A 144,179-nucleotide genomic window follows, 5' to 3' on the forward strand; every position below is an offset into this window, starting at 1 on the left:
AGGGAGAGGGAGAGGGAGAGGGAGAGGGAGAGGGAGAGGGAGAGGGAGAGGGAGAGGGAGAGGGAGAGGGAGAGGGAGAGGGAGAGGGAGAACACAAAATAAAAACTTATACAGAGAAACATAAAAAAGAAAAAGTGCCACGAAATGGTCTCACCTCAGCATGTTGCTGGCGGCTGCTAGCAGATAGCTGATGCTGAACCCTGGCAGTACCTAGTGGAGCTCGGGTTTAATACAACATAAACACACGCTGTTTTGGTCATCGGACTCGTCTCGATGAGCACTTAGGAGAGTAGTACCCAAGATAGAGCTGATGCTAAACCCTGGTTGTACCTAGCGGAACTCAGGTTTGGTGCAACATAGGCACACGCTGTTTTGGACACCCGATTCGTCATGATGAGCACATGGTAGAGCATTACCCAAGATAGCTGATGCTGAACCCTGGTAGTACCTATTGGAACTCATAAACGCTGTTATGGTCATCTCTCGTCGCGTCAAACTGCTGTCAAGAAAATTTCATATCTTGCAGCAAATGGGCCGCTGCCGATCACCACTTCTCGAGTTGACTACGGATTTGTAATAATTTTCTTGTACTTTGAACATTAATATATCCTGCTTATTAATCGAAAAATGAAATATGTACCTATACTTATGCACCACGGCGACAATTATTCAAACTTGGATACGCGTGTGGAAATTTTGCAATTTGTTTGTTCACATGCGTTATGTCTAGGATACTTGTGTTAGTCTAAGAATAAAATAATTATCATTCAACGTTGTAGTTTTATTTTGTAACTTTTTCCTTATCCAGACTTTCTCGTCGCTCAGCTACAATATTTTTTCGAATTCCGTAGATTCATTTCCAATGTGCTCGATAGTCGTGTGAGGCACGAAATCTGTGAATTTTTTTTTAATATGGGAAATTTTATGTTATTTCTACTCAGAATCACGAGCTCTTTCTATCCTAATAGAAGAAAAAAAGTGTGCCAAGGTTTTTATTTCCATTCCGGTACCATTTTTCATAGACTTTGTATGGCAGTCACGGAATGTAAAGATCGAAAATTTTATGGGAATTTCAGGACACTTTTTTTCTCCTATTAGGATCAAAAAAAGCTCATGATTCTGAGTAGAAATAACATAAAAAATCCCAAATATGAAAAAGAAAGTGTATGGGACAACTTTAAATAAAATGGCCCTTACACGTCCTTGAACTAGTGCATATCCATCCATACTAATATTATAAAGGCGAAAGTGTGGCTGTCTGTCTGTCTGTTACCTCTTCACGCTTAAGCCGCTGAACCGATTTATTTGAAATTTGGTATAGAGATTGTTTGAGTCCCGAGGAAGGACATAGGATAGTTTTTATTTCAGAAATCATCCCTTAAAGGGGTGGTGTTTTGTATGGGGACTTAACACCAACTGCACAACAAACTTTGTCAATAGGAACTGTCCCGCCCGCGCGGTGTAGTACCGGCGCTGGTGCACGATTTAGTTGGGTATAGAATAGGGTTTACTAACGAATGGGCCAAAAACGTTTCCCAAAGTATCACATCCCAAACTATGTTTCCCAAATTATCATTTCCCAAAAAAATGTTTGGCAAAACAACTTATCGCAATTTTTCAGTTAGCAATAGTCTTTTTTGGCAAGTTATTGTTTAGCAAATAATTACTTGGACAAGTTTCATTTTACCAAGTATTATTTAGTCAAATAAGCATAACATTGCATGGCATACAGTTTACATACCAATAGATATTTTTATTTTTGTTTTATTTGAAATACTTAATCCCGACCTTGGTATTTTTATCATTTTGGTTATGTTTTACGCATAGGGGGAAGCGGGGCAAATAGGCACAAGGGGCAGTTTTGAACACCCACACTAATTCCTTAACTAAAAATTTATGTTCACCTTCTGCAACACTAAAACGTGGCTTTGTATGTGTGATTGAGGTACCAGCTTCGGCACATCTCTCCTGCCAGCCGTTGCCGCTTAGTGCGTGAAAACGTGTTTCCGCGGTCGCATAGTAAATAAATTATGATTTTTTTATCGAGTTGTGGTGCGAAATTTTAGACTTTACCGGATGAACATCATAATGAGCGCTTAGTACGTTTATTCAGTAATAGAGTAAGCTTATTATTTTAATAGTATATTTTTAATAAATTATTTTTCATTTATTTGACCATTGGGGTACTTTGGTACAATAAAGATTGGGGCAGTTTTGAACATGTCAAAGTGCCCCTCTAGTGTATCTAAGTGCCCCTGCCAGTTTTTTTGTTGTGAAATTTTTTTTTACTGAATAGTGCGAACGTACAAAGAGAAAAAAAAAATGACAAAGAAAAGTTAAAACAACCAAAGTAGCTTTTTGTGAAAAACTGACACTGATTTCATTTTTTTGTAGTTTTGCACCTGCTTAATAACTGGTTGTCAGCACTTTTTATTTTACTTCGTGTAAAAAAACGCCGAAATAACTATATACCAACATGACAAACATAATTAACTTTAACTTACGAATGTAACATATTGAATATAAAATAACTTATTAAAACAAACTAAAACTACAAAGAAATTAAAATTAAAACTAAAATAAAAGAAACTTACCTATAAAATAAAAACCTAATTATAAAAAGAATACCCCCTCTAGCAGGTCCGCCTGTGGCATGGTACCCATTACGCTGGCGGCGTTTAATCGCTGAACCGCCAGGGCGATTCGTTGCGAGAAATACGCGCCAGCTCTGGGGTCCCCTGTGGCGTCAATCAGCCGCCCCGACAGGGCCCTCACAAAGGCCTGCATGTCGGCTGACCAAGGGCCCAGTGTCTCTACCGCGAGCGCCGCAAACTCGTAGTCCTTAAGTAAGGACGAATATTTGCGGCGCTTGAGAACCTGGGCCTGGTCAGCCGCGCCGCCGGCCTGGGTGCGGGTCGCCTGGATATGGGACTGTGCGAAGGTATCTACGCACGTTGCGTCCCACACCAGGGCCCTATCTAGTTTCCACGGCACCAATGTGGCCCCGTCGGGGCGCCTGCCATCGTCCCTCGCCATGCCCGCGGGTTCGAGAATCGCAGGCACAGACGCGGTGGCAAGCGACCGACGGACCAAATCATTGATGGTACCGTGGCGAAATAGGCGGCCGGCGCTTTTGGGGCATGAAAGGCCATGTCGGCCCAGCTGATCGACGTTTTTGCCACAGGCGCAAGTGTGAGGGACACATATTTTGGACCCAAGCCTTAAGCATATAGCTATTCTCAAGTTACTTGGGTCAAAAACGGTGCCTATTTGACGGGAAGGGAGTGCTCGTAGCCAATGGCCCGACTCGGGGGCTGATACGGCTAGAATTCGGGCACGTTCGAAGTCGTCCGGACTATCCTGAAGAAGTGTGGTATGAGCTGCTTTTAAGGGAGGGGAGTCCCAAGCCCGCTGAATGTGACGGGCGACTGGGATGTCCTCATCCGGACACGACTCACACCAGGCCTCCCTGGCCTCACTTAGATTCGCTATCTCATCGTCAGGTATCTGAGGAAGGTTTAAAATAATACCGACGAGAGATAGCGAGCCGTATACTGAGGACAGGAACGCGGGTAGAGCCAAACTGGCCGAAGTGCGAACGCCCAGTCCACCCAGCCTTATGGGTAGAACCGCTTGGGTCCATGAACTATTGTCGAGATGAATGTTCAGTGTTTTGGAAAGGCTTGCCTGAAGGGAGGAGTCTATGGAAGACAGGATGGACGGAAATTTCCAAATTGGGCAACTGCGGAGTAAATACATAAATTTGGGTGTAAATAAGCAAAAACGAATGATGAAAAGAGCCATATGGGGATTTATTTTAAATAGGAGGTCTGATGTATTATTGAATAAATTTAATTTACAGTTAATGACGGGTGCGATTGATTCGTCAAAAATTGGTGAGCCTAAAAGGGTGAGGGATGTTTTTGAATGAATGGAAATATTAGGTAAAACTGCGTTAAAATTTGTTAGTATATCTATTTTTGTATTCAATGGAACGTGATCTGGAATAAAAATTTCGCATTTAGTGAAATTTAATGCAAGCCCGATTTTCGAAAATTTATCTATGATAGATTGTATATCTTGTAGTACGGTTAGTGCGTCTCCGCCAAGGGAGCCGTCATCTAAGTACCAACAATTGAATTTTGAATTTAGACTAGAGATGATGGGGTGAATGACCAAACTAAAAATGGCAGGCCCAAGCGGATCTCCCTGTTGGCAGCCCATACTTGACAAGATAATATCATTTCCAAAAAGTAATTTTGAAGGTGCTCCGTAGCATTGCCAAATGTATTTGTAAAGTTCTGGTAGCTCTTTTTTTACTTCTGCTAACAGAGCACCGCGGTCGACCGAATTAAATGCATTTTTGACATAACTGTAGTATGTTCTAATAGCACCGCACTTAATAGACGTTTTGTAATGTTTAAAAAGTTTACTACTGGTCAGCTAACTGAGTTGATCTGTAAAGTGTGCTCTGCGGGGCAGTTTGAAACACTTACGGGGCACTTTGATTCACGTGCCAAAGTACCCCAAAACGATGTATCAAAGTGTCCCATGTAATGTATCAAAGTGTTTAGAGTTCATTTTGAGGCCTAAAATCGATTTCAAAAAAAGGTGTACCAAGCTGCCCCGCTTCCCCCTACGGATGTGATTAGTTGAACCATAAACATTATAATTTTTAAGAAAAAAAATACCGATTTCTATGGGGGCCGGTGAAAGATTATTGTAGATGGTGCACTATGTAGAAAAGGAGGTAAAACCACCCACTTTTCTAGTAGCATTTCGTTTCTGTAAGGGTCTTAGTTCTAGCCTAACCTAACCCACTTCTCTGATAGCAGTTCGGTTCTGTGAGGATCGCAGTTCGAACCTAAACAAACCCACTTTTCTAGTAGCATTTCGTTTCTGTAAACCTAACCTAACCCACTTAACGGCTTTTTTGGAATATAATATTAGCCAATAAAAATCGTAATTAAATAATTTTTTATCCTAACAACATTTGACAAAGTAAAATCATGCCAAGTGATAATTTGACCAAATAAATTATATGCGAAGTGTAACTTTGCTAAAGGTTCCTTTGGGAAATGAAACTATTGCGATAAGTTTGTTGGGAAGTGAAATTTGGCAAAAGGTATTTGGCCCAAACGTAAGTACACCATAGAATAGAGATAGTTTGACTCCCGTGGAACGACAAAGGGTTATTTTCATTCAAGAAATCACCCTTTAACTGATTGAATAAAATAATAGCTACCTACCTAAATTAATAATTCCACGCTGACGAAGTCGCGGGCAAAAGCTAGTATATATATAACAGTAAGCTACAGAGATGAGCCACTGAAAATATCATTGATACACAATTAGACACCTAACCTATTTTTGTAAGGATATATTATTATCACTGCCAAAAGAAGGTTAAAGGTGCCCTCTAGCGTTCCGGGAGTGGGCAGTCAACGTGAAATATGTTCAAATGCTGGAAAGTGCAGGGGTCAAAATGTCCATACGGAACCGGCTGTCTATGTGGCAAAAAGTAGGTAGGTTAGGTTCGTTAGGTAGCTTCAGATGCCCGAAGGGCAAACCGCCGAGAAATAGGAGCCCCGCGAAGCGGGGCTCCGTCTAGTTACGTCTAGTTGCATAGACAGCCGGTTCCGTATGGACATTTTGACCCCTGCACTTTCCAGCGTTTGAACATTTTTTAACGTTGACTGCCCACTCCCGGAATGCCCTCTAGTAGTAGAAGGTATTGTCATACAATGAATGGTATTATAAATTTTTTTTTCATATATATACTATGGACATTCCTCGATGGCATCAAGTTGCAACCGGAAAGCGATGATCACACGGCAAATCAAATCCTGAAGACTATAGCAGCCACGTCAAAGAAAGATATACCTATCTACCTACCTACCTACCTACCTATTAAAAAAAATGTTTATTCTTTCTCATTTGATATGTAAGAATGTATGTCAATAAGATGTTATTAGTTAAGACTGCGTCGACCGTCCAATGGCACCCTCATTGGGGCAATTATGATTTCTGAAAAATACAAGGCAATTAATTAAACTATCATATAAATGATCATATTAATATAATATGGGATCCTATTTGAAAGCAATTTTACAATCATGATCATACACGCCATATTTGTTAAAATTGTTGTTATTTAATTACCCTATGATTAAAAATTAAATTAAATTGATTTAAGACCAACAAAGGATCAATTTCGTCATTTTAATTTTAATCTTTCAACGAATGTTAGTAGGCATACACACAAATTTATTAACTAACTACATATTTACAGATGATGGTGTAATAACAACAATTTTGTGTGGTACTATACAGCACGTCCACGGATGATTTTATTATTTCTTTTGCGGTACATATTCATGAAAAGAAATGTACTTTTATGTACTTATGTTTTAAAAAAATGTACTCGCACGGTTTTGGCATAGCGACATACAGGTCGTGATCGTGCTGGGTAGATACTGCCTGGCACGACCACACTATATTTATGGTTAATTTAATGTCAAATGAATACAAAACAAATGTACTCAAATTGTACTATGTACAAGCAGATCAAAATGTGACAGTCATACTGCAAAAATCGCTGTCATGATTATAAAAGGTGAACCTAAGGGCTGATTTAGACGGCGCGCGAACTCGCATGCGACTTTCATTACATTTTTTTTGATCGGCTGGTGGCATCGTTTCCGCCATTATAAACGATGCTCCGATACAAATACAACGCTGCTCGTCGCAGTGCGGCGTAAACGCCATCGACAATAAGGTCCCTTTACATTGATGATCCCACATTTAGACATTATGCGCGCGCGAACTCTCATGAGATTTTAGTTATTTCAACCAGCCGATCAAAAAAAATGTAATGAAAGTCGCATGCGAGTTCGCGCGCCGTCTAAATCAACCCTTAGGTTCACCTTTTTAGAGCACCGTACAAAACTTTGTTCACGGTGCTCTTATTTAATCATGACAGCGATTTTTGCAGTATGACTGTCACATTTTGATGTGCTTGTACATAGTACAATTTGAGTACATTTGTTTTGTATTCATTTGACATTAAATTAACCATAAATATAGTGTGGTCGTGCCAGGCAGTATCTACCCAGCACGACCACGACCTGTATGTCGCTATGCCAAAACCGTGCGAGTACATTTTTTAAAAACATAAGTACATAAAAGTACATTTCTTTTCATGAATATGTACCGCAAAAGAAATAATTAAATCATCCGTGGACGTGCTGTATAGTACCACACACAATTTTAACAAATTTGGCGTGTATGATCATAATTGTAGGATTGCTATCAAATAGGGTTCCATATATATGATCATTTCTATGATCTCATTGCGGCCTTTGTATTAGAACAATAATAATCCAACCTAAATTTCGGGTCGACTATTGAGTCCAGGACTGCTGCCAAGACACTTGATGTCCTAATATTTAAGGTGAGGCGGCACCAAGCATAGGTCCCTTCGTGCATGGAATACTGCTGCAACCTATGGGACGGTTCCGCCAAGTATCAGCTGGCAGCCCTGGACTCGATAGAGCGCCGGGCTCATATACTTTTTGGCGATGGCTGTCAAATCAAAGTTACAAAGTCTTGTTCATATCATCGCCGACGAGTTACATGTCTATCGGTGTTTCTAGGGAGTGCGCAAAAGAATTGCACGACCTGATCCCAGCTTTCCCTTTCCGGACGTCCAGGCGCGAGGAGCGAATGCACCCGTTCGTTGTTAATATTCCATTTGTCCGCACAAAACGATTTGCCTCATCTTTTTTGGTAAGGACGATTAAGGAATGGAATGCGCTTCCGTCATCTGTGTTTCCTGGGAAATTTGACCTCGGTCTCTTTAAAGCAAGAGTGAATAGGCTATTACTTACTGAGCCGGTAAGCTCCATCATCTTAGGCTCTGTTTTCACTTTCCATCAGGTGTGACTAGAGCCAATGCCCGTTCAGTTTATTATAAAAAATATATATACAAAGAGTACTATTGTATTATTTCAGTAGTTAGTGCCTTTGGGTATAGTGCGACATAAAATAGTAGAAATTAAATAAACTGGAACTATAAATATTCAATACTAAATTGTTGCCATGTTTAAGCATTTTACGTCAAAAAAGGGATAGTAACGTAGAAAGTGGCGCCTTCATTTATTTTCTACTGGTTTCTGTCGCACTGTAGTTTGAGGCAGGAAATAGCCAATATTACGCAAAACCCTGCGTAGAGGGCGTTACCGTCCGTGCATTACATGACATGCACCGTCAAACTATATTTGTATTTGTGCATTACCTGTAATGCACGGACGTATCGGTCCATGTCAGTAGTGAAGGAGTTAGTGTTAATAATAATAGCACAACCCAGGGCCTATCACTCTTGGCCATTCGATCGACAGAGAGGCAGACAACGAAATTTCGATTTTTAACGCGTTTTGCGGTAGGCCATCTGTAAACATAGGTACTGTAAACAAATCACCTTGATGCATCAATATCATAGTGAAAATTGTGAAGAAACTCCGGGGGGTCAGGGCTTTGCACATAGCAAGACCGGGCCGGACCCGCACCGTGCCATTCCCGAGCCCTGCATGGTGATGACATAACGCTTTGCATAGAAAACGAAGTTCCGGAAGCTCCGGCCCGGCCACAGCCCGGTCTAACATGAGTCATCCTAAACTGGAAAAAAACCGGAAAAACTAAATTTTGTGAAATGATCGATAAGCATTTGATTTTTTCCGGGATTTTCATCCCTAATTCCACCCAGTAATAAAAAAACGGACTTTTCTAAATATGGTTAAAGTACAACTTGGTTTATGAACGTGAATAAGCATTTTTGAGCGTTCATAGGTGAATGTGTGGAGCGAGCATTATTTGACGTATAGGTGTGGGTTTAACAAAAAGAACGCTTGTCAATAAGGCGTTCGTGCTGTTAAAATTCAATTAATAATAGCCTTTATCGACCATCAACAGTGTAGTCCCCTTTTGATTGATGGAAATTGTCACGTATAGTTCCACTACTCGCCGCCGCACCGTGAATAGCGCGTTAGTTCATCTATCGCTCACAAGATGTCATTAATTCCTGTAAACGTATATACTAAAAAAAAAAAGCTTTACTCTATGCTATAAAATACCCTTTCGCACGTCAAAAACTCCAAGATGGTGCCCAAGCCCATGGACAAAAAAGTCTAGCGATAGTATCCACACCTGTCAAAATTTGACATTAGCAATCCACAGTTAGGTGACAACGAAACCAAACCGACGTAACCGACATACCCCGAGTTCAAAGTTATAATAAACCGTATAGTAGTAATAAAACAAAGTTGATTTTTTCTTACTTATTTTTTCGATCGCATGTTTGCGATAGAATGCGATTCGACGAACATGCGATACAATCAACTGAGGATATGAAGTGGATTTCAAATGTCAGATAAGTACGTCTCGAATTAGGCCCCTGTTGTGGGAATGGCCCGTGATTCTGATCGTCTATTATTTCATAATTTCTCGGTGACTCTCTAATCAACTTGTGTGAGATAAATCTTATCTGAGAACGTTGAAATTACTTAAATTTAATAAGGGTTTTCTAGTGTTTTCGTCAGCTATATTATGGAAAATATTACGAATACATCATTATAATTTATAATATGAAAACGATATCCTTCATTTCACACTTCTCGTATCGTGTTAAATCCAAGATCATCTATTAAGTCTACAAAACCTCCTCATCTTCTTCTCTTTCTTACATCTACCTAAGCATTTTCTTGATAATGCAGAATTTTAGGCCATTTTGTCATTCAATGGGACTGGGAAGGTTTCGGGCCCTCAATATTAAGATGTCCGAACATATAATTTTCCATAAAACTCCACACCACTCTTGCATTTCTAAGTCGAAGATAATTTAATCGTTAGTCTAGCTAAGTGGTCTGGAACATCAAGTTTATTCACTATCAAAACACTTGCGTCACTGAAAACCCTCATTTCAACGTCTCTAAAGGTACTCTATTCTCAAATCTCACACTAGTTCCTCAGGAACCGTCTTTCTATGTATTTTTCACATCCATATCCGTCCCAAAATACCTTTTGTTGATCCTGCACTAGAGTAATCAGGTGCAGCAGGCACGGGCGAAGACTTCCGCCATGTCCACCGCCTTGAATCAATTTTAAAAACAAAATTAATAAAATGACAGAAGAAAACACATTTTAGTTAAAAATCTTAAATTAAGTCATGTTATGCTTGTCACATAAAACTTATAATTTGATTTGTTACAAATATTTTTGCGATACCCTACCAGGGTCCATGTGCCTGTATGTTACTGTGTAGTTTACTCGTATGTAATATAAATATGTACATAGGATGCAAAATAAAGATCTCTATCTCTAATTATTCAAGTACATTTCAAGTAATAAGTAGATTGAAGTAGTACCTTAACTCTCTTGTGAACGGTGCATATTTGAGGGTCACCGCCAATCGAAATAAACGGTGACCAAGATCTCCCACAGTTACTGGGACAGGGATTTTTCAGTATCTTGTTTCTGCATCAGCCACTAAAGGCCTCTGTCACAGCAGGTTCACTGTGATCATTTTGCTTTGCTTTTGAGCCGTCCTTTCTTGTGGAAACTATCCCAGTTGTCTCCCATTTTCTTGTCTTGAACAACTGCTTGTTGCCATGTATGGATCTTCTTCTTTTCGTGTCGAGGTTCCTTTTTTATACGATGGATGCCCAGTAGGCAGCGGTGTTGACAGCCCTAGCTGTCGCGTCCTTCAGATCCAGCTCCGAGCAGTGATGCGGGCATGCGGGGCACGCCAGTAGATGTGTCATGGTTTGCGTTGCTGTGTCGGAGGTACATTATTTCGAGGGGCTACGGAGCAGTCCCCATGTATGTTAAAGAGTAGTTAGAAGTAGTATTAACTCTCATGTGAACGGTGCATATTTGAGGGTCACCGCCAATCGAAATAAACGGTGACCAAGATCTCCCACAGTTACTGGGACAGGGATTTTTCAGTATCTTGTTTCTGCATCAGCCACTAAAGGCCTCTGTCACAGCAGGTTCACTGTGATCATTTTGCTTTGCTTTTGAGCCGTCCTTTCTTGTGGAAACTATCCCAGTTGTCTCCCATTTTCTTGTCTTGAACAACTGCTTGTTGCCATGTATGGATCTTCTTCTTTTCGTGTCGAGGTTCCTTTTTTATACGATGGATGCCCAGTAGGCAGCGGTGTTGACAGCCCTGGCTGTCGCGTCCTTCAGATCCAGCTCCGAGCAGTGATGCGGGCATGCAGGACACGCCAGTAGATGTGCTATGGTTTGCGTTGCTGTGTCGAAGGTACATAATTTCGAGGGGTAACGGAGCAGTCCATGTATAGTTATCTAACTGGCATATGATACAATTCAAAAACATTCTTTTTTAAGTTGACAATTTGACTTGCTTGCAAACTAACTACGTGTAATTTAACTGATTTCATCTTAACTCTATGTAGGTACTGTGTCAATGGGGTTGGCCGGGCGAAGTATTTAGTCTAGTATTTAGTAGTAAACTAGTTACCCTGTCAATCCCTAGAATTGTATTTTTTTTTATGCTCTAGATGCCAGCCCTTTAAGCCAAATGTCATAGAAAAAGGGGCAGGCTATGATGGCGCCATCTATGCAAACCCCATTGCTGAACCGTCAAATCGCTCTATACAATTCAAATTTGTAATAATATAAATCAAAGTATACATCAAAAGTTCTATAAAAATCCAAAATTGGCTATAGAACAAATTTAACCTACTAACTTAAGCCAAAACGACGGCTAAGAGACGTAGGCTTACATGTTTCGCAGAAGTAAGAAGTAAGCTTGTGGTTCCAAATTGGGCCCTTATGCGGTAATTTTTTTAAGTAAATTATAAGTTTTGACTATGCTACATTAGATATTAATTCCATTATTATTAACAATTAAAGAGCCTGATAAAAACTGCACGCTTACTTCTGAGGAGTTCTTTAATGTAAAAAACGAAGTTTATAATTGGTAAGGTAAATAGTTCGTTTTCGGTGAAGGAAAACATTGTGAGGAAACCTGCATACATCTGCGAAGAAATTCAAAGGTGTATGAAGTCCCCAATCCGCATTGGGCTACCGTGGGGACTATAGCCCAAGCCCTCTCGCGCATGAGAGGAGGCCTGTGCCCAGCAGCGGGACGTATATAGGCTGAAATTATTATAATTATAAACTTAAATAGTATATACATGTCCTTACTTAATTACTTAATGATACAGTCCATAACTTTCTGCAGCACAAGATACAGCACATTCATCATTCACTTACCTATCCGCCACTGCACTTTGCCTTCCTCACTATATAGATTTTGAGATTTTTTTTTGGTTGTGTAAAACATTACCGGGAGTTATTGATTAACCCTTGTTGACACGGGGTCCACCTTGTAATTTTTGTTTAGGTACCTCTGACGAAAAAACTTGAAATCACGTTTAATACGTCAGATGCCTAACCAACCAATGCAATTTATAATAAAATTTCTTTTTCTACCCCTAACATTGACGTATATCTCAGGACTGGCCTTACGGGCAATAAGAATGGGGCATGAATACCAGTACAGCGGTTTGGCACCGCTACAACGCGATTGGTTGGTGAGTTCGCATCACGCGCGCGATTGGTCGAAACTAGTTGCGTTAGACTGCACGATTGGCTCGAATTAATGAGTAACACCGCTGAACTAGTAACATGTTTAGTGCCCGTAATACCCGTCCTGAGATATACGTCAATGACCCCTAAGGAAAGGAAAAAGAAACTAATAAAATTAGACCGTTGATTACGTAAAAAACTGAATCGTTACGTTCGCTGTAGGTATGTATGTACTACGTTGCTAATAAGCCCCGATTTCCTACCAAGTGTTTAAATTTACGAAAAACTAAGAGTATTTTCTACCTAAGTACTAGTATTAAATAAAGTTGCGAATACATAAAACGACTACAGGTTTACCGTTAGCTAAGAGGCGGTTGGTAAGAAAGAAGTTATTATGATCAGCTACGAACGGGCTGTAGGCTTAGCTACATGGAACTGATTTGTATTAAGTATATTAAGTAATGAACCATGTAACATAAACTACTTTATCTACATCCATATCATAACCTCCCTATAATATATTCAGACAGGATAAGCTAACGGCCTATAAATATTTAAGAAACCGGTATCTGTGGTGGCATCTTAAAATTTACTTTTAATGTATCGATAACCGATACAATTACATTCAAATTTAGAACATCAAATTTAGAAACAAAGCTATTTGATTTGACCTCTATTCTAATATCAGTCGAGGTGATGTTTTATTCGAAATGAAGTGTTAATTTGCAAACTATTTTGACAAATCTCGCATGTTCTTAAATATCGAACAATATGGCAGTCGGCCCCCGACTCTAGTTTGTCTCTGAATTAAAAAAAACTACGGATGCGTGACATCCGTAAGAAAGTTTTAATTTGCCGCCATATGACGTGCAGTTTATTTTTTTATTAGTTGACAAGTATACAAGTAGTTTGTGTTGTTGTTTAATAAACTAAGTACAGCAAAAAATATCGTGTACAATGAGCGATAAAGATATTTCGGTGACGCAAACTCCTATCCGCGAGTTCCGCGAGAGAGCAACGATGCGCCATATGCCCCAACCCCGGCCGTAACATGTGGTTCCTAAATATATTATAGAGAGTTTATGCGAGTAGATAAATCAGTGTATGTAACTGTACATAATTAGGCATTAAAAGACTCGTATGATCACTTTATGAAACTCATTTCATACGTTCCATAAAACCACACTCGTATTTTAACTAACTATTTTGGCTCAGCGATCCAAAGATGCCACCTGTCCCGATCCTGCGCAACTTCCTGCCAGTTACTGACGCGAAGCTGAAGCAGATCCGCCGCCACACTGTCTTCCCAGCGATACCTGGGCCGACCCACCGGACGGCTACCAGTCGGTCGTCCCAAGAACGCCCTCTTGACAGCCCGATCTTCTCCCATTCTGAGTAGGTGACCGAACCAGCGAAGTCTGTGCGCTTTCGTTTCGCCGACGATATTTAAATGCCTTATTTGCACTCGTATTTTAATGCCTTTTATTATGAAGCAGTCACAAACTACTTACTAATGGTCCCATAACTCAACTAACTACTACTAGAAAACCACCGGCACCACCGCGTAACTTCTTCACCAACCGCCTGTTATAAGTGGTAGCCCTATAAAACGAAACCATGGGACAGTTTATAACTAAAGACGGTGACTTCAGTCAACTAAAGATATTCTCTGTTACAAGAATTAGTTTAGGAAACGCGAAAGAAATAAGAGGTCGAATATTGGATAGGATTTTTTCTCTAGAAATGTAATATTGGAGACGATTTATAATAAAGATTAATGTTAAGATAATTTGGAGACCAACAAATATGTAAGGATCATCTACTTCCAAGCGTTTGCCGCGGCTTTTTGCCATGGCCACAGAAGAAATGTGACGTTCCACGGGAAAAGGGACCTTATGGCGGCTGGCGCTTACGTCGCATAGCACCGCAATAGTATTGGAGCGGCGTTAATAATAGCGTAAGCGCCAACCGCCAAGGTACCTTTACCCGTGGGACGTCACAAATAATAGTACTAGGTGCAGAAGGTTCACTCTCTAACAAAACTATTACGACAGATATCACCGCAAGATGGCGCAAGCGCGAGCACGAGTCAGTTCCGTAGCGGTGCGCGGCAACTACTACTGCTAGACACCAAAATTGGTGTGGGCCGCATGTACTTGTAGCTACGCGACAAAACCGCGGAGTGAACCACGCCTGCCATGGCTCATGGGAGCCTGGGCGTCCGCTAGGACTTTTACCTTTAAATTATAAACTGTCTTTGGCGCATAACGTCTACATTCGTGAGCAAATGGCCGAGCATACTCGGCTCGCGTTGTCGCTTGTGTAAACGTCGTTTTATGCATTCGCAACTGGTTTTGGGTGGATTGAATATCTACACAGATTGACTAAACGCCGATTGAAACCTTCCAATTTTATTACAAAATGCATCATGGTATTTTAATAAATCCGCGCACGATGGACGTTGACTGTGAGGTTTTTGTAGCCATCTGCGAACAAAATAGAGAACATGTTACAATAAGATTATTGGGCCGATTATTAATTTCTTGCATTTTTTTTTCGTTAAACACGCATAGTTTGTATATTTCTAATAGGCCTCGACGGCTAATCCTTTGTCTATTGTTAAGTAAAACCGCACGTGCTACTTACCTGCAAAAAAGGGTCTTAATTATTCTATTTGGCACCTGAGCGCGGGCTAGTCCAACGCTCAAAAAACCAGTGTAGGTGCGCTCTCCGATAACCGAAATGTGTGTGTGCGTGTGTTACTAACAAGACGTGTTGTGAAAAGCTCTTGGCCATTTCTACCGGATTACTCTGTAAAATGGCCAAAACCGATTTAAAAAGTATACTAGACGAAGCGAAAAAGAAGTTAAATTCGTTGACTGAAAAAATTTCACTGCAAGCGGCCCTGATTTTAGAGCAAAATGAGAAAATTCATGCTCAACAAAAGCTTATAGAAAGCCAAAAGGAGGTACTTGAACAATTTTTGTCGAGTGTCGATACAGCCAATATGTCGATGTGTGTGTCGGTGAAATCGGCTCCGGGTAAGAGCAGCGAAGACCTATCAGCAATTACAGCTAGTAGGAAGAGCATGACAACAACCCCTACGATTACCACCGATCGCGCACGAAGGGCGGCTGATCGTGCGAGTAAGACGGCTTCTACCAATAAGGATCAAACACGACAAAAACCAAAAGCGGCGGCATTAAGTGTGACGAAGATAACAACACCACCTACCGCACTTGCGCAAAGGCAGGATGCAGCGAGCGCACCAGCGGTGACGTCACAACTAGACGTTGGGCCATTAAACAAGCCCGAGTCGATGACGCTCGTAGATAGTGCGCCACCGATATTAAGGTCTGAAGAGATCTGCTCAGAGCCAGTGACTATAACTACTAAGTTGACAGAAAGTGACGAAGACGACAAAGTTGGTGATTGGCAACATCCTCGGCGTAAGAACCGAAAATGTAAACCTGCTGTAGTTATCGGAGTTGGCAGCAAGGACAACATCCTGCAATCAGCTGAGAGATTTAAATATATCCAAGCATGGAATTTCCAGCCGGACACCACTGAAGAGCAAATTATGAATTTCCTAAAGAAGATTCATGAGTCTGAAGAATACACTGTCGAAAAAAGGGATATAAAAACCAAACGGCACTCTGCGTTTGTAATCGGCTTCCCCGAAAGCATATACGAGCGGCTAAAGTCACCAACTTCGTGGCCACACGGCATTCGGTTCTCCGACTGGTTTCGCGTCCGTCCCCGCTCAGAGCGGGGCCCCACCACCGACCGGCCCGCGACGACGGCTCAGTGACTGCGCGCCAGCGCGTGCGACAACTTCACACACACGGGATGCATCGAGTGCGCCAATAATCGTATGCCATCAAAACGTTCAATCTCTCAACAATAAAATAGACAGGTTGGAAGTTCTACTAAGTACCGATCTTAAATGTGACGTGTTAGCAGTTACGGAACACTGGCTCTCTGACGTTAATTTAAAATGTATTAGTGTAGACAAATACAATCTAGTATCATACTTTTGCCGTAAACAATCTCTTCACGGTGGGTCATGCCTTTATGTTAAAAATGGTATTAAAGCTGTGAATGTACCTGAAATTGTTGACATGTCCAAAGAATTAGTATGCGAGCTATCAGCTATTCACTTGGTAGATTTTAATATCATTATTATTTGTTTATACCGTACCAACCTAATTACTACTAAGGAGTTTCTAACCCACCTTGAATGTGTGCTCGATAAAGTCACTGAATTAAATAAAAATTACATCATTTTAGGTGATATGAATATTAATTGCATAGGAGAAAAAACCTTAGACTTTAAAAATCTGGAGGAGGTTCTGACGGCCCACGACTGTAGGAACGAAGTAACGTTTCCCACTCGCGTAAGTTCTAACTCATCCACTGCACTTGACCACGCATACACGAACGTGGATGTAGGCTTGATAACAACGTCTCCTGTGGTAACTAATATAGGTGATCACTTCGCAGTGCGTATAGAGGTGACAAGTAAGTGTATAAAACCTGTCACACAGCCACGATTATCCAGAAATTACTCCCAAAATGAATCGCGCCAATTTCATCTACACGATAGAATGTATAGAATGGACCAATTTTATATCGAATACTAGTTATACAGCTGAATTATTATCGGCTCAGTTAAATCATATTTTATCGAACAGAATAGACACTTATCTTATCTTATCTTATTGTTTTCGGGGGCCCTTGCGGATACACTTCGACCCATAGGGATCTTTTGTGCAGTTACCCCCTAGAAGAGATCCGTCAACTACTCAAGAGCTTTTCCCACCATATCCATGTGTCGGATGATGGAGCTCATGGGTAGCGTTTTAAAGTCCTTTGGTTCCAGGTATCCTGCTCCAAAGTCCTTCATTCTTTGTCTGGCGAGGGCGTGACATTCACACATTAAGTGTCTTACTGTCTCTTCCTCTTCGCCACACATACGACAATCGGTGTTGTCAGAGTGTCCCATCTTGGCCAGAAATCCTTTGACCCCGTAATGGCCAGTAAACACCCCCGTTATGATTTGGAGCTGTCTTTTGCTAAGTTTCCAAAGCTTTTTGCTCCAGCCGGAGTCTATTCCTTGCATAAAGAGCTTTGCATGCTTTAGACCCGTCAGACTATCCCATTCTTCCTGGTGTTTGGTCTTGGTATGGTCTTTAATAGCCGTTGTGATGGTTCCCTGTGAGAGCCCCACGAATGGTTCCGGACCTATAAGGTTACTTACAGATCCGGCTCTGGCGAGTTCATCTGCATTTTCATTGCCTATGAATCCCTCGTGCCCTGGGATCCATACCAGTTGCACTCTGTTTTGCCTTCCAAGCTGGTTCAGGGCTTGGACGCCATTATATACCAGTCTAGAGTCCACTCTGGGAGCTTCGAGCGCTTTGAGAGCGGCCTGACTGTCGCTGAGTATATAGATATTCTTCCCTTGGGTTCGCCTAACTATATTCTCATGCACACAGGCAATTATAGCGAATGTCTCGGCTTGGAAGACAGTGGCGTAATTGCCCATGCTTATACTACTACTAAAGTCATTTGCATAAATGCCTGCCCCCGTACCAGATTCTGTCTTAGACCCATCTGTGTACCATATGATGTCGTTTTCATCAGAGATTGGTGCTTCAAGACCTTCGGTCCACTCAGCCCTTGTTGGAATTTTAACGTTAAAATTCTTATGGAACACAAACTTGGGTTGCATCTTATCGCAGCCCATGTTCGTAATCCTTTTCATGAAATTGTCACATTCCATGTTTGTGTGTTTGGTCTTTGGCTTGCTATCGCTCCAGAGGCCTGTTAGGGTCAACCTGTGTAGCGATTTCCGGGCCTCAGATTGTATCACTAGGTGTAGCGGCGAGAGGTCTAGCAGTACCTCCATCGCCGCTGTTGGCGTCGTTCTAAACGCGCCAGTAATAGACATAGACACTAGTTTCCCATTGAAAAAAAACTGTCGCTCGAAAAATACCGAATCCTGGATTTCCCAAGAGATATTAAATATTAAAGCTTTATTATTCGACTGTCTTAATTTCGAACGTAAGTTCCCTTTAAATGATGCGTTAAAAAAATGCATAGATAAGTTGAAAATAAAATATAATCATGCGATTCAACAAAGCAAAACGCAATTTTACTCAAAACAGATAGCCGCGTCACAGAACTCGTGTAAAACTATGTGGCAAGTAGTAAATAAAGAAAGAGGAAAAAACATACGGCCTCCTACCGACTTCACAGAACTCGTAGTAAACTCGCAGGGCGTAAAGTATAGCACTAAGAAAGAAGCGGTGGATGCCATGAACGCTAGATTCGTTGATGCCGCGATAGCATGCGGAGCGCCCCGCGCTGACCTTGACCGAGTGCGCGATCAGCTGAGTGCAGTGCGTGCGCCGACTGACTGCTCCATGTGACTTACCCGTTTTACCTGCGCTGAAGTTTACAATATAATAACGGCCCGAATACCACATAAAACGAGTAAAGACGTATATGGACTGTCCATGGAATTGTTAAACACAATTGCCTCTACTATAACACCTGTTCTCACTCATATGTACAACTTATGTATTAAAGAAGGATCGTACCCTAAGTCTTTAAAAATTAGTAAGGTGTCCCCTCTTTTTAAAGGCAAAGGAAAAACAGAAAATATGGATGGGTACCGGCCAGTATCCATCATTCCGGTTGTCGCTAAGGTGTTAGAAAATGGATTGTGTTGCCGACTCACAACGTTTTTAAACTCGACAAATGCAATTTCCGACCGCCAATATGCGTACAGGTCCGGCCGCTGTACCACCGACCTAGCACGCGAAGTCGTACGCAGGGTCTTGGATGCTCTGGAGAGTAAACAGCAAGTAGCGATGCTCTGCTGTGACCTCTCCAAGGCTTTCGACGTGGCCGACCACAGCGTCGTCGCGGCTAAGCTGAAACATTACGGCGTACGTGGAAATGCTCTTAGCCTCCTCACTGACGGTCTGCGCGGTCGATCGCAGGTAGTCGTGGGAGATGGAGGGTTATCCAGGTCGGACCCGCTGACTACAACTATGGGTGTGGCCCAGGGATCGTCGATCTCAAACATACTGTTTTCCCTGATAATTAATGATCTCCCCGAAGCAATAACGGCGGCCGAGATCTTAATGTACGCTGATGATGTGGCGGGCATTGTAACGGCACCAGACGAGAATAGCCTGCAGACCCGGCTTAATGACGCAGCAGACCAGTTATCACGGTGGTTTCGTCTGAACGGCCTCGCGCTTAATTTGACCAAAACGCATTTTATTCACTTCCACGTTGGAGGCCGCACACCGAGGTCCCTTAAGGTTCAGTCTGGTGGCGTATGCATGCAGCAGGTAGATATCATCACGTTTGTGGGCTTCGAAATCGACCGAAAACTATCGTGGGCCCCGCACATTGATAAACTTTGCGGGAAACTCGGTGGTGCTTGTTTCGCGCTTCGCCGCCTGGCTCGAGTCGTGCCGCGGCACGTAGTGCGAACCTGCTATTTCGCAACCATTCACTCACAGTTGCAGTATGGCACAGAGTTGTGGGGGCGCGCAGCGGACTAGCAACGCGCTTTCCGACTCCAAAAAAGAGCTGTGCGCGCGGTGATGCAGGTGTCTCAGGATACTTCCGTGAGGCCCTTCTTCAAAGAACTGGGCATACTGACTATGCCGTCAATACTAATACAACAGATTGCTATTTATGCCCACATTAATCTACTCACTTATAAAAAACGCGCAGACTCAGCCCGTCCGCTCCGATACCCAAACAGGCTTCTGCCGGTTAAGCGACGACTTGCGAGATCTGGGAAGATAACACACATCATGTGTCCAACTGTCTATAACAAGCTGCCAGTATCTATAACCTCAGCTCCTTCTGTAGGTTGTTTTAAAAGAAGACTTAAAAGTTGGCTTCTCGAGCACACATTTTATAGTTTTGAAGAGTTTTTAAATGTTAAATTATAAATTAACGAATAGTTAATCAAATTTATTTTTAATACCTTTATTTAAATTTAATAAATTGTAAATTATTTTATGTACACAATTGACATGTAATATTATTAATATTATAAATAAAATGAATATGAATATGAATATGAATAACGCGCCTTTGTTACGCAACGATGACACATTTTAGACTGGTTCTGTAGCGTTCGACTCGCCGGCACTCAGTAACCGTAGTACTGAGTGCCGGCGAGTTGAACATCCACACACATCCTAGCAAAATATTTATCCATTAGTTCATTTTGAATCTTATTGCAATTTACATAGTAGTTGTAATTCAATTACCTGGGTAAAGTGAACGAACGATTTTGTATGCAGGTGGTAGCACGAGCGGTTTCATTTAACAATAGACAAAGGATTAGCCGTCGGAGCCTATTAGAAATCTACAAACTATACCTAACTTAGAAGATACCACCCACCAGCTCTCGCACTGCGTCAGGTTAAATAATAAAAGTAAGTGCACTCAACTAAGTCCCGTTCCATTTTAAATAATGGTTAAGTACTTCTGATTTTTTTATTAAATGTATGTATGTATATGTAGAGTAGAGATTACCCACCGGTATAGATCTATCGCCTCAGTTATCTCGCCGACACTGCCACATAGATGTCGTCCAGTCCGCACCTCACTGAACATCTCAGACAGGATCAGGCTCAGATCATACATATCGTTCTTTTCGTTGTAGTTATAGCCGTCTGAAACACAATAATATTTCGTAATTTCCATTGCACTGTATAAAAACATAAATATGTGTCATTTTCATACGAAAATTTACTTACTAATTGATTTACTTACCACCAACAGGCGACGTACACATCTTTATGGCTAGACCAAAGTCGGCAATCTTGACGCAGCCCTCGGCGTCGACCAAAATATTGCAAGGTTTTAGGTCTCGGTGAAGGAAATTTCTCATGTGCAAGTATGCTAAACCTAAAACAACAAAAGTATTTTATATTTAAACATTAAATATCATACAAGCCTAGCGGTAAGAGCGTGCGACTTTCAACCCGGAGGTCGCAGGTTCAAACCCTGGGTCGTACCAATGAGTTTTTCGGAACTTATGTACGAAATATGATTTGATATTTGCCAGTCGCTTTTCGGTGAAGGAAAACATCATAAAATCATAAATCATTTATTTGCGTGAAAAGGGTACAGTTAGAGATGTTCACGTTTGTTGTTGTCCTCCTTATTCAGCTGTCCACAAACAGCATGCAAACGTGAACATCATCAAGCATCGTGAGGAAACCGGACTAATCCCAATAAGGCCTAGTTTACCCTTTGGGTTGGAAGGTAAGATGGCAGCCGCTTTCGTAAAAACTAGTGCCTACGCCAATTCTCGGGATTAGGGGCTGTCCATAAATTACGTCATCGATTTTTGACGATTTTTGACCCCCCCCCCCCCTATAATCATCCAAAAATCATGCTTCAAATGACCCCATTTCCTCCTACTTCATGCTACCGTCATCCGATGTCTAGACCCCCCCCCCCCTAATTTGAAATGACGTAATTTATGAATAGCCCCTTAGTTGCCAAAGCGGCCCTCAAGCTATGAGCCGTGGCAAAAAAACAGGACCCTATTACTAAGACTCCGCTGTCCGCCTGTCTGTCACCAGGCTGTATCTCATGAACCGTGATAGCAAGGCAGTTGACATTTTCGCAGATGATGTATTTCTCTTGCCGCTATAACAACAAATACTAAAAATAAAATATAATAAATATTTAAGTGGGGCTCCCATACAATAAAAGTGATTTTTTTGCCGTTTTTGCGTACGGAACCCTTCGTGCGCGAGTGCGACACGCACTTGGCCGGTTTTTAGGGTTCCGTACCCAAAGGGTAAAACGGGACCCTATTACTAAGACTTCGCTGTCCGTCCGTCCGTCCGTCCGTCCGTCTGTCACCAGGCTGTATCTCACGAACCGTGATAGCTAGACAGTTGAAATTTTCACAGATGATGTATTTCTGTTGCCGCTATAACAACAAATACTAAAATCAGAATAAAATAAAGATTTAAATGGGGCTCCCATACAACAAACGTGATTTTTGACCAAAGTTAAGCAACGTCGGGAGTGGTCAGTACTTGGATGGGTGACCGTTTTTTTTTTTGCTTTTTTTTCGTTTTTTTTTTTGGATTATGGTACGGAACCCTTCGTGCGCGAGTCCGACTCGCACTTGCCCGGTTTTTTTAGGGTTCCGTACCCAAAGGGTAAAACGGGACCCTATTACTAAGACTTCGCTGTCCGTCCGTCCGTCCGTCCGTCTGTCACCAGGCTGTATCTCACGAACCGTGATAGCTAGACAGTTGAAATTTTCACAGATGATGTATTTCTGTTGCCGCTATAACAACAAATACTAAAAACAGAATAAAATAAAGATTTAAATGGGGCTCCCATACAACAAACGTGATTTTTGACCAAAGGTAAGCAACGTCGGGAGTGGTCAGTATTTGGATGGGTGACCGTTTTTTTTTTTGCTTTTTTTTGTTTTTTTTTTGCATTATGGTACGGAACCCTTCGTGCGCGAGTCCGACTCGCACTTGCCCGGTTTTTTTAATATTAGTAGGGATTAAGCTTAGTTTACTAGAGTTTACTTCATTACCTTCCACAATCTGCCAAAAATAATCCAACTTGTTGTTTGAGTCTCGGTACGAATTGTGCCTAATAATTTGCTCTAGTGTGGTTTCGCAATATTCCATCTTGATGCAAAACCAACGTCGTGGTGAACTTGAAACAAAAAACAGAACAGGTTATTACTATAGTGGTAAGTACCTATATCACTTAATTTTTTGAGTGCGCTGCTTGACTGCTCCCTGCAGTAATATTAAGTTTGTATTTTGTAATAGTGGTACTTTGTTATTTCTTTATTTATTTGAATTCTTAGGCTAGGTGATTTATAATATGAATATAAAAGTAAAATATAAAAACACTTACAAAACAATAAAAAATATATATAAACACATTAATCACATTATAAACGATGAACATACATAAAAAAAAATAATAAAAAAAAATACATAGCCACAACCGAATACAGAACCTCCTCCTTCTATGAAATGGAAGTCGGTTAAAAACCTAACCTAGGTTGCCGCCGGCAGCGGCGCTTGGCCCAAGCTGCCGGTGGTCAGGGCCGCAGAGTGAGGAACCGACGTACTATACGCGCAGTGTCCAAAACTACATTGCTATTGTTATTATTATATTAATCTGTATATTTTTATGAATTTTACAGTGCTTTAGTACACTTACATAACACTTACTATAAAGCTGTGTAATTAAAAAAAAAACAATTTCTCGTTGCTTTGTGCCCTAACCACAGGTTTTTTTTTTCTTTGTGGCGCGCGCACAGCTCTTGTGAGCAAGGACCCCGCTAAGGATACGGGCGAGCCTTGCTCATCATATGCATATCTGTCGCCAGTATTCCCTTAGGGGCTGTCCATAAATTACGTCATCGATTTTTGACGATTTTTGACCCCCCCCCCCCCCCCCCTATAATCATCCAAAAAATCATGCTTCAAATGACCCCATTTCCTCCTACTTCATGCTACCGTCATCCGATGTCCAGACCCCCCCCCCCCCCCCCTAATTTGAAATGACGTAATTTATGAATAGCCCCTTAGTCGCCTTATACGACACCCACGGGACGAGATGGGGTGGTGCTATTCTTTTCTGATGCCGGCACCACACGGCACCCTAACCACAGGTAAAATACTATTTATCTAGAAGCTTCTCATCAACTTCTCATAGAACTGGAGATTGCATAGCATATGTAGCGCATGAGGCGGGTCATGCTTGTTTGTCACTGACTATAAAGGCATTTTCATTCTAACTTGTACTTGAAAGCGCGTTTCATTAACGTCTAACCGTTACATTCCTGACAAAATGTATGGGATTTGACATTGACCGTAAGTTTTGTAACAATTGCTAACGGGCCGTTAATGGTACACAGTTAAGTGAAAATGCCCATAAAAAAAAGTAAAAATAACTTACCCATCTCGATTTTTAAGTAGTCCTAGACGTTTATAATTGTCATTACTGATATCATCACTGAGCTCCGCTGTGCTGTCATCTGAATGTGGTACTTCTTTCATACTGTCAACCCAAGAAGTGTTGTAACGAATTATATTTCTATGATCGAGGCATGACAGACATTCAACCTCATATTTTGTTTCTTCTAAAGTATTTTCTTCAACCCCATACAGTGGGATACACTTAATGGCATAGATAGTATTATCATACTTGTGTTGAACCTAGAAGAATCAAAAGTTGTATCAAAAGTAATCAAAATAATCAAAAGTAAGTTAAGTTGTCACCTGTGACAAGACAGAGAATATGGGGCATTATCTATGAAAAGGGACCTTATTGTCGATGGCGCTTACGCCGCACAGCGGCATTGTATTTATATCGGAGCATAGTTACTAATGGCGTAAGCGTCATCGACAATAAGGTCCCTTTTCATAGAAAACGTCACATATGGCGAAATTATGTATGGCTAAGATGGTTGGCTCTTTGTCATTTGTCACCATGCCTGTCACATTCTAACAAATATGTAAGTGCGAAAGTGATGCATGGCATGACAGGTGATAAAAATGTGACTATGATACCGCTGCTGTTTGGCCCTATAGAGTAATGGAGTACCCTTTGGCTATTTGGCCTTAGAGAATGTCTTTTGGCATTAAGTCCACCATTTTTACATAATTGTATATATTTGTAAAATGAAGTTTAAATTTATTGTATACTTATATTTTATAAATAAATATTTTTTCAAAATTTGCAGTTAACCCTTTACCAGGCTGTCATTTCAAAAATGACAATCGAATGTCAGTCTTACTCATCGAAAATAGAACACATGTTTGAAGTGCCATATGTGGGAAATATAATTATATCCCTTAGGGCCACTTGCACCATCCCACTAACCCGGGGTTAACCGGTTAAACCGTTAACCCAGTGTCAAATTGTACTGATAACCATGGTAACTCCAGGTTTAACCAGTTAATCCCGGGTTAGTGGAATGGTGCAAGTGGCACTTAGCCTGGTAAAGGGTTAATAAAACATAAACCACATCATCCATGGCCTGTCTTTACCCAGATATTCAGTTATAAAGTGCTATGTGACTGCAGTTGTCATGACTTAGACTTACCTTTATCACCTTTCCAAAAGAACCCCGTCCGAGGGAAGAAATGAATATGAAGTTTGCAGCAAGGAACGGTAGGCCTTTGTAAAATGAATCTTCAGTATCCTGGTTCCGGAACCGAGAGCTAGGTGACTGCAAGGTAAAATAATAACTTTTTATTAACTGTGTAGAACCTGCTGTAAAAAAGTGAACCCATAATTTAGAAGCTAGTAAACAGAAAGAGCCCTAACAAACTAGTATCCAAGGGGCTGCAAATGGCAGAGGACCTCTATCAAGATGGGAGGATGAACTTAAACAGTGGGCCCAAAATGGAAGCATTAATGTTGCCTAGACAGGATTGACCTAATGTGCATAGAGTAACTTACAGTCAGACCTCACCAAGTTTTCATACCAAATGGTATGCCAAGTATGGAGGTTATCTCTATAAGTTACATATCCCTATATACACATGTACATGCATTCTCACTCACTCCCAAGTTTGTGCAAAGTGCAGTTTGGTCAGAGTCTATATCTATAAAGTTGTTAAACACGACTTAGGGTGGTATTCCACTTGTCCAATTACTTTGTCCAATGTGTATTTTGCCTCACATTTTGCTTAATGAGAGTGAGACGCAATGACATTGGACCATGATCTTGGACAGATGGAATACCACTCTTAACAATGGAAAAGTTTATTTGTCAAGTTAATTTTTGAAAATCAAAGTTCAGCAAAGTTCTGGATGGAACCTATCAGCCATTTTGAATGAGACTTTTTTAGCTGAGGTAGAATGTAAGTAACTACGAAATAATACACATTATAATGCAATTTTTATAATAAAAGTTAATGACGAACGCAAATTATAAACGGTACCTGGCTTTGCGGGCTCTCTGCCGATGAAAACGAGCGGACGGAACTAGTGTCCAGTTTTAGTTTTCGTCGCCGTCGTCGATTCTGATGATTATTGTTGCAACATTTGCAATCCATGTTCATTGTTTGATATAATCACTACACTTAATACACTGATTGATTTAATAAACAAATAAAATCGAATTTATATCACTTTAATTGATTCAGCTGCTTCTTCTTCGGGATCCAAAGACAAAATGGCGGAGTCTAACACTTGCAGGTACTTAAATTTCAACACTTGCAGGAGCTGCAGGACAGGTTAGTCTGATCTGACAAAGAGAAGCTAGACTAAACTTGTCTGACAGAGAATAACCTAGAACTTTTTTCCCGCCTTTTTCTGTTAATGTTGCAAACCCTAAAATAAAGTTATTAAACTTGAAATCCCTCAAATCAGAACGATAAGTGATTCTGTGTATGTGTTGCCTCATTTGCGGCATTTTATTGATTGATTAAATGAATTCGTTTCGTTGCTCCAACTTAGCTAGCAATTATCAAAAATCTTAGCCAGCAATTGCAAGGTTTCTACACGCATTAACAATTTAGCTTATTACGTTTCATTTCACATGATTTTACCCGGTTATATTATTCTGTTAGTTAATTTTAAACATATTTCTTTTAATAATATTTTGAAAATTATATTCTAAAATCATTAGATCCTAAATAAGTTTTGCAAAAAATATATATTTCATGTCAAAACAATTGAACAAAGTGTCCGACCAACGATTACAATATTTGTAGGAAATGTCGTGAAACGAAACTTCCAAATGAAAATAACATAGAATTCGGTCATTTCCCCCCACCCTTCGTGCCAGATCCGTAATGTGACGGTCAAGCAAATCTTGTCAGTAGAAAAAGGCGCGAAATTCAAATTTTCTATGAGACGATATTCCGTCGCCCCTACATTTTTGAAATTTGCCGCCTTTGTCTACTGACAAGATCTGCTTGACCAGTCATGGTAAATAATGAACTCGGTCAAGCCCGCTCCACACTCGTGCGCGAATCGCGGCGCGAAGCCGCGAACTCGAGTGTGGAGTCGATGTCGCAGATCCATGAAATCGACTCCACACTCGCGTTCGCGGTATCGCTACCGCCTACCGTAGTTACCTACCTACCGGAAAACAGCACTATAATTCTATAGCACTGTAGGTACTTAGTTAACGCACAGGTGCCAAAAAGGTGGAACGATGATCATTGCATGAGGGTAGCACAAGTCAAAAACTAAGTTTGTTTATAATATTAAAGTCCGGGCAGAAGTTATACCACGTTATATGTATAACTATTACCTTCTGTCCGCGACTTTGCGTGATATGTTGATAGTTGAAAAAAATACCATCTTTCCCCGGTCCTCAAAAACTATCTCCATACCATCTACATCGATTCAGCGGTGTAAGCGTGAAGGAGGTAACAGACAGACAGGCTTTCGCATTCATAATATTAGAATAGGGAGTTAAGAGACTTCCTTCGGTTTTCGTGAAAACGGCCCCCCAAAGTACGCACCCTATGGAGGGTCTAAGGGCCTACCGCGAACCACGTTCGACGTGTTGCCTCCCTGTCACACTTACGTACGAATTTACAAGTATGACAGAGAGGCAACACGTCGAACGTGGCTCGCGGTAGGCCCTCTAGACCTTCCATAACGTACTCGTTCATATAGGTAGGTATCTAGGTAATAACAATAACAATGTCGTTTGTAATTTCTCGTACCTACTTACTCATAAGATAACTGCTATCATTTATAACAAGCCGTAAATGTAATATAAAACGCTACCTCGATTACTTATCACTGTTCGCGTAGGTCAGTCTCTGATCGACTTCCTTAGCTGTACGTTCTTAGCAAATAAAAGATTCTGTGTCAGAAACTGTACTCATGCGATAACTCGTGAAATGTGTTAAAATAAATGGATCCAGAGAGGCAGCCGCTTTTGTCCGATGTGAGGTGCCGGAGAGTTAGGTAAAGTGGGTGCATGCGATACCTAGTGTTCGAGTAAACATATCCACAGTATTATTAATAATCAGTTATATTGGCTTACTAATACTTACTTTCATACTTTGAATGGTGTAGTTATTATGCTAGAGTAAAAATAAAACGAACGCCTTTAATTTCAATGTTTGAGCTGGACAGTCAAATGTAATTAAACAAGAGATAGGACTCTATATGTAGAACAATTATACCGTCATAGATACTTTTAATCGCGAATTGTAGTTTTTTTTAATGATATAAGAAACTAGGTACTAAATTTTGTACTAACAAAATATGGACCATGTTTGTCTGAAATAAATGCATTTTTTTTTTTTATAGTTGTTGTGCTCGGGGCGTAGTATTTTACAAGTGAAATTGCACATATGTCTGGTTCACGCTGTCTGAGTACTCTGTGCCCCTAAACTAGGACGATATCTACTTATCCAGTCCTAAACCTGCTTCCAGAGCTCTAACCTTCGAGGAAGTCCTCGCCGTCCGTCAGAACAGCATTTGGCGCCGCTCTCGTCTGATCCTGATCCTGATATTCTGGGCGACGATAGCTATGTTCCTGTCTATAATAACTTGTCTGCTGCTGAAGTCACAATGTCGTCCAGAGTTGTCCAGTGTGAAAGGGATACCGCCAGTACATTTGACGTTGGCGCCACTCATTGCTACCACGAGAGCTGAAGCGTACATACTCTAACCTTTTGAACGCCAAACAGCGCATCCATTTGCCGTGCCACTGACGCCACGGGGGTAAATTTAGTTTTGTGAATAAATAATGCCAACCTAAAAGAGGGGTGTTACCAGTAGATTTTCAAAAAAAAAAACCTTCGACGTCAAATGCCGTCTTCGGCATCGTTGTCACGATTTTGCGTTGACGTCAATTGCCGTCTGTGGCGTTCAAAAGGCTAATTATAGTTATATTATAAGTTACCAGTCAAGGGCGCATATTTTTGTATAAGTAATCACTGATGCCTGTGGCTATAAAGTAATTAACGTAGTGGCACCTACGACCTACAAGAACCAATAATCGACACTTTAAAAAATAAAAGTGTATTGTTCTATTGTATCTTCAGGTAAATGAAATGAATATTAAAAATAATACCATTTAATCAACGATTACAAAATTAATTAATTACATTTGTACAAAACATCTCATTTGAAATAGTTTATTATTATCCAAATCTTCCTATTCACTTCACAGTAGGTTTTATTTAAATATTTATTTTGTATAGAAAAACACAAGACGCAGGCATACACGGCGAAGTGAATAGAGTCATATCATAAGACATTTTTATTGACGAGCACGAGATTTACACCTTAAAAATACAATAACTTAATAACAATAATAACTGGCACATAAAATCTCTGTTAAAAAAGTATAGGAACATTCCATGCAGAAATTTAAGTTTTATTTATTTACGCACATGGTTGAAATTACATTTGGATAGTTTGACCACTTTATTTTATCATAATATAACAAATAAAGTGGTCAAATTGTCCAAATTGCACGAATAAATTATAATTTTATTAACCACTTTATTCCTGTTTACTGATGTTGATCAATTCTTATTGTGCTTCTTGGAAATAAACATACTTTTATGTTACATTTTCAAGTAATAAGCCTACATAAGGAGTCGGGTATGGAATACAACGCGTACAGTTGCGTTTCATCTGATGATCGGCTCTGGCTGCTCTGTTTACTGATGTTGATCAATTCTTATTGTGCTTCTTCGAAATAAACATACTTTTATGTTCGATTTTCAAGTAATGAGCCTACATAAGGAGTCGGGTATGGAATACAACGCGTACAGTTGCGTTTCATCTGATGATCGGCTTTGGCTGTTCTGTTTGTTGATGTTGATCAATTCTTCTTGTGCTTCTTCGAGAATTTTCTGACGTTTAGGGTATCTGAAATAAAATAATACGTATAAAAATTTGACCGTTCGGTGCGCAAATTTTCATTTGGCATAGATTAATATGATAAAAAAAACTTGGGAAATATACATGTGCGGAACGTTATATAAACTATAGGAAAATTGTCTGGGAAGTGATGAAAAGTTACATAATAATAGTAATTTTCTAAAAAGCGCACGGGAGACATTGGATGAAAAATTTGTTGACGTCCTGTGCGATGGCATTGTGTACATTAAATTCGCCGCGACAAGGCCGAAGGCTGAGTTCCATAATCAAAATCAAAATCAAAAATATACTTTATTCATGTAGGCCTAGCAACAAGCTCTTATGAATCGTAATTAATCTTAATCTAATTATCATATGGGGCCGAACGCCATGAGCGCTTATAAGACGCGCGCTTTCTAGCGAATCTAAGGGCCAAAGGTGTGTAGCAGTGGCGGAGCGTCCATAGAACTCGCCTTCCCATCGGCTTGTCTGATATTCAGGCTCTTGGGCCATTTTATTTAAACTTATGAAGAAAAAGAAGGGCAACTTAGCTACGGCTTGCCTACGAACAATCTAGACGCGCCGCCACTGCTGTGTAGGGCATATTTATGCGGTCAAAAACCCTGTCTTTATTAGCAAGCAAGGCCTCGTGAAATGTAGCCACGTTACAGAGTAAGTACAAGCAAAGGTTAGCCAACCTTTGCTTGTGCTTAGTCTGTAACCGCCTGTGCGATGGCATTCTGTATTTCCTGCGCGCGCAGCGCCGCATCCAGCCAGGACCAAAGCTTCGAACCCCTGCGAAGGGTTAAGGCCGAGTACCATGCAGGGCCTAAGGCCTGGAACGTCCGCTGAAAGGGACACGCTGCGCTCCCTACGCGAGACCAAAGGCCGAACGCCCGCAGGACGAGCTCAAGCAATCATAACTGTTCTCAAGTGTGTTTAGTATCTAAGTACTTACTCAGCGATCACTTGACCAGTCATGGTAAATAATGAACTCGGTCAAGCCCGCTCCACACTCGTGCGCGAATCGCGGCGCGAAGCCGCGAACTCGAGTGTGGAGTCGATGTCGCAGATCCATGAAATCGACTCCACACTCGCGTTCGCGGTATCGCTACCGCCTACCGTAGTTACCTACCTACCGGAAAACAGCACTATAATTCTATAGCACTGTAGGTACTTAGTTAACGCACAGGTGCCAAAAAGGTGGAACGATGATCATTGCATGAGGGTAGCACAAGTCAAAAACTAAGTTTGTTTATAATATTAAAGTCCGGGCAGAAGTTATACCACGTTATATGTATAACTATTACCTTCTGTCCGCGACTTTGCGTGATATGTTGATAGTTGAAAAAAATACCATCTTTCCCCGGTCCTCAAAAACTATCTCCATACCATCTACATCGATTCAGCGGTGTAAGCGTGAAGGAGGTAACAGACAGACAGGCTTTCGCATTCATAATATTAGAATAGGGAGTTAAGAGACTTCCTTCGGTTTTCGTGAAAACGGCCCCCCAAAGTACGCACCCTATGGAGGGTCTAAGGGCCTACCGCGAACCACGTTCGACGTGTTGCCTCCCTGTCACACTTACGTACGAATTTACAAGTATGACAGGGAGGCAACACGTCGAACGTGGCTCGCGGTAGGCCCTCTAGACCTTCCATAACGTACTCGTTCATATAGGTAGGTATCTAGGTAATAACAATAACAATGTCGTTTGTAATTTCTCGTACCTACTTACTCATAAGATAACTGCTATCATTTATAACAAGCCGTAAATGTAATATAAAACGCTACCTCGATTACTTATCACTGTTCGCGTAGGTCAGTCTCTGATCGACTTCCTTAGCTGTACGTTCTTAGCAAATAAAAGATTCTGTGTCAGAAACTGTACTCATGCGATAACTCGTGAAATGTGTTAAAATAAATGGATCCAGAGAGGCAGCCGCTTTTGTCCGATGTGAGGTGCCGGAGAGTTAGGTAAAGTGGGTGCATGCGATACCTAGTGTTCGAGTAAACATATCCACAGTATTATTAATAATCAGTTATATTGGCTTACTAATACTTACTTTCATACTTTGAATGGTGTAGTTATTATGCTAGAGTTAAAATAAAACGAACGCCTTTAATTTCAATGTTTGAGCTGGACAGTCAAATGTAATTAAACAAGAGATAGGACTCTATATGTAGAACAATTATACCGTCATAGATACTTTTAATCGCGAATTGTAGTTTTTTTTTAATGATATAAGAAACTACTTAATTTTGTACTAACAAAATATGGACCATGTTTGTCTGAAATAAATGCATTTTTTTTTTATTTTTTTTTATAGTTGTTGTGCTCGGGGCGTAGTATTTTACAAGTGAAATTGCACATATGTCTGGTTCACGCTGTCTGAGTACTCTGTGCCCCTAAACTAGGACGATATCTACTTATCCAGTCCTAAACCTGCTTCCAGAGCTCTAACCTTCGAGGAAGTCCTCGCCGTCCGTCAGAACAGCATTTGGCGCCGCTCTCGTCTGATCCTGATCCTGATATTCTGGGCGACGATAGCTATGTTCCTGTCTATAATAACTTGTCTGCTGCTGAAGTCACAATGTCGTCCAGAGTTGTCCAGTGTGAAAGGGATACCGCCAGTACATTTGACGTTGGCGCCACTCATTGCTACCACGAGAGCTGAAGCGTACATACTCTAACCTTTTGAACGCCAAACAGCGCATCCATTTGCCGTGCCACTGACGCCACGGGGGTAAATTTAGTTTTGTGAATAAATAATGCCAACCTAAAAGAGGGGTGTTACCAGTAGATTTTCAAAAAAAAAAAACGATCGACGTCAAATGCCGTCTTCGGCATCGTTGTCACGATTTTGCGTTGACGTCAATTGCCGTCTGTGGCGTTCAAAAGGCTAATTATAGTTATATTATAAGTTACCAGTCCAGGGCGCATATTTTTGTATAAGTAATCACTGATGCCTGTGGCTATAAAGTAATTAACGTAGTGGCACCTACGACCTACAAGAACCAATAATCGACACTTTAAAAAATAAAAGTGTATTGTTCTATTGTATCTTCAGGTAAATGAAATGAATATTAAAAATAATACCATTTAATCAACGATTACAAAATTAATTAATTACATTTGTACAAAACATCTCATGTGAAATAGTTTATTATTATCCAAATCTTCCTATTCACTTCACAGTAGGTTTTATTTAAATATTTATTTTGTATAGAAAAACACAAGACGCAGGCATACACGGCGAAGTGAATAGAGTCATATCATAAGACATTTTTATTGACGAGCACGAGATTTACACCTTAAAAATACAATAACTTAATAACAATAATAACTGGCACATAAAATCTCTGTTAAAAAAGTATAGGAACATTCCATGCAGAAATTTAAGTTTTATTTATTTACGCACATGGTTGAAATTACATTTGGATAGTTTGACCACTTTATTTTATCATAATATAACAAATAAAGTGGTCAAATTGTCCAAATTGCACGAATAAATTATAATTTTATTAACCACTTTATTCCTGTTTACTGATGTTGATCAATTCTTATTGTGCTTCTTGGAAATAAACATACTTTTATGTTACATTTTCAAGTAATAAGCCTACATAAGGAGTCGGGTATGGAATACAACGCGTACAGTTGCGTTTCATCTGATGATCGGCTCTGGCTGCTCTGTTTACTGATGTTGATCAATTCTTATTGTGCTTCTTCGAAATAAACATACTTTTATGTTACATTTTCAAGTAATAAGCCTACATAAGTAGTCGGGTATGGAATACAACGCGTACAGTTGCGTTTCATCTGATGATCGGCTCTGGCTGCTCTGTTTACTGATGTTGATCAATTCTTATTGTGCTTCTTCGAAATAAACATACTTTTATGTTCGATTTTCAAGTAATGAGCCTACATAAGGAGTCGGGTATGGAATACAACGCGTACAGTTGCGTTTCATCTGATGATCGGCTTTGGCTGTTCTGTTTATTGATGTTGATCAATTCTTCTTGTGCTTCTTCGAGAATTTTCTGACGTTTAGGGTATCTGAAATAAAATAATACGTATAAAAATTTGACCGTTCGGTGCGCAAATTTTCATTTGGCATAGATTAATATGATAAAAAAACTTGGGAAATATACATGTGCGGAACGTTATATAAACTATAGGAAAATTGTCTGGGAAGTGATGAAAAGTTACATAATAATAGTAATTTTCTAAAAAGCGCACGGGAGACATTGGATGAAAAATTTGTTGACGTCCTGTGCGATGGCATTGTGTACATTAAATTCGCCGCGACAAGGCCGAAGGCTGAGTTCCATATGGGGCCGAACGCCATGCCGCTTATAAGACGCGCGCTTTCTAGCGAATCTAAGGGCCAAAGGTGTGTAGCAGTGGCGGAGCGTCCATAGAACTCGCCTTCCCATCGGCTTGTCTGATATTCAGGCTCTTGGGCCATTTTATTTAAACTTATGAAGAAAAAGAAGGGCAACTTAGCTACGGCTTGCCTACGAACAATCTAGACGCGCCGCCACTGCTGTGTAGGGCATATTTATGCGGTCAAAAACCCTGTCTTTATTAGCAAGCAAGGCCTCGTGAAATGTAGCCACGTTACAGAGTAAGTACAAGCAAAGGTTAGCCAACCTTTGCTTGTGCTTAGTCTGTAACCGCCTGTGCGATGGCATTCTGTATTTCCTGCGCGCGCAGCGCCGCATCCAGCCAGGACCAAAGCTTCGAACCCCTGCGAAGGGTTAAGGCCGAGTACCATGCAGGGCCTAAGGCCTGGAACGTCCGCTGAAAGGGACACGCTGCGCTCCCTATGCGAGACCAAAGGCCGAACGCCCGCAGGACGAGCTCAAGCAATCATAACTGTTCTCAAGTGTGTTTAGTATCTAAGTACTTACTCAGCGATCACCTGTGCGATGGCATTCTGTACATCCTGAGCGCGCAGCGGCGCAGCGAGACGCGCGGCCAACGCGCGCACGCAGGCCTCGTCGCACGCTAACGCCACGCACGCGCAACGCACGCGGCTGAGAAACGGTTGTAGGCCTAGGTTCACTAAGGTGGACGTCAGCTGGGTGTTTATCTGTGAAGCGATTCACTTGTTTAATCAGTTGTTTTTTAGAATACATTTGGGTCAAACTCATAGGTAAGTTTTTTCACGAAATTTGTTGAAAATTCCCAGGTCTCAAAATGATCAAATTTAAAATGGCTACAAAAATTTACTGTGCCATAAGGCCATAATCCTATGGGCGACAAGGTCGTGTAGGTACTTTTGGTACTTTGTCCGTGTCGATAATTAATACCTTGACTGTACAATGAACGTTAGGTGTAAATTCGCATTATTAATTACTAGCTTTTGCCCGCGACTTCGTCTGCGCGGAATTTGTGACAGCAGCTAAAGTAGGTATAGCGCCTGGATAATGCTAATAGCAATCATTCGCACATTGCTTACTTCAATTATTAGGCAATTCATTAACGCTTTCAATTCCACCCCCCTTTGCACTCTCTTCGGAGATGATTTCCGACATAAAAACTATCCTATGTCCTTCCCCGGGACTCGAACTATCTCTATACCACATTTCAACTAAATCGGTTCAGCGGCTTAAGCGTGAAAAGGTAACAGACAGACAGACACGCTTTCGCCTAATATTAGTATGGATGAAATAGTAACATATTGACTGGGCATTATTTAGTTTCCTTTAGAATGAACTAGGTTCGTTATCACAGTGACAAGCAGGTCGCAATAAATAGTAAGGGCCAGTAGAATGGCAGGATATTTATAAACAATATAATCGTAATGCAGGTCGCCTTATCTTTAGGGTTCACTGGATAAATATATATTATATACCGTGACCGTATAAGTAAGGATTCACGCAAAAAGATACAGCAAGAAAAGTTTTTACGTTTGCTTTGCAAGTAGGTATGTACTTCCTTTTTGTTTACACGCCTTAGTTAACTCATTAGCGCCTACACCCACTTTTTGGAACCCACCAAATTTTAGGGTTCCGTAGCCAAAGGGTAAAAAACGGGACACGGGACTAAGACTTCGCTGTCCGTCTGTATCTCATGAACCGTGATAGCTAGTCAGTTGAAATTTTCACAGATGATGTATTTCTGTTGTCGATATAACAACAAATACTAAAATCAGAATAAAATAAATATTTAAGTGGGGCTCCCATACAACAAACGTCATTTTTTTTGCCGTTTTTTGCGTAAAGGTACGGAGCCCTTCGTGCGCGAGTCTGACTCGCACTTGGCCGGTTTTTAATGCTGTTAGGTAGAGTTACATTAGAAAATCGAATCTAACACCGTAACCCGGGTGTACCCAAGTGGGTACAATGGTTAATGGGTAATTCTCACCGAATTTTCACAGTATCTCTTAGAATTCTTGGTCATCTTCTCGCTAGCGGTGATAAATGTGACAGATATGTTGGGGCTGTTGGACTTTTCCACGTCGTTCCAGTTTTGGTACGTTAGGCGGCTGTTTGAACCTGAAGCAAAAGTGATTGTAAAATTAAGTTATTAAAATTCCTAGTAATATGTAGAACAAAAATAATACTTAGAGCTTTAATAAAGCAAACAGAAATAAATAATATCTTGTAACATAAATATGTATTGCAATAGGTGAATAAATAGATACATATTTAATATTTATAAACTTGACTGTACACATAAAATTAGTCTTACTTTCAGGCGTCCTCATTGTTTCCGGATTCAACTTCTGTTTGACAAAATCCACTGCATCGATGTACGGCACTTTGAACTCTAAAACCCTAAAAATACATTAAAATTATCAGAACGGAATTGTACAACAAATCTATTTAGAAACAAAATTTTAATTGCTTATCGTAAAAAAAGAAAAAAAGCGTACTTAGAAAGTCAAGGGCTCTAGAGCAGAAACGTATGATTTTCTGCACACTTTTTAGAACAACAACCACCCACTTTCAGCGCATGAGAAATAAGTTCAATTCTCACCAGTTTTTATAGCCGGCTGCTCGATGGCTTGTTATATTCCGGACGCACACTGGCGTCAAGCTGATATGAACTTTATCGCTTCAAAATAAAATCCTTTCTTACCTGTCTCCACTGTACCAGGCTGCTTTAACCCCAGAATCTTCATGCTCCAGTATTATGCCAGCGCCGCTGTTTTCCCGGTCCACAGTATTAGGGCAGGGGCAGCAGCTGAGGCCGGAGGCCCATAGGTCTCGGGCTAGGTTGGCCCGTTGGGAGGCCGCGAGGCCGTCGCGGCCATTGCCGGCTGTGCCGTGGACGTTTACGCAGATGAGGGTTGGCTGGAAGAAAAAAAAGAGTAATTTAATTAGGTAACTCGTAGTGGCTTTGACCACCGTCATCATGGGCGGGACAGCAATATAATTACGCGCGTGCGATAGAGATAGGAACAGGCGAGTCAATGTACGGAATTCTTCGTTCTTGGCGTTTCTAACTTTACCCTTACTTATTAACCCTTGTCCAGGCCGCACCAATCTACAAGGTTTTCGCGAAAAATCCAAATATATTCCAATTAATCCAGCTTTGATGATTCATTTGAAGACAAGTCAAATTTCTCGAAAGTGCAATCTAATTTGAATCTTAAATCGGAATGCTAAAGTTGAAATTCTAGTGGCTCGTATGTGGTCGATAAATTGTACTATGCCTGGAAAAGGGTTAATAATATGTTGTATAGGAGGTATGTTAAAAGATGTAATTATTACTAAGTTTTTTGTATATATGTATAGAGATAGAGTGAGCACACTAAGGTTCTTATGGACACATGGGCAATGATTACCGCGCCACAAATGTAGGCAAGTGTTGTAGTATGTCAATAAAGCACTTTAACAACACACAATAAGGTTCAAATTACCTCGCTAGGCGCTGCGTGAGGCATCTCCGACTCCATTTTCTTGACTATGGTCGCCATTCTTTCTAAAGACATGGAGAATCCGACACACGAGCTCTTTTGCTTGGCACTGTCGATGTCTTTTGTACGGGCTATCTTCCGGAACTCTTCAACTAAAGCGTCGTATCTGGTGGTAAAATAATAACTATTAGTTTCTGACTTACTAGTTTCTATTATTATGTACATAATTGGGACACTTTAATTTTGAGTAAAATATAGAAACATCCCAACTTTTTCTAATCATACCTGCCACCTGCGGCGATTAGGTCTCCGGCGCGACGTTTGGTATGTCGCTCGTCGCGTGCGATGGACATCTGCCAGAACACACCGCTATGCTGCGTGGCGTTGTACGCCAAAAACGGCGCCACGGTTATAGGACACTGTGAACAACGAAGACAAAAGTGGTCAGAACATTGTATCACAAGTAGAGAAGATTTAACGATAACCTGTCCAACAACATCGCCTTGGTAGCGAACTATTCCCCTGTGAACTATTAACCTGTGTTGTGTACAATAAAGTGATTACTACTACTACTACTACTACTATTCGTCTGGTTAGTTAGTAAGTTAGGTTAGTTATTAAATAACTTGGTTAAAAATTAGCTTCAAGTTTTTTGGTTGGGGACTGAAAATCAGCGGTCTCGCTGAGTCCCATCCATTTTACTACACATTTTTTTCTAAACCTGATTTTTGATTGTACATACATACATGCAATTCATTGTTTTTTTGTGTTGGTAAATAATAATTTTAATTTCAAGTATTAGGTATTTTAGCGATTTCAACTGACACATCGAAGACGAAATTTAGTAGTGCTTATGACAGAGTGTATGAAAAGATATGTTACCTTAATTTGACTGGTAAGTTAATCTTACTTATGATGTGCGGAACAAAGCGCTATAGAGGGTAGTAGTGAGCCTGCAGCGCGCCTATATTTTTAACTGCATATGGTTGTACAGTCGACGTCAAATATATGTTTACATTTTTCGCCTTATTACAAAGGAGTGAGGTGCAAAAGTGTAAACATATTATTGACGTCGACTGTACGTATACGTTTTGACTTTGTAATCATATTTGATTAAATAAATTGCTTACTTAACGTCCTAACGCCTTAGCGTTTGGCGAGTCTAATCTGCATAGCTTAACACTGAGTAAGGCTCGCCATATTGAAAAAAAAAACAAATCGTCAAAAAAAAAACAAGATCGAACCTTGCTGACAAGATTTCACGAGAACCACTTAAGAACTGCGACTTGTAGAGGCTGTAGAGGAGAACGGCAGGCCAATAGACATACAAAAGCATTTTTAGGGTTCCGTACCTAAAGGGTAAAAACGGGACCCTATTACTAAGACTCCGCTGTCCGTCTGTCTGTCTGTCTGTCACCAGGCTGTATCTCATGAACCGTGATAGCTACGCAGTTGAAATTTTCACAGATGATGTATTTCTGTTGCCGCTATAACAACAAATAAGTACTAAAAACAGAATATAATAATTATTTAAGTGGGGCTCCCATACAACAAACGTGATTTAATTCCGTTTTTTGCGTAAATGGTTCGGAACCCTTCGTGCACGAGGCCGACTCGAACTTGGCCGGTTTTTTTGATCAAGCTGAAACGGAGACGCTTCGCTCTCACTTCGCGCTAGCTCTATCACTGACTTACCTCGCACCCTAGCGCCTTAGCGTTCCTATAGACCGCCTCCAACTCGGCCACGGTTTGGGCCACCAACTTCGCCCACTTGGCTTGCTTCACGAAGCGTGTGACCAGCTCCTTCACTTCGTACACCGCGATGTCCGCCTCCATCAGCCCGAGGAGGTTTTAGATGACCACGTGACAAAGATAGCACTAGTGCGCAAGCTCTAATGTCTAGCTAACACTGACAGAGATAGCACTATTGCTTAGGATCTCATGCTATATAGTAAAGAGTGACAGAGGTAGCACTACTGCATGACTACTGATGTTTTTTTTCTTATAAAGACCCTCGGAAACAAACTTACGTCGCACCCTAGCGCCTTAGCGTTCCTATAGACCGCCTCCAACTCGGCCACGTCTTGGGCCACCAACTTCGCCCACTTGGCTTGCTTCAGGAAGCGTGTGACCAGCTCCTTCACTTCGTACACCGCGATGTCCGCCTCCATCAGCCCGAGGAGGTTTTAGATGACCACGTGACAGAGATAGCACTAGTGCTCAAGCTCTAATGTCTAGCTAACACTGACAGAGATAGCACTATTGCTTAGGACCTCATGCTATATAGTAAAGAGTGACAGAGGTAGCACTACTGCATGACTACTGATGTTTTTTTTCTTATAAAGACCCTCGGAAACAAACTTACGTCGCACCCTAGCGCCTTAGCGTTCCTATAGACCGCCTCCAACTCGGCCACGGCTTGGGCCACCAACTTCGCCCACTTGGCTTGCTTCACGAAGCGTGTGACCAGCTCCTTCACTTCATACACCGCGATGTCCGGCTACATCAGCCCGAGGACATTTTAGATGACCACGTGACAGAGATAGCACTAGTGCGCAAGCTCTAATGTCTAGCTAACACTGACAGAGATAGCACTATTGCTTAGGATCTCATGCTATATAGTAAAGAGTGACAGAGGTAGCACTACTGCATGACTACTGATGTTTTTTTTCTTATAAAGGCCCTTTGAAACAAACTTACGTCACATCCTAGCGCCTTAGCGTTCCTATAGACCGCCTCCAACTCGGCCACGGCTTGGGCCACCAACTTCGCCCACTTGGCTTGCTTCACGAAGCGTGTGACCAGCTCCTTCACTTCATACACCGCTATGTCCGCCTCCATCAGCCCGAGGAGGTTGGAGACGTCGCGGTTGGTGATGCAGAGGGATGTGAGGTGGGTTTGGAGCTGAAGACTGGTTATACGTCCTGAAAGAAAAATATGTAACTAGGGCATAATTATTTTCCATCGTATTTTCACGGAAACATAAGAACGTGTCTTGCTATTTCAGTCAGTCTCGGTACATCGTTAATATGAATATTTAATAAGTTAACACATATCAGTGAAAGAATAAGGATCAAAGTCAAATGGCGTTCTAACAGTTTTATGTTCTGTCGAAAGATGGCAGTAAATTTACAGTGGCTACATAATTTACTTTGTCAATCTGCCTCTATACACTCTATTCTCTTTGGTTTTAGTATGGAGCTTCTAGGGATATGTATGCATTCTTACTGCCAAGTTTAAGCAAAGTTAGCGCGGTCTGAGTTTACGCCTTTTTAGGGTTCCGTACCCAAGGGGTAAAAACGGGACCCTATTACTAAGACTCCGCTGTCCATCCGTCCGTCTGTCTGTCTGTTTGTCACCAGGCTGTAACTCGAGAACCATGATAGCTAGACAGTTGAAATTTTCACAGATGATGTATTTCTGTTGCCGCTATAACAAATACTAAAAACTAAATAAAATAAATATTGAAGTAAGGCTCCCGTACAACAAACGTGATTTATTTGTCGTTCTTCGCGTAATGGTCCCTTCGTGCGCGAGTCCGACTCGCACTTGGCCGGTTTTTTCTCTTAAGCAGTTTTTATTAATATTGGGTACTTATGTTAAGAACTTACCAAACGTAACATCAACGAGTATAGGATATATGTCAGCATGTTTATCCAATGGTACTCCACAGGACATTAGTAAAGCCTTAAGTAGCTCTGTATGGTTGAGATGTATGGTCACTTTCAAGCCACTTTCAGAAGCCGCCCGACTTGCGACTACTAGCAGCTCGGCGTCGGGCCAGAGAGTGTCTGAAAGAAAAGCAAATTGAGATGTTGACTGTATTTTAAATAAATTATTTCACACCATGTACGAATAAAAATACCAGAATAGTATATGAAATACCTAGGGCAGTAAACAGTGGCGGATTTGCAGTCTTTGCCGCCCTAGGCCCCAGGCCATATAGCCGCCCCTTTCGCAGCACCCATCATATTGGCTACATTTTTAAGTTGTCTTGTTATCATCAGCGAAGCTTTTAGTCACAATTTGCCGCCCTAGGCCCGGGCCTTAGGACAAATCCGCCACTGGCAGTAAAGTAAGAAACGTTTCAGATAATTGTCGGCCGAGACGAAGCATAGGTCGACGAACATGTGATTGACGCTTTCGTAATTTCTGGCCGAGGTGTGTGTACTATTTTTCTGTTCGATGGTGCCGGAAACCGGGAACTTCGTTTAGCGCACCGAAGTACAGAAAAAAAAAATTGCACGTCACACGCAGCCGGTGCAATGCTCTGGCCTTATTTATCAGGATAGATAATTTCTAATCACCAGAGTTTACAATATTAAACCATCCTCACCTGACTTAGGATTGAAAATGTCAAACGCGCACTCTATGATCTCCCTCGGATGAAAGCCAGGCACGTGCTTTTCCCTGAACACCCGGTCAATGACGTAACGACGCATGTATTTCGATCCGGAGTATGCCACATGCCTGGAAACAATACAGAATATTTACTCACTTTACTAAGCGGTGGTGGCCGAGTGGATATGAATGACGTCCGACTTTCAATCCGGAGGTCGCGGGTTCAAATCCTGGCTCGTACCAATGAGTTTTTCGGAACTTATGTACGAAATATCGTTTGATATTTACCACTAGCTTTTCGGTGAAGGAAAACATCGTGAGGAAACCTGCATAGATCTGCGAAGAAATTCAAAGGTGTATGTGATGTCCCCAATCCGGATCTATATCTGAATCCCTAAAGTCTTTTCTCCTATTTTTGCATTCCCTAATATTGTTTGTCATAATGATCAGTTGTTCTAACACTCGTATACCCTAATTTTGGTTTCCCTATTATCGAATGGCCGATATTTTTTTGTCCTAATATGTTTTTCCCTAATGGCACTTTCCATATTGAGTATTTATCCTAATGTTATGTAGCATAATTCTTTTTTTGCCTAATTATTGTTAGGCCTAAAAATTATATATCCTAACCATCATGTTACCTAATTTTACTTAGCCTATCGTTGCTTGACCTAACACTCGTATGCCCTAATTTTGATTTCCCTATTTGGTTTCGTTTTTAAAATGCTCGCAGTTCCAACCTAACCTAACCTAACCAACTTTTGTGGCAGCAGTTCGTTTTTGCGAGGATCACAGTTCTAACCTAACCTAACCCACTTTTGTGGCAGCAGTTCGTTTTTGCGAGGATCACAGTTCTAACCTAACCTAACCCACTTTTGTGGCAACAGTTCGTTTTTGCAAGGATCGCAGTTCTAACCTAACCTAACCCACTTTTGTGGCAGCAGTTCGTTTTTGCAAGGTTCGTATTTCTAACCTAACCTAGTTTTAACAGCAGTTCGTTTTTACAATGGTCGCAGTTCTAACCTAACCTAACACACTTTTGTGGCAGCAGTTCGTTTTTGCGAGGGTCACAGTTCTAACCTAACCTAACCCACTTTTGTGGCAACAGTTCGTTACCATTCATTATGGAAAGTAATTGTTATGATAATTGATCAATAGGAAAAGTAACTGTTATGAGAATTGATAATTAGGGCAATAGCCATTAGGTCAAAACAGTTAGAGCATATTATTTTATGCCAAATATTGTTAGGGATTTCGAAGAATATGGTAAAAATCATTAGGGATCTTGATAGTTATGGTACAAATGCTTAGGACAAATGAGTCTTAGGCTAACCATTACATTATGGAAAATAATCGATATGACAATTGATCGTTAGGGCATGTGCCCATTAGGACAAACCAGTTAGGGCAAGTGACTTTAGGACAAACGTTGTTAGGGATTCAGAATGACACCCCCCCAATCCGCATTCGGCTAACGTGAGGACTATAGCCCAAGCCCTCTCGCGCATGAGAGGAGGCCTGTGCCCAGCAGTGGGACGTATATAGGCTGAATTATTTATTATTTATACTAATAATTAAGTAGGTACTACTATGTAATTGGTATCTGAAAGTCTTATGAATCATTATGTTATTTCTTTCACACATACTAAGATGCCCTGCAATAATGTAAGAGACATTATGACTTTAGTTGCCAATGTGTGGATTACTGTGAAATGTGAACTTCTTCAATGGGAGTAAGAGCGTTTTCACATTGTCCGATCCGAAATCGGATGTCGGAAGAGAGTAAAATGTAAGATATATGTATTTCTCTGTTTTATTTATGCATTTAATAAATCATTATTACTAAAAAACGATAAATAACGCAAATAGGCGGACTTAATGCCGACGGCACTCTCCTGCAGCTGTTTTTGTCATAAGCGCCTTCCGACATCCGATATCGGAAAGGCGCTTCCGATAAATTCAGCCATGTCGGAGCCCCCCGACTTATCTAGCAAAAGGCAGCCTCAAGTCATGTGGCAGATGACAGACGGTTCCAGAAGCGGTCATGACCTTGACCGCGTTAGGGTAAGCGTCCCACGCCTTAACTCGGGGGTCAGAAGCGGTGGTAAGAACTTGACCGCGCTGTGACTTCTGAATACCAGTCAAATAAAAACATACCTAGCAAAAGGCAGTCTCAAGTCATGTGGCAAATGACAGACGGTTCCAGAAGCGGTCATGACCGTGACCGCGTTGGGGTAAGCGTCCCACGCCTTAACTCTGGGAGTTAGTAGTGGTGGTGAGAACTCTGCCGCGCCGTGACTTCTGAATACCTAGTCAACGGTCAAACTTATACATACCTAGCAAAAGGCAGCCTCAAGTCATGCGGCAGATGACAGACGGTTCCAGAAGCGGTCATGACCTTGAGCGCGTTGGGGTAAGCGTCCCACGCCTTAACTCTGGGAGTTAGTAGTGGTGAGAACTCGACCGCGCCGTGACTTCTGAATACCTAGTCAACGGTCAAATTTATACATACCTAGCAAAAGGCAGCCTCAAGTCATGCGGCAGATGACTGACGGTTCCAGAAGCGGTCATGACCTTGACCGCGTTGGGGTAAGCGTCCCACGCCTTAACTCTGGGAGTTAGTAGTGGTGGTGAGAACTCGACCGCGCCGTGACTTCTGAATACCTAGTCAACGGTCAAATTTATACATACCTAGCAAAAGGCAGCCTCAAGTCATGCGGCAGATGACAGACGGTTCCAGAAGCGGTCATGACCTTGACCGCGTTGGGGTAAGCGTCCCACGCCTTAACCCTGGGAGTTAGTAGTGGTGGTGAGAACTCGACTGCGCCGTGACTTCTGAATACCTGGTAATGTTAGAGTTTTGGTTTAATTTCACAACATGTACCGTTATGCCCAAATAAACATCACTACACCTTATAAAACAAAGTCCGCCGCCGCGTCTGTCTGTTTGTGTGTTTGTTTGTTTGCGATAAACTCAAAAACTACTGAACGGATTTTCATGCAGTTTTGACCTATCAATAGAGGAAGGTTTAGGTGTATAATTTGTTAACCCGTGCGATGCCGGGGCGGGTAGCTTGTTATATAATGAAGTAAAGAAAAATATACTATGCGATTAGGGAATGAAATCAGTAACGCAGATAAAAAAATATCATGGTGATGAGATTTTTAAATTCAAAATGACGTTTGTAGTTTCATGTCTATACAGAACTGTTGATATGTAAGGTACCTCTCTATATATATATATATATATTTTTATGTTATAGTCAGCAAGCGAGCAGACGAGCCGCCTGATGGGAAGCGGTCATCGTCGCCCATGGACATAAGCAACATCACAGGAGCCACTTAAGCGTTGCCGACCCTTGACTATGTCGTAGCGCAAAGGAAATACCTCAGGAGGCAAGTCATTCCACATTCTGCACGTTCTGGGAAGAAACGAGCGAGATGCCCGCTTATTCTTGGTGTGCCATGTATCTAAGAAGTGGGGATGAACTTTGCTCCTTTGGCGGGAGGTGCGGTGATAGAAACGAGACGATGGCACCAAATCAAAAAGTTCTTCCGAGCATTCCCCATTGTACAGACGGTAGAACATGTAAAGAGAGCCAACGTCTCTCCGAAGGCTAAGTGGTTCTAAGCCGTCAGTAAGTTCGGGATCGCCGACAATACGAACTGCCCGCCGTTGGATGGAGTCAAGAGGAAGGAGCTGGTATTGTGGAGCGCCAGACCAGAGATGAGAACAGTATTCCATATGAGGTCGAACCTGCGCTTTATATAACAAAAGCCGGTGACTAGGTGTGAAGTACTGTTTGGCTCTGTTAAGCACCCCAAGCTTTTTGGAGGCCAGTTTGGCTTTATGTTCCAAATGACTCCGAAACTGGACTTCGTTCGTAATATCGACACCAAGTATCCCGATACTTTTAGCAAAAACATATGTAACTTCGTATAAGACAAATAAAGTTTAAGGAAAAAACGTGCCTAAGATTTCAAGTAAAAGTCATTCTCGAATAGATGGCGCACACACCTTTAGCCTATCCTCGGCTAGATGGCGTGACGACACCGTTTCATATTTAACAATTTTAACACATAGATATCAGTGAATGAACATGGATCAAAATGATATAAAAATAACAAAATCATTTTATCCATATATATACATTTTTTGATAACTTTATACGTTTTCATTTTGAGTTTTAGTCGTGTGTCGATAGATGGCAGTAAATTTACAGTGACTACAAAATTTACAATGACAGGACCCCTCTATACTATCTATTCTTTTTGCTTTTAGCCATGGTAAGGGGAATGCCCCGAAACTTTGGCGCCGTGACAAATGGGGCTTTTTTAGCGGAAAACGCACAGACTTGTGTCTTACTGGGGTTGAACTGAACGAGGTTACGTCTACCCCACTCGGAGACCTGTTCAAGGGACGTCTCGATCTCAGACACAAGTCGCATCCTACACTCCGACACCTGCTCAGGGGGGGCGTTTACACGACCTGTTGACAGCTATCGCCAGTGCTGTCATCTGCATAGCAATGAATATTGTTAGTCAATAACATATCATTGATATGCAGAAGGAACAGGGTAGGCGATAGTACAGATCCTTGGGGTACGCCAGCGTTTATGTACAGCACACGGGAATGTTATGCCATTTAGGGTTCTTGCTAAATTGGAAATTCTATAGCGTAAGTACTGAACAACCAATTTACCTAGGACCCTAAATGGCGCAACAATAGCGGAGCGTGATGGTACTTACCTCGGCAACGCGATCTGTCAGCCATCTTAACTGGACCCGCCTCATCCCATTATGGTAGGTGATATCTTCAGCTGTCGAAGGCGCCTGCTGCAGGCACGCGCCGATCAGCCTCTGGTAGCCACGTGACCCTCGCGAACTAAGCGTATGTGATAGTAGTCCTGATAAGGCGCCTTCGGCTACTGGGCGGGGTACGTGCGAACTAGATAACAGCTCGGCGCAGGTTGGACGGACGCTAGCGTCATGGTTTAGTAGCCATCTGTAAAGAAATTAGTCGGTAAGAAGAGGCAGGGTTTTAGAAAACACTTATTATTAAATTAAATAATAATTTATTTCAGGCATAATATAACCCGTAATGTGTTCGTAACACATACCTAATAAATAATTATTTTCATCACACTCGCTCAGTAAATGTGGAATTGCACGCAGGTTTAGCGAGAGTTATAGAAAAAGCGTTCTCCCTAGGGAGTTATGAAGTTTCTAGTGCCGTAATTAACAGTTTTTTGTCTTTATACTTAATTTTTGTATCACAAGTGTGATGAAAAACATTGTGTGTAACTCGGGGCGTAATAATATTGCAAACTCGAGTCTATAAATCGCTCCGGCAAGCCGTCGCGATTTAACTTACTCTCGTTCGCAATATTCAACTTACGCCCCATGTTGCACAATGTACTATTGTTTTACAAGGGGGCAAAGTTGTTGTTTAACCGCTCGTGCTAATATTGATACCCGAGCAAGCGAAAGATTCCAAAATTGAACCACGAGCGTAACGAGTGGTTCGAAAAATGAAATCTTGAGCGTTGCGAGGGTTAAACAAAATTTGCCCCCAAGTGAAACACAAAAAGCAATAAAGCATTTTCATTTCATTTCATTTCATTTCAAAATTTTTCAGCACACCAACCCGAAGTAAATATTAAATGTAAAATATCAAACGAAATCAAACCAAATCAAATTCAATTGAATGTTATTAAATATTTATAGGCCTATGTCCAGCAGTAGACGTCCTCTGGCTGATATGATGAAATATTTATCATCCAAAATCATCATTTAAAAGTCAATTCTACCAGCAAACATAAGAAAACAACTCAAAATTTGCATTTGATTACTTTGCCTCGCATGTGAATTACTGATAGAAAAGTGCAACTTTGCTATACGTTTTTGAAGTGCAAAGTAAGCCTTTCCGAGCTGGTGTGGTGAAAAAAAAATTGAGTATACTGTAGTCAGCATAAGAAATACCGTCTTGTGTTCATAAAATGGCTTCGCTTCACTATATCACTCTCGGTAAGCAATTATCTATTACACTGCCTAGTAATGTACAATTGATGGCTTGTTTAGTGCCTTAAAAAAGTACCTTATAACAATAATCTGTTTCTCATTGTCCTCGCACTCAAATCCCTCCGGCATGACGATATCCTTGGTCCTCAAATTGGTCAGCACCACCATACGTTCCATTCCCGTACTTAAAGGGGGGTGGAACATTTCGAAGAGAATTATACCCAATGAGTAGATGTCAACTTTCTGGTTGTATATCACTTTGCTGGCTGACTGTAGGAGTTCTGGGGCCACGTATAGGGCTGTGCCGATCTGTAAATAGAGTTATGGAAAATGTCCGACTGGGTCGTGTTTTATTCAAGCAAAGAATTGTCGATTGTTGTATAGGTGTAGTGTGAGAAAAAAATCATGTCCCGAGTTTGAAAGTTGGCCATACGGGTATTTAACTGTATTGTCAAATGTTAACTTTTGACAACAACGTTAACGGTATGTTGTTGAACCAACGTACATCTACTTTCAATTCTAGGCACGATAATTTCTTAGAATTTAAACATCTTCTATTGTTAATAACTCTGATAAAACGCATGTAGATTGCCTACAGACAAAAAAATGTTACAAATATGAATAGAAATCGAAAACATGAATGTCGAATATGCTTCATCGTATGAATAATCTTAAGAACATTTAAGACATAAGCAAAGAAGTGCATATCAAAAAGATTAACCGACTTCACTGGTGACCGAAGAGCTGGCAGCTTTCTCGCACAACGTATTAGCATCGCAATACAGCGGAGAAATGCTGCCAGCTTCCTCGGCACCATGCCAAAGGGGCCCAATTTCTTAGACGTATTTTAATTTTATTTAGTATTAGTTTTTAGTTTTAATTTAGTTTAATTTAGATAAGTTACTTTATTTTTCTTTTTATTGTATCTACCATCTACCTGAAACTGAAAATAAATTACCTAGCAAAGAAGTTAAAGCGTAATAGAAAACACGGTTATTATTACCTAAAACATACCTGACCAGTAAGGGAGCCGCTGATTTCTTCCTGTTTACTTCTATCTGAAAATAACAATAAGAAAAATCATCTAAAATACAAAACATACGTACAGTTATGAATGTATACTTTCTGTGGCGAACCCTACACGTCAATAAATATTGTGACAATTATCATGATATATACTTATGTATCTTGGGCCGGATCACAGCACACCCTACACCATCAATACGGATCGCGTCAGTACTGAAGCGTTCTGAAGCTGCGTACTGACGCGATAAATATCAAACGCGACACTACACGCAAGATAAATATCACGATCCAGATCTAGGATCAGATCACAAGGATTTTCAGAAATCCAGCGAAATATTGTGATCCGTCAATACACTAACCCTACACGTCAATAAATATCGTAATCCCACACTTTATATTGACGGATCACAATATGGATCTTGCGTGTAGGGTTCGCCTATCATCTCGCATTTAAAAATAACTCATCATCAAGTCATCAATATCAACAATTTTCGTTAAAACTACAGTCTGGTTTTAAGGTTCTCCTAGTAAGCGTAAAATGACATGATATTAGGCTAATTTTATTTAGTTTATACAAATCACTACACCTTATAAAACAAAGTCCCCCGCCGCGTTTGTATGTATGTCTGTATATACGTTCGCGGTAACTCAAAAACTCTAATAATGTAATGTAATGATGTGATGTTAGATTTATTTCAAATTGAGTTTTTGTTTGTTCACGGCATATTGTAAATATGTTCTATATATAACGTGTAAATTGGTTTTATGAATAAATGACTTATGACTTATGACTTAAACGGATTTCCATGCGGTTGTCACCTATGAATAGAGTGAATCTAGACGAAGGTATAATTTGTTCAGGTTTTGTGTAAATTGGTTGAACTACCCGTGCGAAGCCGGGGCGGGTCGCTAGTATTACATACATACACACACACACATACATCACTAGCTCAGTGACCCAAAGAGGATCTTGGTCTCTGACACAAGAGAGCGCCATTCTGCCCTATTCTGCGCCACTTCACGCCAGGGTATTCCGAGGGCGGACAGGTCTTTTTGGGCTTCGTCACTCCAGCGGTATCTGGGACTAGTGATCCAAAGGACTCGAGCCTTTTAGCTCTTTTTTTAGGACTCGCCTCATCTCTTGACGCCTAAAAGGCTATTTAGCTCTTTAGCCCCCAAGCCTAAATCTATTTAAAAGCCTAGACTCTTGGAGCTTAATAAGGTTATATTAGCCCCAAGAGTTTAGGATCTTAAATAGAACTAGGCCCGGGGGCTAAAGAGCTAAATAGGCTTTTTTTTAGGGGCTTAATAAGGTTATTAGCCCCAAGAGTCTAGGCTCTTAAATAGAACTAGGCTCGGGGGCTAAAGAGCTAAATAGGCTTTTAGCCTTTTAGGCTTCAAGAGATGAGGCGAGCCCTAAAAAAAGAGCTCCAAAGGCTCGAGTCTTTTGGATCACTATCTGGGACGCCCAGACGGACGTTTTCCCCCCGGGTGCCCCACACACGCTCTTCTCACAGCACGATCCTCCCCCATCCTCTCCAGGTGACCAAGCCAGCGGCACATTCAATAATAATTACATATTTTTAATAATCTTACCATCAACCGGCATCCCACTGAAAGCTTTGGTGGCCAGACCGAAGTCTCCGATTTTCACGTGGTCGTTTGAGTCCAAGAAAATGTTTACTGGCTTCAAGTCTCTGTGGATCATTCCTCTCTGATGAACGTGGGCCAACCCTAGAACAATGAAAAATTTCACCATCTTTTATAATAAATAAATAAAATATAAATAAATATTAGGGGGACATCTTACACAGATCAACCTCGCCCCAAACGAGCCCTCGCCTCGCGTCCGTGTTCGCCCTCGCGACGATATACATACTTATATAGATAAATACATACATGGAAAACACCCATGACTCAGGAACAAATATTTGTGTTCATCACACAAATAAATGCTCAACGGGATTCGAACCCAGGACCATCGGCTTCACTACACACTATGCCAGAACGTGCGTCTATAGTTTAACTTTCTTATTTTTACGGTTCCCTACCCAAAAGGTAAAAACGGGACCTCAAGACTCCACCGTCCGTCTGTCTGTCTGTCACCAGGCTGTATCTCATGAACCGTGATAGCTAGACAGTTGAAATTTTCACAGATGATTTTTTAACTAATTACAGGACTAGAAATACCTCATGTCATTGTATGTGCAAAGTTTCATTACAATCCAACACGTAGTTTTAAAATGAGAACGAAACTCCGTTTGTATGGGAAGGTGAAATTCGCTTCTGCGTTTTGAAGTCACCCTATTATAATAGGTAGATTGATTTTTATCAGCCAAATTTAGGTTAGACCCACCATATAGTTTTCAAATTTTTAATTTGAACCTTATTCAATAATGAGACAGGGGGGGCTTACGTCACCCCGGCTTTTCAACCTGTACATCAACGGTTTGATAGAGGAGTTGAGCAGCACCAACGTCGGTTGTTCGGTTGATGGAGTTTGTATTAACAACATCAGCTATGCAGACGACATGGTGCTGCTCACGCCATCTCTCGGCGCATTGCAAAACTTGCTCGGTGTTTGTTAGAGGTATGCAGTGGACCATGGGCTCAGATACAATGCTAAGAAGAGTGAATTCCTAATCTTCAAGGCTGGTGCTAAGACGTACGAGGTTGTGCCACCAATTGCTCTGTGTGGCACCCATTTAAACCGGGTTAAGCATTTTAAGTATCTGGGCCACTGGGTCACTGAAGACCTCTCTGACAATATGGACATAGAGAGAGAGCGGAGGGCGCTGTCTGTTCGCTGCAATATGTTGGCTCGGAGATTTGCAAGCTGTACTAGACAAGGAAAACTAACGCTATTTAGGGCATACTGCCAGTGCTTTTACTCCTGCAATCTCTGGGTCAATTATGCGCAGAGGACGTACAGCGCACTCCGGGTGCAATATAATAATGCATTTAGGGCGTTGCTGGGGCTTCATCGGAGGTGCAGTGCTTCGGGCATGTTTACGGAGGCGGGGATTGACGGCTTTCATGCGATCATGAGGAAGCGCTGCGCCTCATTGTTAGAAAGGATGCGGGGGAGCCCTAGCAGCCTTCTAAGGGTGTTTGCCGACAGGTGGGATTCACCCATGCTTAAAAGATGGATCGGCCTTCATTCGACATTCGTAAATTATAATTGGTAATTTTTTAATTTTAATTGATGACATGTTTTTATTATAATTGCTATCTAATCTTTTTTTTTTTTTATTATTATTGTCGATCGATTTTTTACATTTAAGTATTGTTATTATTTTAATGTTTTTAATTTAATTTATTTCTGTAATTCACAATTCAATTATTTAATTTTATTTTTACATTTATTTTATTGACTGTTTTAATGAATTTATGCTCATCCGGTTGTGTCTGTGTTTTGTGACTCTGTATTTTATTAACAATAGTTTTAAGTTTTGCTTTGTACAGATACTAACATTTTTATGGGCTTTGCCTGAAATAAATGATTTTATTATTATTATTATTTGTATCTCCGTTTTAAAACTCTCGGGTCTTTCGAGCCCGGTCATTTATAAGGCGTGCGTGGGGATATGGATCCAACACGTAGAGGCCGTTTGGAGAGATTTGATGTCATGTAGAACGCCTGCTGGAACGCATTCACGGGTATATCAATAGATACCCGTGAACCGGTTTCAGCAGGCATTGGAAGCTATTGTAAAGAATATGGACAGAGTACTGGTCTATGGTTTTAGTTTGGGTGGAAAGAAGTCCGGACACCTGCCATAACATTGCTTACACAAGTTATCGAGGCAGGCGATGACTCGCCACTCGTTATTATTATTAATAAGTAAATTAGAACGAATTTCGTTTGTTTGAAAAAGCAATGAAATAAAAGAAAAGAAATTAGATTGCACGAATATGTACATTGTAATGTACATTTAGTCTCAGGAGGTTAAATAAATAATTACCTTCGACAATCTCTCTAAAAAGCCTCCAAGCTCTATAGTGCTCCTTAAACAGGCCGTTATCAATCGCGTGCCGCAGCGTATTCTTTTCACAGAACTCCATCTGTATATACAGGACTTGCTTGAGCCTCTCAGAGGGCGGGCGGGTTGGCGCGTCTGGCATATTCTCTGACGGGATTGTTTCCGACTTGTTTGATAGGTCTTCGAATTCGATGTCGTCGCTGGATTCGTCTTCGGGACTGTAAAGAAGTTGAGTATTTTTAATATTTTTTTAACATAATTAAGTCTGACCACGAATCTCTCTTAACCCTACACTTTGAAAGTGTGTAGTCTGATATAATGTCATTTGAAATAAGCTAGTAATTTTAATTCAACTGCATCGAATCGATATAAGTTACGTTAAAAATTGCACTGCTTGTGCTTTCGAAATCGTTGCAGACTTGTCTTGGTCTAACTCTAATATTTTACCATATGTGCGTCAGAGTTCTTCGCGCAAATCAGTAAAAAATGTACACACCTGCCGTTGAACCATGGGTCTTCATCCTCGCTATCCTCGCATTTCTGCACGATGCCTTCTGACATGGACCACTCTACTTTCACCTCCTGACCCAACTTCGCCACCACGCCTTCCAAACTGAGGCCTGGTCGTTTCCTAGAAAAGAAAAAATGGCGTAAGCTAGCAAAAAATACACGGACAAAATTAAATGAAATCCTATGCTGATATCCGGCTTATCCTATTTGTAACCAATAATGTTAGTATTATTTTTAGTAGCTTAAGCGCAATGTAGTAAAGGAGGTAATATAAAATGAAGAAATCATTTCTGGACAGAACAAATTCTCCAAACATTTCGCAATAACACAGGAAACTATCGGCAATTATGATGATAAAAATAAGCCCCATGATCTCGAATGGGGTTGGCCGGTGGAAGTTTTTAGCAGATGGCGCCATCATAGCTTGCCCCGTCAATCCCTCAGAATTGTGTCAAATTTTTGTTTTTTTTAATACCCTGGATGCCAGCTCTTTAAGCCAAATCTCATAGAAAAAGGGGCAAGCTATGATGGCGCCATCTAGGCAAACCTTTGACAGTTGCCAACCCCATTCTCGACCAATACTGGCCAAGAAAACTTTTATTTTATTAACCTTTAGACCGCCACGACTGTTTTATATAACGTTCCGCAGTGAACCTTATTGGAATTATGCATTCCAGGTTTGTATTAAACGGTAACCGTGTGCGCCTGTGGACATCTTTTAAGCGGTTAATTACCCTTCTAGGAATATGCCTTACCTAGTAGGAGCGTTGTAGTATCTCACGACGTTCTCATGGTTGAGACCGGATAGTAACTTCACTTTGCGAATCATCTTCCTATTCAGGCTATTTTACTTGCCCTTCCTAAGATATTATTTAATTCTTTGAGTAACTATAACATACCTAGTTGGAGTTTTCTCTTCGCTAGGACACTCTGACACCTCTACGCTGGACTCTATCCAAGCGTTGTAGTACCTCACGACGTTCTCATGGTTGAGACGGGATAGTAACTTCACTTTGCGAATCATCTTCCTATTCAGGCTATTTTACTTGCCCTGCCTAAGAGAATATTTAATTCTTTGAGTAACTATAACATACCTAGTTGGAGTTTTCTCTTCGCTAGGACACTCTGACACCTCTACGCTGGACTCTATCCAAGCGTTGTAGTACCTCACAACGTTCTCATGGTTGAGACGGGATAGTAACTTCACTTCGCGGGTTATTTTCTTGTTGAGATTCACGTTTTCAGGGTTAAGTTGGATGCGTTTGATGGCGTAGAAACCGCCGTCGAGTTTGTTCTTTACCTGTAATGAATAATAAAAAAAAATCAGACAATTATAGTCCATAGTTGTTAGTATTAACTTACGGGCTAATAAATCAATTAATTAATAAATATCATAAGATATTATGATTTTTTTTTTATATTGGGTACATCCTACACAGATCAACCTAGCCTTAAACTAAGCAAAGCTTGTACTATGGGTGCTAGGCGACTATATACCAGTAGCGGCGGCTTCATACAACCCGATTCCCACCGGCTTGCCTAAAATTTATTGCTACATATATATCCATAATGAAAACACTACGTATTACCTTGGAATCGATAACACGATTTACTAAAGCTTCACTATTGATTAAATCAACTAATCATAGCGGGCGCGCGGGCAACTAAGTTTAAGCTTGAGTATTCATTCATGAGCCACCACACACATACGAAAACTCACGCACACGCTCATAAAGTTCGCTAAAGAAAGTCCGCGTATTTACGCATCAAAATAACACGGTTTTGTATCGAGTTATTCATTTAAATAAAAACCTTAAACGTAACAAGGTAAGGTTTATATTGGAAAAATGCACGCACACAGTCAATGTCCGCGAGTGGCGTAAGTGCTGCTTCATTTGAATTTAAACCTTAAATACAAATAGGTAAGATTTATATTGGAGTGTAATGTTTCACAATTTTGAATCGAGTCGCGTTTGCCGCTCGTGTGGTTAATGTGGCCGTACCAAAACATTGAATTGAATTAATGGGTAACATTTTTTTGTATTTTGCTATCATTAATACCAAATTTTCAAAAAACCTTTAAAAAAAGAAATTTTATTACAAAATCCAAGAATATTATGGAGTCGCAAGTTTAGTTAAGGTAATTTGATAACGAGGGTTTCTTCAAAGAAAGTACTGTTTATAAATTTGTAGTAATAGATTTTGGAAGTCGTGGGTCGTGGGTGAAAATGGAATAATATTATGACAGCACTTCCGTTCCGGTTGTTGCCAAGATTTGTTGTTATTGTTGTTTTTATTAGAGTTTTATAGGTTTTAATGAGATTTTACTTAGTTTTCATAAATCATAAATCATAAATCATCTCATTTATTCGTGATAAACTATAACATACACAAGTAAAAAAATAACAAAGAAAGTTGAACATAAAAATAAATAAATAGTTTACCACGAAATGGTCCCGCCTCAGCATAAATGCTAACCCAAAAGTCAGCGCTGATCTTCCGGTGAGACCATTTGTGGGTCACGAACGCAGCTGTACGACACGGCCCCATCATAAAAATGAACGCGACTTTGCGGCGGAGAGTGGACGGGCGGACGGGCAATCAGCGCCATCTGCCGGTGAGATGTCAAGATGACATAAGGCCATGTCGAACAACACGTGCTGATAAATAACAAGTCCATTAATTTTATTATTATCTTCTAAAACACTAGTATCAGTGCATAACAAAAGAAAGTAAACGTGATTACATGATGGATTAAAAAAGAAAAAAAATACAATCTTACAACATAAAAAAAAAGAATACTACCTAGGTGATACAAATACTAAAAAACGACTGACAATGAAATAACATAAAGCTTGACTTTTCGTTTTTACGAGTTTTTTACACGAAGAAGATGAATTACTTAAATATAAATATAAATATAACGCACAATGGTGATGCAAGAAGAAATGACAAAGAACAACAGTTTTCAGACGCATTGAGTGATACGTGACTATAGGACAGAAAAGACAGGTAACCTATATTACAATATTATTGATTTGCCCACAAGTATAAAAAAAGAAAAAAAAAGTAAAAGTAAAAACAAGTAACAACCACATAATTATAGGAGTAAGAAATTACACTAAAAGAAGCTAGAATCATGTCTTAAAATCTCCTGTTGCCGCTGGTGTTGTAGTGTACATAGTTTAAGCTTGGCTTTGAAACTTATTATGCTTTGTAGGTTCCTGAGGGGTGGAGGAATGTTGTTCCAGCAGCGGCTTGCCATGTACCTAAAGCTCCCACGAAAAGCTGCCGAAGCATGTTGAGGTGTCACCAACTGTACACTGCAATTACGCGCCCCAAGTGACCTACGGGTGGACATCCATGATAACTTCTCGAAGAGATACGATGGGGATTTGTGTTTTACTACGCCAAATAAAAGAAAAGCCAGATGAAGCTTGCGACGGTGTAGCATTTTGAGAATACTGTGCTTATTTAGAAAAGGAGTCACGTGGGCTCTTGGTGGAATGTTGAAGCAAAAACGAGCACAAGCATTTTGTACCCGCTGAATAAGTCGCTTTGTTTTTGCCAGAAGACGTGGACCATAGACCAAATCCATATAGTTTAATTTTGACAGAACAAGTGTTTCAATCAACTGAGTGCGCAAGGTTTCATTAATGAACGGTCGTATGTTATATAAAAGTTTAAGCCTGAAGAAACAGTTTCTCACAGTTTCCGCAACATGCTTTTCAAATCTGAGTTCACTATCCATAATTAAGCCTAAATTTCTAGCCTCATACACTCTTTCAATGGGTTCACCCGATAACATTACATCTCTAGCAGGTCCTATGTTGCTCAACTGATTTTTGGTGCCGAACATCAGATATTTTGTCTTAGATGGGTTGAGCATAAGACTATTGTCTAGTGCCCAAGATGCTATGTTTGCAAGATCTATATTAAGTTTTTGTATAGCACTGTCAATTTCAGATGGTTTACAGGAAATGTATATCTGTATGTCATCTGCATAAATATGATATTTGCAGTGTGTAATATGAGTTCCGATGTCTGCTGTATATAAAATGAACAGTATTGGGCCGAGTATCGATCCCTGCGGTACACCTCTGGAAAGGGCCATTTTACCTGAGACTTTAGCTGATCCATCACTTAAGCTCAGTTTAACATACTGCTGCCGCTCACTGAGATAACTATGAAACCAATGCAGCGCACTGTTATCAAACCCATAATAACTTAGCTTAGACAGCAGCAGGTCTATATGAATGCAGTCAAATGCCCTAGAAAAATCAAGCAGTACAAGTAGTGTGCACATGCCCTTATCTTGTGACCAAAGTATGTTATCTGTGACATCTAGCAAGGCTGTCACAGTACTGCGCCCCTTCCTGAAACCCGATTGTACATCTGGTAAGATACCGTTACTCTCAATGTAGTCATTTAGTTGTTCACACACAATCTTTTCCAGTATCTTAGACATACATGGTAGAATGCTGATAGGCCTAAGGTCCTTTAATTCAGAGGGGTTAGAGGTTTTAGGAAGTGGGCGCACGATGGCCACCTTCCAAGTGTCAGGAAAAGTGGATGTTAAAATAGAGGTGTTTATCACATCAGTCAGTAAGCCTATAGTATAAGGAAATGTCATAAGCAGCATTTTTAAATTAATTAGGTCATGCCCTTCTGCATTTGATTTGAGTTTGGATATAATTTTTAGCAACTTATTGGAGCTAACTGGTTCAATATGAAATTTCGACTTTGTGTTGTAGCTGTTGAACTCAAAGTAAGTCAACTGAGAAATTGTAATATGTGATGCAATTGGTATGTTTAAAAAATGTTTATTTATTATATCAGGGTCGCTGAAAGTGGATGGCAATTCTAAATTATTTTCAGGCAGAATGGTAGATTTCAGATTTTTCCAAAGAGATTTCGGCTCCTTAATTTTATTATTTATGTTGTGGTTGAAGAAAGCTAATTTTTCATTGTATATGGCCTTATTTACTGTTGACTTTAGGTCCTTATAATAAAGTCTTTTACTCTCAGTCCCTGTCTTATGATAATCTGCGGCAGCTTGATCACGTATACGCATCATCAGTTTCACTGTGTCTGTGATCCAAGGATGTGAGGGTCCCTTTATTATGGATGTTTTCATGGGTGCATGCATGTCAAATATATTGACTATATGCCTGCTCAGTGCTTCCACCTCGTCATTAACGTTCGGCAGCGCAGACATCTGATCCCACAACACACTACGCAAATCATTGTCAAAAAGAATAGGATTGATGTTATTAATAGGCCTGTGCAATATAGTATAGGGCTTTGGTTTGTCCCGCTTAATCGCGAACTCGCACATAACAAAACAGTGCCCAAGGAGTGACCCTACATGCTCAATATTAATTTTTTTGGCAATTAAATCGGTGCAAACCACATCAATAAGTGTTTGGCTTGTATTTGTAAAGTGTGTTGGCCCTGTCACAATTTGTGCTAAATTAAAACTGGATAAGAAATGGTTAAACTTTGTTGTTTTAATGTCATATGCAGTTAACAAATTAATATTAAAGTCACCCAACAGAATTAAATGTTCATAACTAGTCAATGAGCTAATGGTGTCAGATATTGCGTCTAGAAAAAGGTCAACGTCCTGCCAAGGTGGGCGATACGCTGTGCCAATTACTATTTTTTTCCCTTGTACTGTCATGTGTATCCACATTTGTTCTATCGTCTTGTGTTTGGGGTCTACGGGATGTGGCAAGTTACGAGCTGTGACATTACGCTTTATGTAGAAGCCGACCCCCCCACCACGTGAGCGTGGGCCCTGTGGTCGCGGAGTGTGGCGCAGCCTACACCCCGGGAGCACAGGGGCCCGACCCTCATCCCCCCCTTTCAGCCAAGTTTCATTAATTGCTAAAACATCCATATCCAATCGAGTGCAGGTTGCTAAGAAGTTATCATGGTTTGTGCCCAACGAACCCGCGTTGAACAAACCTATACGTAGCTGTTTTCGACTCATTCTACATAGCGTTTAAAGATAAGGATAAGCGGGCGGCTAAACAGAACCGGTTTTGCATTGCAACCAGATGCGGTGATCGTGAGCGAAATGAGTTTGAGGTTAATTATGCAAATGTGTTTTTCGGCGTGTGGTTGTATAAAATAAGTAGGTAATCGAGTAAATATAGTAAAAAGTCCAAAAATATTTAATATACTAATAAGTGTAAACATTGTATTCTGATTAAAATAACAAGTGTAATGTGTGTATTGATTGTTTACGTGTATTGTGCGTTTTTCAATAGTGTAATAAGTGTTACGCGGCAACAGTAACAGTGGTAGACAGACGTTGGTGGCAGACAAAAGCACTAGCAAGCTACATATCAAACTAATATTGTGGGCAAACCTATATTGAGCCAAAAACACGACCTAGGTCTAGTTCAGTGCGAATGCGGTGTCGGGGCGAACTCGTGCCTGCCTGCTGCCGAGCGAAGATCTTTCCGTCCCGGGTCCAGACGTACCTCCAAGAGTGCTGCTGCTTCAGCTCCCGAGCCTTATATAAGAGACGTCGGTTGTGGGGAGTCAATCGCTCGTTCACATAGAAGGCACTGGTTCGACCTGGGATGCCGGTGCCCTCCGTGGTGACCCCGCGGCGCACGCGCGCAGCCTGGAGCAGGCGATCCCTGACGGCGCGGCGTGCCAGGCGCACCACGAGCGAGTTTTGTGCATATATTTATATATAAAGACTAAAGCAGTGAATTTTTGAGTGTTATTAGTGTTGCGTATTGTTCGTGCAGGTGTTTTAAGGTCAGTCCTTGTTTTTAACAAGCTTTTATTAGGTCGATCTGTAAGTATGTAACTATGTAATGGAATCTAAGGTAACTAATTTAACCATCTTCCAAGGATCGTAGCGTCATGAAAATTGGCACCTGTATGTAGTTCTGATGACAATACAATAATATCATACTGTCGAACTGATCTGATGATGGAGACAGGAGGTCGCCATAAGAACTCTGTGATGAAACAACGCAACCTAATTGTGTTAGGGGTTTTTAGAATTGTCTCGATGAGTATTAGTTTTCTGTCGTAAGAAAAGTATAGTCAGCGATAAAATCTTGTACCAAAAATGAAATTTTTGCAAAAACTTATTAGTTAGGATTGTTAGGAATTTAGGAGTAGGAATCCGCTTTTGTCATACTCGACATACACACTGTTTATGTGACGTCAGTGATGACAAGTATGGCAAAGGTGGTTATACACTAACTGCAAAAGAACGCACCCAAGGACACACCTAGCGCTTTACTTTACCTTCGCTTATCATGAAAAAATAAGTACATAATGTAGGTGTTTCATGTAGGTGTTTTTTTTTGCTCCGAGTTGTCTAGCGAAAAATTCCACGCGCCGCCACTGCTATATACATACTTATATATTATATAAATACATACTTATATACATAGAAAACACCCATGACTCAGGAACAAATATTAGTGTTCATCACACAAATAAATGCCCTTACTGGGATTCGAACCCAGGACCATCGGCTTCGCAGGCAGGGTCACTACCCACTAGGCCAGACCGGTCGTCATATTTATTCAGGGATAATTTTAGGATAGTAACTCAAAATAAAATTCATTCGATAGTAAGGCAGAAAGAAGCAAGGCAATAGAAGTCTTATTGTTAAGAGGGGCCAAAAACCAAAGCAGTCACCCTACATAGCAAACACCAAGTATATATATACCTACAAGTAATTTTCAAAAACTGTGGACCCAAACTATTTTGAGACATCCACCACGGCACCACTTAACAGTTCTCGCGGCGGGATATTTCTATTAGCGCCACTTGCACCATCCCACTAAACCGGGGTTGACCGGTTAAACCGTTAACCCAGTGTCAAATTGTACTGGTAACCATGGTATATCCAGGTTTAACCGGTTAACCCCAGGTTAGTGAATGGTGTAAGTGGCCCTTAGAAATATAATAAATTGACAGAAAGTTACAATTCCAACAACTTTAAAATTATGTATTCCACTTGAAAATGTGGTGGCTTTCAAAAAACTAAGCTAAAAAAGTTAAAAATCAATAATCTCACCTTCAGTACATCACCGAAAGCGCCTTTACCAAGCCAGGTTAGTACCTCAAACTCTGCGTTGAGGCGCGAATGCCCGTTCATTTGAAGACTCGTTCTTTGTATCCGCTTCACTGGATCTTCGTCCTGATAAAACAATAGTATCTACATTATAGATGCAACGGATAGTTGTTTGGCGGAATACCGGATATTCGGCCTGGCCATCGGCCCAATATCCGGTATCCGGCCGCCGAATATTCGGCCAGCGGATCTATACCTACATTTCGGTTTTTCAGGTGCGTATTCTGCAGGTTTGACCTGTTTCCTAGAGAACGTTTCGCGCGGACACATTTCTAGGTTCGAAATGAGTGCGCGTGCAAGTCAGTGGAATGTTTAAACTGCTTTAAAATAATAAACAAGTACGATTATGACCGTGACTGTTTCTTAACTCCAATTTGTTTACTCCGAAATCAAGCAATGTTACTATCCGGTATCCGGCCGGATAGTAGGTCACTATCCGGTATCCGGCCGGATATTATAATAATGGCCGGATAGACCGGATACCGGATAATAAGCGAATATCCGGTGCATCTCTAATCTACATGTTCCTGTGGACCATTAATGTGAAAAAGAAGAGGTACAGAGCATTACAACCCAAAGAATCTAGAATTTCCTGGATTCAACGGGCATTGGTAATGAACTTTTCTCAAAAATGGACGGCAAAGTCGACTTTGCCGTTTAAAAAATAGGTCGCGAAGCGCGTAGTTTATGGTCAGTCAAAAATTAAAAAGTTAAAAACATTGCAGTCTCGATTTTGGGACTGCAATGTTGCATACAAATTCCATTATTTGTCGAGTTCAAAACTTTTTAAAAGTTGAAATGGCCATATCAAATGAAGGCACAGGCCCATTAAACAGCCAAACAGATGATTAGTACCGCGACTATTTAGCTGTCTCAAATAGGTTGGCGTATTTTCGGCAGAAAAATACACTTCTATTTTTTTATTAAAAAAATAAAAAGGCGGCAAAGCTAATTTTTTCAATTGTTTCTACTTTTTTCCGTGAAAATATATACGTAAGAACGTTGCTTTTGTAAAATATTTCTATGATATTTATATTTCTTGCACCATTTTTGAGAAAAGCACTATATATGACTCGGCTGGAAGGCTACTTGCTGGCTTCGGATTCAATTAAACGGACTCCCAAGGTCGTCCGTTTAAAACGAATCCTCAGCCTGCAAGTAGCTGCTTCCGAGCCTCGACAATAATGTACTATTAAAGGGCCGTCACAATAGATCAGGGGTCGCCAAATGGCGGATCGCGGTCCCGATACGGATCGCCGGCCTATATTATAATACTACTTATTTTATAAACTCAAGTAGAAACGGACCGCGATGGTCATATTATTATTATGTATCAGTTCGTTACTATGACTTACCTCAGAACCGCTGCCAACGGTAGTAGTACTGGTGTGTCAACCAAGAACCCGTGGTTGACAAGTTGCTCCGCCGACCACTGGGAATACTCTTGTCAACCATCTGGTGTGTATGCACTAGTTCCCTATAGTGACCTACCTCAGACCCGCTGCCAACGTCATCTTTGTGGCTAGTAGTAGGTTGTATGACTGGTGTGTCAACCAAGAACCCGTGGTTGACAAGTTGCTCCGCCGACCACTGGGAATGCTCTTCTTCTGTCAAACACCTAAAGAAAAAAAAATACTTACACAGTTATTAAAACAAGTACGAGTCGGACTTTTCCGTATTTATTGTTATAGCGACAAGAGAAATAAGTACATAATCTGTGAAAATATCACGGTTCATGGGATACAGCCTGGTGACAGACAGCCAGACGGACAGTGGAGTCTTAGTAATAGGGTCCAATTTTTACCCTTTCAGTACGGAACCCTAAAAAAAGAATTACCTCGATAGAAAGTCCTTTGCAGAACTGGGCAAGTCGGACGGCACCTCGAGCACAGCACTGTCTTGTGACACTATCGATAAAAGCATTAGTGCTGACGCGTAGATATCTTGCGTTTTGGTCTGCCTGGAATAGTGCAGGGAAAGTTGTATATAAAAAGTTAAAAACAGTCCTGTTATAATTAAATATAAGAACCTATAAAATATAAAATATAAGAACCTATAAAATATAAGAACCCTGCAAAGGACTATGCGTCAAAATGGCCACAAAACCAACAGAGTTGAGAGTTAGGTCATTAGATAGGTATTTCTCTGTACTTCATTTCGTTCTATGGGCACCAAGCGGAATTCCATTGTAGAACTGAAGTCCAAGTAAGTAAATTAATTGGTGCAGGGTAGATGTTCGGGCACCGCCGGGCGAGCACACCGAATGATTTGCCGCGCTCGCCCGGCGGTGGACTCTATTGCCTAGGTAATAAGGGTGACGACATTTTGGCTAAAATACCAATATATCATAGTGTAGAGCTAAGGTTTAAGGATGTTTTGAGAAGCAATCCCTAATCCCGGTATGCAATTAAAATTTGGTTTTAAATGGATTTGTTATACAATTTCCATTTTGATGTTTAACTCCCTATTCTATAAATTGTTATTTACATTATTGTATGTCACTTTTACCTAAGTTGTTAATTGAAAGTACCCTCAAGAAATACTATAAAGTTTATACTTCGTCAATTTAGTCATGTTTTTTTTTAATACACAATGTACTTTACTTTCCTCATATTCGAAATGAAAAGTAGAGTGTTGAACTCGAGTGAGAGGCACCATTTCAGTCTCGAACTATTGGCGCTCTAACTGCTTTCGAGCGCCAAACTACCTCGACTGAAATGAGTGCCTTTCATCCCTTCTTGGTTAACAATCTAGTATTATTACTGTTGTGTAGAATACATAAAGATGCAAATAGAAGGTTAAAGCGCGCAGGGAGCGTGCCTAAAAAAATATAGATGTGAAGAAAAAACAGAATTACCTCTCTTACCTATCACAATAATCTTCTCCCTCCATCATCTCGGACAATCTCATATCCAAACTCGCACCAACAAGCTTCACATTTCCACTATCATCTAAAAACACATTTTCACTCCTCACATCTCTATGCACTACACCAACTTCATGTAACACTTTCAAAGCACTGAAGACACCTAAACCTACATGCCTTAATAACTTTAACGCCTCGTATTTATCTTTATACACTTTTAACATAGTCCTTAGGTAGTTTAAAGATGTCCCTAAAACGAAATCTCTGAATATGTAAATGCAGATTTTGACAGTTCGTTTAGTAGTTTCTTTTGACATTTCCATGGCAGTGTACGGTAGTAGAGTTGATTTAGTGATGCGGCACATGTTTTTCAAGTCTTGTTGGATAGAGTTGAGTTGTCTACTGCGGGTTTGGAAGTCTGTGGCGGGGGGAAGGAGCCATTTTTTGGTTATTAGCCGCTCGCCGGTCTCATCGTCTATTGCTAGGTAGGTCGTTGACCCGTTGGATGAGTGGCCTGTAAAAAAACAAGTGAAAAGTTTAAAAATTAACCCAACCGTAGATTTTCGGCCTCCGCCCTACCAAGCGTCCCAGGTATGCCCTTTTAGCGCCGCGATTCTCCTCTTTCTTTACGCACTAAAATAGAGCGATTTATTCGCCAACAAACTGTTCCGCAGTTTGGCGAAATTTCAAATGTGTAAATTTGTTTATTGTGTATGTTAGAACTAAAAAAAAAAGGCGCATAAAATGATTTGCCTCAACTCGGATTCTGGCAACTTACCTAGACAGTTCCCAACATAAACCTTCTTGTTGTTCCGTTGTGTGACGCGCACTACCTGTGCAGACTTGATGTTGCAAGTACACGCCACACTAACACTTTCACTGCGACACGTCTTTATTGGTGTCGCCTTGTCTGCGTAGCTGTAAATAAAGAACAATGTAAGTATAAATTAATGAAATAAAATATGTCTTGAATACGACGGCACCGTTATCCTGGGCAAACAGAGCTTTAGTGCTGAAGTGTGGTGTGTATAAAACGATAAAACATACAAATCCAATCTTTACTGCACTTTTGATGAAGTAACTCCAAAGTGACGAACATGTTTCGCAGCAATAGGGTTTTAAAAATAAATATCGTAACCTAATGGCTCTATCTGGCCAGTTTCATTGTAAATTCAACTTAATAAAAGTGCACATATGGTTGAAATTTCAATACTCACTAGACTAACTGGGGCTTCTAGCCCTTCGGTGCTATTTTCTTGAATGATATGATATGGCAACTGTTTATTGTACCTAAATTCAACCTAATACCAGTGTACATATGGTTGGAATTAGAATACTCACTAGACTAACTCCGGAGCCTCTAATCCATCGGTGCTATTTTCTTGACTGGCACTAGATCTATGTATCCTTTGTCTCCCGGCAGCTTTTAGGATATCTTCCCTTCGTTGAATTTCATCTTTAATTTTTTTTCTCTGCAAGTTAAAATTATGCAGTTTTGAAATATTCTCCACGAACCTAGCCGCCGCCATACGATCGAAGTTACGTTCTCATTTTAAAACAATATTCTTAGCATTGACATATATCACAGGACTGGCCTTAGACATCGGCTACACGGTAAGACATCGGTTACACGCTAATTCTGGCGTCAGTTCAGTCCATCAGTCTGGTCAGACTGACGGGAGAATTATCGTGTAATACGCGGACTGATGGACTGATGGTCTGGACTAATGAAAATTTAAATTTTTAGATAATATTCGTCAGTCCATTCTGAATGACAGAAAACTGATCGTGTAACCTGTTCGTGTCATTCTCGCGTCAGTCACCATATTAGATAAGACTAAATGACTGTGTTGCGTTCTGTGTCCAAACGGCGACTGTGTCGTAATTTTATCAGTCTGTTGTCAGTCTGGACTGATCGTGTAACCGTGTCCATTTTCCATCATTCTGGCATCAGTCAAAACTCGAATGGACTGACGGACTGAATTGACGCCAGAATTAGCGTGTAATGTAACCGATGTCTTACGGGCAATAAGAATGGGACATGAGTGGGGCCAGTACAGCGGTGTGACACCGCTACAACGCGATTGGTTGATGAGTTCGCATCACGCGCGCGATTGGTAACAACTAGTTGCGTTAGACTGCACGATTGGCTCGAACTCGTGAGTGACACCGCTGAACTAGTACCATTTTCAGTGCCCGTAAGGCCCGTCCTGAGATATACCCTAATGATTCTTAGGTATCATGGAATTTAACTTAAGTATGCGGCACAAAGAAATTACAGTGGGTAGAGGTTTTACATACCTTCTACTCGCTCTATTTTCTTTGCATAGCAATTTTTAGCCATAAAAACTAGTACCAGACATATCCTCCCAAGGCCCAGCCATACAAATGAAAATTCCAAAATTTGCCATTGAAATTAGAACCTATAGTGTAGGAAATAGAGTTGATTATATACTATAGGTAGGACCTTGGGCCTTAGGAGGAAATGTTCATGCCTAGTTTCATGTAGTTTAAGCATGTTGTTTTAGGTGGCAGGTTTGTGGGACTCTTAACAGACACAAACAGTTCTTCTGTACATAGTAAAAAAACGGAAGTTTATTTTTGGCAAAGAAAGCAGGAACAGAATTTTGAAGTCAATGTTTGAAATATTGGGTTACCTCTTCATCTTCTTTCACTTGCATATCATGCAATTTAAGCTGTTCCATCTCTGTCTTCTGTTTCAACATTTCCTCGTAGAAAGAAAGAGTAGGCTTATTATGGTCATGTAGAAATTGCTGAAAGCATAACAATAAGTTTTGATTACAAATAGGTACAGTCAAAGGTAAAAATATGGGTGTAGACAACTTACTCAAAAATATGTCCCATAGTTCTTAATTCACTGACATAAGAGTTATAGGATATATTTTTGAAATGATTTGTACACCCATATTTTTACCGTTGACTGTACTTAAACTTATAAATAAATCTTTATATTGCGTAAAAATGTGGTTGTCCCCTTTTTTGCACCATCAGGCGGTCTAGTATGAGTTGCGTTCTCGAGCGCGAGTCTATACTTGAAGTCGCGCTACATGTGAAGTGTCATCAGGAGCTTGTGTTGACGGTCATCGGCCCGCAGAATGCGCCGGTCCGTCACCGTCAACGCAAGCTCCTGATGACACTCCTCGGTACGCAGTGAAACATGTCGAGCGTTAATCGACTTAAAATACGTGACTGACCTGTTTTAATATATTTAATATGTCTGTTGTTATTAAAACGTAACTCATGCTAGCAGGTATCATTTATTTTTGGACAAAAATAATATTTTTGTCAAAAATATCATTTTTGATAGAAGCTTTTATTGCTGACTGTACTTGTCTTTCAACAGGCAACTAATACCTTTCGGGACAATTCTAACAAACCCAAACACAATTAGGTTATATTGTTTTATCAGAGTTCCCATGGCCAGTTGGCCACCTACGGTCTCCATCATCAGATCAGCTTTTTCTTTCCAGCTCGATCATACCATAATATTGCATTGTCACCTAACTTACATATGTATGTGAAGTTTCAGCTGAATAGATTAATGGGAAGTGGGTCTAATTTACCTTGCAAGATTTGACCCAAGCCATAGAGAAATATAGTATGAATAGGGTGCTCACTCCATACATCAGTTTTGGTACCAAAAAGACTATTATTTTCGTAGTCGACATCTAGCATCGATCGATATTAGATGTCTCTCGTGTGGCGACTCACGAAAATTGTATTGAACAACAATTTACAACTAATATTATAAGCAGAAGGAGTTGAAAATAGAGTTCCGGTTAGTCTGGTTATAATATTAGCTGAAAATTGTTGAGCATTAGACTTTTCGGTCGCCGCAACATCTATTGTCAAGTAGCAGTAGGTATCTACTGATAATTCCGCTACTCGATGCTAGATGTCGCCTACGAAAATAATAGTCTTTTTGGTAACAAATCTGATGTATGGAGTGAGCGCTCTATGTACTTTTTTCTCTATGGCCAAACAAAGATATTACAAACAAACAAACATTGCAAGTTAAATAAAAGCCTGTAAAATATACAGTTATTACCTGTGCATGCTGAGCTAGTTCAAATATCATGACCTCTCCACACAACTGTTGAGCCAACGCATCCAGCTCGTCCAGGAGTTTGGTGGCATTCTCCGTTGACAGACCATGCATTTTGTGGATTTTGAGATCCGGTGGCCTGAAAGTTTATAAAATAGATGTAAAAACTTATGTTATATCCAAGCAGGCATATTTAGGGAACTATTAGCATTTTAGGCCTTGGCATGCAATGTCAACAAATTTAAAAAATAATTATTGTCTTGAAAACCATATTATCAGCTATTGTATAGATTAGACATACTTATCAGGATAGTTTGGGCAGCATGTTATATGTAACGTAACAGAGCAATGGACGCCCTGCACATTCGAATTATGCAATGGATGGAGTGTCAGCATCAGATCCAGTGGACGCCACACCTTCCAGGCGTTTTGCCCTCGGTTGTCAGACACTGCATCACCAAATATGGACTGAAAAATAAATAAAGTTGTACATTGATGTTATATTTTGATATAATGTTTATTGATGGTGCTATTCAATCACAATAAGTAGCATATTCCACTCTAGACTTTTTAGGGGCCCACAGATTACCAGTTCCCCGGACGATATTGGCCTGTCAGTTGTTCAGAAATGTCAGCTTTTGCTTTTAACTGCCAGCCTGATATTATCCAGCAAACTGGTAATCTGTGGGCCTCTTTATGTATTAATTTGTGCAATGCCAATGCCAAGACTGGATTGTTGGGTGGTCTGTTTTTTAAATGTAAAAGAGCAACAAAAGCAAAACTTGCAACCGGAGATAAGAATATTCTGTTTGAAATTTTTCATAGCAACATAATGTGTACTTACCCAACAATTGTCATTGAAACATGAAAACTTGATTTGTAAGGATGCCTTTGTGTATGAGAGTCTTTAAGATATTTTTGAGTTTGTTATTTGAAATACATTTTTGATAGAGGTAAACCTGTAGTGTAGGTAATCAGCCAATCATAATCATTTAAATAATATATATTTATCGAATTTTAAAATGAATAATAATCATAAGAAAGGGTTTCCTTTATTAATGAAGATTACATTGTTCCAGCTAATTTAAGTGTTGGTTCACATATGTTTCAGATAAGTTGTTTTTATCTGAATTAAGATATGTTTTATTATGGCTTAGAAGTAAAAAAAAGATATACAAATATACAAAAACCGGGCAAGTGCGAGTCGGACTCGCGCACGAAGGGTTCCGTACCATAATGCAAAAAAAAAAACGAAAAAAAAAAGCAAAAAAAACGGTCACCCATCCAAGTACTGACCACTCTCGACGTTGCTTAACTTTAGTGAAAAATCACGTTTGTTGTATGGGAGCCCCATTTAAATATTTATTTTATTCTGTTTTTAGTTAGGGCGAGCGAAGCGAGCCCTATCACTATACGACAATCTATGCATCCTTGTGGTACACTTTACGGAAAAACTACTGCACTGTTAGGTTTGAGATTTAACATAGTAATTTAAATTTATGTCTAGATGTGTTATCAAACATAAAAATATCATTTTATAAACCTAAAAAAATAAAATAAAGGAATAACACTTTGTATTACTACTAACGCCATCTGTTGGAGAAGTGATGAATTAACATTCGTGCTAATGTTAATTATTTGTGACGTTCCACGGGAAAAGGTACCTTATGAGGGTTTCTAGTTTCGGAGATATGAAATGTTTTGTAAAGGAGGTGAAAAAATGCTCAATATTTTTTTATTGTGTGATCTGAAACCTTAATGCGTACCGTTTGTTTACCTGTTTTTATTTTTGTTATAAGTTAGTTATAAGCCTAGTAATGTCGTCTCAGAGTTTAGTAGAAAAGGTACCTTATGGAAAAAAGATTGAAAATTCCCAAAAAAACTAGTCAATACGGGAAAAGAAGTTTGGTAGAGAACTGTATTAGCATTCTGCAAAACTAATTTGATAATTTCAGTTCTGGTTGGGGCGCCTCGCAAATATTATAACCGTACATCGACCGACATTACAAATCCAAGTAGCCTGCTATTATACCAAAGTTACTCTCGTCAAGTCTTTCTTAACTAGAATAATCTTCATTTGGTTTGGTCGCATGCAGTAAATCAGCCATTGGTTTGCTGAAAAATGCCAATACCCGACGCATTACCTTATGGAATATCTGAGGTCATTGAACCTCAATGCCGCTTATCTTCAATAGCAACCGAAATATATTATTGATAAGAAATAGACGATTTATACCATCTTAACCCCAAAATATTATTAGTTTATCCTAACTGTTCCATCATCATCATGCCTCATCATGTAACTTAATCACAAGGTACCTTTTCATTACATACAAATTATTGGTCTTTTTTAAGATTATTATGACGAAGAACTAATTAAATTTGGGGCAGTTTAATGTAAATTAATATTTTCTATTCATAAAAGATAAACTGTAATATGATTGATATTTTGTAGTGATGTATTATTAGATTTATTTCCATAAGGTACCTTTTCGTAAATGTATGGAGCAAATACTGTTATTGTTATGTAAGTTTAAAGTGGCATAAGGGGTTAAATATAGTATTTAGTTGGGGTTTTAGGATTTATTTCATTTGAATGACAGAATTTCTTTCATATGTGCTCAGAAAAATTGATTGTGTGTCACATTAGAAGTAAAAATATTCAATTTTGTGATTTTATATGAAAAAGTCAGAAAATACATTTTCACCTCTAAATCGGTATTGTTTTTTGCTTAAACTGTCTGTCAGTGTCGTTTTCTAATAGATAAAATTTAAATCTTGAGAGCTCATTGCAATCAATCGTGAAAATGAAATAAAACTTTATTTTCAAGAGATTGGCTAGTATACACATAAATCAGTCGATATCAAAAGTTTCTATTTGCATTACAGAACAAGTCGCAATATTTTTTTAATCTCACATATATAAGGTATTATTATTTGTAGTCAACTATGTAACTTACTTCAGGAACATAGTTTTTTAGGCGGCTAAACTTAAAACTTCTCTATCGTAAAGTTGCTAATTTCACAACATTATTTTCAAAAAATCATATCTCTGTAACTACGCAACCTAGAAGGTTGATCTTTTGTGTTATCGATAGCTTATTTATTGTAGATTACTGGGGTATGCATAACTCTATACCCGCCATAAGGTACCTTTGACCGTGGGACGTCACATTTGTTTTTCTGACAGACATACCTGATGCAGAACCCTGGCAGTACCTAGTGGACCTCGGGTTTAATACAACATAGGCACACGATGTTTTGGTCATCCGACTCGTCATGTTGATCACTTGGTAGAGCAGTACCCAACATACCTGATGCAGAACCCTGGCAGTACCTAGTGGAACTCGGGTTTAATACAACATAGGCACACGATGTTTTGGTCATCCGACTCGTCTTGATGAGCACTTAGAAGAGTAGTAGGTACCCAAGATAGATCTGATGCTGAACCCTGGCTGTACCTAGTGGAGCTCTGGTTTGGTGCAACATAAGCACACGCTGTTTTGGTCATCCGACACGTCTTAATGAGCACTTGGAAGAGCAGTACTCACGATAGAGCTGATGCTGAACCCTGGCTGTACCTAGTGGTACTCAGGTTTGGTGCAATATAGACATACCTTGTTTTAGACATCCGACTCGTCATGATGATCTCTTGGTAGAGCAGTACCCAAGATAGAGCTGATGCTGAACCCTGGCAGTACTTAGTGGAACTCAGGTTTGGTGCAACATAGGCACACGCTGTTTTGGTCATCCGACTCGTCTTGATAAGCACTTAGGAGAGTAGCACCCGAGATAGAGCTGATGCTGAACCCTGGCAGTACCTAGTGGAACTCAGGTTTGGTGCAACATAGGTACACGCTGTATTGGTCATCCGACACGTCTTAATGAGCACTTGGAAGAGCAGTACTCACGATAGAGCTGATGCTGAACCCTGGCTGTACCTAGTGGTACTCAGGTTTGGTGCAACATAGGCACACGCTGTTTTGGTCATCCGACTCGTCTTGATAAGCACTTAGGAGAGTAGCACCCAAGATAGAGCTGATGCTGAACCCTGGCAGTACCTATTGGAACTCAGGTTTGGTGCAACATAGGCAAACGCTCTTTTGGCCATCTCACTCGTCTTGATGAGCACTTAGGAGAGCAAATTATATGTGTGTTTATGTGCGGAGCAGCGTGATTACCACCAGTAGGTGTCCAGACGGGATAGTTTTTCGCTCAATTGTGTGGTGTTGACGCAAAAATAAATTCAAGGACATTGGCTCGCTGACCCAACAATATGTAGGAAAGCCAATATTGGTTTCCTTACAAAAAGTACTGGGCGACCGTGTAGGATGTAATAAGCTCTTATGAAATTGTATATAACGTGTGGATGATATTGGCAATTTGTCGTCGTGTCAAACAGTCGTCTGGACACGTTTTAATGGACAAAGTAAAAATTGTAACAGACAGGCGTACCGGACAGCGACCGGGGTCAGTATATTTCTTTCTTGTTCTCACTTATTGCTGCGTCCTTAACGGATTTATAACGTACCCACTCGATCGAACATGGAACAAGCCTCGGACTGGATCAAAGTCGCGGTCCGGTAGCTAAGTAAGCGGCGTTTAGGTAGAAAAACTCCGCGAGCCCTTACAAAGCTCTGCTTTTTGCTAGTATTTGTTGTTATAGCGGCAACAGAAATACATCATCTGTGAAAATTTCAACTGTCTAGCTATCACGGTTCGTGAGATACAGCCTGGTGACAGACGCACGGACGGACGGACGGACGGACAGTGAAGTCTTAGTAATAGGGTCCCGTTTTACCCTTTGGGTACGGAACCCTAATACACATACATACAGGTATATAACCTCAAAATCATGTTGTTAACAGTTATATTGAGATTTTAACCAATTTGCACAGAACATGTAATTGGAATATGTTACCAAAATAAACAAACTAACCTCCAAAGCCGCATATTCGTTGTCCTGCCGCTCTTCCTTAGTTTCGTCACCCATTTCGCTAACATACATACATTTTGCATCGATATTTCAAACAAACCACGTATCAATTGTCTAATTTTGCGTTTTCAGCAAAATGTTATAGTTTTCTATCGCACAGTGGAAATTTAATTCTTGAGACGCAGCTTTTCGCTATAAAAATAATATACTATACTGTCAGTGTCAACTGTCAATAAAGTGTGAATGTCAAATATCTGGCAAGACTGAAAATGTTGAAAACAAATTAAAAGAGCAACACTGGACTTTCAGACGATTATTTTCCCCGACTGGCAGTGGCAGTGTTGCATTGAATAATAATTTCACTAGCGACCCGCTCTGGCTTCGCACGGGTTAACAAATTATACAAGTTTACATTACACCTAAACCTTCCTCAAGAATCACTCTATTGAGAGGTGAAAACCTCTTGAAAATATAGTGAATAGAATCAGGCGTTACTTTGCGGAAATCCATACTAATTAAAACCAAAATATTACTTTGCTAATCCGCGAAAAGATAACGTGCTAGTCAATCAGTGCTAACCCGTTATACTTACTTGCGTATTTTTACATGCAATTAATATTCCCACCCTCCCACCGCAAAAATAAATACGCAAATAAATATAAGAAACCACCACCAAAAGAATAAACCTCGACACGTGTTTCGCCTCTCTACGAGGCATCCTCAGGAGTTGTTGACGGTCTGACGCCCGGCAACGGAATGACCTGTCTAGAATGGTCGGCCATATTTATACATTGACCACTCCCCCTACCGTGCAAGTGTGAGTGAGATGGAAAAATTCGTAATAACGGCGATGACGCAACATTCAATTGTTCGTTAAGAATCATGCCCCTATTGTTGTACCTAATTATTTCCAGTTGTTCCAGAACACCCAAACGCAATCCCTTTTCGCAAACATGTAAAATATCAAAAGAATGATTCTCAGATAAAGTGTGACCTGTATCTAATAAGTGCTTTGCAAAATTGGACTTCTCTGGATGGTTATGTCTATATGACGCAACATGCTCTTTATACCTAGTAGTGAAACTACGGCCCGTTTGCCAGGTAAGCTTATAAACTCCAGACTTTTTCCCATTCTCGATCTTATCTTTGCCATTGCAAAGCTTCGAGTGCAAAGTATTATTTGTCTTAAAGGCCACAGGAATGTCGTTAGACTTCAAAATTTTGTAAATTGCATCAGACAACTTGCCAACATAAGTTATGCTCGCTTTATATTTCTTAATCGGTTCAGAGGATCGTGCCGCATACAACATAGTGTTGACCATACTATTCCGCTTTTTCCTGATGATACCATCCACAACAGACTTATCGTAACCATTCGAAACTGCTAAGTGATAAATATTATTTAATTCAATCTGATAGTGTTCATCAGAAAGAGGCACAGTCAACATTCTATGCACATAACAATGAAAAGCAGCCAACTTATGCTGCCACGGATGCGTGGAAGAAGCCGGGATAACTGTATCGGTATGTGTAGGCTTACGGTAAATTTTGAACTGATGCCTGTTGTTTACTTTAGTGATTGTTAAATCTAGAAAATTCAATGAGTTGTCTTGCTCTAGTTCCTTTTTAAACTTAATTTTTGGATGCTTACCATTAATTTCAGCAATAACCACCAACCAACCATATAACCAACCACCATATTGAGAACCAGCATATTGTGGGCAACAATAATATATTATACTATTTTAGATACGTGGATGATTTGATTATTTGTTGGACGGGTAGTATGGGCCTGCTGGATGCATTTATTGCTGAAATTAATGGTAAGCATCCAAAAATTAAGTTTAAAAAGGAACTAGAGCAAGACAACTCATTGAATTTTCTAGATTTAACAATCACTAAAGTAAACAACAGGCATCAGTTCAAAATTTACCGTAAGCCTACACATACCGATACAGTTATCCCGGCTTCTTCCACGCATCCGTGGCAGCATAAGTTGGCTGCTTTTCATTGTTATGTGCATAGAATGTTGACTGTGCCTCTTTCTGATGAACACTATCAGATTGAATTAAATAATATTTATCACTTAGCAGTTTCGAATGGTTACGATAAGTCTGTTGTGGATGGTATCATCAGGAAAAAGCGGAATAGTATGGTCAACACTATGTTGTATGCGGCACGATCCTCTGAACCGATTAAGAAATATAAAGCGAGCATAACTTATGTTGGCAAGTTGTCTGATGCAATTTACAAAATTTTGAAGTCTAACGACATTCCTGTGGCCTTTAAGACAAATAATACTTTGCACTCGAAGCTTTGCAATGGCAAAGATAAGATCGAGAATGGGAAAAAGTCTGGAGTTTATAAGCTTACCTGTGACGATTGCAATAAAGTGTATGTGGGGCAAACGGGCCGTAGTTTCACTACTAGGTATAAAGAGCATGTTGCGTCATATAGACATAACCATCCAGAGAAGTCCAATTTTGCAAAGCACTTATTAGATACAGGTCACACTTTATCTGAGAATCATTCTTTTGATATTTTACATGTTTGCGAAAAGGGATTGCGTTTGGGTGTTCTGGAACAACTGGAAATAATTAGGTACAACAATAGGGGCATGATTCTTAACGAACAATTGAATGTTGCGTCATCGCCGTTATTACGAATTTTTCCATCTCACTCACACTTGCACGGTAGGGGGAGTGGTCAATGTATAAATATGGCCGACCATTCTAGACAGGTCATTCCGTTGCCGGGCGTCAGACCGTCAACAACTCCTGAGGATGCCTCGTAGAGAGGCGAAACACGTGTCGAGGTTTATTCTTTTGGTGGTGGTTTCTTATATTTATTTGCGTATTTATTTTTGCGGTGGGAGGGTGGGAATATTAATTGCATGTAAAAATACGCAAGTAAGTATAACGGGTTAGCACTGATTGACTAGCACGTTATCTTTTCGCGGATTAGCAAAGTAATATTTTGGTTTTAATTTCTTGAAAATATGTTCAGTAGTTTTTGAGTTTATCGCGAATAAACATACAAACACACAAACAGACAGACGCTGCGAGGGACTTTGTTTTGTAACTGGACTTTGTTTAGGTATATTAGCGACGACGTGTGTACTGCTGTTAATTATATGAAGACATGAGATATAGATGGTCAAGCAAATCTTGTCAGTAGAAAAAGGCGCGAAATTCAAATTTTCTATGAGACGATATCCCTTTGGTTGTCTATTGTTTGTCCGAACGTTATATAAAATAATACTCATATGCCCGAATTTTATTTGCCCGAATTTCATTAGCCCGAATTGTTTGTTTACCATAAAAATGATGTGACATACTCTTTGTTTACCCGATTATTAGATTCCAGAACGTACGAGTGCCATACGTGTTGTTGTCCATATTATTAATTGTAATAATATTATTTAATAGAATATTTCACCTCACCTAACCCACTTTTCCAGTAGTATTTCTTTTCTGTAAGGGTCGCAGTTCAAACCTAACCTAACCCATTTTTCTAGTAGCATTTGATTTCTGTAAGGGTCGCTATGGAACTTACTTTTCTGATAGCATTTCTTTTCTGTAAGGGTCGCAGTTCAAACCTAAGCTAACCCACTTTTCCAGTAGCATTTCTTTTCTGTAAGGGTCGCAGTTCAAACCTAACCTAACCAAATTAAAATCTAAAGCAAATTAAATTCTGGCAAGTGGGTGTATACGTATGTATATATTTTTCAATTTTGCCGCCTTTTTCTACTGACAAGATCTGCTTGACCAAGTATAAATTTACATTATTGTGTAGTTACACTTGAGCAAAGAATATAATACTCACTAGGAGCACTTGAGTTACACCAAGAAAAGTCTGCGGCGATTTTGATGGTCCACGCAGTGCAAGTGCATTTTAAACGTCAAACTCAAGGCCTGTTCACTTCCTAAGAAAGTTATGTCCCCAAATAATTGCGCATGTGTGCGCCTTAATCTTCTATGTGTGCGTTGGCCTCCGGGAAAAAGTTGCGAGTAATAAAAATAAAAACATTTTTCTACAGCAACATTGCTCCCAACTCTGATTTAAATTATCACGAATTTTATACAATATTAATCATAAAACGGGACTTAAAACGCTTAAAACTTAATTACATGCGATTAAGTTTTATAATGAATATTTGCTTCCAACTGTCTTTATCAATGTTCATAAAATATATGGAGGGTAGGTACGTCTACCCACCATAATAAAAAATATATTTGTCAATGACTCTGTTGAACTGCTGTGGTTAAAGTTCATAACGAAAATTTTATTTATTAACTCTTTAAATAATACATACAACGTGTACCGCTACGTACCACTTAAGACTGTAAGTCTGTACCTACATGGATTACAGCAATGCACATAGAAAATGTGCTAAATGCGGAGCAACGGCTGTTGAAGCAGCCAGAGTGAAATTTACAACTTTAGTGGGTTCAGAAGGAACCGAGTCATAACGCATCTGGAAAGCGTATTAATTAACCGTGAAGAAATGTATGAATACAAGTTGGAAATCTGTGTAAAATGCCGTATGTAAAGTGTAGTGTATCTGTGTGTAAAGTGTAAAAGGTAGGCATGCCTAATGTTATTTGTATAAAAGGTACTGAAAACTTTGTGAATGCGCTTTATTAATGTCTATTTTTTTATTAAGTTGCCAGTTGCCAGTTTTCAGTGTATATTTTTATATGTAAAACATTTTTTAATAAATAATATATATAATGTTATAAACATAAACATGCCTTTTATTTAAATCAATTGATAATACCACAAACAAGGGGTAATATTTGCATCTTGCATATATTTCGTGATATGAAGATAACAAATATGTTTATCAACAGAATAGGCCTGATGACAAATTTTGAAAACCCTTTTTATATCGTCGGTACGCTTGTATTAGTTCCGAAAAACACTATATTTCAGTTATACTCATAAGATTTAACATAGATAATTGCATTTTATTATAGCTAGTTTAAACTTCGCGCGAAAACGCCTCGCATGCCATTTGTGACGTCATCATTTAGTTGATGGTAGGGTGGTAGATATTGTTTACATACTTACAGTTACGAATTTCCCTTGAATCCGAATGATATTGTTAATTCAGCACCATATATTACGATTAGGGATGATAAATACATTACAAAAATTTATCACAATAACTCATTTTACACAAAAACTCTCACACGGTTGCAGTTTAAGATGAATTATTTAGGTACATGTAAATTTTGAGTGAAAATCACCGAACGCCACTTTTACTTTTTAATTTTTCATTTTTTCTAGTTACGACTGCCAACATGGCAATGATAGTTCCATTCAGCCAAATAATTAAAAAAGTTTGTTGTTGAAATATCGTATTATTTAGCATTTTATTTAAATAATAACAAATAAATATCTACTTTATATCGTGTAATAATATTTTTTGGATGTAATAAATGTTTAGTGGCGAAATAACATTTTTTTTGCACCTTTCGAACTCTTTGGTGCCCACGTATAGATTTCGGTCAATGAGGTTGTCTATGTTGCTCTAAGAAATATGTTATGGATTGATGACGTCACTGTTTGGAACGTTTCTGATTGGCGTTTCAGTAAAAATGGCCGATTGGAGAATTTTGCACTTTTATTTTATTGAATATATTAATAATCCTTCAGTTTATACTGAGATTGGGCCATTTTTTAGAATCATATTAACATATATGTTTCGTTGAAACCATTATTTCCATGATTCTTTGTTACTTGCAACAGGCCTATTACTACCTACCAATACCCGCCAGGCTAAACCGGTTGTCAACTTTAGTTCCATTGGTACACAATGACGGCGCCACTAGTATAAACGTATAAACGGTTGGGGACATTTTTTTGTATGGAGTTACCGTTCTTCTCCTAGTGAGTATTATATTCTTTGGTCAAACTTCTATGAAATCGCTGCAGACTTTTCTCGGTCTGACTCTAGCAACCTATTTCAACATTTACCCCCTTATTCATAAACGCGCTACAAACCTCAATACGGGTGCTCTGACTTTCATTTTACTACTTGAAACACTGATCGATCGAGCGAAAAGGGCGCGAAATTATATCTAGATTTTTCTCTGTCAGTGTCAAACCTGGACGTCTAGACTTCCCCACCTCAGGTTTTAGTTCCCCCAGTTCCCCCTCCGCTCAGTCTCTCCTCTATTTTGGTGCTGAATTCGGAGGGGTGCACACTGTTATTTTATTCTTCGTTGCCGCATGTGCATTCAGAGAAAGAAAGAAGTTTAATTTACGATATTTTGGTGCTATTGTAGTAAAGTTGTGATATTTTAATATCAAATCATGGACAATTTTGAAGATGTGGAGTTTGAAGACCGGCGAGAAGTTGAACTAACTTTATTAACTCCAGCCTCTTCACGGGCTGCGAGCCCGATTGACCAGGAATTAATAAATCAGGTAATAATCTTTCTGTTTAAAGAATTTCATTGATACTTTTTTATAAACTCTGTCTTAAAAGTTTGTATTGATCATATTTTTAACAAAGCATTATATCCATCATGAAGGCCATTATGACCATATGGCAACAGGTAGCCAAAAGCTGGTTGTAAATTACTTTATTCACATATTGTTAATTATTACTATATTAGGGATTTGATATCTTATCTTTAGCTCAAAAATATAAGAATAATCACATGATAGGACAATAGGTAGGTACTTACCTATATACCTATTATTATTATATACAAATCATTTATTGTTTGAAAGAGAGTGATAGAAATGATGTTTATGTTTGAAATAATGAAAAGTAATGATGATGAAATATCAACTCATAAGACATCAAATAAAGTTCTAATTCATGAGAATGAAAACTTGATTTTGCTTTAACGCATTCACTGCCAGGGGGCGTGGCCTAGGAACAAACTTGTATGACGGTGAACGCACATGTGCGTTGGGGGCAGTGAATGTGTTAAGAAAGAATTGTGCAAAATGGTATAATTGGATTGGACACGGTTTCTAATAAAATACATATTTTTATTGTGTGCCCTAATAGACAGTGATAGGTGATTTGGTTGACACTAGGGGTGAATGACCTCAATTACTGTTTAACTAGTCTATTTATTTTTATAATTATATTTATTATCTGTCTAAACTTCCAGTTTTAAACAGTTTAATCAGTGCATATGGTGGTGGCCGGGTTGATTTGAAGTCTATTTTTCAATCTGGAGCTTGTTCAAATTCTGGCTTGTTCCTATTAGTTTCATATTTACCGTATTTACCACTTCCACTTTACAAAACATTGCAATGAAACCTGCATACATCTGCAAAGAAATTCAAAGGTGTATGTGTAGGTACCTACTCCCCAACCTGCTTTATCCCAGCGTGGCCAGCATGAGAACTATATCTAGCCTATATAGGAGGCCTGTGCCAAGCAATATATACAGGCTGAATTACTATTATTAGTTTAATCAGTATTAGACAGTATTAGTGTCATATTTACCATTTCTACTTGACATCCTGCGCTGTGGCAACCAAAATGCTGGTCATTTTAGAGGCGCAACCTGCTTTGCTCCAGCACAGTCAATTTCTTTCCTTATTTTTATTTTTAAAATAAATATATAATATATACATCAGTAATATATTCAGTTTGGAAACAATAGAAATTAAGCTTACTTATATAAGATAAGATAAGAATAGCCTTTATTGACCAAAAAATAAAATTCATTACATATTACATTTAAATTAATAAAATTCACATTTCATTTATATTAGTCTTAACATTTCTCTTAAGTAATTTTAATAAATATATTTTAAGTCATTTTACTATAAGCTTACTTACTTGGGGTATATTATGAAAACCCAGCATAAATGCAAACTATTTTTCACCACACCTTACACACACATTTTTTGACTTTTAAATGATGATTTTGAATGATAAATATTTAACAACATTCATTTTGAATCGATTTTGTTTGATATTTTACAGTTAGTATTTTCCTTGTGTTGGTGTGGTGAAAAATTCTGTTTCAATCGGTGGCAAAATTTGTTTAACCCTCGTGCCTTGAAACCCTCGTAACGCTCAAGATTCCATTTTTTGAACCACTCGTTACGCTCGTGCTTCAATTTTGGAATATTTCGCCTACTCGGGTATCAATATTAGTACGAGAGGTTAAACAACAACTTTGCCCCCTTGTAAAATAAATAACTATTGTTTTCTCTCGGTTATCCAATGATTGATGTACAGTCCGCTGCAGAGTTAGCAAACAAATTTTTATGCAGGGGTCAGTTATCTCTGGAGCTGTCCTTATTGGCGCGTATCTTTACAGGGACTTTATGATTCAGATCAAAGGAATCACCAAACTGGGGGAGATTTAACCTTCATTGATGATTCTATTAGTTCGATAATACCAATACAAAGGCTTAATAATGACGTAAAAATAATTAGAAAAATTGACCAAGGCGCTTTCGGAACAGTGTTTCAAGTAAGTTTAGAGTTTTTCTTATTTTTACAGGATTTTATTTAACTTGCTAAGTTCATATGTAACTAATATGTCAGTTGCCTTCAAACTTTGGAAACTATTTATTGCAAAATTTCTACAGAAAAGTATAAATGCATCTTACTATTTGATCGCCTTGTTCGTGTATAATGATTAATGTGTTTTCTGTTTCTATTTTGAATTCTAGGTACACCATCAAATAGATAAGCAATTGCATGCTTGAAAATGTATTGAGTTAAGTACAGAAGACAAAGAAAATAGAATCAAAATAATGCAAGAGGCCAAAACGCTAGCAGAACTCAAACATGAAAACCTGCTTCGTTACGGTGACTCCTGGATCAATAAATATTACCCCTTGAAAGATGTATCATGTGATGATACTCGTAATGATAATACTAGGTGAGTACTCTGAACTACATAGGTATATAAAAAAATACATTTAAATAAAAGGGGGGAAAACTCATTTATTGTAAAATAAGTGTTATAAAATGAATACAAAACTAAAATTAAGTACAACTAAAAACTAAAGCTAAAAACTAAAAATATTTATCAAAACTTTGCGCCCTTGGTAAGGTGCCCATCACGCAGGCAGCGTTCCCGCGCTGGATTGCTATGGCCAATCTTTGCGCGAGAAAGCTGCCCGCGCGAGGGTCACCTGTGGCCTGCCTTAGGCGTTTGCTGAGCTCCTTGTGGAGCCCCCGAGCCCCCCTACCCCACGGACCTAGAGTCTCGACGCCGAAGGCTACAAATTCGTAGTGTGCGCCGAAACAACTATATTTATTAACCTTGGAACGTTCTCGGACGTCAGCCGCCGCCCCGGCCTGTTTACTGGTGGCTGAAATGTAGGACGCCGCCAGCGTGTCTGCGCAGGTGGCGTCCCACACCAGCGCGCGGCCCAACCGCCAGGGGATCAACGACATCCCGTCGGGGCGCTTGCCGTCATCCCTTGCGATCTGGGGCTCCAGAGCCGCAGGGACGTCGGCGCTGACGAGCGCTCTCCTCAGGATGTCGTTAAGCGCGGCATGACGGGATAGGCGGCCGGCGCCCGAGGAGCAGGCGAGTCCGTGGTGGCCAAGGCGATTAACAGGGGCCCCACAAGAGGCGCAGCTATGGTCTACACATACATCGGCCCCGACCCGGAGTCCGATGGCAATTCTTAGTGTGTTTGGCTCTATGAATGTGCCGGTGTGGGGTGATGGGTAGGCGTGTAGCCATTGCCCAGACTCTGGTCTGGACACAGCTAAGAGCCTTGCGCGGTCCCTTCCCGACGAACTGTCAACTAGGGATTTCATGACGGCGGTGCAGGCCAAGTTGTCCCAGGCCCTTTGCCTCTCGGGTCTAGGTGGCACATCTCGCAGTTTGGCTAGCCAGGCATTCCTGGCCTCATCCAAGCACGCGATCTCGCAGTTTGTTGTTTTAAGGATTTTACCTGCGAGATCAGACGTGCTATGGATTGAGGACAAGAATGCCGGCAGAGCAACACTCGATATTTTGCGTGTTCCTAAACCGCCAAACCTAATGGGCAAAGAAGCCTGGGTCCAAGCTGGTTCGTTAAAACGGACATTCAAAATCGATTCCAGTTGTGACTTTAGGAGACTATCGATAGGTTGGACTAAATTAGCGACTTTCCAGATAGGGCAGCAACGGAGCAAGTACGTAAATTTGGGAACCAACGAACAAAACTTTAAAATAAATAAGGCTGAATGGCTACTAATTTTGATTAAGCGGTCTGAATTAACACGAAATTTAGAAATAGATTTGGCCAAAACAGACGGAATAGCTTCATCGAAAATGGGGGAACCGAGAAGGTGGAGATTATCTTTGGATAAGATTTTAATGTTTGGGGCTAAACTTGAAAAACTTTGAAGTACCTGGGGTGCTAAAGAAGGTTCTAAGTTTTCGGAAATGTACAATTCACATTTGTCGAAGTTAAGTTTCAGGCCGATCTCGCTAAATTTCTGTATAACTAGGGATAAGTCTGCCAGGACCGATTGTGAGTCTCCGCCGATGGTGCCGTCGTCCAGGTACCAAACATTCAGTTTGGACGTGAGACTATGGATAGCTGAATTGATGGCCAGACTGAATATGGCGGGGCCCAGAGGATCGCCCTGCTGGCAACCCACGCCAGAGAGAATTTCGTTACCCTTGTGAACTAATTTGGACGGACTATGATAACATTGGAGTAAAAGGTTATAAATTTCAGGTACATGAATTTTGATTACACTAAGTAGGGTATCTCTGTTGACAGAGTTGAAGGCGTTTTTGACATCTATTTTTAAGAGAACCTCACATGAGTCTGTTTGGACAAATGTGCGTACGGCATGGACTGCGGCCTCACAGCCCCCGCGAGTGCCGAAACCAACCTGCACAGGCTCGAAGAGTTTTTGTAGTTTAGCTCGAGTATGTCGCACGCACACTTTGGCTGCTAACCGCCGGAATGTGGAACCAACAGCAATTGGGCGCACGCCACCGTCCTTCTTTGAAAGGGCTATGAGGTTGGCTCCATAAATAACGGCATTCACGTCTTGGCAGACATCCCCTAGAAGCATAAGATTTATCAGTCTGGTAATACTATCAGTTAGCAACTCGCCAGATATTCCAGTGCAGTGACTAGTGAGGTCTAGTAGATGTTGGGCGGATATACCATCTAAGCCTGAAGCCGACCCTTTTGTGAAGGATGCAAGAGCCGACATTACATCTTCCGGTGAGGCGTGCAGACAAGCTGAAGGATCTGAGGGAGTGTCGGCAAAGATAGGGGTGGAAGGGCCTACAGGGTGCTTAGCCTGCAATGCAGCCACTGATTCTGGGGTGTCTGGTGCGAGTGTGTCATTTGAGAAAAGGAGCCGCGCCGCTCCTTTTAGGTCGCCGTCATGAACTTTGTCTTCCACTTTTTTGCATAAATCATAATTATTGTTACTTCGATCCCGGGGTGGTCGAGTGGTTGGAGGCAGGTTAGGCGCAAGAATATTATTTTTAATTTTCTGAGTGAGGCTAATTTTGTCGTTATTGTCAGAAACATATAAAATTTTAAACGAAAAGGTTAAAAGGTCACGCCAGGAATCTAAGTTATTGTCTTTCAAACAGTTGTTTATTGTGGCGGTTAGTGCTTCAGCCACTGCGGGCCTAGCACCACGCGGTATGCGCTTTATTAAGGGCGTTGACAGTTTAAGTTTGCCGAGAAGAGTTTGGAGTGGGATTTCTGGCTGAGGTGGTGATGTAGATGAGCAGTGGGTGTTTTGTGGACTCAGAGCGGGTGGGGCGGGGTACACGCGAACATGGTGAATGCGAGACTGATGTATGTGTAGGCCTTTTGTTGTTGAGAAAGTCTTTTTACATACGCAGCATTCCATTGGTTAGTGTTGGGCTGCTGTTAGTTCACAGATGATTAAAAGCTACAAAAAAATACTTAAAATACTTACTCTAAAAACAATAACTAACGTTAACTTTAGATCATTTCTTAAATATAAAATAATAATAAATTAGTAATAGAAATCACTTCAAAAGTCAAAACATGACACAATAGTAGACGTTGTCAGGGGGGCGCAGCCCCGGTGCGCGTTTCAACCTTCTTTCTTGAGATTTCAGCACGGCGGACGCTGCGTTGTTTGCACATTCAACGAAGGTACAATTTAGTAGGTGGAAGGTAGATACCTAAAGTATCTTCTTAGGTATCTATAATGCGTTGCCAAGGATTCGTTTGGATTTTATTCCGATTGCGAAGAAAATATTTATAACTTCAGAGGCTCGAATAGGAGGAGCTTTCTTTATATTATATCGAGGTAGATATGGGGGCTTCAGCACAAATCGTTGCAAAACTGGTGATATTTCCCATGATTTAAATAATAAAATAAAATTTTCCTAAAAAATTGCGACTTGACAGTCCATGTCAGTAGATATAGATAGATATTGTCATCTAGTAAAAGAGAATTTGAAATAGAGGAATATTGTCAAAGTAAATTATGTAGTCAGTAGGTGTATTAGGCTTGTGCCTGCTCGGTCACTACAGAGAGCGCTCCGCTCTCGGTCAATCGGTCAAACGAACTAGTTCGGTCTTTTAGTTCCTTTAGTTCAGTTCGGTCTTTGAGAGCTGGGAATGTATGAATCGATTTTACAGTAGATTTTTCCTAAATCTTTGGCAACTGAATTACGATTCAAGTTGTACGATACTATATGACGATTAAACATCAAAAAGCTAGACATAATAAAATAATATAAAAAATTCAGAAAAAATATTTGATTTTTCTTCATACTTTTCAGGTTTAGGACTGTTTGTCACTCTTTTATCTCGTTCGCACTCGTGCCAGAGTCATTGTGAACCATTTCGTTCAGTCTATTTTCTGTTTCACTCATGTCAAGCGCTCACCAATCCCACTGAACTAAAGGACCTAAAGACCGATTAAGAGCGTACAAAAAGATTTAGTTCCTTTCGGTCCTAGATGGGATTTCATTCTTAACAGTTCTTAGTTCATGACCGACACAAGCCTAACATTTACTGTCATCTTTCGACACAAATGATTAAAACTTTTAGAACGCCATTTGACTTTCTAACGATGGCGCCCTACCTTTGGCGTACTCTCGAGTAGATGGCGATACTTTTTGACATTTAACAAATTTAACACATATCAGTGAAGGAATAAGGATCGAAAGTCAAATGGCGTTATAATTTTTTTAATAATTTGTGTCGAAAGATGGCAGTAAATGTACTGACTACATAATTTACTTTGACAATATTCCTCTAGTCTAAATTCTCGTTGATTCAGACAAAGTTCTGCATACTGTGCTAGTAATATATAATATACATTTTTAAAAACTTAAAACTATGTTAGCACCGAAACGTAAGTGTTGAGAGACTGCCACGACGGTCAGGAGACTGGCGGCTGGCGACTGTCGCGCACTCTGTGTAGCGTCAGCTGTCGCGCACTCTGCGTAGCGTCACGGCGCGGCGCAGCATGGAATTGGTCCACATGCGCGAAATACATATAGGCGCTCACTTATCTCTGGCGGTTGATAAAGAAGTGTAGCCGAGTGGGACTAAAACTTATTTATATATTTATTACAAATCAGCCTCATGCAGCCAAACCTTCAATGACCATAATGAATTCCTAACTACCTCAGTTAAACTTAAACTCCATTTTCATGTTTTTTTGCTAATTATATATATGATAATTTTTAATCTCTATTTATTTTAGTTCGAGGCCATCACTGCTGTGCATATTAACAGAATTATGTGACACTAACCTTACTCAACTTATTGATGGCGATTTGCACCTACAGCCTTCTAGAGCAAGGGGTATTTTTTGGAAGATAGCGGAAGGTATGACATGAGGACATGACTGGTACTGGTACTGGTATTCCAAAGTTAGTTTATAAAATATAAAATAAATTAAATATTTGGGGACTATCTTACACAGATCGACCAAGCCCCAAACTAAGCAAAGCTAAATTATGCGACGATATACATACTTATATAGACAAATACATAGATAACATCCATAACTCAGGTCAGGAACAAATATTTGTAATAAAATTAAACACACAAATAAATGCCCTTACCGAGATTCGAACCCGGGACCTCCTGCTTCGTAGGCAGGGTCACTACCGACTAGGCTAGAAGGCCGTTGATTATGTTGGCATATTGTTTTTATCCATTTCATTTTATAGCTAAACACATATAAAATCATCATTCTCTTGCCTTGTCTCATTCACTTGGGGTCGGCGCAGCATGTCTTTCTCTTCCATACCTCTCTGTCTCCCGTCATCTCATCATTCACTTGCGTTTGTTTCATATCATCTCTCACACAGTTTTCCTTTCCTCGTACCTACTTCCCTCCACATACATTCGTAATACCTAGGCGATTACTTTCAGGCTTCCTCTTATATACTCATTCCTTATCCTATCCATTCTCGTCACGCCACACATCCATCTTAACATTCTCATCTCCGCTACATGCAATCTCTTTTCATTAGGGAATGCAATAACCGGCCAAACTTCATAACCGGTTTCGGTTACGGTTATGCCCGAAAAATAACCGAATATCGGTTATAATCGGTTACGGTTATTTTCTACGAAAAATTATAAATTTACAATGAAGTAATTAAAAAATACAAAAATCTTTGTTTTAGTACCTAGTATTAGGGAATGTGAGAAAAGTCTTCGTTTTTTAATAAAACACACCAAATACAGTAGAAGTAAAATATGACCGTGGACGTGATACAATATTCAATAAAAATATTTCATAACTAAGGGATGTAAATTTGGTATATTTTTGTTATTAAAGTCCACGAACGACAAAAATTAGTCACAGGCGTTACAGCCAAAAATGGCAGGATTTTGTAGTCATTAGATGATAAAAACATACAATTTAAGTCATAAATAAATAACCGAAAATAATCGTTACCGGTTATTCGAGTTTCCAATATTCGGTTATGAAATTTTGTCAAAATATTCGGTTATAACCGAATATTTCGGTTACGGTTATAACCGATTTGCATTCCCTACTTTTCATCCGTCATCTTTAGGGCCCAACACTCTGATCCATACATGACGACAGGTCTTATGATTGATTTATAAATTTTACCCTTCAACCGAAGAGGCATTCGGGCGTCGCAAATGGTTCCCGTGACCTGTCGCCATTTCATTTATCCTGTGCTATTATCCGGTTTTTCACGTCACGGTCAATATCGCCATCGCACTGTACGAGATAATCAAAATTTAGTTTGTGTGTGTTTTTATTTTTGGTAAAAACTACGAATAACAAAGTGTTAGGAAATTGCTTATTTCTTTTGATCTGTACAATTTCAATATACCTACATTAGAAATTATGCGGTTAAGTTTAATTTGTAGGTACTTACTAATTTTATGTACAGTGAAGTGTAAAAATATGGGTACACAAATCATCTCAAAAATATGTCCCATAGCTCTTAAGTCAGCGAATTAAGAACTATGGGACATATTTTTGAGTAAGTTGTCTACACCCATATTTTTACAGTTGACTACCATCTAATTGATGCATTAAATATGTTAACATTGCAATTTAACCAATCAATTATAATTTTCCAGGCCTGGCTTATTTGCATGCCAGAGGCTTCATACACGGAGATCTAAGGTCGGACAATATTCTTATCAAGAAAAAGGATTTAAACAAAAGTACGTAACATACGCATATTACCTTCAAACTGTTAGTGACAAATAGTTTTTAATCTGTTTAGACGACAACGGTTTCACTCACTTGAATTTTTAGTCGCTATTGGCGTCATGTTTCGGGCCCTTCGGGGGTCCTTCCTCACGAAGTGCAGCCGCCACGAGCACTGGAGCCTGAGGAAGGACCCCCGAAGGGCCCGAAACATGTCAAAATAGTTTTTAGTAGCAAAATGTAGCTAAGTAAATTAACTGTTTATATTATTTTATTTATATTACAGAAGGTGATTGCGGAGTCTGTTTTCAAGGGTGCTACAGCTCTTTCCAGTTGCCCTGTAGACACATTTGTTGTTCCCATTGTGTTAAGGTATGTTTGCACTACTTAGCACTTTCAACTTTATTAATTTAAAAAACCCTTGGTACGACTACTCTCGCTCGCAGCGGGTATGCAAAATTAATATTTAATTTATTGACAGTAAGTTTAATTTCCAACAGCTCATAATGATTGATGTCAGCTAAAGGGTTAACTTATTTATTATGGACATAGTCATATTGTTTAATTTTGCTTCTAGGTGATTTCAATTGAAACTAAGGAGTGTGTCATATGCCAAGTCAAGATCCCGTTTGGTTATTTTGATAATCCAGTAGCAAGTCTTGAGAAAGAAAACGATGTGTACCAATGGAAATTTGCAGGAAAAAAGGGTACGTATACACAATATACACATAGTATTTCAGTTTTGATATCGGGTGTTTATAAGAATGGAACAAATGAATTTATTTAAAACACACAGATACATTGTATAGTAATAATTGCAAAAAAAGTAGTGAAATAATGAATGTGATTTGAGTAAAAGATTTTTAAGCTAAATCGCTTGAAAAAACTTTTTTTCAATCGATCAGTTGGTATCAGTACTATTCAGTATTTTTATATGACATCTTATTGTGTTCATGAGCTCAACCCAAGAATCGAGACTTATACAAAACTTGAGGATAACATAAAATATATAAACGTCGTGGCCAGATCTTAGAATTGATCATTTAATGACATGGCAATCATTTCATGAAATTATTGGTAGGCTACATTATGAACTGACCAAACCATATCATAAAATTATCAAAATCTTTCAAAATGTAAGGTGGTGGTACTAGTGCTCGACATGCTAATGCCCAATAGATGACACCCTGCTGTCACCTCTATTGACAATGACTTAAGTTTCAAGATGTCATCTACTGGGACCGCGTCGAGCACCAGTACCACCACCTTATGTTCCGGGCACTGGAGACTTGGTCACTCATTTGAATTTGACATCCTTCCTTTTAGCCTATTTATTGTCTTATTTTGTTAAATAATTATTCCCCAGGATGGTATCCATACGATTACCAACATAACGTCGCTTTAGAAAACGCATTTAACGCTGGATGTCTAGAATGCAGCGTAAGAATTCAACACACCATGTACCGAATAAATTTTCCATACATGGTACAAATGCAGGAGACTGATAGAACTAAGACTCGTAAAATTAGGAGGGAACCACCTTCATTGATAGTCAAAGGTATCTATTTTGTATTTATTTATTACTAGCGATCCGCCCCGGCTTCGCACGGGTTAACAAATGATACACCTAAACCTTCCTCAAGAACCACTCTATGGATAGGTGAAAACCGCATGAAAATCCGTTCAGTAGTTTTTGAGTTTATCGTGAACAAACATACAAAACAAACACAAACAGACAGACGCGGCGGGGGACATTGTTTTATAAGGTGTAGTGATGTCATGCTTTCATCATAGAGTTCATAAAAGTAAAGGTAAAAAAGCTTTTCATTATGACGTAACAGGTTTGAATCGCTCATAATTACGATGAAAATGATGACAGTTTTACTTAATTATTAACGCTTGGAGACCTCGCACATCTCTAATCGCTCAAAAGTACCATGAACACAATTTTATTAAATTATTGACGCTTGGAGACCTTGTGCATCTCTAAATTTTCTGTTTATTATTTTGATGATTAAGAGAATCTTATTGTCGTAAAGACGGAAGCCTAAATTCATTTTATAAACGATTATTTACAGATGATGATACAGATGACGTCAAGATCGGAGATTTTGGACTTACTAAGTTGACATCGGAAATGTTTACGGGTAAATATTGTCGAGTCTGTTTATTACAAAATATATCCTTTCGTATCGTTTGTTTTCTTTTCAAACAATGAAGTAGGTACTGCCCATAGGAAATAGTATAGTATGAAAAACTCATTTGTTCTTGCAAAGGAAAGGTACTTTACGGTTTAAAAACAAACAGACTATAATAGTCTGGAGGTAGATACTTCTTCCACTACGCCGATTCGGTGCCTGTGTAAGATTTTCATATTTCATCAGATTATGTTAACATTTTCAGTTTCAATTTTCATTACTATTAACATAAAACCAATTTTAATTTTTATGTAAATAATGAGGTTTATACAAAGATATCATTCATGAAAGATTTTTTTTAAGCTATGTTTTCTCATATTGTCTTAAATAACTTCAAAATTATTTATTATGTTAGTAAAAATGTTTTTGATTTCGCTTTTACTTTGGTTTTAGGTTATACTCAAAAGGATGACATCTACCGTCTCGGCGTGATTTTGCTGGATATGTTCATGTATTCTATACTTGACAAGAATCTATGCAGTGGATGGAATATGCGGCTAAAGACGGATACTGTTCTACGGAACAAGGACCCGAAAAACATGGGCTTAATATATTTATTAAGGTACGTAATCAATGCGCAAAAAACATTTTCTAGAAAATGTTCTACCTTGGGATGTATGCATAACAAATGACATACATACTTCCTTAGTTAACTGAAATCAAATCATATCCAAACTTGATCACAAATCAATAAACCTGACAGCAGTTAAAAAAAAAAGAACTTTTCAGGCGTGTTAATGTAAAAATAACATTGAGAAATTTAATGGTGGAGCTACGTAAATAAGAGAAATTTTAAGTCGTAAATCTGATTAAATACACGCCTGGAGTTGTTAGTTTACCTTTTCCAAATCTGGATAGGAGATAACCTCTGGAGCCTCAGAGGTCAAAAATTGACCGTGAGGTTTTAAATTTAGAATTGAATTTAACAGCGTTTAATCCTGATTTTAATTTATTAATTATAATTTATATATATTTCAGCCTTCTTCTGAAAGACGATCCTAACGACCGTCCCACCTGCGCCGAACTCCTGGGTCCAGTTAAAAGGGCGTTTGAGCAGAAGCTAAGATTGAGGAAACGTCAAGCCGAACAATTACAGGATGACAATACGAAACGAATGCGTGAAACCCAACTTCGATAAGTTTCATAACATTGTTTTTAGTATTTCCATATTATCATCATTTTATAATTAGGACTAAATTCTTCCCCATACGTTTTGATAGATTGTTAGTATATTTAATTATTGAAACCTATTTCATCGAGTGAAAATGACAACACTATTTTTAGTATCGTTGCAGACTTTCAGAAAAGGAGTCTAACTGTATTTATTCTGAACAGTGTGTTCATTGTTTTTCTTGTATCACTTCTTCTGTCAATTCTGACATGCTCTACATTTCGTTATTGACTTAGGTCAGTTGCACTTGCATTAGGTAAATACTTCCGACCAACTTTGGTTCCGATTGAGCCCAAAGGCCATACCCTCCACGTTGTTTTCTCCATTGCCACATATTCCTTCGATGTTGATCACCGGTAATAACCATCTGAAGACCGAAGATTTGAGACAACCCCACCAGACAAGACCTTTTCTCTACATGTAACTGAGAATGTGATTTAATCAGGCCTAGCCCCTCAACTTCTACGAACTGTTACTTCGCTTGGGTCGGCCTAATCAACACTCACCGCCCTTATTCTGATCACCCGCTCAAAATGATGAAAGCGACTGGAAGGAATTTTAAATATTAATATGAGGCGGACATTACGAAAAGAATTAAGATATACAAAATACACTCTTGGATCTCCTTGTGTTGCAATTGTGTCATGCTCAGCGGTAACGAAGAAGGAAATGTATACAGTTCTAGACACGCGTGTATAGCTCACTTACGAGTTTTGTCAACTTATACAGCGGCAATCAAGAAGAAATCGTATGCATCTGATTAATATTACACCAAATCAAAACAGAAAGGACGGCGACACAAACCACCATAGACCAATGTTCCCGTAACGCTAAAGACCGCTGTATCAAGTGGAGACGCATTGTGAGGGCTGCATTGTCCACAATATATACGTCTCGTCATACAACCACGACCATTCTGCCAAGAGCGAACGACTGAGGAGGAGGAAAACGGAAAATGTCAGAATACTTGATTTATGTGAATAATATTTAAAAAAAATACGAAAGAAGACTGATACAATACAATCGCAATAGCCCATCATTAAGACCAGTTGCAAAATATGATCATTTATTGAAAGAGAAATTCCATAACATGCAAGCGTTCAGTAAATCAAATTTGGCCTTGCTTACACTCATATCTACCTGATTTGGAGTGGCATAACTACGGCTGATGTACGAGACCAGATGAAGAGCTTTTATGTAATAAAACAGAAAATGTATGCCACAATACATCTAATATCTATTTATCTCGTGACAACACGATGCAGAAGGCAATACGACTAAAGGACCCAACTAAGGTACTAGTCCATAGATTTTTTGTATTTTACTCATTCCAAGGCAGACGCAGAAATTGCCAGCTTTGGCATTGTTGGAGGCATTGGTATGAAACTAGTGCAGCAGCACTAAAAGGTATTTTTGAATACTGATCGGATGCGGAGTGATCAGATACATGAGTAACTGTGTGAGATATTACAAAAACTGGAGAAGTTGGAAAGGATGTAATTCTAATTTATCATTTTATCAAAAGCGTCGTATCTCACACACTAAACTCGAATGCAAGGGCGGAGATGAGACTTTGAAACCTACAGTTAGTAGCAGAGAAAAGTAAACTCACCTGCATAGAAGCTTCTATACAGGGGCGCATATATTTCTTTTGCTAACTGTATGACGATAAGAACGAGATTTATTAAGAAGATAAACTGAATTATTGTCCAGATTTGAGGTTTGAATGTCGATCGGACTTAGGTACTCTGAAAGTCTGCGTTTTGTTTCATGGTTCTGTTGCTACAGGCTGCCTATTTTTTTCAGCGTTTTGAATTCTGTATTATACGGACATCGGTTCAGTCTAGTCTTTATATTTGCGGCTTTAACGACTGCCTCTGTCAAGTTGCAAGTGACGCAAGATAGCCTCCTTCGTCTTTTTCTCAATGTACCAAAAGTAGTTTATCTCACCCTACGGTCTTATGATAAGATGTGATAGTGGTACTGACGTGACTTTCATGTAAATGTCACTAATTGTTAGAAGATTTTTTACACCTCCGAAATGGAGTTATATTAGATGATCTTTACAATCATCATCACAATCAAAAATTTCTAGTCATAGTAGTAATTTATAGTTGTTTTACGCCTCCAAAAATGAAACTATGGCGAAAAGCTTTGTTACGCTTGGAGACCCTATACATCTCCAACAAGTATATTAGTATTTATTATTTGTTACAATTGCTGTAAATATTTGTTAAAGTTGGGTTAGCTCGTGGCAGAAAGCGGTGACAATTTAGATACGAATGGAACAAAAAAAGAAAGCCCTAAATAGATACTTGGCTGCGCTCTTTAGAGAAAATAAGACTGATACTTTTTCATTAACTAGGTACTTTATGTCTTAAGTCAAACTAGATTATTGACTTATTTTTCAGCTTTTAATATAAAGACAAGAACGCTCTTTTCCATCAGATCACTTTAAATCATCATCATCATCAATTGTCTGGTGACTAGCTGACTGAAAAATATGTTTATGCAAAATTACAGCTTAATCAAATACCGGGAAATAGGTTGAACAACTTGACTTGTGTCTGGTCTTTTATGATTTAAATACAGATAGAGATGAGGCTATTATTGGGGAAGACATTGAAATAGTCAGAATAATGTAGATATTTTATTTAATGATTTTGTTTTCTTTTTTGTTTCAGACACTGCGGATGAAGCTACTAATATCGTGTTAAGGCCATCGACGTCATCTACCCCAGGAAGCTTCTGCGGCTAAGTGGATCCTGACGCGAGCTGCTGCGAGCTGCGACTGCATTGGCTTGGCGGGATAAAGTGGTATTTTATTTTTATTAAAGCGTTGTATTGACGCTATCGTTCTTCTTGTTTTAGTGCTTGATTATGTGCGTTTTTATTTTTCTTATTTCCATGACCAATTTGGAAAACTGATTTGCCCCAAATTGATAAAAAATCCTGCAAAGAGTACAAGCAGATACAAATGGTGTTTTTGGTATCTACTCTTACCCCACAGAATAGCAGCTTATACCTTTGGGCGTAATTAACCCCATGGTTGGAATCGATGCATTATATTATACGATTGTTTTTTTTTTATTATATTTCTATACCTCACGCGGTGAATGATGGTCCCTATGACAGTTCATTTTATAAGGAGTAGCTGTCACGTGAAATGTTTGTAGACATATTTAAGTATTAAAAGTATGGTAAAACTATACCAAAAGAGACTAGAAAGAACTGTCATTCGACGCGAGAGGTATAATAAAATCGGAAAACATTGAAACTACATGACATAGTATGCGCTTGCGCCTTAGACCTTAGTGGTCAACGGTAAAAAGTCTCCTATGAAAAAATATTTTTTTGACAATAATTTATTTGTTCTAGGCAGGGGAAACGAGAAATTTTGCTGGTGTCTTAACATTCCTTACCCTGCTGTCAGGAATATCGTGATTAATATGAAGAAATTTCTGGATCGAAATCAAAATTTATTCCCAATTGCCCTTTCCCAAGTCATTCAATCATAATATGCTGCCCTCATATCTCATAAATCATAGAACGGAAACTGGAAGGAAGAAAGGGAAGCCAAGAAGGGCATACATGGAACAAGTGAAGATAAGTAAACGTCGTGTTATCAGCTGTCAAGGAAAAGGCTAAAGTAATAAATACACGCAGACTGCTTGGTTTGATTAACCCCATCATTAATGAGGATACCAATCTAATAATTCCCTGTGATCTTGACCAGATGTTGCTCCGTCATATTTAGAAAGTCCACAAAAAACCTCAATGCCTAGTTACCATTGGTCCTTCGAACAACTTAACCCACTGCAACTAAAGTACCTCAACTGTTGAGGTCATAATATCATGTTTCCCTCTTGCTTGGTCCTAGCAAGTGTTCAACAAGTCTCTGCCCCAATATTACAGGCTTCTATGTTTCTTTTTTATCGAACTGAAATTTGAACATTGCTATAGTGACATTAAGTCGAATTTCGACTATCTTGAAAATGTAACATAGAACCCTGTAATATTGAGCCAGCGAAGTGCCTTCACGGGATTCAGAAATTCTCCAACTTGTTACAAAGACTAATCGACTGATAACAATAGTAAAGTTTGATTCCATGTTTGTTTAGTAACTATAGGATGATGGTAGGTAGGTACATTCTGTATAAATTGTTTTTTGTAGTTAGTCTAATTCTTATTTCCCAAAACAATTTCTTTTCTTTTAACAATTCCTGTTCTTTTAACATGTGTTGCAAGAGTCACTGTGAGTGTTGTGTGTGAGTGTGTGTGTGTGTGTGTGTGAGTCATGTGTTGTAAGTACGTACGTTGTTAATTTTAAATTCGATATATAGGTAGTAATGTGTAATGTTTACATTCTGTATAAATTGTTTTTTGTAGTTAGTCTAATTCTTATTTCCCAAAACAATTTCTTTTCTTTTAACAATTCCTGTTCTTTTAACATGTGTTGCAAGAATCACTGTGAGTGTTGTGTGTGAGTGTGTGTGTGTGTGTGAGTCATGTGTTGTAAGTACGTACGTTGTTAATTTTAAATTCGATATATAGGTAGTAATGTGTAATGTTTACATTCTGTATACATTTTTTTTTGTAGTTAGTCTAATTCTTATTTCCCAAAACAATTTCTTTTCTTTAAACCATTCCTGTTCTTTTAACATGTGTTGCAAGAGTCACTGTGAGTGTTGTGTGTGAGTGTGTGTGTGTGTGAGTCATGTGTTGTAAGTACGTACGTTGTTAATTTTAAATTCGATATATAGGTAGTAATGTGTAATGACTATTCGATTTGATCTATCGTTAATTTTATTGTGCTTAGTACTTACTTTATGAATCGTATTTTTAATTTAGCTAATGTATTAACCCATATTAATTACTTTCATTTCAAGCTGGTTAATCTACTTTAGCTAGTGAGTTAAATACGTTTTGGGCAAAAACTTCATTTTTGGTACAAGCTTTTATCGCTGACTGTACTTTTCTTACGACAGACAACTAATAATAAAATAAAAATAAAAATCGTTTATTGCAGACCATCAAAGTCCATAGGAGTGTTAGTAACATTCATCTAAATTGCCTAAAGGTTAGTGTACACAAAGAAAAGAAAATAATAATACTCATCGAGATAATTCTAAAAACCCCTAACACAATTAGGTTGCGTTGTTTCATCACAGAGTTCCTATGGCCACCTCCTGTCTCTATCGTCAGATCAGTTCGACAGTACCATATTATTGTATTGTCATCAGAACTACATACAGCTGCCAATTTTCATGACGCTACGATCCTTGGAAGATGGTAAATTAGTTACCTTAGATTCCATTACATAGTTAGTTACATACAGTTCGACCTAAAGCTTGTTAAAATATGATTTATTTTGCAGTTTCTCAGCGCTTTTCCTCTAGAAAAGCGCTGGTAGACTCAGACATGTAAAATTGGTTTGTATTAGTTTTAAGTTGAAATGTTATAAAAGATGACCTTCTGCAGAGTTTCTTGCGGCGTTTCTTCTCTTAGCAATGGGTCCTTTCCGAAGCGCTGGTAGATTTAAAACGACATGTAAAATTATGAATAAATAAAGAATGAAACTAACGTCGTGGAAATTTATTATCCGTATCCTTGATATTTGACATTTCAGGATTACCTACAAACGTAATAAAAATTAACATTTAAACACTAAAAAGTTAAAAACATAGTAATTATCTAATTATTATACATTTAAAGAAAACCCTACGCAATGAAACGGATGGAAATCTTTACAAAACCTTGAAATAAATTCAACACTCAACACTGGGACCCTAGAAATATTATCTTATTTGTTTCAATGACTGGTTCCAGAAAGCCATTAGCTGCATCGATGCTAATGACCCTATCCTTGGAAAGAATGGGTAAAGCGGTAGATGGGATTACATATCTTTGTTATAACCATAACGAATGTTTGATATGATATGATGTCTTCGTATAGATACGTACCTACGTCGCAGACACAGACAGAAAGGAAGGGCTTTACTCCTCTGCCCTACCGACCTTCTGTAGGTAAGTAAAGTACCTATGTGTAGGTACAAACGCAAGAGTCAAAAACGACGTCTTCTCTACATTCAACATTGACCTTAAAAAATTGTCCTCATCTATATCTTCCATTGTCATCTTCCTAGCGTTGCCCCGTCATTTTGTAACGGCTCTTTTGGGGAGCCGCTAAGTAACCTAATCCAAAGAATTAGCACAGGCAATATTGCATAAATGCGACTTACCATGCACTGGCCCCCTTATTGGGATTTAGTTTTGTCCGGTTTCTCACGATTTTTTCCTTCACCGCATAAAGGCTGGTACGATTCCTCGAATCTACGAAACTCGGTTTAAGATCCGATTTGCGAACGTAAGTATTATACTTACTGGGAATTAAAAAGAAACAAATTCATTGAAAATTCGTGACCGCTTGGCCGCCTCTATCTCCCAATTCATCTAAAATCTATGACATATAAATTGCATAATTATCCAAAGGCGCCGGCTTGGAGACTCCGTTAGATCTCGTAAAGTGTAAAGTCTAGATCGTATCTGGTCTGTCAGGCAATTACGACCGATTAATCTTTGTTAAATTGCATGACAACATGTGTTTTATTATGACAGGGAATTCTACTTTCAAAGGGATACAGTGTTTATAGAAACATACGAAGATTAAGCAGATTAACCCAGCACATGTCAGGTGTGCGTTCAAATCAAAGTAACACCAGGTAACTTATTACCATTCACTAAACTAAACTAAAACAAATCAGCTAAACTGAAAACAAAAGAAAGTAGCGAAAGAACCCCTCAGTGCCAAAGTCTGACTTACACTTGAACGGCTCATTAAAAACCTAAGCCATTATTAATAAATGTAGGTGCCGACAAACTGCCCACCATTTCAAAACTGTTGGAGCGCGTCAAAACCTTTAAATCATGCATTAATTACCGTCTCATTAGCGAACTGTTACTCTTACCTTCTGTTAGGTTGTGTTCACATTGAACGCGGAACCTTCACGCCACTCCGGGTCCAGTGTGGACATTTTTTATGAAATAAGAGGGAAACGAGTAGATGAATCGCCTAGTGGTAGAGTTAGACCAAGAAAAGTCTGCAGCGATTTTGATAGCCCACGCAGTGCAAGTGTTATTTATAAGTCATAATTTCATAGAAGTTTGACGTTTATAATAACACTTGCACTGCGTGGGCTATCATAATCACTGCAAACTTTTCTTGGTCTAACTCTAAGCAATTACCGTCGCACGTACCTGTACACTAGCGTCGACGTCTAGTCAACGTCAACTCTATGGCTCCTGCTCGTCGCAACGTGGGCGCAACTGCGCAGTGACGCCATACATAGCGCTGACTAGACGCTGACGCTCAAAAGACGCATGCGTGGGGAGGCCTTTAATCAAGTTTTGAAAGGTTGTAAAGAAATGTGAAACATTTTGGCTCTCCCATAGAAAACATTACCATCGATTAGCTAAAATGTAGCTATACTGACATTTTCTCAAATACCAAAACTTTTCTTTTTTTTATTTCCTGTAAGATAATCCTGAATCCAACTCTTTAGAAACTTTCCTAAGCAGGCGTGGCTCACTCCGCGATTTCGTCGCGTCGCTACATGTACATGCGGCCACACCAGTTTTGGTGTCTAGCAGTAGTAGTTGCCGCGCACCGCTACGGAACGGACGCCTGCTCGCGCTTGCGCTTGTATCTCTCGTAATAGACGCGTTTTGAGAGTGAACCTTCTGTACGTATAGTTAAGAGTTAGACCAAGAAAAGTCTGCAGCGGATTTGATAGCCCACGCAGTGCACGTGTTATTTTAAACGTCAAACTTTTATGAAATTATGACGTATAAATAACAGTGTCACTGCGTGGGCTATCAAATCCGCTGCAGACTTTTCTTAGTCCGACTCTAGTAGGTAACTATTATCCATCTGTCTCGCTCACACAGTGGAGCGGCATAAGGCTTTCAGTCTGATAACTGCGTAACTATAACTGCAATTTAATGACCATTAGAAACAGAAGCTTCTATACATCAATATTATAATGATTTATGTTACAAATTCCTTACAATAAAAATGTAATTTCCGTTGTAAAAAAACTATTAAGCGGGAGTCGTTCCTATTAAAAAAGTTTAGGAGAGTTGTATAATTTATGGTACCAATAAATTTCGACAATTTAAGCAAAATGTAAAGTTAGGTTTAGACGAAGCCAGTGCTGGCTTCAAAAGACCAGCGCTCTATTCCCGCCAGTGCTAGCAACCAGCTGTTTATACAAGGCCAATAACACGCACTGGCTTGGTCTAAACCTAGCTTAAGGCTTAATACACTTACACAAAAAAAAACAGTAGGTATAGTTGGTCAAGCAAAACCTGTCAGTAGAAAAAGGCGGCAAATTTAAAAAATGTAGGCGCGAAGGGTTAGTGTCCCATAGAAAATTAGAATTTCGCGCCTTTTTCTACTGACAAGATTTGCTTGACCAACTATATATATTGAATTAGGTACTTATTAAGGCCCCAGTACACAATGGGCCATCGCCGGCCACTCCAAGGGACGGATTTATGCGTTAGAGGGAGCAAGTGGTATTGCTATCTTATTCTACCGCATGGCTGCGTCCCTTGGAGTGGCCGGCGATGGCCCATTGTGTACTGGGGCCTTAACTTATATACTTTTTTGTAGGCACGTTGAGGTTACTTCGGAAGCGGGGTAATTTTGAAAATGGCAAATAATTATAAAACCAGAACCACTTCATACTTTAGCGACACTTAGAGTAGGTAGGTACCTACCTATTAGATATGGTCAAGCAAATCTTGTCAGTAGAAAAAAGCGCGAATTTCAAATTTCTTATGAGACGATATACGATATCCCTTCGCGGCGAAGTTCGCGCCTACATTTTTTAAATTTGCCGCCTTTTTCTACTGACAAGATCTGCTTGACCAACATTAAAATTGCACACCCATACAGGATGTCCTGTTGTGACACATTATTTATTATAATTTCCCCACGGACCCCTAAACTTCCATACGTAGCCCAAAACAAATGGGCGCCATTAGAGCAGCTTCGTCTGCGCCGACGCAATTACCCGGTGATTTATCTACATCAAGAGGCAGTAACCCATCGATAATTAATACCCAACCTTTTTGACGGTGGCTTTTGGCCTTGCAGCCCTCTACTCCACCTCTACTGTGAAGAGGTCTAAAGGATGACTCACGCTAGATCGGGCCGTGCCCGGGTCGAGGCGTCCGACATGTCATTTATTTTGTTTTAGTTTTTAGGGTTCCGTACCCAAAGGCTAAAAACGGGACCCTATTACTAAGACTCTGCTGTCCGTCTGTCTGTCATCAGGCTGTATCTCATGAACCGTGACAGCTAGACAGTTGAATTTTTCACAGATGATGTATTTCTGTTGCCGCTATAACAACAAATACTAAAAACAAAACAAATAAATATTAAGTGGGGCTCCTATACAACATACTTACAACAAACATGATTTTTTTGCCGTTTTTTGCGTAATGACACGGAACCCTTCGTGCGCGAGTCCGACTAGCACTTGGCCGGTTTTTTATTTTGTTGAGACTCGAGACGGCTGATTGGTGATCGCGTGGTACTTTTCATAGAAAACGAAGCGCCGGAATCTCCGGCGCGGCCCCGGCCTGGTCTAGCGTGAGTCATCCTTAATTTGGGCTTATTAGTTAGCTGGCTTGAGTTTAAAAAAATACACAGGTAAATAATCAATATTCGGTAAATTCGGTTAACAATTTAAATGCACTGTATCGCGTAAAATTATTTAAAATTACAAGAACCAGACATAAATATTGCCTTACTCATTCGCGTATAAAGGAATAATAAAAAATAATAATGGAATATAAAAAAAAATCTTATTATTCCAGGTATTGAAATGTGAAGTAGAAGATTTTTTTGGCAAAACCGTTGGCATGTGTAAGGTTTCTCAAAAACCCAAAGGATATTTAAACAATATATCTCTTCTGGTAACTGGATAAAGTTTGTTCCATAAACTTTTTACTTTAACTTTGTTTGTTTCTTTACATTTTTCGACTAGCTCATTACATTCAAACAATTTCATGTTGCTACACCCAATGCTTTGGGCATAAAGAAGCTCAATTTGTCAGCCCAATGATCAAATAAAAAGCAAAAATGCGCTTTAAAGTACTTACGAAATCGTCTATGGCGCGATACTTTTAAATGGCTGCTATTTAACTGATCACCAGATTTAGTAAAATTTAATACCAAAAAAATCTATTTTACCACCCTAAAATCATGAATGATCACCAAAATTATAACACCATTTTAATGTGAAATGATTACCAATTTTATTACATTTTACTATCCTTTTAAAGGAAATGACACCAAACTAATCATTATTAACCCAAAAATAGTCAATGATTACCAAATTTCAAACCCCATTTTAATGTGAAATGATAACCAAATGTTTACATCTTGCTATCCTATTAAAGAAAATGACACCAAAATAATCATTGTAAACCCAAAAATAGTAAATGACCACCAAAATTAGAACTCCATTTTAATGTAAAATGATAACCAAATTTTTAATTCTTGCTATCCTATTAAAGCATATGGCTCCAAAATAATTATTGTAAACGCAAAAATAGTAAATGATCACAAAAATTGTAATCACATTTTAATTAAAAATGTGCAAACATTTAATATATCGTTATCCTATTAAATTAATTAATCCACTTCGTCACCTTTTTCTAGTAGCATTTTATTTCTGTAACAGTCGCAGTTCAAACCTAACCTAACCCACTTTTCTAGTAGCATTTCTTTTCTGCAAGGGTCGCAGTTCAAACCTAACCTAACCCACTTTTCTAGTAGCATTTCGTTTCTGTATGGGTCGCAGTTCAAACCTAACCTAACCCACTTTTCTAGTAGCATTTCTTTTCTGTAAGGGTCGCAGTTCAAACCTAACCTAACTCACTTTTCTAGTAGCGTTTCGTATCTGTATGGGTAGCAGTTGAAACTTAACCTAACCTACTTTTCTAGTACCATTTCGTTTCTGTAAGGGTCGCAGTGCTAACCTAACCTAACCCACGTAACTGATAGCAGTTTAACTTACTTTTCTAGTAGCATAACGAAATGCTACTAGAAAAGTAGATTAGGTTAGGTAGGTATGCGGTGCGGGCTACGGGGGGTTGAGCGGGAGGGGCTAGTAATTTTGGCATCAGTTTACTTTATTTGGTAATATGTATACATTTTTTGGTAATCATAGTGGTTTATTTAGGTGAAAATATCGCATTAATTTGGTCTTCAAGATTTGGTGATCATTAATGATTTTTGGTGATCATTCAATATATTTGGTATTTGAATACAATTTGAAGTGCAGTCGTAATTAAAGTGGTGGTACTTTTGTATTTTTAGGCCTTATTTTTTTGGTGTTCAGTAATTTTTTTTGGTAAGCATGATTTTTTTATTTAGGGTACCAAAGTATTTTTTGGTGGTCATTATATTTGTAGCCCTTTTAAATTCGAAACGTCACAACTGTTCTTACGTTTCTAGTTACTTTTACCCTTTTATGAAACTGTTTTCTAAGACGAAAAGTCGTAAAAAAATATTAATATCATAGAAGATATGTCATTTTGGAAGTGTAAGGTAGAATAGTAGGTACAGTCAGCAGCAATAGTTCCTAAGCGGGTGAGGTGTTCAAAATGATCTTGACGCGATTTTATTGTTAAGAGAATAAGAGCGCGTCAAGGTAATTTTGAACACCTCGCCCGCTTAGCAACTTCTGCTGCTGTCGATACAGAGAAATGGTCATCATAAGGGACAAAATGATTAACCGGATAGATCCCTATCTAAAATATGGCGTTTAATCAAAAAACTAGTTTTGATATTCGGTCCTACAACCGTGTAAAGGTCGTAGGACTTTTATTGAGGGATTTTGAAACTAAATTGAATTGGGTTAGGGTTTAGAATCCCTTGGGGTACATATTGGATCTGGATTTATCGAAATTAGACCTGGCATTTCAAATTTATTTTTCTGTGCATATTTTTGACCATTTGTCATAGAAAAGGAAACTCTTATACCTGCAAATCTTCAGAAAATTCGCGTTTTTAACGGGTACACAGTTTCATGGAATGCTCCTTATATAATAACACTATCAAATCAGTAACAGCTTTTGAAATCTGAATGCCGTAAAAACGGGTTGTATTCGTCGGCGCGCATCGGTAATAAAAAGTAACATTTGTTTTAATCAACACTATCTCTGTCCTGTTCGCACGTTAAGTTATGTGTGTGCACTCATTGGGGTGTATTAGTAGATTGCTTCTTCAAAATAAAACGTAATAACACAGTGTAGATAGAAAAGTAAGTTAGACTATCTAGAGTTCAAAATAACGTTATTATTTTTAAATATAAAATTTACAGACATAATAGCGTGTGGATGACTGACACACTTTAAATTCGACTATAGAACTAAGTCGTCTAAGTCTTACCAAGCTCCAGTGAAATTGAGTTTTTCAATTACCTACATAATTATAACTTATGTTCATGCTGAGTTCATGCAGCATGAGCTATTTCGATTCTGATAGAAAAAAAAGTGTTCCAAGATTTTTATTCCTATTCCATTACCATTTTTCATAGAATTTGTACGACGATAACGGAATGGAAGGAACGTAAAATGTCTGGAAATATTGGGGCATTTTTTCCTAGTAGGATCGTAAGAGCTCATGATTCTGAGTACGAGTAGGTATAAATACCTAATATAAAAAAAATCCCAAATGAAACAAAAAAGTGTAGTGTACAACTTTTATAAAATTGCCCCTATGTCTATATATGTATAGGCCATGCCTTAGGGTCAGCATAAATGTAACTCTGCTTATTTGATCTAGGTATACCTACCTTTAAAATACATTTTCTCTCTATTCACCTACGTCTCTCTATTCACTATGACAATCAAACAACTAACAAGCCATTATTTCCTACTTAACATTCCCGTTTACTTGTTTACCATAAACCCATGTTCACCACCTCCTCTTACAACACATTACGTTCTAACTCACCAATCATATACCTTATTTCGATGCAATAAAGGTCAAAAATGATCAGATAAACGATCTGGCTTCCTGACCTAAAACGCGGTATCTCATAAACAAATGAACTTGAAATTTGAACTTTCACGTTATGATTTTAAGGTACATGTTTGCATGCAATTTTCATTTGAGATACCGCCTTTTAACTTAGCAGGGTGAGCCTGTGGAAAGTACCATCGGATGGTACTTACAACAGGAAATAATAAAACCCGATACACATCAGAAAGTCCCTGTCAAACAAGTAATTAGGCTATTTAGCTGGAAGGATGAATAAATCAGTGAAATGCCGTAATAGGACAGTTTAAATATAAATTAGGCATTTTTTTAAATCATCTGTTTAACAAGTTCTACTTGGATGAAGTTACGGACAGGTAGGGTTGTACTACTTGTACCAGTGGGGAGACACTCCTGACTTCGGGCAAACTCGGCTCCGTTCGGCTCAGCATTGCTCCGAGCATTTATTAGGGTTGACACAACTTCATGTCCCTTTGCGTGCACGACCACAGATAAGAACTTGAATTTTGACAACCCTAAATAGTCGAAATAGTGCCATAAGTTAGAAAGGGATATCATGATTCGACCCTGAATCGCTGTCAAACTTCGGTTTTGTAGGAAGTGTCCTTTCTGTACGGTAGTAAGTACTATTTATTACTTTTTCTGTGCTTGTACAGTCGCCATCAGATATATCGGAGCGGCCAAGGTGCTCACAAATATCGGAACACGCCTCTATTGTCAGGGCGTTAGAGCGCGTGTTCAGATATTGTGAACACCTTGGCCGCTCCGATATATCTGATGGCGATTGTACTAACTAGGTCCTTAGGTACTTGTATCTGAGGTAGGTACAGTCACCTGCAATAATATGTTACTCTTCGAAGGCCGCAAAAAAATGTGACACGCTCTTATGGCTCTACAAATAAGATCGTGTCAGATATTTTTGCGGTCTTCGTTGTGTAACATATTATTGCAGGTGACTGTACATACCTAGTTACATACTAACAGAGGGCAAGTTAAATAAAAGTCTGTAATAAAAAAAGTAATATTAAATAACTGTTGTAAGTATTAGGTGGTTGTAAGTACAAATACTTAAATATTATACATATTTTGTTTAACGAACCGCAATGGTTAAATTAAATTTAATACCTATGTACATGTTGAAAGCGTTAAATTTCAATGATAGAACGATATTAATTACTAAACCCACATTATCTATTCTCATTATATGTGATATAAAACAATTAGAACTGGTTTGTATTGCGTAAAAAATTATGTTAAAATTGCATTACCCAATACCACCTAATATTAGGGCATTTCCCTATGTATTGTATTGGGCCCTATACTCCTATACATTCCACGACTCTTCTCTTTCCGCACAAACTCTAGTTGGATGGTTTAACGGACATCAACATCACACATGACACAATACACCAGTTGTAATTTGGACAGATCACTGTCATTATTCATCTTTAAAATCGTCAAAACCGAGCGCAACCGATCACGCCCGATCGTCCAAGTGAAGCATCAATCAGTAGCCAAGAATCTCCGGGGGAGCTTAGTTCAAGGAGCGTATCGTTTCGGCCAGTTATCATCAGATCTTTAGGGAACCCTCGGAATTAATGGGGCCACGCCAGGAATCTTAATGGGCGTGATATTTCCGGACTGTACGAAAGAGCTTAAGCGACATTGGATTCAGTGTGAGTTTCGTCGTTTTCACGAACGTCTAAAATAGGATTGGATGCTGAAAGGTCTTAGGTTAAGTGTTATTCCCAGTTTACTGAGCGCAATGCTTCAGAAACCAGTTAAGTTCCACCTAATCTAGAAAAAATACGTTTTTTATGCAACCTTTAATCGGCGACTGTAGGGTACTTTTCTTTCAACACTCGACTCTTATATTCATCGATAGGTACGATTCTAAGTATTCTAACAAACCCAAACACAAGGAGGTTGTGTTATTTTATATAGAATTCCTATGCCTATGACAACCTTCGGTGTCCATCATCAGGTCAGCTCGATTTACTTAGTGCAAAACGTCTTTTTGATGGCGATATTGCCAGTTTGGGGCCTAGCCTAATATTACTTATTGACAAATATCAAAAAGCGACAAGCAACACTTTGGAAAAACTAGGTTTTACGAAAAGAAGTATCAATATGTAGCAATAAATACTGTTGCCAATAACATGATCTTTTTATGTACAGTCAAGTGTAAAACTATGGGTGCACAAATCATCTCAAAAACATGCTAATTAAGAACTAGGGACATATTTTTGAAAGTTTGCTACACCCATATTTTTACAGTTGACTGTACAACTAAAAAACCGGGCAAGTGCGAGTCGGACTCGCGCACGAAGGGTTCCGTACCATAATGCAAAAAAAAAAAACAAAAAAAAGCAAAAAAAAAACGGTCACCCATCCAAGTACTGACCACTCCCGACGTTGCTTAACTTTGGTCAAAAATCACGTTTGTTGTATGGGAGCCCCATTTAAATCTTTATTTTATTCTGTTTTTAGTATTTGTTGTTATAGCGGCAACAGAAATACATCACACAAACTTCAGGCCCATTGCTGTATTGTCCGTGTTTGGAAAAGTGTTTGAGACCATTCTAAACCACTGCTTACTTAATCAGATAAATCGTAAATTAGTAGATTGTCAACATGGATTCCGCGCTTCTCGATCCACTACTACCAACCACATTTGCTTCTTTGATAGCGTTTTGCGCCAAATGGATACTGCACGACAAGTTGATGTTGTTTATTTCGACTTCAAGAAAGCTTTCGACTTAGTTGACAACGATACTCTCCTATGCAAACTGTCAGCCTTAGGTTTCACCCCTCAACTTCTTGTTTTCTTCTCTGACTACCTCAGGAATCGCACACAATATGTCCAATTAAATTCTTACCAATCTGAAAGGTATTACACTCGTTCCGGGGTTAGTCAAGGTAGCACTCTGGGGCCTACTCTTTTCTTAATCATGGTCAATGATCTGCCAAGTAATATATCAGGCGTGGAATCACTATTTTATGCGGATGATCTTAAAATAATTCAACCGGTCGTAAATCCATCCGACTGTACGGTACTCCAACAAACAATCAACATGGTTGACAGCTGGAGTAAAACAAACCGCTTGTACCTAAATGAATCTAAGTGCAAAGTAATAAGTTTTAGCCGGTCTGTAGATTATATCCTCCAGACATATACTCTTACTAACATTCCCCTTGACCGAGTAACAGAAATAAAGGATCTAGGGTTAACACTCGACACTAAGCTAAACATGCACTCACACATTATAAATATTTGCAAAAGTGCCTACAAAATTTTAGGGTTCATTATTAGAACGACTTCTGAATTTCGTGACCCTAAAATCGCAATAATTATTTATAATGCCTATGTTCGCAGCAAGCTTGAGTACAATTCTATCGCATGGGACCCTCGGGAAGCAAAATATACCATAATGGTCGAGCGCGTCCAACGTAAATTTGCTAGACATCTTTACAAAAGGTATTACGGATACTACCCATACTTATTTCCGTCATCCTTTGTATTGGGAATGGTAGGGTTAGAGTCTCTCGAGCTAAGGCGTAAGCAAACGCTTGCCTTACACTATTGTCTGCTTTTAAGAAATCGTATTGACAACCCATCCGTTCTGGAGCGTATGCGTATTTTTACCCCAGACAACTACATAGCTGCAGTAGGGCGTAGCGCACGTAGAGCCAGAAACCTTTTTGCATATCCAAATGTTCGCACCTATCACGGTTCAAACGCACCCACGTACCGAGCAATAGAATTACTAAATAACTTCATAGCTACAGTCCAAAACGCAGACATATTCGCAGACAAGTGGCCGTCCCTACAACGTAGTATCAGGATTTTTTTAAACTCTACCTATGTTATTTAATATCAGATTCTTTTTTTTATCTCTATGTAACTTAGTAATACATAATATGTATGTTCAATTATAAAGATAAGTGTGTAATACAATAAGTGTACCTACTAATTTTATGATACTGACTGATACTGACAACATATATGTACCTAATTAACAGTATAAGTGCCTTGGCTTGAGCTGTAAACTTATACATAGTGTTTGAATAAAGAATAAAGAATCATCTGTGAAAATTTCAACTGTCTAGCTATCACGGTTCGTGAGATACAGCCTGGTGACAGACGGACGGACGGACGGACGGACGGACGGACGGACGGACGGACAGCGAAGTCTTAGTAATAGGGTCCCGTTTTACCCTTTGGGTACGGAACCCTAAAAAACACAAAAAATTACGAAATTGACCTAAACCCATTTAATTTTTATTCCTTTTTTGGGTTTTTCGTAGGCACCTTCTTCCGTCGTCCACCAAGGTATATTTATTTTCGTCGCTGGCTATGGCAATAGCAAGCCAAGCCGACCTTTAAGCTGTTTTTGTGATTGGAGCTGATCAAAGATAAAGCTCAACATCGATTATCCGGACTATTGAATAATTGGATTGTAACTTTGGTTTGGAGCTAAATCACTTTAGAAAATCCGTTGCTGGCGTCTACGACATACGACTGACATTTGACCTAGAGATGTAATCACTGTAATCAGTAACAGAAAAAATAATTACATTTTTATTTTATGCTTATTTCTGGTGTTAGAATTTATAGTTTTTGTTCTTTATTTAGTAAGTAGTAACTGCACCAGTACACCTATACTCTGTATCTTTAGGTATTTTAATAAAAGTAAACAAACAATTTGTACATTTTCGGGTAGTTATAACATTTATTGGATAACCAACCAAATACAATAAGCGCCTGGATCTGTCACTGAACGACCTGACTTTAACCTACATTATCAAACTTTGATCGTATAATGTTTCCATCTAACCTTAACTGGCTTAAGGAGCCATTTGAGGGTAGAATTTGTTTACTTTTTTTTATATACTTACCTAAAGATATAGACTATAGCGTCAGAAGATCGTATCTTAGTAAGCATTTCAATCAAATAAGTTATTCTTATATAAAGAGCAGCAGTGAAAGTGATCATCCCACGTCAAACCGGTTAAACGAACAATATAATAAAATACTATTCGACAGTAGTCCGTCCCATACATTTATTTTCGCGTTTTTAGGATAGCATTACACGTATACTCTGTATCTTTAGGTATTTAAATAAAAGTAAACAAACAATTTGTACATTTTCGGGTAGTTATAACATTTATTGGTTAACCAACCAAATAAAAAACCGCCTGGATCTGTCACTGAACGACCTGACTTTAACCTACATTATTTGATCATTGTAATGTTTTCAATTTTCATCTACCCTCAACTGGCTTAAGGAGCCATTAGAGGGTAGATTTTCTTTACTTTTAATTAAATACCTAAAGATACAGAGTATAAATATGAACAGTCCTGCAAGCATGACATGACTTCTTACCAAAGAAAATAGAGCGAAATTTAACACTTTAAACTCTCGCGTTTTGTACATATATTTATATTTATAAACTAATTTCGGGTAGTTTAGTGTTTCTGCCATACCTACTATTATATCTACCACAGATCCGATTCGAATGTAATATAGCCACTTTTCAAGAGTAGGTACCTATTTACTTATAGAGCTTAGTTATAGAGATATAATATGGTACCTAGTACTAACAGCTACATATGGGTAGGGATTGCAAATCCGAATCTATTTTATAAAATCCGGATTTTCGGATAATTTTCACGCCGAAATCCGAACTTCGGATAAAATCCGGATTTAGAGAATGTTTTCTAGGTACCAGGAATAAAAAAAAAACGACTTTCTAATAAGAAATTAGTCTTTTTATTTACTGTAATAGTCTTATGATCAAATAACAAGTTATATTAATTACACAGTTATATTATATCAATAACAAAAGCAACTTGGAAACAAAAAAATATCTTATTTAATAATTTTAATTAAGAATCCTACAGTCACAACACTGAGATCAAAATTTCTTGGGGGTTTTAGCACATCTCCACTGCGGAAGTTGCGGAACCTAAGTCAAAGTCAAAGTCAAAATATTCTTTATTGAGTAGGCTTAGCAACAAGCACTTTCGAATCGTCAGTTACAAATATTATCTTATACTAGACGGGCCCGCAGCTCCGCTCGCGTAAGTGAAATAAAGAGTTTGTCTTAAATTTAGTTAAATACCGATATTATTATGTATTCAACCCTACCAGGGTTTATAACTGTGATGGATTTCTGTGGATTTCTTATTTGTAGCCGTTATTTGGATAACTTAATTCGCAAATTCCTCATTGCGAAAAGGCAAGATGGTATTTTTTCATCTTCGTAGGTATTTATTTAAAACTAGATTCAACAAAAAAAAAATTTTATTTTTATAAGCCTAGTTGCAAAAACATTTATTAGATTAATTTCCGCCTTAAGACAAATATGGACGACCACCGCCGATAAATCGCCTTTTAATACAAACGTAGGTAGTCCCCATTTCCCTTTCTGGATACTACCATTAGGTACTTACTACGGCTACGGTGACGCAACGACCCAAAGTGAGTCCTAGCCTCCGACACCAGATCACGCCATGTTTCTCGGTCTTTCAATAGCTCTCGCCAGTCGCCATGGCCGAGGTTGAGCAGGTCTTGAGCAACTACGTCGTTTCAGCGGTACCTAGGACGTCCACTCGGGCGTCTCCCATTTTGTTGTCCCAAGTACGCTCTCTTCACGGCACGGTCCTCTCCCATTAACTCTAAGTGTCCGAGCCACTGAAGCTGCCGCTTTGGTCTCTCAATATTTCGCCACTATATCGTAACACATCCTTATTTCTATGGCAACAAAGTTATATTACGATATTTGGCTGACTGCTGACTGTACATTTGCTTATTTGCAGTAATCAGAACATTTTAACGGTGCAAAAGGCAATTGTATAATAGTTTAACAAAAAATCCGAGAATTCGGATTTGGGTTTAAAAATCCGGATTTAGAAACGGATTGAAAAATTGGCGGATAATCCGGATTTTCGAAGTTCGAATAATCCGGATTGCAATCCCTACATATGGGTGTAGTATGTTTTGTGGGTTCCGGGTAACCTACAAAATATTCTAGGTAGTCATATCTCACGACTTTCGGTCATATAATTCACTAAAGAACGTCTTCTTAGCAACATCATAAAAATTAAATTGAGAATCTTCGCCATTTTTGAAAGTTGGTTTAATTATAGGTACCTCCGTAAAAGAGCTTAATACCTGAAGCGCTGCACCGCCTGATCTTATTCTTTTTAAGTTTGAGTTAATCTTAATAAAATATGCTAATAAAACTCAAAGTTTCCTAATCTCGTAAAAAACTTATTTTATAGCAGAAAAATTTGAACTTCGCGAGAATGGCGTTAAGAAGTTATTTAAGACTGAAGTTAGTTTTAGTAAAATCTAGATTACCTATCTTGATTACGACTGGAAGATTCTGCTTCGCTTAAACCCAGAGGAAACGACAGCAAAAAAAAATTTTTCATTCTAATAATTATAAAAAAAGTTTTAGAATGTACAATTCGAACGTCCACTGACATCCACGACTGCGTGGGTTATCTAAACTTCTATGAAATTATGACGTATAAATAACACTTGCACTGGCAAGTGTTATTTATACGTCATAATTTCTTAGAAGTTTGACGTTTAAAATAATACTTGCACTGCGCGGGCTATCAAAATCTCTCTCTCTCTCTCTCTCTCTCTTTCTTGGTCTAACTCTAGACTTTTTTGCAAAAAATGAACACTGTCAATTTGTCTGGATTAGTCCTCCTCATAATAACTATTCCCAAATTAAAATCGATAGCGTAAGTAGTTCTCGAGATATTTAGCAATGTGACAGACGGACGGACGGACAGAGTCGGGGTTCCATTTGTACCTTTTTGGTACGGAACCCTAAAAAGGATATAATGTATTATTGTAATATAGAAAGACAAATACAAATGCTCCTCAACTTCATAACCATCTTTTTATTTTCCATCTTTCGGTAGGTATAACTAATCTATTTTTTCCCAACTTACAAACCATCCTGTATACTTAAGTGTACATTATACGCGCTCGTTACGATGAAACATCGCGATAATGAGCCGCAAACGACGGGTTAACAAGCCCTTTCATCCGACTTAACCCGTGAAATGAATTCTTTTTTAATTAAATTGACAGCCGATGATGTGTTTTGGTAAGAACAAAGAGAATTTGAAATAGAGAGTTACTGTCATGGTAAATTATGTAGCTACAGTATATTTACTGCCATCTTTCGACAGAAAATTAAAACTGTTAGAACGCCATTGATCATTATTCTTTCACTGATATGTGTTCTTGTTAAAGATTAATATTAACGCCATCTACTCGAGAGTAGGCTGAAGGTTATGGCGCCATCGCTCGAAAAGATTGCACCACACCTTTGGCCTACAGTTGAGTAGATGGCGTTAATATTAATATTTAACAAGTTAACACATATCAGTGAAAGAATAAGGATCAAAGTCACATGTCGTTCTAACAATTTTAATCTTTTGTTGAAAGATGTCAGTAAATTTACAGTGGCTACATAATTTACTTTGACAATCCGCCTCTATACACTCTATTCTCTTTGGTAAGAATAAGTATAGGGTATGTACTGACAGGAACTGGTCATCTTTGAACCTAAGTGTCTTAAGATTAAGGTATACGGTAAGTCAGTTGGTGTGGTAATGTCAAGACAGTTTTCTGATCATTTGTGAGCTTTATTGGAAGGGAGTAAGGTTAGACAATGATCAATTAAGGGTGTAGCTGTTAGTATTACTAGCCGGGTATTCATATTGGATGCGCGTGCACGGGTGAATCAAGTTTTTCGAAAATATGTATTTTCACCACACCATCTCGTAAATTCTGATGAGACGAACTGATGAGAAGTTGCATTCTATCCATAATAATAGAGTGGTAAATTAATTAGATGCAAATTTTCAGTTGTTTGCTCACGTTGCGTCGGAACTCCTCGATTAAAAAAACACAAACACATCGAGTTTCGGTTCACTAAGAAAAATAAAGAAAGGGATCTCGTGAGGTATTTGATAGGTGCAAATGAGAATACATTAAGTACAGGTAAAATTTTATTTGCCAAAAATTTGTCACATTGCTTTTTAAAAGTAATTTCTTACTTTCAAAAACAATGTACTTTCTACTTTAATATGACATGGTGCCATCATCCCTATCGTAGTGGTTATACTGTCTTTGATCCCTATTTTGATTCCCTCGTCTCCGCTCACTGGATTGTCCTGGCCATCGCTCGAGCTTGGAGAGCGATTGGAACTTCTCTGGTACGAGTTTTTGTATGGTGCGACCACACAGTACGCCACTTTTTTTGTAATTATAGACTAGAACAGATGCATAACGCTGGAAGCTGTGTTTGTAGTAGTTAGGCGTTACACACACTAACACACGACAAAAGTTGTAAAATGAATGCCAATTTATACTTAATATACGTACCTACAATATTATTTGTGGGAAGTCAATTTAGAATTATTAATAAGTATGATGCCAATTTTGTGGGAAGTATTAACAACACATTAGGAAGTAGCTTATACCATAACGCGTAGGCGTTGGGACTGATACACAAATTAGATAAATCTTCAAGAGGAAATTAACACCTACCTACGCCATTTGCAAAAGCCAGCCTTTTGCAAAATAGAACTGATGCGTAAACGGTCAATCTTATTTTCTTTATGCAAGTGGAAACACGAGGATCTATCTAAAACACTCAGGAAGGAGATAATGTTGCTTTTTGATAATAAGATTAACAGATTGAATCGGATATAGGTACCTACCTATAATGTTGGCTTCAGGTTTTGAATAATTTTAATCTCCAAAATGTATCAGATCTTCGCAATAATGACCGCCCAACCGTGTAATATTTAAGCGCTTAGAGCATTTAATAAATGGAGTCGCCTTTAAAAGCTTACCCCTCTGCCGAAAAACTTGCACAATTGTGCAAACTTTTGTATGGACTGACTATTTGTACGTTACGTACAAATCATGTAGAAACAGCAATACATTTGACGTCCCCTCCCCCGCAAAAATCGGCAGACTGTTTCGTACAGAAAATGACAGCCATGACGTCTCCAGTTACTAAATGTTCTAAGTTTAAGCGAGATTTCGAGAAACAATTATTTTAATTTCGCACTTCGGAAATTCTTGCGCGATGTTTTTAGCCAGTTTTTGTGCAACTAATTGTAATTGTAGTGTTCCTTCTGAATGTTAATAATAACAAAATATCTGATAAGTGGGTACTTATTTTTTTGCAATCCAATTATTACTGGATTAGTAAGTAATGTTTGTACCTAACTATACGGTTTTTTCTGTTAAAGGTATTTTTGAGCGATAATTTGAACTTATGTTATGAACTCGATTCGGTATCAAATTAATATTCAACATGATAGTACAATCAAATAAACTGCTTAACACGATCAAGTTTACCTAATACCATACTATTATAATACACGTAATATGTACATTGTACATCATTTTACATTGGTCACTGCAATGCTTCACCGTACATTTTACATGGTTAAAAAAAAGCTTTCGTTCTTAGACTTATTTTTGGAGAGGTTCATTCAAAACATTCCTACTGCATTTATTAATAACATAAAATCAATACCTACTATGTGATGTCTATTCTGCTAAGATTTCGCTGTGCTTTTGTCATTCAAATCAGTAAATAATAAATAAACCAAGACTTTAAAGCTAAACCCGTCAAATTCCAAATGAAAACTGCGTACGCTTTAATTAACTCGACGTTTATGAATTTTAATTAATTTTACGTCTCACAGGAAGTCGATTCTGATTTTAAAGGTTTTTATTTTGATATGACCTTGACTTGTGTGACCAGGCCGCGTAGCCAACATGCCAATCGTTTACGCTTCGTAGCGATCGAAACGCAACTGTCACTGTCGCACTAATATGAAAGAGTGATAGAGAGACACAAAGCATTTCGTTGTCGAAGTGATAGCGATTGTACCTTGGCTAGGCCGGCAGGCGTCTCACGCACACTAAGGGCCACCACACACTAGCGTCTTTTAAGCAGCAATTGCACCAACGTTGCGTCGAACAGCAGCCATAGAGTCAAGGCCTGTTCACTTCCTAAGAAAGTTATGTCCCCAAATAATTGCGCATGTGTGCGCCTTAATCTTCTATGTGTGCGTTGGCCTCCGGGAAAAAGTTGCGCGTAATAAAAATAAAAACATTTTTCTACAGCAACATTGCTCCCAACTCTGATTTAAATTATCACGAATTTTATTGACCGAAGCGAAGCGAAGGTCTACGTTTTGACTCGGGCATTTTGCTTTCGTATGTCCGGATGTTCTCCTCTACAGGTCGCAATTCTTAACCGATTCTCGTGAAATTTTGTGACCGAATTTTATGACTAAATAAAATTTTTTTGTCAATCCGGTTTTTGGAAATTTTAAAAAATGGCGGAGTCGTGATACCTGTCGCCTAAACAAATAGTCGTATCGATATCATAAGAGTTTTTTCTTTTTGATATATGTTTATAGATTAAATGGCCAAAAATTCAGAAAATTTGTATCGCTGGTTTCGGCGGTATTTAGATATTTAGTTTTTACTTGAGAATGAGTAGCTAAATTTCGTCAGCTTTAGTAAGAACTATCATGGCGCATTTTGCAAACGTTCGCTTTTTTGTTTGCATAGGGAGGTCCCTGGTTCCATCCCCAGTAATTGTATGCTGCTACATAACTTTTTGTATTTTTTTTATAGTTAAATTTCGTATCAATTGTTGTTATTTATTTAATTTTTTTATTTTGAAAAAATGAAAAAAATCGTATTTTTTTTTTATCAAGCGCGGGCTAAGCGCATTCGTTTATTTTTTGCAAGAGATGATGGCTTTTTGCGCTTTAAAGAAAATTTGATTCTTGAATATACGGCGCCATACCTTTGTCCTATGCTCGTCTAGATGGCGACACCATTTTATACTTAACAATTTTTCATCATCTCATATCAGTAAAAGAACATGGGTCAAAATCATATGGCGTTCTAAAAATAAAAAAAATCATTTATCCATACATATATACATTTATTGATTTTTTTTTTCATTTTCATTTTAATCCTGTATCGAAAGATGGCAGTAAATTTACTGTGACTACAAAATTTAGTATGTCAATAACCCTCTACTACATATAGGGACCGTGCGCGTTGGAGGGTCTGCCATCTTGTGGCCTGAATCGGAAACATGTACATTGCCAAAACAAGTTCTACCATCTACCGTTCTTGTAGGTACGTTTCCTTATGCATAGTAGGTTCTGTCATCTTGTGGGCTACTTCGGAATCATAAACTACATATTTACGCTTCGCGCCAAAGATCTGACGGCTCCTGTGCTGCCCCCTATAGTTCATGCACGTCCCCTATACACTTTATTCTCTTTAGATTAGATATTTAAATTCTAACTCGAGAATAAGTAACCAAATTTCGTCAGCTCATCTAAATGCTATCATAGCGCAGTTGGAAAGACGCTTACAAGCAAGGATATGGGATAGGTACCGGGTTCGATCCCCAATAAATGCAATTTTTTTTATTTTTTTTTGCACTTAAACATCGTATTGCTGATTGATCAAGCGAGCGCGAAGCGCGAGGTAAGCGTATTGGTTTGAGTTTTTGTATGAACATTTTTTTAGCGGTTTTAGTTCAAGGGCATGGCTGTTCCAGGAGTCAATTTCCACTTACGTTTATAGCATGGGCGGTCACCATCCATAAATCGCAGGGGTTAACATTGCCTAGGGTAGTGGTCGACCTTGGGCTCAGGGAACTAGCTGTAGGTTGCTCGTACGTTGCGCTTTCCCGGGCTCAAAGTCTAACTAACAATAATGTTAGTTAGACTTTGAGCCTTTTAATTTGGATCGCCTCGCTTAAATGGCCCATAATTTCCGCAAATCATTTTTTCTTCGAGGCAATTACTCCGTTCTCATTTTTTCCCAGTGGAATTTCTTCGCTTTATTTAATTTTTCGTGTACATTTTTTCATAAACTAAATTTTCCTTTTCTCAATTTATTCCCTTTTCTTTTTAATCCTAGTAGTTAAAATAACCAGTAGGTTTTTTTTTCATTAACTAAATATTCTCTATCTCCATATTTTCTCTTTTTTTTAATGCTAGTGGTAAAAATAACCAGGTTTTTTTCAAATAGGTAGGTTAGGGTTATTTTTTTTGATGACCCTAAAAACGAAACTGCTCCCAGAGATAGGTAGGTTAGGGTTATTTTTTTTTGATGACCCTAAAAACGAAACTGCTCCCAGAGATAGGTAGGTTAGGGTTATTTTTTTTTGATGACCCTAAAAACGAATCTGCTCCCAGAGATAGGTAGGTTAGAGTTATTGGCTGACAGCGTTTGGTTTTTTACTTGTAGTTTTTTAGATTATGTTTTAATTTTAGTGTTTTTGATATTTGTTGTATGTGAAATACCTACAAGTAACAAATATAATTACTACACTATTAACATACAGTAACAAGAAAATATTATCCTAGATATTTAAAAGAACGAAAACTATAAGGAAAAGATTAATTTAAAAATATTAAAAATAGGCGATTGCGGAAGAAAACCATTGGGAAAATATGGGAACGGAGTAATTGCTACCGAGAATGAATGATTTCGGGAAATTATGGGCAACGCAAAATATGAGAACGGAGTAATTGCCTCGAAGAAAAAATGATTTTCGGAAATTATGGGCCACACTCGCGCACGAAGCTTCTTAGTTGCAGTTTACAGGTTAATTTCTAAGGTAATGTTGGTTTCCTAACATAAGTAGAGTTAGACCAAGAAAAGTCTGCAGAGATTTTGACACTGGCACAAATAACATTGGAACTGCGTGTGCTGTCAAAATCTCTGCAGACTTTTCTTGGTCTAACTCTATCCACTTTTCTATACAATTAGTATGGCGACGTGTATACTTAAGGGGCATCGACCGTACACTGACATCGGGATGATATTTTTATCATGTTATTTAGTAGTCATCGTGCGTCTCGCTTGCGCCAATACATGTACGGACAAGAACGAGTGAAATGCACGATAACTAAATGACATCAGTTACTGAGATGTCTTTCTGATATCAGTGTAAGTTTGAATTGGCCTGTTAGCCAAAAATTGTTTCGTATGTCCATATGTTCTACTCTACAGGTCGCATATCTAAACCAATTCCCGAATTTTGTAAGCAATTGATAGTTAAGTTTTTATGGTCAAATTAGATTCTCTAAATTCTTCAAAACAACGGAACCATACATTTATTCAGTTTTAAACTCTGCTCGCGAGGTCTACAGCTCACAGAGCCACTAGTACAATATTAATCATAAAACGGGACTTAAAACGCTTAAAACTTAATTACATGCGATTAAGTTTTATAATGAATATTTGCTTCCAACTGTCTTTATCAATGTTCATAAAATATATGGAGGGTAGGTACGTCTACCCACCATAATAAAAAATATATTTGTCAATGGCTGTCCAACTGCTGTGGTTAAAGTTCATAACGAAAATTTTATTTATTAACTCTTTAAATAATACATACAACGTGTACCGCTACGTACCACTTAAGACTGTAAGTCTGTACCTACATGGATTACAGCAATGCACATAGAAAATGTGCTAAATGCGGAGCAACGGCTGTTGAAGCAGCCAGAGTGAAATTTACAACTTTAGTGGGTTCAGAAGGAACCGAGTCATAACGCATCTGGAAAGCGTATTAATTAACCGTGAAGAAATGTATGAATACAAGTTGGAAATCTGTGTAAAATGCCGTATGTAAAGTGTAGTGTATCTGTGTGTAAAGTGTAATAGGTAGGCATGCCTAATGTTATTTGTATAAAAGGTACTGAAAACTTTGTGAATGCGCTTTATTAATGTCTATTTTTTTATTAAGTTGCCAGTTGCCAGTTTTCAGTGTATATTTTTATATGTAAAACATTTTTTAATAAATAATATATATAATGTTATAAACATAAACATGCCTTTTATTTAAATCAATTGATAATACCACAAACAAGGGGTAATATTTGCATCTTGCATATATTTCGTGATATGAAGATAACAAATATGTTTATCAACAGAATTACTACCTACCAATACCCGCCAGGCTAAACCGGTTGTCAACTTTAGTTCCATTGGTACACAAAGACGGCGCCACTAGTATAAACGTATAAACGGTTGGGGACATTTTTTTGTATGGAGTCACCGTTCTTCTCCTAGTGAGTATTATATTCTTTGCATAGAGTTGACTAGACGCCGACGCTCGGGAGACGCTAGTGTGGGGTGGCGCTAATCAGGGCGAGCGAGATGTTATATAACATCGTGTGACAGCGACAATATGTGACGTTATTGTTATTCACGACGCTCCTATACGAATACGCTGCTACGCGTTGTAAGCGTCAACCGCCATAAGGTACCTTTACCCGTGGGACGTCACATATGATAATATTGATAGTGTTATACTGTTGTCATTGTCACACGATTTAACATTTTATAACAGACAATGTGGGAGCACCATAAGTATTAATTATTCATGTATTTAAAACATTTTGACGACCGGTCTGGCCTAGTGGGTAGTGACCCTGCCTGTGAAGCCGATGGTCCTGGGTTCGAATCCGAGTAAGGGCATTTATTTGTGTGATGACACAGATATTTGTTCCTGAGTCATGGTTGTTTTCTATGTATTTAAGTATTTATATATTATACATATATTTCGTTGTCTGAGTACCCACAACACAAGCCTTCTTGAGCTTACTGTGGGACTTAGTCAATCTGTGTAAGAATGTCCTATAATATTTATTTATATTTGTTTATTTATTATCAAATTATCATAACAGAATCGGCCCCTAGGCCTATTCATAAAGGAAGAAGCGAGGTAATTAATTCAAAATAATCAAGCTTGCATCGACATGTGAATCATCAATTAATTCTGTTTGTTTTCCATTCGGTGCCATAAATAAAACGTGATACAGTTTTACAGGTGTCGGGGTAAAATGGCCGGTGTTTTAATTGGTTTTTAGGGTTCCGTACCCAAAGGGTAAAAACGGGACCCTATTACTAAGACTCCACCGTCTATCTGTCTGTCACTAGGCTGTATCTTATGAACCGTGATAGATAGACAGTTTTTCACAGATGATGTATTTCTGTTGCCGCTATAACAACAAATACTAAAAAACAGAATAAAATAAATATTTAAGTAGGGCTCCTATACACGTACAACATACGTGATTTTTTGATTATGGTACGGCACCCTTGGTGCGCGAGTCCGACTCGCACTCGTTTATATTTGGGATTGACAATTTCGAATGCTTTTACAATATTTTATGAGTTTGGGCGTTTATGGTTTCAATTTATAAACATGCTAAAAAATAAAGCTGAATATAAAAATTCTCGGAGTTTCGTCATTTATTCAATACCGTAAAATGAGGTGAGTAGGGATTGCGTGGAGAGTTGGGTTATGGATGGGGAGAGAAGGGATGCCAGGGGGGTGAGATGGTTTTTAAAGGGTAACTACCCAAATAATGTATTCGTATTACAAATGGAGCTATAGTGATATTCATAAGAAAAAAAAATCGATCCAACAATGTTCCAAAATCACCTTTGTATGAAATCCCATCTCACCCCAACTACGAGATACTACGGGATGAGGAGGGATTTTCAGATATCAGATTATCAGTAAAGTTATGAAATGGAACTACCTACCCAAAATCATTAAAAAACTAAAATACAAACGTCCGGAACATTTATTATATATACCATTCAGTTGAAATATGTAAAAATAAAATGTTATCGAGGTTTGAATGTCAGTTTTCTCCCTACTCACCCCATTTTACTGTACTAGGTGGCTTCTGCCTGCGACCTCGTCTGCGTGGAATGATGACGATGATTGATAGAAACTATCCCATGTCCTTCTATGAGCCTTTAACTATCTCTATACCAAATTACATATATCTAAATATATTCAGAGACGTATTACCTACACACAGACATACAGAAGTTACTTTCTCATTTATTGACCGAAGCGAAGCGAAGGTCTACGTTTTGACTCGGGCATTTTGCTTTCGTATGTCCGGATGTTCTCCTCTACAGGTCGCAATTCTTAACCGATTCTCGTGAAATTTTGTGACCGAATTTTATGACTAAATAAAATTTTTTTGTCAATCCGGTTTTTGGAAATTTTAAAAAATGGCGGAGTCGTGATACCTGGCGCCTAAACAAATAGTCGTATCGATATCATAAGACTTTTTTCTTTTTGAAACATGTTTACAGAGTTAATAGCAAAAAATGCAGAAAAAAATTATCGCTGGTTTAGGCGGTATTTAGATATTTAATTTTAACTAATTTTAATTTGAGAAGGAGTAGCTAAATTTCGTCAACCCATCTAAGAACTATTTGGCTCAGTTTGTAAACGTTCGCTTTTTCTGTTTGCACTTTGCACAGAGGGTCTGGGTTCGATCCCCAGTAATTGTATGCTGGGATATTATAACTTTTTGTATTTTTTTACACATAAATTTCGTATCAATTGTTGTTTTTTATTTTATTTTTTTATTTTGAAAAAATGAAAAAAATCGTATTTTTTATTAATCAAGCGTGGGCTAAGCGCATTCGTTTATTTTTTGCAAGAGATGATGGCTTTTTGCGCTTTAAAGAAAATTTGATTCTTTAATATACGGCGCCATACCTTTGGCCTATGCTCGCCTAGATGGCGACACCATTTTATATTTAACAATTTTTACTCATATCAGTAAAAGAACATGGGTCAAAATCATATGGCGTTCTAAAAATAAAAAAAATCATTTATCCATACATATATACATTTATTGATATTTTTTTTTCATTTTCATTTTAATCCTGTATCGAAAGATGGCAGTAAATTTACTGTGACTACAAAATTTAGTATGACAATAACCCTCTACTACATATAGGGACCATGCGCGTTGGAGGGTCTGCCATCTTGTGGCCTGAATCGGAAACATGTACATTGCCAAAACAAGTTCTACCATCTACCGTTCTTGTAGGTACGTTTCCTTATGCATAGTAGGTTCTGTCATCTTGTGGGCTACATCGGAAGCATAAACGTCACATTTACGCCTCACGCCAAAAATCTGACGGCTCCTATGCTACCCCCTATAGTTCACGCACGCCCACTATATATAGGGACCGTGCGCGTTGGAGGGCCTGCCATCTTGTGGCCTGAATCGGAAACATATGTGCACATGTACATTGCCAAAGCAAGTGCTACCATCTACCGTTCTCGTAAGTACGTTTCCTTGTGCATAGTAGGTTCTGCCATCTCGTGGGCTACATCGGAATCATAAACTACTCATCTACGCTTCGCGCCAAAGATCTGACGGCTCCTGTGCTGCCCCCTATAGTGCATACACTTTATTCTCTTTAGATTAGATATTTAAATTCTTACTCGAGAATAAGTAACCAAATTTCGTCAGCTCATCTAAATGCTATCATAGCGCAGTTGGAAAGACGCTTACAAGCAAGGATATGGGATAGGTACCCGGTTCGATCCCCAGTAAATGCAATTTTTTTTATATATTTTTTGCACTCAAACATCGTACTGCCGATTGATCAAGCGAGCGCGAAGCGCGAGGTAAGCGTATTCGTTTGAGTTTTTGTTTGAACATTTTTTAGCGGTTTTAGTTCAAGGGCATGGCTGTTCCAGGAGTCAATTTCCACTTACGTTTATAGCATGGGCGGTCACCATCCATAAATCGCAGGGGTTAACATTGCCTAGGGTAGTGGTCGACCTTGGGCTCAGGGAACTAGCTGTAGGTTGCTCGTACGTTGCGCTTTCCCGGGCTCAAAGTCTAACTAACAATAATGTTAGTTAGACTTTGAGCCTTTTAATTTGGATCGCCTCGCTAAAATGGCCCATAATTTCCGCAAATCATTTTTTCTTCGAGGTAATTACTCCGTTCTCATTTTTTCCCAGTGGAATTTCTTCGCTTTATTTAATTTTTCGTGTACATTTTTTCATAAACAAAATTTTCCTTTTCTCAATTTATTCCCTTTTCTTTTTAATCCTAGTAGTTAAAATAACCAGTAGGTTTTTTTTTCACTAACTAAATATTCTCTATCTCCATATTTTCTCTTTTTTTTAATGCTAGTGGTAAAAATAACCAGGTTTTTTTCAAATAGGTAGGTTAGGGTTATTTTTTTTGATGACCCTAAAAACGAAACTGCTCCCAGAGATAGGTAGGTTAGGGTAATTTTTTTTTATGACCCTAAAAACGAAACTGCTCCCAGAGATAGGTAGGTTAGGGTTATTTTTTTTTTGATGACCCTAAAAACGAATCTGCTCCCAGAGATAGGTAGGTTAGAGTTATTGGCTGACAGCGTTTGGTTTTTTACTTGTAGTTTTTTAGATTATGCTTTAATTTTAGTGTTTTTGATATTTGTTGTATGTGAAATACCTACAAGTAACAAATATAATTACTACACTATTAACATACAGTAACAAGAAAATATTATCCTAGATATTTAAAAGAACGAAAACTATAAGGAAAAGATTAATTTAAAAATATTAAAAATAGGCGATTGCGGAAGAAAACCATTGGGAAAATATGGGAACGGAGTAATTGCTACCGAGAATGAATGATTTCGGGAAATTATGGGCAACGCAAAATATGAGAACGGAGTAATTGCCTCGAAGAAAAAATGATTTTCGGAAATTATGGGCCACACTCGCGCACGAAGCTTCTTAGTTGCAGTTTACAGGTTAATTCAAAGGTAATGTTGGTTTCCTAACATAAGTAGAGTTAGACCAAGAAAAGTCTGCAGAGATTTTGACACTGGCACAAATAACATTGGCACTGCGTGTGTGCTGTCAAAATCTCTGCAGACTTTTCTTGGTCTAACTCTATCCACTTTTCTATACAATTAGTATGGCGACGTGTATACTTAAGGGGCATCGACCGTACACTGACATCGGGATGATAATTTTATCATGTTATTTAGTAGTCATCGTGCGTCTCGCTTGCGCCAATACATGTACGGACAAGAACGAGTGAAATGCACGATAACTAAATGACATCAGTTAGATGTCTTTCTGATATCTGTGTAAGTTTGAATTGGTCTGTTAGCCAAAAATTGTTTCGTATGTCCATATGTTCTACTCTTACAGGTCGCATATCTAAACCAATTCCCGAATTTTGTAAGCAATTGATAGTTAAGTTTTTATGGTCAAATTAGATTCTCTAAATTCTTCAAAACAACGGAACCATGCATTTATTCAGTTTTAAACTCTGCTCGCGAGGTCTACAGCTCACAGAGCCACTAGTAATATTAGCAGGGATTTAGGCACTTCAATTGTGGGATTTGGCCCACTTCAATTGTTCTGAATATCTGAAGTATCTATACCAAATATATGTCTAGTAAATTGTTAGTAATGTGTGCGTCATTCGCAGTGAAAAGGCACCTCTTTCCTGATTGTCAATAAGGCGCTACTCGCGTATACAATGACGCATGCTTTGTTTACTATTGGGTGGTATCTTTTGTCTGAAGTGTCTCATATTTGGCCGGCATTCTTCGTCCGATCTGGAAGTGTGTATCAATACCAGATGCCTTCCATTCAATAATATATCAACATCAATAACATTAATTACCTATTACTTATTACATTTTATACAGAGCTACAGAGATAATTTGGTTGGTATGTTATAAGGTGACTTTCGAATTGGGAAACGTTCAATCCGTCAGTGATTTTAAGAGCCCATCAACGTGCACACTAGCGCCACAGCTAAATAATTGTAATTATTTAAATTTAACGAAAGATGTTGAAAAAAGGGGGCCGCTACGTACTGTATTGTGGATTTAAGTACCTTTTGAATACATCAAACTAGTTTTTATGTTGCTGGATTCGTCAATCTATGTGTCCAAAGTTAAAACGACCGTTTATGTTTTGAGTTCCTAGATCGACGAAACCAGCAACATAAAAACTGGTTTGATGTATTCAAAAGGTACTTAAATACACAATACAGTACGTAGCGGCCCTCTTTTTTCAAAGAAAAGTTTCCAGCATCGATTGTGATAGCGCACGCAGTGCAAGTGTTATTTATACGTCATAATTTCATAGACGTTTAAAATAACACTTGCACTGCGTGGGCTATCAAAATCGCTGCAGACTTTTCTTGGTCTATCTCTAAGTCAGTATATGCGATTGATTTTTAGGGTTCCGTACCCAAAGGGTAAAACGGGACCCTATTACTAAGATTTCGCTGTCCGTCCGTCCGTCCGTCCGTCTGTCACCAGGCTGTATCTCACGAACCGTGATAGCTAGACAGTTGAAATTTTCACAGATGATGTATTTCTGTTGCCGCTATAACAACAAATAATAAAAACAGAATAAAATAAAGATTTAAATGGGGCTCCCATACAACAAACGTGATTTTTGACCAAAGTTAAGCAACGTCGGGAGTGGTCAGTACTTGGATGGGTGACCGTTTTTTTTTTGCTTTTTTTTTGTTTTTTTTTTTTGCATTATGGTACGGAACCCTTCGTGCGCGAGTCCGACTCGCACTTGCCCGGTTTTTTATTTATTGAACTCACGGAGTGGTGGAGGGACACTGGCGGCCGAGGCGCAAAGAAATGGCGTATTTCACATTGTTATCAAAATTAAGAAATAAAACATATTTTGGCGGAAATGAATTTCCTACGGCTTTCCCCTGCAACAGGTATTATCCCTGACATAAGGTAAACGTACTAGTGCTCGACATGCTAATGCCCAATAGAAGACACCTTGCTGTCACTATTGACAATGACTTAAGTTTCAAGATGACATGTACTGGGATCGCGTGAAGCACTAGTACGTTTACCTTACCTTACTTTACTAATTGTGTAAATATTTAAAGGTCGACGATAACGTTACAACCTCTTCTCGTCAAAAGCTACAATTTAAGATGTCAATGCGTGTGGGAAAGACATTTTACTAATGAGTACAATTAATTTACACGTCGCGCCGTTTATTTCGTGTTTCGATAGATGGAGGTAATATCGATGTGTAGGCGTACTTATGTGTTAATTTGTTACGTGGTTCAGACACAGTTTTTAACGTAATTTTTTACGCCGGTGGACAATAGTAAAGTTAACATTTTGTATGCATATTTATAAGACAACACAATTGTGTAGGTCTACGAACGCGTTAATACCAATACCTATTAATACCTACCTATTTTCCTAAAACTGAATCGACAGAAAATATGATGATGAATAGGGGGTATTACTGCAATGTTCTGCCGCCAGAGTGCAGCACTAAGCTAGCAAAAACCCATAGAGTAACTTATACATAATGTGCCTTAAACTGTTTTTTGACAAGTTTTTACAGTCAATAAAATATATCATAGATGCATCAAGGCGGTTTGTTAACACATTCACTGCCCCCGACCGTCCACCGTCATACAAGTTTGCTCCTAGGCCACGCCCCCTGGCAGTGAATGCGTTAACAAGGGCCTACCGGGAAACGCGAAAATCGAAATTTAGTTATCTGCCTCTTTATTGCTCGAATATGCAAGATTGATAGAGAGGTTAGATAACGAAATTTCGATTTTCTTGTTTCGCGGAAGTTCGCGGTAGACCCCCAGATTATCATGGATTGTGGTAGTAGCGCCCCCTACGCAGAGTTTGGCGTAATATTCCCTATTGATGAACCTCGAATACTAAGTTTTCAGATTTTCATTCGTTACTCATCAGCTCATCACCGTATCTTTGGTTTTCACAATGAAATTCCTTTTACGTTTCCATTCGTAATATTTCCCAGTTTAAATGAGGTACAAGAGCAAATACACTGTAATATTGAAGCGTCGCTTTTTATTCTCACGGGAAGTATGAATTCTTCATCCTTGTCTTTCTTAAATAATCATGGGGCATTGTGACGTAATAATACAGTAAAACCAGCTTAGGAGAGAGCCAAGCCTTAAAGCGTATATGAACCATGAAAAAATATAGGACGAAAACATGTTGCAAGGAGTGTAAAATGGTGTACGACGTGAGAAATCGTATTAAGCGGATTCTACTCTATACACGATGATTTTTAATCGGTAATCAGGAAAAAAAATTTCTAACTCAGTAATTGATGTAGATCACGTTGAAGTCGTAATTACATGGAAACAAACTTGTTTTTTTTTATTTTAATTTTGGGATCAATTTTATCATAAAATCCTTGTCTCTCTACTAATCGGTATCTATGAGTTATAGCCTCTTTACAAACTTAATGGCAATTGATAATTTATGAGTAATAAATTGTCATTATCATTGTCATATGCATAAACAAAGTCATAGATCCGTCAAATTTCCCTCCATATCGATGGCACTTGACGTATCGTAGTTACTTCATGTAGGATAACCATGTATTTAGTGGTTATTAGTCTTAATTAAGTTTTAACTTTTAATTAATTAAACAATGAGATGATTGCGTGAGAACTAGCCTAATAAGTTTAATTTGGGCTAGATATTAATATTTTTCTACTCCTGATTACCGATTAAAAATCATCGTGTAGAAGATGATTCTATAATCATGTGCACAGGTCTAGAATGTACTAGATTGTCTGTCAAATATCAATAATGGGCCGAAAATCTGAATGATGTCAAGTGCCATTGGAAGTATTGAATTCAGAAATAATATGGCATTGCATAACTCTTTATTAGATCTTGTAACAATATATTTCAAAACATAACCACACATCGTATCTCCTGAATAAAGCTTTTCATATTTTCCAGTCCGTTAACCTTACGTTTTGGTACTTTTTTATTTGTATAGTGTGTCTCTTTCGTACTTATGAAATATTCATTTACTTGATGGCTTCCCTTTTGCATAATTCAATATCTTTAAACGTACGCGTCATTCTAGATCTAAGATAATTTTTAGGGTTCCGTGCCCATGGGGTAAAAACGGGACCCTATTACTAAGACTCCGCTGTCCGTCTGTCCCTCTGTCACCAGGCTGTATCTCATGAACCGTGATAGCTAGGCAGTTGAAATTTTCACAGATGATGTATTTTTGTTGCCGCTATAACAACTAATACTAAAAACAGAATATAATAAATATTTAAGTGGAAGTTAGGAAAAAGGTAAACAATCTTGACGTGTCTTTTTACTGAAAAACACTTTTGAAAATAATTCACGGCAAATATGTAACAATTATGCATCATATACGATTATTTACATTCTTTTGCTTTCATAAGTAACTAGACGGGCCCGCAGCTCCGCTCGCGTAAATGAAATAAAGAGTTTGTCTTATGTTTAGTTAAATACCGAAATTATTATGTATTGAACCCTGCCAGGGTTTATAACTGTGATAGGGACTTATTTGTAACCGATATTTGGATAACTTAATTCGCAAATTTCTCAAAAAATGATGTGATTTGATAAAATGCAAGATTGTATTTTTTCATCTACGTAGGTATTTATTTAAAACTTGTTTCAACATAAAATGATGGGGTTGCATTTGAATTACGCATTATAGGCAGGGGGGAGGGAGTAGGAACCCCCCCGAACCCATCCCCAAAGTTAGGAAATCAATAGTTACCACGAAAATATTTTATTTTTATTTTTTGAGGTTATGTTCAATAAAACAACCAAAGCGTACTTTGGGTAACCAATTTGAACTTAGAAAATTTCGTATACATATTTTTGAGCACTTTGTCCGTATACATGTTTTTGACCACTGTATTTCTTTTTTGACAGCGAGTCGGGTGTGTTGTGAACGCAAGATACCTAACACTCCTCCTCGCTTCGCTCGTCGTCGTACCTAACGGTGACTCTGGCACTGTATTTCGTTCTGTCACTTCCGTCACACGTAATTTCAAACACTTAAAAAAAAACTACGCGTCTCCTAGACACAAATCGGGTGTCGTTTGAAAGGGTGGTCACCCCTTTCAAACGATACCCCTATAAAATGCCACACTTCCCCCCGCTCCTCCCTATAATGCGTGATTCAAATGCTAACCCAAAATTATTATTTATTTTTATAAGCCCAATTGCAAAAACGTTCATTAGATTAATTTCCGCCTTAAGACGAATATGTACGACCACCGCCCATAAATCGCATTTTCATACAAACGTAAATAGTCCCCATTTCCCTGTCTGGATATTGATATTACTTACGACGGCTACGGTGACGCAACGACCGAAAATGAGTCCTGGCTTCCGACATCAGATCACGCCATGTTTCCCAGTCTTGCGATAGCTCTCGCCAGTCGCCATGGCCGAGGTTGAGAACCCTTGAGCTCCAAAATATCTGAGCATGCACTTTAACTACATTATAATTTACATTGTTCAGATATTTGTGAATACCTCGGCCGTTCCGATATATCTGATGGGGACTGTTCAGCAAGAAGAAAAAATCCTACCTGGTCGAGTCGTATCGTATTACGAGAGAAAACAGTTCCCGTATTGGTTATATCTGTAGTCATTAAAGTATAATTATCACACATACACATTATTACGGGCACCATCCCTTGAACTGATATTTTTGGCCCATCTCGGCAGCCCGTTCCCCGGACGAATGGCAATGTTTGCCGAAGCCGTGAAAGTCAATCTGAATAATATAACTCAAAAAGAAATTTAAAACAATAAAATACAAATTATTAACACGATAATCATACGATAATACTAATTTGATTGATAAGTCATTTATGGCATTTAAGTCACTCGTATGGTTATAGATAGACTAAGGTTGAGGTTGACAGCACTTTTTATTTTACTTCGTGTAATAAAACGCCGCAATAACTGTATACCAACATGACAAACATAAACATTGGGTATGTCTGTAGCACCACATCAAATAATTTTGACTGTACCACCACCGAAACGAAACTAACCGAGAGTTGCCGAAAATGGTCGATCATCGTAAAATGAAGATTGTTATGAAATTTTCTTTTGCTTATTGTAAATTAAATACGCATCGAAAGCGATAGTTTTATGCTCTAGTTCTATTCTCATATTTAGATAATAGATTTAAACAGTTTTTTCTTATCATACGTGCGTCGCATTCGAGATACGTGTGAAAAACTTTTTTAGAAATTTGTAAGGCGCCATCTCGCTTCTTCGCTCGTTTTTTATCCCGTTCTGGTTTTTCGATTTTATATATATGATGATACTTAGTTACTGATTTTTAAAAAGCGTTTTTCAATTAAAAGACACTTCAAGACCACGTCTTTTTCTAATGCTAAAAAATACGAACTATAGTGAAACAACAGTTTCGATGAATATAATGATTTATTCTAAATAATATATTTAGACAAGATACACGTTTATATAGACAAATTACGTACTTATTACTTACTACACCACGCCCACCAAAAAACGGGAAAATATACCTTTTTAACTTCGCAAGGCCCACCATACAAAATTACCTATTTTACAAGCTTTTATTTATTTATTTATTTAAAATTTTAAATCAGGCAACAAGGCCCATATTACAAATACCTTACAGACTAACATACATATATATATATATATATATTATAAACTTAAAAACTAAACACTATTTATGCGACAAAACGGCGTGGCTCCGTTGAATCGGCTGTTCTTGTGTCGGATTCGGCAGTTTGCCCCGGAACCTCCGAAACACGACACCTTTCGGCCAGAAGTCGGCGCACTCGATGGTCTCTTGCAGCGGTCGCGGCACGCGCACCACAAAAGAGTTGAAGTGCACGTAGTGGCGCGATCGAAGCTGGAACACCCTTAGCGAGTAACCGGTCTTCTGGTGTACATACTCCACCACTTCAGCAGCCGTGGCGGTGTAATGCAGGCGCGACACATATAGCGCCTTACTCGGTGTAGCAACCCGCAAGCCAGAGTTAGCCGGTTCGGCGGTACCACACTGAGTCTTACGAGGCGCCGTGCGCGCCTTCTTCTTTCTTGATATCTTTATTTAGTTTCACCTGACCGTTGTCTGTCTGTCTGTAATCAAATCTTGCAAGTTAAATTTGAGCCACTTCCCGGTTTCCGATTGAGCTGAAATTTTGCATGCCTGTATAAATCGGATGACAATGCAATATTATGGTACCATCGAGCTGATCTGATGATGGAGACAGGAGGTGGCCATAGGACCTCTGTGATGAAACAGCGCAACCTAATTGTGTTAGGGGTTTCTAGAATTGTCTCGATGAGTATTAGTGGTCTGTCGTAAGAAAAGTACAGTCAGCGATAAAAGCTTGTACCAAAAATGAAATTTTTGCCAAAAACTTATTTAATTTGGACTATTTAAACTTATTTAACTTGTTGTATAGGTACTTATTGATTTAATGGTCATAAGGTATATTTACACTTCGCCTAATATCTTATGATAAAATTTACAACATGATTAAAACAATACTGACACAAAAGCTAAAACTAACAACTAAAACTAAATATAAGATATAAAATATCTAAGTACTTAGTAAATTGAGATGAAACATATTTCTAATTAATTAAACTTGTCTAATTTTTAATGTCTATTTCAGGAAAATTCAGAAAATATGTCAATAAATCTCCAAAAACACTCACGCAATTTACGGACGCCGCCTTACAGATAAAAAATATTTTATAATTATAAAAAATATTACAAATGAATTACCATTATTAAATATAAAGTTTTATTAACATCAATAAAATTAAAAATTAAAATTAAAATCTAAAATTAAAAACGAAACTAATCTAAATTAAAATAAATCTAAAAAAGCCCCCGCGGCATTGCACCAAAGATGCTGGCAGCTTTCGCTCGCTGAATGGCAATACTAATGCGCTGCGAGAGAAAGCTGCCGGCTCTCTGGTCACCGGTAGTATCGACCAGGGATGTAACGGATGTGGTTTTATCGGAACCGAAAACGGAAACAGATGTTTTCCATTTAGTTATACGGAACCGGAAACGGAAACGGAACCGAAGACGGAAACGAAACCGAGAACGGAACCGGAACCAGAACCGGAGCCTGACTTTTTAACGATGTAGTCGTTTTCCCCTTTCTAGAATAAACCTTCAGACAAAGTTTACACTTAGCTGTGTCCGTGTCCCCACTAACTTCATCAAAATAGTTCCAAATCGAACTTGATTTCGGCTTCATTGTGCGTTTTTTTACACACTAACATTCACCACACACACTACACACAGCACGGGCGTAGCCAGGGGGGGGGCGGTTTGGGGGTTCAAACCCCCCCCGAAAAGTTCAGAATATTAACATTCATAGAATTAAAATAAGAAAGGCGTGCGGCATATTTCATTGATTACTAACTATTACCTATAGTATACGGTGGTTTGGATTTTGGATTTCTCCGCCATCGTCGATTATCGGATCGCATCAATTACTTTCTAAGATATGATAAAGGTGACATTCGGGTGGCGACTGCAGCAGCATTATTCTGTTGCAATGTTACTGCTGCAGCACTGTCAATTTGCGTGATAAAATGATGTGTCTGATTTCCATACTAAAAGTAAAAATGTAAAACTGTCTATCAAATTGCGTTTTTTATATCGATAAATTTTCGCGCTCGCTTCGCTCGCGTTTTCAATTACTTTCTAAGGTATGACAAAGGTGACTTTCGGGTGGCGACTGCAGCAGCATTACTCTATTGCTACGTTACTGCTGCAGCACTGTCAATTTTCGTGATAAAATTATGTGACTGATTTCCATACTAAAAGTAAAAATGTACAACTGTCTATCAAATTGCGTTTTTTATATCGAAAAATTTTCGCGCTCGCTTCGCTCGCGTTTTCAATTACTTTCTAAGATATGACAAAGGTGACTTTCGGGTGGCGACTGCAGCAGCATTACTCTGTTGCTACGTTACTGCTGCAGCACTGTCAATTTTCGTGATAAAATTATGTGACAGATTTCCATACTAAAAAGTAAAAATGTACAACTGTCTATCAAATTGCGTTTTTATATCGAAAAATTTTCGCGCTCGCTCCGCTCGCGTTATCAATTACATTCTAAGATATGGCGACTACAGCAGCATTAGGTACTCTGTTGCAAAGTTACTGCTACGGCACTGTCAATTTTCGTGATAAAATGATATGACTGATTTCCATTCTCAGCTGTAATGCGGCAATGAACGTCACTCAATTTACCAAAAAAATTCAATGTAATCTTGATGACCCTAGGGAGAGGGGGCACCATGGTCTAGAAATGCTTAGGGCATCAAAATATCTTAATCCGGCACTGGTCGTTTGCGGAGTCAAACGATTTGGGACTCGCATTTTATACACATTTCCATGCCTTCCCGAAAAGAATCGAATCATTCGCGAAAGTCTCGCAACGCATTGAGGTTACAAACGGCACGCGCTCTTCCTCAGGAGTCTGAACAGGACCACGGTGAGTGGCGCTCTAGCCAGGCAGGCCGCTTCGCTTTCGCTCGCGTGCGTATACCTTACTGTATCGTCCGATATACACCTACTCTGTCGCTAAAATCACGTGTAAAATTATATTAAGGGCGAAAAAACTATTGATTTGGAGTGTAGTTTTATTTAGTGGTACCTAAAATATTTTATCTGGTCTACTGTCCTCTAGCATATCCATCTGTCAACTTTACTTCAAGTTCCGCCTCCAGGGGAGAGGGAGAGAAATTAGGATTAGAAATTAGCCGCTTACTGACACAGACAGAATTCCACGCGGGCGGAACCGCAGGCACAGCTAGTCTCTAATATTTTTCTTGTGTAAGGGTTATTTTATGTACTTTTAGTCATTTTATTTTCTTGAACCCCCCCCCCCGAAACTAAAACCTGGCTACGCCCGTGACACACAGCCAGTAGTCAGTACATAAGAGAACACATACGATTCTAATTTTAATAACACGAATAAAACAAAGTATACAAACAAACAACAAATTAGCGTAGCACGTGGCAAGCGGGGCGATGAGCGAATGACTGGTATGAACCTGTTTGTTTTTGATGTACCTACGGCGCCGCCGCGCGAAGCATTGACATCCGTTATAACTTCCGTTTCAAACATAACGGAACCGGAACAGAAACGGATGTGTAATACCAAACGGAAGTTCCGCCTTAACGGAAACGGAACCGGAGCTCCGGAACATCTCTGTGGTATCGACCAGCTTTTTGCACAGTTCTTTAAAAAGAACATGTGCGCTTGGACCCCACGGCCCCAGTAATTGAACAAAACCATTGAACAAAATCTGATACCTCATGTTCATTTACGGTGTGACAATTGTCACATACCGTAAAATGGGGTGAGTAGGGTTCGCGGGGAGAGTTGGGTTATGAATGGGGAAAGAAGGGATGAAAGGGGGGTGAGATGCGATTTTAAGGCTACTGTTACAAAAATAATGTATTCCAATTTAAAATGGAGCTATAGTATTACATAATAAAAATTGATCCAACAATCTTCCAAAATCACCTTTGTATGAAAACCCAACTCACCCCAAATACGAGGGACTACGGGGTGAGGTGGGATTTGCTGTTTATCGTCAGAGTTATGAAATGGAACTACCCAAAATAAAATAAAACCTAAACGTCCGGAACACTTATTATATACACCATTCAGTTTGCATATGTAAAAATAAAATGTTATCGAGGTTTGAATGTCAGTTTTGCACCTACTCACACTACTCACCCCATTTTACGGTAATGATAAATTCAAAAACTCTTCGTTTTATTTGTTTTAATTTCGAATTCCTTTTTATATCTTCCTGTTGTGATCCGATTTTATAAAAAACGGGCATCAGACTTGTAATCTTGTATTCTTTAATGTAAACATTACCTACATACCTGCCTACTTACTATTAGCGGATTATTATATTAACATAAAACAAAATTTATTCCTCATCTGTGTTTTCTTTCACACGTTTTTTTAAGTTTTCCATGCATATCTTTTCTGCTCCTGTTATAACATCTTGTGGAGTTGCCGTTAGTATAGCGAATGTTAATTCAGGATTATCGTTTGCAATAGAAAATTCCAACATATTGTAAAAATTATCAGCTTTAATATTCTGGGCCAGTTTCCATAAACATTCAGTCTTGAGGGTTTCAATTAGGTAGCATGAAGCGATGGAGAGCAATGGTAAAACATCATCAGGCAAGGTGCCTAAGTATATGTATTCCTTGAGATGCTGGAGTGTCTGCAAAGATACTCCCTTCATTTGAATTCGTCCTTCTTTCGCTTCTGTCCATTCTTTATTAAGCATTGCCTTGAACACATCGCTTTGTGCTGCAAGATAGGCTTTATGGACGGCAACACTGCCTTCATCAGTGCTCAAACGGAAATCAGTAAACTCAGTATCGTTGTAAAGCTTCTCATGTATCACTTCTACTTTACATACATGTATAGTTACGCAAAACTGAAATATGTAAGTTTCATCGGTTTCTAAATAATAAATTAATGAATCACCAATAACCTCCCGACACCATTTGTTTGAGTAAATTTTATCTGAATAATACTGGTACTCTTTACAGGACACTTTTGCTTTTACTTTATAGTCCTCTTTGGCTTGTATTTCAATTTGTGTTTGCAAAGAGTAATGATTTTCTCGAGGGTGTATGCAATAAAATCTCACAGTTGCCAGGTTATTGACGTCAATAAATCCAGAACGTTGATAGGTGCCTTTTCCAACACATAAAACTAAAATAGTCATCTTTTCGGATGCACCTTGGGACTCCGATTGAATTTGTCTGAAATAAAACAACATTTTGTTATTTTTTTTTTTTCGAAATCTTGAACTGTTTTACATACAATATATATACAGTGGTACTACTAAACTAAATTAATAACTAGCTTAAATCTAAAATAGGCCCTTGAGGCATTGTACCAAGGATGCTGGCGGCATTTCCTCGCTGTAAACATTACCTACATACCTGCCTACTTACTATTAGCGGATTATTATTATTATTTATTATGTCCATGGGGTCCCAACGCGCATAAGTTGTTCGCAGAAATCGCGAAGCGTCTGGTTGACGTAACTGGTGACCGAAGAGCTGGCGGCTACCTCGCACAACGTATCAGCATTGCGATACAGCGAGGAAATGCCGCCAGCATCCTTGGTACAATGCCTCAAGGGCCTATTTTACATTTTGTTAAATTAATAGTGTTATTATCTTCACGTAAAACAAATATTATGAGACAATCTCGCATCTTTGTTAATAGGTAAATGTATATATAGAAAATCTTCATTCACTCCATTTCCTATTAGATCAAAAATAAATGCACTGCAACATATGCCTATTCTACTGTTTACATATTTTATAACTACTAATGTGGATTTATGTAGCTTTTTAAACATCAGCCCATAACGATTCAAGTAGTTTTCTGGTGGCCTTGCGCTCTTACGTGCGACTTTCAATCCGGAGGTCGTGAGTTCAAACCTCGGCTCGTACCAATGAGTTTTTCGGAACTTATGTACCAGTTGCTTTTATTTGATATTTACCAGTTGCTTTTCGGTGAAGGAAAACATCGTGAGGAAACCGGACTAATCCCAACAAGGCCTAGTTTACCTTCTGGTTTGGAAGGTCAGATGGCAGTCGCTTTCGTAAAAACTAGTGCCTACGCCAGTTCTTGGAATTAGTTGCCAAGCGGACCCCAGGCTCCCATGAGCCGTGGCAAAATGCCGGGACAACGCGAGGAAGATGACGATAAGCGCAATTTCATCGTAAATGTCCTAAATATCTTCCACTGGATTACAAAAACGTATCTTATTTTCGCAGTTCAACGGAAAATTGCATGTTTTTTCGGGAAAAGTTTGGACTTCCTATTTGTTCCGCCCAGAATGAGGATCTCATCAAACCAACCAAATTTCGACCAAATTTAATCTAAAAATTGGCCCAAGTAGGTAGTGTTTAACGATTACGCACGATTAACGATAATTAACGATTAAGTATGTAAAAAAAACCCTGAAATTAATATTTTACGTGAATTTTCGTAGTACTAGGTACTTACATTTTCATTGGCATGTTAATTAAAGTAGGTTACTCTGACGCTGATAACTCCGTTGTCCGCGAAACAATTGTTACAATTATTATTTAAAACGTTTACAATATGATACTAACGATAAACATTTAAAAATAAGAAATCAATTGAAACTTGAGGGAAAAACAAATTATTAATACAGTCACGGGCACACAGCACGCACGAGAGCACTGATCGAGTGTTGCCAGCACTTGAATTTGAATTGACCGAATTTACTGAAACAGACTTGCGGTGGCTTGGGCATGAGCAGCGTATGGATAGCACGTCCCTTGCTGCATTTTAAGGATTGCGCGCAGTAGCGTGCACAGAGATTTGGGACTGGGTAGGCAAAATTATATCAGAAAACCGGGCAAGTGCGAGTCGGACTCGCGCACGAAGGGTTCCGTACCATAATGCAAAAAAAGGCAAAAAAAAACGGTCACCCATCCAAGTACTGACCCCGCCCTACGTTGCTTAACTTCGGTCAAAAATCACGTTTGTTGTATGGGAGCCCCACTTAAATCTTTATTTTATTCTGTTTTTAGTGTTTGTTGTTATAGCGGCAACAGAAATACATCTGTGAAAATTTCAACTGTCTAGCTATCACGGTTCGTGAGATACAGCCTGATGACAGACGGACGGACGGAAGGACAGCAGAGTCTTAGTAATAGAGTCCCGTTTTACCCTTTGGGTACGGAACCTTAAAAAATGAGAGCTACTAACTCACCAAAAAAATTGCGTGATGGTTTTCATTTTGTTGTCAAGTCTTTTCAATTACTTCTTTTTTTGGCTAAACGAAAGCTTCGAAAACGCATCATTTTTAATAGTTTGCACACACACACACCCACCACAACTTTCACAGTTAAAATTATCCATTTTTTCACTAATCGCACTTTATAATTTCCGGCAACTGTTAACTGTTATCTCATAAACTCACCAAAACAAACAAACAATGTAAATAAACTTAACCAAATACAGTAAACGAATAAAAAAATAGTCTCGTATTTGCACTAAATTACCATAGCAAATGCTACTTTTTAAAATAGTCACATAAACATCGGAACTATTCGGAAACTTTCGGGCGTTATTCGTTTAGGTTTGGTACGAAAGACACTGCCTATTGCGTCTAAATGTGTGCGTTACTTGTATAATTGTGTGCTCGTACTTATAGGAAGGCCCACTACACTGTAACCGCGTAACGACGACTCACGGAGAGGCACACATAGAAAGATTTAGACGGAAATGTTTTCTGTCTTTGCCGTGCAAGGCACGTAGCGGCGCTAGTGCCGCGTGGTGTAAACTTCGTAGCGTAGAATTATTATAGATGATGATTTGATGACAAAGCTTAACCGGTAGATGGAGCGCTTATTAATTTTTAGAATGTTTTAAGTTATATCGATTACTGATAGTACGATCAAGTATAAATTAAATTAAGTAGTTTAAGAGGATAGACATCGGAATTATAGTAGGGTAGGCAGTGCCTTTTTGCCTTTATGAAGTGCACGCCACTGATTGCGCGAAACGCGACATGGGCGCTTTTGATATCGATAGGGACACTCGGGAGTAGCTCACGTCAGATCGCGATGGATGGAGGGGTACCATCGCGAAAGGTCGCGAAATCCACGACAACGCATGGTTCCAAGACCTTACTCGAAAACGCGCAAAGAGCCACAATCCACCTGATGATGCCGACATGGCTCCCTGCTTCAGCTGCCAGAAATGCGGTCGCAAATGCCGGTCCCGCATTGGCTTATACAGCCACGAGAGACGTTGTATCCTCGCTCACAGACGCTGCATAAATCATCTGTCAAGATGTTAAAGGCCTGAATGATATTTTTTTATTAGTGTAATGTTTAGTAATAAAAACCACTTGCTACTGACACTGAGTTTTATTAAATTAATTTTATAATATCTTTACAGTCTTCAAACAACATCCATCTAGATGAGTAAGTCCTGTATGGCTCCCCATAAAGTTACCCAGTTCATTCTCCTTCAACAGCGTCTGTACTTAACAAATGCCGCTCGCTGTCACTGTTACTTCCATATGCATTGGGCCATTATAAACAGTCTGTAGTTGCGTTTCGTTACAAGCATACATTACTACATCATCCCCCTTTAACAAACAAAAAATAAACTTTTTTTTTATAACTTAAGAAGACTAACAATCTAACAAACTTAAAATAACCTTAAGTTACAACAATAAAAATACAGTGCTCCCGCACTACACATTCTTAAACCATAAAGTAACACCGAATTATTGAGGTCGAACATGAAATGAAGTTCTAGTATATCTACAACCATTACTATCTTCAATATTATAAGACCTAAATTTATTATTGCTAACAATCTTACCCAACAACCATTTCTTAGAACTTGGGTCTATTTTAAACCATACATTTTGGCCTACTTGAAAATGAGGTTTCTCTTTAGTATTTTCATTATAATTATTTATGTTCCTATTCCTAACCTTATCAAATTCCATATTAGTATTATGATTCAACTTAGGTTTCAAATATTTATAAGTGCAAGGTAGTTTTGTTTTTAAATTCCTATTCATCATTAATTGAGAAGGTGTAAAATGTGTGCCAGATACAGGAGATGACCTATATTTTAACAAAGCAATTCTATAATCTGTTTTATCATCATTACATTTTGTTAACATTTTTTTAGCAATTTGCACACCACGTTCTGCCATACCGTTGGACTGTGGATATCTTGGGCTTGAGTAAATGAATTTAAAACCCCATTCACTTGCAAACTGTTTGCATTGAAATGAATCAAATGGAACGTGATCTGCTACTACTTCCAATGGTATGCCAAAACAACTAAACACATCTGTTAAAACATTAATTATACACTGAGAGGACTTATTCGAAATGGGTTTAATATCTAACCATTTTGACATATAATCATAAATAACTAAGTAACTTTTCCTCTTAAAATCCATTATATCAATTCCAATTTTTACAAATGGTAAAGAAGGTACATCATGACATAATAATGGCTCTTTTATATTATTATTTTGATACGTTTGACAGATGAAACATTAATACACGTTAACATTAACATTAATTGACTAGCACGTTATCTTTTCGCGGATTAGCAAAATAATATTTTGGTTTTAATTAGATGAAACATTGTTTAACAAATGATTCAATATGAGCATCCATTTGTGGCCAATAATATAAACCCCTGACAGTTCCATCTTTGTTATTCCTAAATGTCCTTCATGTAATTTTTTTAAAATTGTTAAGATTAATGACTTTGGAACAATCAATCTATCATTCATAAAAAGCAATTTCTGATCTATAGTAACTTCATGTCTCAATTTAAAAAAATGTTTAACATTATCCGGTATTATATTAATAGTCTCTGGCCAACCTTCCTGTGTATACAATAACAATGTTGATAAAGTCTCATCTTTTGAAGTTTCTTCAATTAATTCTCGTTTCTGTTCATCTGTACATTGTAAATAATTCCCTAATCCAATACAATGTATAACTTCAAACATATATGACTGATCTTCATCTACTTCATTTAAATAACTACGTGACAACAAATCTGCAATATGCATCAAGCGGCCTTTTAAATATTTAAAATCGATATCATATTTTAATAACTTCAATTTAAGTCTTTGTAATCTAGCAGAGGGGATTTCATGGATACCTTTCTTTAATAGAGTTTCCAACGGTTTATGATCATTAAGTACAGTTCATTTTTTTCCATAGATGTAATAATGAAACTTTTTAGTGGCCCAAACTACACTCAACAATTCTTTTTCAATCTGTGAAAATTTTTTTTCTGCACTGGTAAGACTTCTTCATGCATAACATACCGGCTTGCCCTGCTGCATCAAGCAGCAACCCAAACCGTCCTTACTGGCGTCACATTGTATTGTCACAGGTAAAGACACATTAAAATTTCTTAATACAGGTGTTGCACTTATGCATATTTTTATATTACAAAAGGCATTTTCATGTATTTCTGTCCAAAGCCAACCCACATGTTTCTTCATTAATGTTTGTAAAGGTGCTACTAAATCTCCCAGATTACTAATAAAATTTCTTAAATAATTAACCATCCCCAGAAAAGATTGCAGTTCCGATTTATTAGAAGGGCTTTTAATATTTAATAATGCTCTTACTCTCTCTGGATCAATTTTCATTCCCTCTTTTGAAAACACATGACCAAAATATTTAACCTCCTTTAATTTATATTGAAACTTTCTTTTATTGAATTTTACATTGCTCACTCTGGCTCTTTCAAACACCTGTTCTAATATTTTATCATGTTCATCTTCATTATCAGCACAAATCAACAGATCATCACAGTATATGACCACACCAGGAATGTCACCAAAAGTTTGTTCGCTATATTTTTGAAAAATTTCAGGAGCTACTGACAAACCGAAAGGTAATCTTAAAAATTTATAGCAACCAAAAGGACTACTAAAAGTACACAGATCTGTTGAGTTATCTGTTAATCTAATATTATAAAAACCATCTGACAGATCAAGTACCGAAAATACAGATTTGTTACTTAACTTTGTATATTTCTTCTAATTTTGGAATGAGATGATACTCCCTTATTAATATCTTATTTAATTCCTGTGGGTCGAGACATATTCTTAAATTACCATCACTTTTCTCTATTATTACAAGATTACTTACAAAGGATTTCGGATGTTCGATTTTCTCAATAATTCGCTGCAAACTGAAGACTCTGCAATTTACAAGCCAGACGCTCCCTTATTGCATAAGGAACTCGCCGAGGTGGCTTTACTACCGCCTGTGCGCCTGGTTGAATGTGTAGTTCGAGAGGTACTTGAAATTCCCCGACTCCCTGGAAAAGTGACAAATTTTTGTTAACAATAGCCTCCTTGTTATTAATATTAATGCTGTTAATGCTACTACTTTGTAGTAATTTTAATTCAATTAATGAGTTTAAACCCAAAATTGGTTTTACATTTTTCTTAATTATGATGAACTCAGTGTCAACTTTTTCATATTTATTTACCCCAATATTCAATGTTATTTTCCCTAACG

At 38.7% G+C, this 144,179-nt stretch overlaps 3 protein-coding genes and 3 long non-coding RNA genes across 10 annotated transcripts in view; 4 read left to right on the forward strand and 2 right to left on the reverse strand.

Annotated features, from left to right (window-relative positions):
- Positions 1 to 7,994, forward strand: part of LOC134799384 (uncharacterized) — a 17,627-nt gene extending 9,633 nt beyond the window's left edge. The window contains exon 3 of one of the 2 annotated variants that reach the window (XR_010145394.1): positions 7,656 to 7,994. This is a non-coding gene — a long non-coding RNA (uncharacterized LOC134799384). Of the gene's footprint in view, positions 1 to 5,807; positions 5,935 to 7,655 lie in introns of those variants that run through there. The other variant, XR_010145393.1, reaches the window with a different exon arrangement.
- A 6,989-nt stretch (positions 7,995 to 14,983) lies between these two features.
- Positions 14,984 to 25,947, reverse strand: LOC134799353 (interferon-induced, double-stranded RNA-activated protein kinase-like). The gene is made up of 6 exons (XM_063771762.1): positions 25,763 to 25,947; positions 24,613 to 24,872; positions 23,228 to 23,352; positions 21,427 to 21,561; positions 21,191 to 21,326; positions 14,984 to 15,098 (listed from the first exon to the last, which is right to left on the reverse strand). Exons 2-6 carry the CDS (start codon positions 24,711 to 24,713, stop codon positions 14,984 to 14,986), a joined length of 612 nt encoding a protein of 203 aa, XP_063627832.1. The 5' UTR covers positions 24,714 to 24,872; positions 25,763 to 25,947.
- Positions 25,948 to 34,107: 8,160 nt separating this feature from the next.
- Positions 34,108 to 74,405, reverse strand: LOC134799360 (eIF-2-alpha kinase GCN2). Its single transcript, XM_063771770.1, has 28 exons — positions 74,248 to 74,405; positions 69,610 to 69,776; positions 69,312 to 69,447; positions 67,900 to 68,016; positions 66,584 to 66,714; positions 66,021 to 66,160; positions 65,243 to 65,756; positions 64,214 to 64,336; positions 63,868 to 63,994; positions 62,320 to 62,442; positions 55,355 to 55,560; positions 54,247 to 54,381; positions 53,733 to 53,968; positions 51,364 to 51,501; positions 49,756 to 49,799; positions 48,818 to 49,050; positions 47,470 to 47,725; positions 45,412 to 45,563; positions 42,716 to 42,849; positions 41,991 to 42,170; positions 41,080 to 41,303; positions 38,665 to 38,798; positions 38,383 to 38,545; positions 37,599 to 37,813; positions 37,209 to 37,294; positions 36,882 to 37,012; positions 35,423 to 35,604; positions 34,108 to 34,565 (listed from the first exon to the last, which is right to left on the reverse strand). Exons 1-28 carry the CDS (start codon positions 74,314 to 74,316, stop codon positions 34,418 to 34,420), a joined length of 4,644 nt encoding a protein of 1,547 aa, XP_063627840.1. The 5' UTR covers positions 74,317 to 74,405; the 3' UTR covers positions 34,108 to 34,417.
- Positions 57,103 to 59,287, forward strand: LOC134799389 (uncharacterized). Its single transcript, XR_010145399.1, has 2 exons — positions 57,103 to 57,272; positions 57,481 to 59,287. It is a non-coding gene; the product is annotated as an uncharacterized LOC134799389 (long non-coding RNA).
- On the forward strand, positions 67,697 to 98,803 carry LOC134799381 (uncharacterized). Its single transcript, XR_010145389.1, has 2 exons — positions 67,697 to 67,729; positions 98,620 to 98,803. It is a non-coding gene; the product is annotated as an uncharacterized LOC134799381 (long non-coding RNA).
- On the forward strand, positions 80,384 to 98,573 carry LOC134799345 (uncharacterized). 4 transcript variants are annotated; one of them, XM_063771750.1, is made up of 12 exons: positions 80,384 to 80,679; positions 82,548 to 82,703; positions 82,906 to 83,117; positions 87,908 to 88,032; positions 89,779 to 89,865; positions 90,138 to 90,223; positions 90,429 to 90,558; positions 91,218 to 91,409; positions 91,930 to 91,998; positions 92,443 to 92,611; positions 93,028 to 96,037; positions 96,599 to 98,573. In XM_063771750.1, the coding sequence occupies exons 3-11, from the start codon at positions 82,990 to 82,992 to the stop codon at positions 93,185 to 93,187; spliced, it is 1,146 nt and encodes a 381-aa protein (XP_063627820.1). In that variant the 5' UTR covers positions 80,384 to 80,679; positions 82,548 to 82,703; positions 82,906 to 82,989; the 3' UTR covers positions 93,188 to 96,037; positions 96,599 to 98,573. The 4 variants fall into 4 exon arrangements, with proteins under 4 accessions (XP_063627820.1, XP_063627823.1, XP_063627822.1 ...); XM_063771753.1 differs by having other exon boundaries at positions 87,914 to 88,032; XM_063771752.1 differs by having other exon boundaries at positions 82,564 to 82,703.
- Positions 98,804 to 144,179: the final 45,376 nt, after the last annotated feature.

The sequence above is a fragment of the Cydia splendana genome, chromosome 18, assembly GCF_910591565.1.
Source record: "Cydia splendana chromosome 18, ilCydSple1.2, whole genome shotgun sequence".
Classification (NCBI taxonomy): Eukaryota; Metazoa; Arthropoda; class Insecta; order Lepidoptera; family Tortricidae; genus Cydia; species Cydia splendana.

Excerpts from the sequence above, each read along its gene's own strand:
- LOC134799360 (XM_063771770.1), bottom strand. The coding sequence starts at position 74,316 with ATGTATGTTAGCGAAATGGGTGACGAAACTAAGGAAGAGCGGCAGGAC. Across the intron at positions 68,017-69,311 it reads AACTAGCTCAGCATGCACAG|CAATTTCTACATGACCATAA; the intron begins GTAATAACTGTA and ends TTATGCTTTCAG. Across the intron at positions 45,564-47,469 it reads TGACAGATCGCGTTGCCGAG|GTATTCAGAAGTCACGGCGC; the intron begins GTAAGTACCATC and ends TAACATTACCAG.
- LOC134799345 (XM_063771750.1), top strand. The coding sequence starts at position 82,990 with ATGCAAGAGGCCAAAACGCTAGCAGAACTCAAACATGAAAACCTGCTT. Across the intron at positions 90,224-90,428 it reads GTTGTTCCCATTGTGTTAAG|GTGATTTCAATTGAAACTAA; the intron begins GTATGTTTGCAC and ends TTTTGCTTCTAG. Across the intron at positions 91,410-91,929 it reads ACCTTCATTGATAGTCAAAG|ATGATGATACAGATGACGTC; the intron begins GTATCTATTTTG and ends GATTATTTACAG.
- LOC134799353 (XM_063771762.1), bottom strand. The coding sequence starts at position 24,713 with ATGAAAGAAGTACCACATTCAGATGACAGCACAGCGGAGCTCAGTGAT. Across the intron at positions 21,327-21,426 it reads GTGTACGTCGCCTGTTGGTG|ACGGCTATAACTACAACGAA; the intron begins GTAAGTAAATCA and ends ATTGTGTTTCAG. Across the intron at positions 15,099-21,190 it reads GAGGCGATAGATCTATACCG|ATGGCTACAAAAACCTCACA; the intron begins GTGGGTAATCTC and ends TTTTGTTCGCAG.